Genomic DNA, 144,179 nt, shown 5'->3' on the forward strand with positions numbered 1-144,179 from the left:
CATGGTCCTCTATGTTTATATAATCAATATTCACAATTGCCAAATTATGGAAGCAGCCCAAGTGTCCATTGACTGGTGAAGGGATAAAGAAATTGTGGTATATGCACAATGGAATATTATTCAGCCATAAAAAGAATGCAATATTGGCATTTGTAGCAACACAGATGGAGCTAGAGAGTTAAACAAGACAAATACCATATGATTTCACTCATATGTGGAATTTAAGAAACAAAACAAATGAACAAAGGGAAAAAGAGTGAGACAGAGAGAGAAACCAAGAAACAGTTTTGTAATTATAGAGTTCCAGAAAGAAGGTTGGTGGGGGAGTGGGATAAATAGGTGATGGGGAGGGGCGCCTGGGTGGCTCAGTCGTTAAGCGTCTGCCTTCGGCTCAGGTCATGATCCCAAGGTCCTGGGATCGAGCCCCACATCGGGCTCCCTGCTCGGCGGGAAGCCTGATTCTCCCTCTCCTACTCCCCCTGCTTGTGTTCCCTCTCTCACTGTGTCTCTCTCTGTCAAATAAATAAATAAATAAAATCTTTAAAAAAATAGGTGATGGGGATTAATTATTGCACTTATGATGAGCACCAGGTGTTGTATGGAAGTGTTAAATCATTATGTTGTACACCTGAAACTAATAAAAAAAAAACTGTATGTTCAAAAAATACGGGGAGAAAATTAAAATAATAAAATAAAATATCTGGTAGAGCATCTGCCACCATATTAAGTACTCAGTAAAATTAAACTAATAATTTTACAAACATGAGATAGTTTGTAACCCTCCCAATCTATATTCCTTTGATACTCATGTCTAAAATGACTCTATCCTTACAACTCAAAGACTGTTCATTTATATTAAAATGGAATTGCCTCCAGGAGGGGGACATAGCATTAGTTATGCAGAATTACAAGTACAGAACGTTGTGCTGTCAAATAAAAACACATTACCTATTAAGCTATTTTTCTGAAACAAGGCCTGCTCTTTCCAGGAGTAGTACATTTTGTCTGGAAAGCTTCCAAAAGGAGGAATTGCTTCTGTCTTAATAGAAATAAATGCCCTCTGCAGGAGTCATGCTAAGCTGTCCCTCTCATGAATCACAATATCTGTGCTTTCCACAAGTGGCAGTTGATTGTACATCTTATCCATGTTGGCTCCAAGTCTCTCAAATACACTTTTCCCTCTCCTCAGGTGAGTAAATAGTAATGAATTCATTGTCCATCAGAAAGACTTCCTTAAGAGACGTTTTCTTATCATCAAATCCAAATATTGACTTTTCTTTCCAGTGTGCCTTTGAGTATAGAGAGTAACGCAAAATAATAATGGGATCTTTTGTTTCTTTTTAAACAAACTTGCTGGCATTGCAACCTCTCTGCCATTTGTCATAACAGAAAATAACATATAAGCCTAGGCAACAGGGTCCATAACCTCATTTCTTCTTATCCAATTTACTCACTTAACCAGAAACTCCAGGGAAGTGCATCCTACTTGTTGACTTTGGGTGGCTTTTCCTTTAGTTAAATCTTAGACCATTATCCCTGGCTAATTTACTATTAAGGCAGAATAGATAGAATTAATGAATCTGGCAACAAGTCCTCAAAGAATCAGATGAATAAAAATATGGCAACCATACTGTTAAGGAAAGAGATCTAATCTCTAGTTCCAGTTTCTTGTCAGGAATGATCTTATCCTTTATCCTGGGGACACAAAGCACCAAGAATGCCTGAAGAAATAAAATCCTCACCACATTTGTGTCTTCCACTTTTCTTTTTACTTACACAAGTAATACATGTTGATCGAGTCATTTGTTCACTTATTCATTTATCGAATATTGTTGAGCACTTAATATGTTCCATGCAGAGTGCTAGGTAGACACTAGAAATACAGTGGTGAGCAAGAGACATGGCCCCTACCATCAAGGAGCTTACAGATTAGTGAAGTATAGAGGAATAAAATAAATTTATATTTGATTGTAATTACAAATTATGCAAATGTAATATAGAGAGAATACAAAGTCCTGTGAAGGAGTAGAACAGAATTTAAACTTGGGAGTCAAGGGACGCCTCTGTGTTTCATTCACTTTGAAACTGAGAATAAAAATAAAAATGAATCATGAAATTTTTCAGGAAAAGCATTTCAGGCAAGGATCTTGAGGTAGGGGCGGTCTTCAAAAGTTCAAAGAACTATTGAGGGTTGCCTGGGGGGCTCAGTTGGTTAAGTGTCTGCCTTCAGTTCAGGTCATGATCCCAGAATCTGGGGATCAAACCCCGCATCAGGTTCCCTTCTCAGCAGAAAACTTGTTTCTCCCTCTGCCCCTCACCCCATCTGTGCTCTCTCTCTCTCTCTCTTATAAATAAATAAAATCTTAAAAAAAAGAACTGTTGGAATAGAGTAGGCCAGGAAGGGAAAGTGATAGAAAGTTAGTTCCTAGGAGAGGTCAGGGATTAAAGCATGGAGAGTCTTTTGACTGTAGTAAAGAGCTTGGTTTGTAGTACTAGTTTGATAGGTATCTACTGGCAGCTTCTAAGCAACAGATTTACATGACTTGATTCATATTTGTGGTAAAAGATATTCTGAGGTCTCAATGAAGAATGTATGCTAGGGATCAAAAGTGGAGTGAGGAGTCCATTAAGAAGGTAAGATTTGGATAAAATTTGGAAAATGTATAAAAACACAGAAAATTATTTTTTCTTTGAGATAACCGCTATTGTGACTTTGGTGTGTTTTCTTCCCATTATTTATATAAACAAAAATGAAATTGTAATGTGCACATTGATATACAACCTGCCATTTGCATTAATGTTTTGAAGCCATTTTTATTTTTTAAACATCACAAATAAGATTTTTAATAGAACCTTCCAGAAAGAGAAAAGGAAAAACACATTTCCTGCTTCCCTATTTAACTGGATTTGGGTCTGGTCCCTGTTTGCATTTCACTAGCTGTCCCCTGGTAACAGTACTACTCCTTATGGTCCACATAAGCAGAGGGTGAATCAGGAGGCCTGGCTGTAGTATCAGCAGCCATAAACTATATCATCATTTAATCTTTACTTCTTTAAAATTGTAACCTTCTGAGGCCATTACTCCTCTACCTCAGAGACTTTGTGCCTTACAGCTTTCCCATGCCTCATGCACTTGAATCAATGTGCCTGGACTTTTCCGAGAAAGTTTGACATTCCTTATTAGAGCCACTGAATGGCAGAACTAGATAGGGCACCAGAAACCATAAATTCCAACCCTTTCATTTGACAGAAGATTAATTAAGGCCCAAAAAGATCTAATGATTTGTGTTGGGTCACAACAAATGAGCAACACAGCATGGTGTGTCTTCTTGTGTCTTCTAAGTCCCAGGCCATACTCTCTTCCTAAAGCAGGAACATTTTCTCACAATTATCAGCAAATACAGGTAACAGCGCATGTTCATCAGTTACAGAGTCAAGGCCAAAGAGAAAAGAGAAACATGACAAAACCCAGACTTGGAAGACTGTAAACAATTTTAGTTTCCATAAAGTAATTATTGTCACTTTGCTGGCTTAAGTTTAGTTTGGACTCAAGGTTAGTGTGTAGGGAGTTCTAGCAAACTGGTTTCTTCCTATGGCTTCATTATTTACTTTATTCTTAACTTTCTCTTCCTTCCTTCCTTCCTTCCTTTTTCTTTCTTTCTTTCTTTTCTTTCTTTCTTTCTTTCTTTCTTTCTTTCTTTCTTTCTTTCTTTCTTTCTTTCTTCTTTCTTCTTTCTTTTCATTTATTAATTTTTATTCTTTTTTTTAAACCTGATTCATGCCACCTCTCTTGTCTGTGGCCACCCTGAGTCAACTTCTGATTATTAGTTAAATATCAAATTTGTAAATTGAGTCAAACCAAGATCTGAAGACATAATTCCTGGTAGTAGAATTCAGAGATTTAAATAAGAATAAGTTGTAATTTCCATGAAAATAGTTATCTCACCCAGGGCTTATTAGCATATGACAAATGTTAGCTATGTCCTTGAATCAGCATCTGTTATTAGATATTGAGAATTCTATTTTTATGTAGAGGACTAGAGTGGCTGCATGTTTTGGAAGCCAACCCATACTAATTCTTTTGACTGCTTACACTTTTCTCACATGCTTCTATTTCATTTGAGCCACTTGGAAACACCTCTCCTGCCATCTACCATTTTTAATTCCTTCTCCTTTTTCTCATGTAAATCTTAAATATGAATTGGTAGGCTGTGTGTTGAGAGGGATGTCAGGAGACATTATTGCATGTTCTTTCACTATTCTCATCTCCCAAACTGCAAGCTTAACTGAAGATTGGTGAAATACGGTATTACAATCACATAAAAAAGATGTACTAAAAAGCCACTCCCTAGTAATACAGATTGCTCATGATATAGATTGTCATCACCAGGATGTCTTACACACCTTCTAGGTGCCATTGTACTAAGAGTTTTTATTTATATTTTCTCTTTATCTTATTTTTAGCTTCAATTCCCAGTGAGGAAACCAATCATAGAGAGTTCAAGTAACCTGCTCAAAGTCAAATAGTTAATAGTGGAGCTGACATTTAGGCCCAGGGTTGCCCAATTTTAATGCCCAAAGAAGGGTAGAAACAAATAATTTCTCACTGTTAGAATCCAAAGTAACAGAGATAAAGTGAAATAAACCTGTTTGCCAAAGTTGGGTTTGACTCACCATTCTGGTGTTCAATCAACTAAAATTGATCTGATGTGAATTTTAAGTTTTGCATCTTGTTAAGATAGTAATTATTATGTCATGTCTTGGTAATGTAAAGACTAAATCCTGGCCCTGAGATTTTTAAAAACAATTTAAAAATGAGAAATTAGCTTTGTTGGAATGTTAGAATTGAAAGAGAGCTTGGAAAGCATGAATTATACGCTCATGGTTTAAAAAACGAATTCAAACCCAGAGAGAGACAGTGACTTACTCAAGATGACAAGGATGATAATTAGCGATCTCCACTTCACAATGCTAGCATAGACATACTGGAGAACACTGCATTTTGTCTCCTGGGGTCTTATTATTATTTAAATTAATAGAAGTTGAAAAACTATAAAGCAAAAATATAAACTAGTTAAGGACCTAAAAAATAAATCTGTCAATCAGCAACTATTTATAGATTTTTTAATCTGGTGCCCATAACTGTGATAAACTATGTTGTAAGAAATAGAGATGAATATGGCTCAGTCCCTGTCTCTAGGGTCCTCAGAGTTTAGATAATAAAATAAAAATAACATATGTATGAGTTAAATAAGTAACTCAAAAGGTAGCATAAGGTAGTTAAAAAAAGAACAGGACTGGGAAAATATATCTGGATCTGAGTCCTTATTCTAGCACCACTTGCTATGGGATTACTCACTATAGAACTCTGGCAAAACTTTGGTTCTCACTATTTTCTTCCCCTGAAATGAGGGCGTTTGACAATGACCACATCAAGGAATGGTATGGAGTTGGGGGAAGAAAAGGTTTTCAGCTCTCTTTCTTTCCATCAGGTCCTACTCCTTCATTATGCAATATTGATAAATAGCATTTTCTTGATCCTGCAAATGCAGAATCAAGTCAGGTCTCCTAAAGAACACCCCTCCATTCTCTGACTCTTTCCACCCAGATTGCCACTCTTAAATTCTTGTTATACAAAGGCAATCTTTAAATGTCTTAACTAATTTAGAGCCTATACCAGATATGATAAGAATATATGCTAAATATAATAAGTGTGGCCTGGTTAATAGGTGCTATAGGAACACAAAAGGAAGAGACATCAGTGAATGTGATAAGAATAGAGAAATATTCCTGAATCAGGTAGGTAAAGGATCAAGGTAAACCATCAGGGTAAAGGATGCTGGGATAGTAATAGGCTGAAGAGTAGAGGGTGTTTTCCAAGAAGAGGGATCAGGAGGCACAGAGGTGAAAAAGCCAAAGAGAGTGAAAACACTAATTTGGCTGGAGTGGGGAAAAAATGGTGGGACTGAATAAAGGAGGCTAGGGCTAGACTAGATGTCAGGCAAAGAATATGGGTTTTTATGCCATTGACAGTGGACACGAAAGGAGATATGCTGAGGTAGGGAACTAAGAAGTGATACTAAATACAATTTGAGGTCCATATGCAACCAGCCTATAAGCTACCAATAACCAATAACAAAGGTTAAGTTTTCCTTGTATGTCCTCTCTCATCTTTGTCCTAGGCTATATGTGGTTCTTCTGTAGCCTTCTCCTTTTTCCTATAGTTACTCTTCCATTTACCCAGTTCCACAAATGTTGAAATGTAACAATAAGGCAATAACTTCTCATTGACCTGTAGGTGGAACAAACCCACAGAAAGTATACATAACTAATGAATCATTGAACACTACATCAAAAACTAATTATGTACTATGCAGTGGCTAACTAAATATAATAAAAAAGGCACTTTTGATGAGCACAGATATTGTATGGAAGTCCTGAATCACTATATTGTACATCTGAAACTAATATTACACTGTATGTTAACTAACTGGGATTTAAATAAAATCTTTAAAAAAAAAAGAAATACAATGAGAATCTAACTGAGCATCCACGACTTACCAAGGAGAAGAATGGCCCAGAGGAGACAGAGTAACTACAGAATGGCAAGCTATAATTGGATCTGGAATAGAAGCAAGAGCAGGAGCAGATTCCTGGCTACTATATATATATATATATATATATATATATATATATATATATATATATATATATATATAAGGTGGTACTTTAAATAATTTATATGGAACTCACACAGGTCTGATTTTATCAATACTTTATTGAATTCACTGGAAATAAAAGAAAGAGCTGAGAATATAGATGAAAGAAGGAAAGAGTAACTGGTCTTGTGAGATATTAGCTTTGTTCTGCACCCAGTCCTTCACACCTCCACTTCCAACACCGAGAAAAGAAAGCATAAAGTGTCCTTTTTAATAGCACCATGACATCAAAGCAAAAAGCAAACAACCTTCCAGAAATATTTTTTTAATATTTTAACAGTTAATGCACAGCTTATCAACATAATTTAGAGAACTAAAAATGTCAGAGAATACTGCAATATGGTAACATAGTTATTGGAGATCCAGGCAGACTTTGGCCCCATTTATATTTATATTTGTATTCAACAAGTTCAACCAATCTGCCAAGATGCAGTGACTCTCTCTCTCTCTCTTTTTCTCTCTCTCATATATAAATTTAAAGGAATATATATATGAATATATATGTGTGTGTATATATATATATACATATATATATACATATATAAAGGTATATTCCTTTAAATCACCAAACAAACATTTATTGAGCACCTACAATTTGCATGATGCTGAGAAATATAGATTAATTATATGGTCACCATATAATAATAGGCTGTATAGTTTATGCCCAGAATGCAGTCTCCCATAAAGAAAGAAATATACAAGTCTTAATCTAGCAACAGAAACTATCAAAGTCTTAATATCCCTATAGGAAATTAGGCTCAATTTTAATATGTTATGGAGTACAACATATTGTGTTGTCCTTGATGGGTACCTTCAAGGACTTTACTGTATAGAAGAGATTATGTGGTTATACAGTGAAGTAAAATTTAAGCTGAATCTGAATAATTTGTAAGACTAGATAGACAGGAGAAGCAAAGACATACTTGAGTGGAAACAGTATGAGCAAAGGCAGAAATGTGTATGTTCAATGTTTTCTTGGGAGCCTAAGTTTTTGCATATTTTATATTTATTCAGATTTGCTTATCTGATATATTTAACTAGACCAGGAATTGTAAAACTGTACTGAATTAAGGATGTTCTTTGAGCCTTTAAATGTCCCTCAACAAATGTATCCATGTCCAAACAATACTGCTAGGTAACCTAGTCTCCCTTCAGGCTCTCCTCTTTACAACTGTAGGTTCCTTTAGATTTGTTTCAGATCCATTCCTTCCAAAAATTTTGGAGACCTTGCATTCTATCTACAGAATTCATCCATAGGAGATATTGACTGTGCTCTATTTGTATCCTCATTGTTTTCCTGTGGTTATGGCCAGTCTCTGATATTTGATTTCTTCAGAGATCCTTAATCCTAATCATAACTTTATCCTCTGAAAGGCTGGACCTAACTGACTCATGGTAGGGGACAGGTAGATGGTTCTTTCTGTTACTCACAGGAACCTCAGCCAGTATTGCCATGACCCAGGACACTACTTCATGACTTCATCTTTTCTATGATACTGATATGTTGTTTAAAATATTTAATTCTGGGATGCCTGTGTGACTCAGCCATTAAATGTCTGCCTTTGGCTCAGGTCGTGATCCCAGGGTCCTGGGATAGAGCCCCACATGAGGCTCCCTGCTTAGCAGGGAGTCTGCTTCTCCCTCTCACCCTGCCTGCTGTTCCCTCTGCTCGTGCATGCTCTCTCTCTCTCAAGTAAATAAATAAAATCTTTAAAAGAAATTTAATTATATCCTATGCATTTTAGTGGTTAAGAGGGGCACTATCTGCTTTCCTTGATTCCTTTCTTAATACTACTCCTCCCTGTGTCCTTATGTTTTAATAATCATTATAATTTAAAAACAATTATCATCTACATTTCTTATTGGATCTTTATAAGAGGCTTCTGAAGCAGAAAAACCATAGATTATTATCACCATATTGCAGAGGAGGAAACAACATCAGAGTGTTTGTAAAGTGTCTTTCTCAAGATCACACAGTTAAGAAAGGGCAGAGACAGTATTAGAACCCAACTTCATCCAGTTATTATCAGTTACAGCTATAGGTTTAAGCTTGCCATTCTTAGGACTCCTGCACTCCAGTATTTTGGGTAATAGTGTGTAAAGGGACAAGACTGGCTATTTGCCGGGGCCCAGAAATACAGGATTAAGGTGACTACATGTGGACCCTCTTCTAGAAGTAGGAGTAAATTGGAACCTTCTGGGGAAGTCTAATAATTTTAAAATAATTGGTAAGACAGTCTGTTTTCTGTGCTTCTCCAAATCTTCTGGATAATGTTCATTACTCATGAAAACAATTGGCCAGCTTCAGAAGAAAGTATTATTGTATCTCAAATAGGACTCCAAATACATAGGAAGATTTCTACCAAGTGCCCTTAAGAAGGAGGGAGCAAAGGTCAGAATGAGGAGATGTTCTCTCAAGAGCATTATGGAGGGGTACCTGAGTGGATCAGTCATTAAGCATCTGCCTTTGGCTCTGGTCATGATCCCGGGGTCCTGGGATCAAGCCCTGCATCAGTTTCCCTGCTCAACGAGGAGCCTGCTTCTCCCTCTCCCCTGCCTGCTCCTCCCTTGCTTGTGCTCTCTCTGTCAAATAAATAAATAAATCTTTAAAAAAAGAGCATTATGGAAAATGAAAAATAGCTTCCCCAAGAGCAATAAAGCAATTTTAATTAAACTATTTCTTAATGAAACAAATAAAGCAAGTAGTAATTTTGAAATTATAGACATATAATTTCATATATAATTGATATATATGATTATTGAAATTATACATATAAATTTTTATATATTAATATTATATATGAGATTATATATAAATTATGTATATAAATTCTGGCAATATTTATATTCCAAGAAATTTTAGGTGTCAAAGAGCTAGTCACACCTCAGTCATCTGGAACCCAAAAATCTTGCAACCTCAACTATCCAAACACAGGTGACAGAGCCAAGAAGGAAGTAAAATAGTACTGAATAGCCAAAATGGATGTCATGAAGGCCATAAACTAAAAACTATACACTTTGTTCCATAGGAGGTTTTCCCTTTTCCACACACACCCTCTCCAAATAAAATAAAATAAGCAGTCTTTACTCATTTTTGTTAAATTTCAGCTGTTATAACTAGCTTGATTAGTGTGTTCTCAAAGCCACAAAAGATTACAAAGAACTAATTGAAATGACAGGGACTTCATTAGGCAGGTCCACTGACAATAGCAACAAGTAAGTACAGATAGTCTGAAAAGATAAAGAAGCATTTATAAAATCAAATATATAAGAACAAAAGATCCATGAGTCCATTTTAGTGTAGGTACAAGCAAAATTTCAATAGCTACAAATTTTAATTGTTCTGAGAGTAGCAAATATATATAGGACAATAACTGATGTTTATTTTTTTAAGATTTTAATTATTTATTTGACGCAGAGAGAGAGCACAAGCAGGAGGAGCAGCAAGCAGAGAGAGAAGAAGAAGCAGGCTCCTCGGTGAGCGGTGAGTCCGATCTGGAGCTCAATCCCAGGATCCCGGGATCATGACCCTAGCCGAAGGCAGATGATTAAGGACTGAGCCACCCAGGCACAACAATAACTAATGTTTATAATGATGATCCTCAGTCATCCTGAAAAGATTACATTAAATGATAGAGTTGAAGCTCTTCTTAAATAATAACAATACTAAAATTAACCAAAACAAACATTTCTAGTGTTTTAGGGTTTAGAAAGCACTTTCCAAGAAAGTATGTCTAATATTGAGATCATCTAGTCTGGCCTCCTTATGGACTTATAACAAAAAAGAAAACCCGAAAAGAATTAACTTGCTCAAAGATACCTAGCTTATCATTGGTAGACCTAAAACTAGTATCTTGGTCTTCTGAGTGTGGATTAATGCTTCTTTCAAACATTATGTCCCATATTTAAAACAAAGTGCTTAAGTGAATGGGACATAATACAATTTATAAATATTTGCACCTAAAAAGGTATTTTAAATGTCCAGGTACTTAAAAGAGCTAATCAATTTCTACAAAATACAACTGTGAAATATACAAATCTGCGGAGGACTTCAGAGAAATTGTTTTTTGTTTGTTTGTTTTTGTTTGTTTTTTACTTTTCTCTTTTTTGTAATCTAAATTCCAGTTAGTTAACATACAGTGTAATATTAGTTTCAGGTGTACAATATAGTGATTAAACACTTCCATACAACAACTGGTGCTCATCACAAGTGCACTCCTTAATCCCCATCAACTAACCCATCCTCCCACTCACCTAACCTCTAGTAATCAACAGTTTGTTCTCTATAGTTAAGAGTTTGTTTCTTGGTTTTCCTCTTTCTCTTTTTTTTCTCTTTGCTTCTTTGTTTTGTTTCTTTAATACCAAATATGGGTGAAATCACATGGTATTTGACTTTCTCTGACTGACTCCTTTTGTTTAGCATAATACTATCTAGCTCCAGCCATGTCATTACAAAGGGCAAGATTTCATTCCTTTATATGGCTGAGTGATATTCATTCTATATATATACCACTTCTGTATCTATTCATCAGTCGATAGACACTCGGGCTGTTTCCATAATTTCACTATCATAGATAATGCTTCTATAAACATTGGGGTGCATGTATCCCTTTAAATTACTATTTCTGTATTCTTTGGGTAAATACCTAGTAGTGCAATTGCTGGATCATAGGGAAGTTCTATTTTTCACTCTTGAGGAAACTCCATACTGTTTTCCAGACTGGCTGCACCACTTTGCACAAGGGTTCCCTTTCTCCACATCCTTGCCAACACCTGTTATTTCTCATGTTGTCCATTTTAGCCATTCTGACAGATGTGAGGTGATTATTATAGTTTTGATTTGTATTTCCCTGATGATGAGTGATGTTGAACAGCTTTTCATGTGTCTGTTGGATATCTGTATGTCTTCTTTGGAAAGATGTTTATTTATGTCTTCTGTCCATTTTTAATAGGATTATTCATTTTGGGGTGTTGAGATTTTTTTTAAGATTTATTTATTTATTTGAGAGAGCGAGAATGAGAGAGAGAGTACATGAGAGGGGGGAGGGTTAGAGGGAGAAACAGGGAGCCCGATGCGGGACTCAATCCAGGGACTCCAGGATCATGACCTGAGCTGAAGGCAGTCGCTTAACCAACTGAGCCACCCAGGGGCCCGGGGTGTTGAGTTTTAAAAGTTCTTCATATATTTTGGATATTAACCCTTTATTGGATATGTAATTTGCAAATATTTCCTCCCATTCTGTAGGCTGCCTTATAGTTTTGTTGATTGTTTCCTTTGCTGTGCAGAAGTTTTTTTTTTTTTTTTTTTTGATGTAGTCCCAATCTTTATTTTTGTTTTTGTTTCCCTTGCCTCAGGAGACATATCTAGAAAGAAGTTGCTATGATTGATGTTAAAGAAGTTACTGCCTGTTTTCTCTGCTGGGATTTTTATGGTTTCAGGTCTTACATTTAGGTCTTTAATCCATTTTGAATTTATTTTTGTATATCATATAAGAAAGTGGTCTAGTTTCCTTCTTTTGCATTGTTGCTCTCCAATTTCCCCAATACCATTTTTTAAAGAGACTGTCTTTTACCCATTGGATATTCTTTCCAGCTTTGTCAAAGATTAATTGACCATAGAGTTGTGGGTTCATCTCTGGGTTCTCTATTCTATTCCATTGATCTTTATGTCTAATTTTATGTCAGTACCATACTGTTTTGATCACTACACCTTTATAATATAACTTGAAGTCTGGAATTGTGATACTTCCAGCATTGCTCTTCTTTTTCAATGTTGCTTTGACTATTTGGGGTCTTTTGTGTTCTATACACATTTTAGGATTGTTTGTTCTATCTCTGGGAAATATGTTGTTGGTAGTTTGATAAGGATTGTATTAAATGTGTAGATTGCTTTGAGTAGTATAGACATTTTAACAATATTTATTCTTCCAATCCAAGCATGGAATATCTTTCCATTTCTTTGTGCCATCATCAATTTCTTTCATTAGTGTTTTAGAGTTTTCTGAATACAGGTCTTTTACTTCTTTGGTTAGATTTCCTCCTAGGTATCTTATTGGTTTTGGTTCAATTGTGAATGGTACTGATGCTTTAATTTCTCTTTCTGCTGCTTCATTATTGGTCCAGTGTGTCATTCAAAGCCTTTGTTTCCGTCTTTATTTTCTGTTTAGATAATCTGTCAATTGATGTAGATGATGTTAAATTCTGCTACTAATTATTCTGTTATTATTAATTACATCCTTTATGTTTGTTATGAATTGCTTTGGGTGCTCCCGTGTTGGGTGCATAAATATTTACTATTGTTAGATCTTCTTGTTGGATTGTCCCCTTTATTATTATATAATGCCCTTCTTTGTCTCTTTTTAAAGTCTTTGTTCTAAAGTCTACTTTGCCTGATATAAGTATTGCTACTCTGACTTTCTTTTGAAATCCATTTACATGATAAATGTTTCTCCATCTCCTCACTTTCAAAGATTTTATTTATTTATTTGAAAGAGAGAGAGAGAGTGCACAAACAAGGGGAGGGGCAGAGGGAGAGGGAGAAGCAGGCTTCCCACTGATCTGGGAACCCAATGTGGGACTCAATCCCAGGACCCCAGGATCAAGACCTGAGCCACCCAGGCACCCCCTCACTTTCAATCTGCAGGTGTCTTTAGGTCTAAAATGAGTCTTTTATAGGCAGCATATAGTTGGGTCTTGTTTTTCTATCCATTCTGACACCCTCTGTCTTTTGATTGAAGTGTTTAGTCCAGTTACATTAGGAGTAATTATTGATAGATATGTATTTATTTCCATTTTATATTTGTTTTGTCATTTTTTTCTGGAGATTTTCTCTGATCCTTTCTTGTCTTTTTCACTTTTGGTCTCTCCTTTGCACTCAGAGTCCCCTTTAATATTTCTTGCAGGGCTGGTTTAGTGGCCATGAACCCCTTTAGTTTTTATCTGGGAAACTCTTTAACTCTCCTATTCTGAATGATAACCTTGCTGGATAGAGTATTCTTGGCTGCAGATTTTTCCCATTCAGCATTTTGAATGTATCACACCATTGCCTTCTGGCTTCCCAAGTTTCTGTTGAGAAATATCCAGCTAGACTTATGGGTTTTCCTTTGTAAGTTAAGGATTTCTTTTGTCTTGATGTTTTTAAGATTTTTTTCTTTATCACCATATTTTGCAAATTTAATTACAATATGTCTTTGTGTTGCTCTGCTTTTGTTGATTTTGATGGGCGCTCTCTGTGCCTCCTGAATCTGGATATTGTTTCCTTCCCTAGATTAGAGAAATTTTCAGCTATTATTTCTTCAAATAAATTTTCTGCCCTCTTTTCTCTCCTTCCCCCTCCTCATCCTCTTCCCCTCCTCCTCCCCCTCCTCCCACTCTTCCTCCTCCTCCTCCTCCTCCTCCTCCTCCTCCTCCTCCTCCTCCTCCTCTTCTTCTTCTTCTTCTTCTTCTTCTTCTTCTTCTTCTTCTTCTTCTTCTTCTTCTTCTTCTTCTTCTTCTTCTTCATCCTCCTCCTCCTCCTCTCCTTCTTTTCCTTCTCCTCCTCCTCTCCTTCTTCTGTGACTCCTCTAATAAAGGTGTTATTACATTTGATATCATCACTGAGTTCTCTATGTCTTTTCTCATGTTGCATAATTCTTATTTTTCTCTTTTGTTCAGTTTCATTATTTTCTATTATTTTGTCTTCTAGATCACTAATTCATTCCTCTGCTTTTTCCAGCCTGCTGTTCATTACATAAAGTCTGTTTCCAATCTCATTCATTGTACTCTTCATCTGATTCATTCTTTTTTAGCTCTTTTATCTATGTGGTAAGGGTCTCACTAATGTTCTCTATTCTTTTCTCAGGCCAAATGAGTATCCTCATGATTGTTGCTTTAAATTCTCCGTTTTACTTAGATCCCTGGACATAATCTTGTTCTTTCATTTGGGATGAATCACTCCATCTTTGCATTTTGTCTAAGTCTCTGCTTTCTTCTCTGTGTTAGAAAATCCCGTTGTCTCCTGCTTCTGAAAGTAGTGACATTATGAGGAAGAGGTCATGTAATGCTCAGAGCCTACTGCTTCAGGGAGTGTCTCCGTTATGTGCTGCATGCGTTCTGCTACTGTGGTTTTGCTGCTCTATCCTTCAGTCTAATCATCTGCAGAGGCTTTCTTTGCTTGCTGTGGGCAGTGTTTGGTCCCTGACCTGGATGCAGTGAGTTGTAACTGTGTGGTCTGGTTGGCTTGTGAAATGAGACATGACACCACTTGCATCAGAACTGAGGCCCTGCTAAACTCTCTGGTAAAGAGATATGGTGGGGAATGGTTGCACTTATCTTCTGGGTGAGGGACCTGTTGCACTGAGACTGAGCCAAGGTGACTGAAAAGGACAGCCCCACCAGAGTGCTGGGGGTTGGGTTTTGTTGTAAGCAAATTGAGTAGCCAGTGTAGGAGCTGAATTGCTTCCAGAAGGTGGTTCTTTATGTTAAGGGGAAGGGGAAGGAAATGGAACTGGTCAGCTCCTTTGTTCCAGGAGAGGTGTCTCCATGAATGTTGCCTCTCAGGGATGTGCTCTCAGAAGAGTGAATAATATCCCTTCTGTGTACCCAAGTTCTTCAGATCTTTGTTTCAATGCTGTCTGTCCCCAGGTTGTTTGCCTGTCTTCTCTCCAGGAGTAGCATAATGCCCTCAGGGCTCTATTCCAGGCAAGCCCTCTGACCTTTAAAACCCCAGGTTTTAAGCCCCACTGGTTGCAAGAACCCACAAAATTCAGGCCCTCTTGTTTTCCAAGTCAATGGCTTCTGGGAAATGTTTTCTTCATGTTTTCCTCAGTGTGGTTCTCTCTCTCTTGCCCTTCTCCATGACCATGGTTCCCTTCCCTCAGCAGTGGCTGCAATTCCTTCCTCCCCTAGACCTACTTTGATGTGGCCTTTTCTCTTCTTTTACTTGTGGAGTTTGTTCTTTCAGTCTTCAGGTAAATTTCTAGGGAATTTAGGTTGATTTGATAGTTATCTAGCTGTGTTTGTGGGACAAGACATGCCTAGGGTCCTCCCAGTCTTCTGCCTCTTCCTCTGCTAAGAAGCACTTTCCTCTTTTTTTTAATTATTTTTTTATTTGAGTGTAGTTGACACACAATATTTCATTAGTTTCATGTGGACAACATAGTGCTTTGACAAGTTTGTAAATTAGGTTTTACTCTATTTTCCCAACACTGTAGCAAATGTTATTATCTGTCACTGTTCTAATAGGCAAACACTATTACAAAAAAAATTCACACAAATAAAACAGTTTGTAAATTTCCAACCTTATAAAGACAAGAAAGTAAGTCTTTATAATTTTATAAACCTGACTACTGCTTTATAAAATACCATTTTAATGAAAGCAAATATACGAAATTTTAAGTTTCACATTTTTCAATGTTAGTGATTTGGATTACAAAATTATTTCACCACAAAAATTTAAAAAATAGCAATTTTTCATTCTGCATTCATAATATTCAATTCACCAATATTCTCTTTATATATGTCTTTACTTGTGAGAAATAAGGTCTAACTGAAAAACTACATGTGTGATACTTTGTTTTTTTCAAAGGCTTAAAACATATTTTAATAAGTTAATGCTGTATTACTGCTCCATTTCTCAGAAAAACGCCAAAGATATCAGGGACAAATCAAACATGGTACACCAATAAAAAAAATGCACAGCATAACTACCTAAGATAGGCAAGGCTAAGAGCTACTGTCCATCCTTCAGCATACAGCAACCCTGTTCCCAAGATTGTACTAGGCTTATCAAGAAAAGCTGTGAACAGCAACATCATAGACACAAAAGGGCCATTCCTGGGTTGTCCTAACCCAAGAAAAAAGATGGAGGCAACTTAACAGATTTTTTTTTTTTAAAGATACACTAAAATGAAAATCTCTAAGAGAAAATGTCTTCCTTAGGACATGAAGGGGTAATATATGGGATATAACAGAACCGTATGTATGTTGTCTGTGACCTCTGTGGACATTTGCCTGAATTCCCACCTGCGAGTGAATGGAACAATGGGGCTAAGGTCATTGGGGGATGCTTGTTTTTGTGGTGTATATGGCAGCGTCTCTGGGGTTTGGAGGGTAAAATAAAAAAACAAATAGAACAGGATGGACAAAGAATGGAATGATCAAGATTAATGGGGGCTCTAACTGGATCTAGTTTGCCATGGTTCCCACCCTTCACAGGCCCTCAACAATCAGGAATGCACCACACAAAATCAATTAGTTAAACGATATACAACACAGAACTGATTTGTTAAATATTGCCCTTCCCTTGCCCTCAGCCTCCAGCAAACTCCCTCAGAGTAGTACAGGCAAGGAAGAACTATTGGGAGGAATCCCTAACACCTTTCCAGGCAGAATTCTGGCTAGTCCATAAAGGGTCCTTCTTTTAAGGTTTTTTGGGAAACTAGACATTGAAATTTTTATTAGTATCGGCGACGTTTATTTGGAGCAAATTCAGCTCCAGGAGCTGCATGGTTGAATGCAGGAGGGGTTCCACCAATTGCCCCAATTCCTTCCATTGTAGCAGCTTGGCCAAAGCATTCAGTTGTTGGTGGGGTCAATCCCAAGGTTCCATCTGGCATCATAGTGGCAGGTCCTGGAGGAGATGGGGTACCTGCTGGCACTGGAGCAGGGGGGCATGGCGCCTCTGTTATTTATGCCCACAGCACCTCCCATAGCCATCTGGCCCATCCATATCTCCTGTTCTCTCGCATCAGGGCATGTTCCCTTGAATCCTTCCTGCTGTCGCCACATCATTTCTTCCCGTTGCCGCTGCATCTCTTCCTCACGGCGCCTGCTTTCCTCCTCCTGGCTGAGCTCCAGTTGCTTTCGTTTTTGCACTTCTTGGTTGTGCAACTCTTCCATCCTCCGAAGTTCTTCTTGATGCCTCATCAAATCCTGTCTCATTAGCATGACCTGGTGCTCATGGTGAGCATCCTCCATTTCCATATCCAGCTTCTCACAAGCTTCCTTGATGTTGCGGTTCACTTGGTCCTGTTGCTGCTTCTCCATCTCAGTGAGTGCCTTCCAGCGCATGGCATACTCATACTCAAAGGAGCCAGGCTGTGCAAATCTGAGTGGCTGCTCTCCCTCCTTGTGAAATTGCTGGTTCTTTATAACCAGCTTCTCTGGAAGTCCCTCTTCATCATCCAACTGGTCCATGGGCTCCACAATCACAAGCCGAGGAAATGTGGTTAGCAGGAAGGAGCCTTCACTGCACCTGTCCAGAGCTTTCCAAGCAGCTGACTTCCCTGAGAATTCAACAATGCCTTTTCCTGAGGGCCTTCCTAGATCATCCACGATGACTACAGCCCTTTCCACCTGGCCAAACACCGAAAAGGCTTCCTCCAGAAGTTCATTGGAAACATACTGAGGAAGGTTTTGGACTGCAAGGGATGCACTATGGCAGGCAAAGCACACACACAGCTGCTTTCCACGGAGTGGCATGTTGGCCAGTTCTACTTTGGCAATCTCCACTAGGGTTCGTGTTTGCAAGTGGATAAAGCCAAAGCCCTTATCCTTATGAATGAAGACTTCACCTGCCTTCCCATATTTCTCAAATAGTTTCCTCATCTCCTCCTCAGTGATGTCAAGAGGAAGATTGCCCACAAAGAGCCAGCTACGTTGGGTGAAGGTCTTCTTTCCTTGTTTCCTAAAATTCTTCAGGTCAATAGTCAAGGCTTCATTTTGGCTGCTGGCTTCTTGCCCATTTGCAGGTATTGGTGGCGGTGGTGGCTGCTGCTGTTGCTGCTGGAGGTGCTGCTGGTGGTGATGCTGATGATGCTTCCTTGGAGTATGGTTTTGCTCCTCCAAGTTAAAGGTTTTATTGTTCTGCATTTTTGCACCCCTCTACCGACTGTTCTCTCCTCAGAGTAACTGTGATGCTACACAGCCTCTACAGTTCCGAGAAAAAAATGTGTGGTACTTTATTAACTCATTATTTAAAATCTATCAAGCAAAGTTGTGACTGAGGTTGTATATAGAGGAATCAATGTAGAAATATCATTGCACAATTGATTTTAATGTATAAATATAACAAAATATTGTCTTAATGAGTGCCAATATATAAAAGTAAGCATCGTCTTACACACTCTTAGACTTTCAAGCAAAGAGCTTTCATTGCAAACCTTGAAACTCTGAAGTTTATGAAATATGTTAGACCACAACTCTCTTCTGTGTTTAAGGTGTATGTGTTGTGTGTGAATCTCATGACACTTTTGGGATATTTAGGATGAGTCTGAATTGTTTGTTTACCCAGGGGGACAAAAGGAAATGCTGATAGATATTCCAAGTTATTGGATATTAATCCCCACTACTCTTATTAATATTAAAAATTCTTTCCTCTTTAGTCTATTTTACTCAAGTAGTATATATTTTCTAAATAAAGCTAGGATCATATTGTTGTCCTGTACATTTTTGAATGTTTGGACAATTCACCTATGTCCACTTATTTTCAATTTACTTTTTGTTTCTTGCAGGAGAAAGTGAAAACATTGGACCCACTGCTGAGGAAGAGGTGTGCAATTTATTCTGTTGCTTATTACTTTCTGTAAAGAAAGATATTTTATTATATGCTCCATATAACAATATGTTTCCATTTGGATAGAAAATATAGTCATGAATAATTCCTTCAAAGGGATCATTTTGAGGTTGAAAGGAAGGAGGCCATGTTTTGTTAAGGCACTCAAAATACCATTTATTTTTTAAGAAAAATCTTCAAGGTGACATAGCTAAACCGATAGAGAACATAGATTATTCTAGCTAGTAATTTGATTACAATGTCTTGGAATCATTCAGAATTTCAAGGGAGATAGTTTGAAGATCCTCCTTCCTGTGATGAATTTCTAAAGCACTGTCTTTGCATTTCACACATGACTGAAGAGCCAAACCACTGTGTTCCAAAAACCTATCACGGAATTCTGAGGTCATAAAATAATATACAATGGGATCAAGACAGCAATTCAGATTCGCAAGATGTAGAGAAATGATGTGAAAACATATGGTGCTCTTAATAAAGGAACAGTTTGAAAAGACATGTTGTTTCACCATCATAAAGAATGGGAAGTTGAAGTGGTAAGGAGTGAAACACACAATGAACACCACTGCACACATCAGGACCATCCACAAAGCCTTTTTTCTCTCTTTGGTATTCTGAAGGGGAACTTGGAATTCTTGTAAAGATTTTCTCATTTTCCATGTGCAATAAGTAATAATTACAACAGGTAAAAAAAACCCTCCAAGTTCAGCTACAGTTATCATGCCAATGGAGGAAGCCATGCTAATGTGTTGAAACACTAAATCGTCAAAGCAAGATTCAGTGTTGTTGGTTAAGCCAGAATGTCTCAGAATCGGAAGTGGCAAACAGGCAGTCCCCACAATGATCCAGATGGCAGCACTGATGCCCACATCATACCTACACGTCCAGTTTCTGGCCCTAAAGGGTTTGAGCAGAAAGTAACACCTCTGAAGGCTGATGCATGTCAGAAAATAAATGCTGGCATACATGTTGAGATACTTCAGGTAGAAGCACAGCAGGCAAAGGGCCTTCTGGAAGGGCCAGTGGTGGCTGATGTAATAGTAAATCCGGAGGGGTAAGGACAGCACGTGAGCAAGGTCAGCCACAGAGAGGTTGATCATGAAAATGATGGCTTTATTTTTCTTGCCAATGAAGCGGCACAGAACCCACAAGACTGCACAATTGGCCAGAAGACCAGGGATGAATATGAGGATGTAAGTGGTTGCATAGAGAGAGTACTGAAATGACACTTGAAGATCAGTGCACTTTGTTCTTACACTGTTTGTGCTGTTACTTCCCATCTTGAGGATGTATGTTCCTTCCTTAAGGAAAGCATTAGAGTGATGATTTCTGCAGAAAATAGAGTAAAAATAAGGTCAAGGGCATGCCAGTTCATATTTGGGTATACAAATATATTTGTGTCCTGCCAAAAAAGTATTCAAGTATTCAAGTGTGAACTTTCACAAATTCAAAAGGTATTTTTTATGTAAACTGAGAATATCATGGCAATCTACAAATATATAACAGCATTGTGGAGCATATTTTTAGAAATCAAGATCACTGTTTTGGCTATAACCTTAGTCAGGTTTTCCCTTAGTAGTCAGAAGGAGTAATCAAACTTATAGAGATAACCAACAAGCAAGATCTTACTGCAAAATTTCCCCAGACATACATTCCAACACTTTCCTGGGTTTCTATATTTCAGTATTACAGTTGTCTCCATCTGCATTTTCAAAGTTTGAGATCTAGCTGAGTTTCCAATCATTAATGCTGGAAAAGATTAAAACTGAATCAATTTTAAATTACAACCTTATCAGGGGTTAGGTGACTGCTGAGATGAGTCTGTGAACCTTTGGGAATGAAACACAAGATAAGGGCCTGGGAAGGGCTGGCAGGTCACCAGTCCTTGAAAGGATGGAAACTTGGGAAAAATGGTGCAATGCAGATAAACTTTAGCTCCTTCAGAATTTGGGCTGAGGGCAAAATTAGTCCTGCTTGTATGTCATGACACTTTTCTTGAAGCTTCTGTAGCTTTAAAGATCTGTGTTTATTAATAGAATTATGTCAACTTCAGACATTCACATTTATTGAGACTATCCTTGCCACCATTTCAAACAACTACCAGAGTATGTGAAAAACTAGAAGGTATCTAGTGGTAGTTACAGAAAAAAGGGCTATCTCTAATTCAGATCCTGAGGCGAGTTCAGTGAAAAGTTATTAATTTTGAATTGTTACATTTTTAACAATCATAATTGTTAAAGAGTTCTTCCTTCTAGTGAGTTAAAATCTGTATCCTTGTCATTTTAACCTAGTTCTGCCTATCAATGTCAAGTAAAGTTCACCTCCTGTTGCACATGAAACTCTTTAAATATCTGAAGACAGCAATCCTGTCTCTATCAAATCTTCCTTTATCCAGGTTCACCCCTAAATTCACTCCTAAAATGCAGATTCCCTCTTCTTGGTTTTCTTTTGGATCAGATCATTATTGCTTTTGGCCCCCAACCACTATAATACAGCTTATTTTAACCTTTGAAAATGACAGTTTACTCAAATGTTTAATATTCTTAGGAAATATAGCATGCCTTTGATTGTAGAAACAAAAGGCTAAATGGAATTTTAATATTCCCTTGTACTTTTTATTGCTTGCAAAGGCAGTTTGTTTCACATTTTATGGAATTAAAGGGAAATTGAGACACACTTAACATTAACTATTGAAAGCAATATAAAGTCTAAGACAGTGCCTATTCAACCCAAAATACAACTAATTGAAATTGTAAAAACTCAGTCAACACACACACACAGCCTATACAGTGCCAAATCATCTATTTGATGCCTTTAGACTGACTACATGGTGCTTTCAGATAGACTGTATTTACTGAAAATTCACTGCAGTCAACCAGCTCATTCAAGTAAACAACTACTTTGAATGTTATTTTCCACTGAGTTGACTATTTTGCTAAATCAGCCAGTTAGTCTAGCAAACTGTAAATTGAGCCAACACTATCTGTTTTTGTGGTCTGTTTGTTTACCCACTGAACTAAGTAAAATAATTGATCTTGTATTCTGTATACTCAGTTTAAATAAAAAGCCATGTAAGTGTGAACCAGGATTATCTTTTTTTTTTGAACCAGAATTATTCTTGAAATAAAATTTAGAAAATAGTTAACATACATGAAGTCTTCCCTGATCATCTTTGGTTTTGTTATAATAATAATTAAAAATCACTGAATGCCTACTTGGATGAGGTGTTATGCTAAGTACTTTGTATACACTCTCTCAATCTGTCCCTCACAGCAATCTTATGCAACAATATAACATTACCACTGTTTTACAGCTAAGGAAATTTAGGTCCCAAGAAAGGCAAGCTTCACCTCCTCCAAGAAGACTTTCTTGACCTCTCCAAACCAGAGGTCACTTCAACGGCCTCACAGTCCATAGTTCTGATCATTTTTCTAGTGAGAATGCATTTAATACACTTAACAATGTGCTGTTATTACCTTTGCATGTAGTCTCTTTTGTTCCTCTAAATAGATTGCAATCTCTTACATATCAAAGACTCATTCTCTTACTACTTTCTTTCCTCCGTAGTAAAATGTCTCCTCAAATGTTTTGAACATATTAGGGATGAACTAAGTGTTTGTTGAGTGAATGACTTGAATGCATGATGAGTGGATAAATCGGGGGAGTGGGGGGAGTCGCACTGAGAGAAAGGGCGTGTCTGGGGAATCAGAATTTAGATGTGATATTTGATTTGACCACCAGGTGTCATAAGTATACCAATGTTCAAATATTTTTAAATATTTAACACATTTCTTTTAAAATTCCATTAAGGGAGAAGTTATACTAAAGGAGAGAAGTATCAACAACATCTTGTGTAACATCAGAAGAAAAATCCTTTAAAGTGCATTTTAGAGAGTTTTAATTTATTTTATTTTTTAGCTTCCATACTTCTTCATTTAGATCTCTGAAAATAGTTGGGCTTCTAAATTCATTAGAGACCCCTAGAATATTAGAGCAGTTAAGGACCATCAAGATCTCCTGATCATGACACTTCTTATAGATGAGAATACCAAGGCCAAAAACAGGGAGATTAAATTTTCCAAATTCACAGGATCTTCTTACCTTCCACTACAGAGTAATTTTTACTTTTCCAGGAACTTCGAAGATGAAATCCATATTTTTGTAATTACCTAATAATAATACAAACTTTTAGAAATAAACCAATGCCAGATTTTAGAACAGTAACCTTGACAATGAACTATTAAAGCAAGAGTGATTAGGTTTTTTTCCCAAATATTCTAGGACAAATACAGTGTTTTTAAAAAGCAGAATTAATATTTTTTGTTCCTAATAATAAGATTGTGTAAAAAATCTGCTTAACAGGGTGCCTGGGTGGCTCAGTTGGTTAAGTGTTGGACTCTTGGTTTTGGCTCAGGTCATGATATCAGCGTCTTGAGATTGAGCCCATGCTGGGATCCATGTTCAGCTCCCAGAGTCTGCTTGAGATTCTTTTCCTCTCTTCACCTCCCCCTGCTCTCACTCTCTTTCTTTCTCTCTCTCTTTCAAATAAATCTTTCTAAAAATCTGCTTAACAGTCTTAGATTAGGTTGTTTTTAAACTTGTTATTTCTTTATATAAGGAATACAGTTTCACATTAGAAAATAGAGATAAAGAAAAACAAAATATATACACATCATCAATATTTCCATTGCTAACATTTTGGTGTATAACTTACATTTTCCCCCATGCTATAGATCTATAAATGAATACATTTATAGATATTTTAACCAAATTTGACTCATATACACATACTCTTTTATAATTATAGTTTGTATTCAATCATAATTATTATGAATATAGTATCATTAATAAATAGACATTTTATTAGTAATCATTTTATTAATCAATTTATTAATAAATAATCATGTTAATGGGTACTTAGAATTTCATCAGAATTATATACCATAATTTATTTTACTAGTGGACATTGAGGTAGATTCTTCATTTTTCACTATTAGAAACAATGCCTTGCAAAACATTCTTGTACACCCATCTTCATACATTTGAGCAACTATTTTCTTTGAATAAATTTTTTAAAGTAGAATTGCTAGGCTTTTGATCAATAATACCAAATTATCCTCCAAGAAGACATCCTAAGCTAATTCTCTTTCAAATTCCAATGCTAATGCTTTCTCATAATATCACAATGCCAATCTCTTTGTTTTCCAAATATATCAAATTCTTTTCAGCTGAAGGAAGACGTATGGTGTACAGAATTTTGACTCATTCTTTAAGGCCTAACTCAGTAATTACTTTACTTAGTCACAAATCAACCCAGACAGAATTTATTATTCCCACCTTAACACAGTGGTTTTCAAACTTGAGCGTGCCTCAGAATCATCTGGAGTGCTGTCCCACCCATGGTTTCTGATTTAGTAGGTCTGGGTTAGGGCCCAATAATTTACATTTCTAATAAGTTCCCATGAGATCCAGGGACCACACTGTCCTGTATACCAGCAAGGATTGCATTTTATCTGGGAAACCAGTATATTATCACCACATAAATATTGTGAATCATTTAATTAATGCTGTAGGCTGAATGTTTGAATGTTTATTGCACCCTAGAGTCATATGTTGAAACCTTATCCTAAATGTGATGGTGTTTGGACTGGAGCCTTTGGGAAGTAATTAGGTCTTTAAGGGATTAGTGCTCTTATAAAAGAGGCCCCAGGGAAATCCCTTGCCCTTTCCACCAGTGAGAAGATGGCCATCTATAAGACAGAAAGTGGACTTTCAATAGACACCAAATCTGACATCTTGATCTTGGACTTCCTAACCTCCAGAACTCTGAAAACTAAATATTATTTAAGACACCCAATCTGTAGTCTTTTTGTTATAGCAGCACAAATAGACCAAGATAATCAGACATTCTTTTCCAATCTGAAGGAGGAAATGCATGGGCATTTTGTGACCTAACTTTCATAACTGTGTAGTAAAATCTGGCTTATTTATCTACATCCAATTATTTCTCCTATCTTGACCTTGTGGGGAAAAAAAAGTGATAGTAAAAACAAAACAGAAACAATGACAAAAATATTGCATTATGCTTAGGTTTTAGAAAACAATCAGGATTCTTATGTTTAAAAAAAAACTTCTAGGGGGGGCGGAGCAAGATGGCGGAGGAGTAGGAGACCTAGATTTCGTCTGGTCTCAGGAATTCAGCTGAATAGGGATCAAACCATTCTGAACACCTACGAACTCAACAGGAGATCGAACAGGAGAGTAGCAACAACTCTCTGAACAGAGAAGCGACCACTTACTGGAAGGTAGGACGTGCGGAGAAGTGAATCCGAGGCGATATTCGGGAGGATAGACGGCGGGGGAGGGGCCTCCGCCGGCCGCTTCTGGCAAGTGCTAGAGCCGCGGAGCACAAAATCGGAACTTTTAGAAGTCGGCTCGGTGGAGGGACATCGCTGCAGTGGCTAAGCAGGGGGTGGAATCCTCCCAGGACAGTGTGGTCTCAGGACCCTTGGGGTCACAGAGAGACTGGGGATGCCTGAGTGCGCCAGAGCTCCCAGGTGTCAGAGCGGGGAAGCCGGCTGCAGAGACGGAGCAGAGTCGCGGGCTCTCAGCTCGGGGTTGCCATAAACTGTGATCCGCGGCCCAGTCGGGACACGGCTCCTCCAGCAGGGACCCAACAAGCAGCAGATCCGGGGAGACTCCCCTTCCTTCCCGGGGAGGAGCGGTGCGGGAACGCACTGCAGGGATCTGCTGGGTTTGGAGACTCCGCACGGGGTCGGGTGCCAGAGATAGCAAAGCTCGATCACAGGCCGGGTGAGCACGGAGTGCGGCCGGAGACCGGGGACACGGAAGTGACTGCTTTTCTCTGGGGGCACACTGAGGAGCGGCGCCCTGAGTTCTCAGCTCCTCCGGGTGGAGATTGGGAAGCCACCATTTCTGCCCTGGTCCTCCAAAGCTATACCGAGAGCTTGCAGGGAACAAAAGCTCCTGAGAGCAAACCGGAGGAGCTTCCTTAGCCCGGACCGACAAGGGCGGGGCAATTCCGCCTCTGGCAAAGATATTTGGAAACCACAGCAACAGGCCCCTCCCCCAGAAGATCAGCACAAACAGCCAGCAAGCCAAGACCAAGTTGATCGATCAAGGAGAATGGGAGAACTCCAGCGCTAGGGGAATACTGCACATAGATTCATGGCCTTTTTTTTTTTTTTTACCATGATTCATTATTTCATCAAAGTTAATTTTTGTTGACTGTTTTTCTTTTATTTTTCTTTTTCCCTTTTTCAACCAACATCTTATCAATCCCTTTTTAAAAAAAAAAAAACATTTTTTATTTTTCATTTTTAGAGTCATATTTTATCCCTTCATAGTAGTTACCCTTATTTTTGGCATATATATATAAGTTGTTCTCTCTTTAAAATTTTGAGGTACAGTTTCTTCTAACAGATCAAAATACACCCTAAATCACTAGTGTATGGCTTTGTTCTAGTCTCCTGCCTGATCACATTCTCTCCCTTTTTCCTTTTTTTTTTTCTTAAATCTTCTTTCCTTTTTCAAACAACTTATCTTACCAAGCCCTTTTATAAAATCTTTTATAATTTTCATCTTTACAGTCATCTTCCATCCCTTCATTGTATCAACCCTTATTTTGTACATATATGTCTTTCTTCCTTTAAAATTTTAGGAGGCACTTTTTTCTAACAGACCAAAATACGCCCAAAATCTAGTGTGTGGCACTGATCTATGCACTAGCCTGATCATATTTGATCATATTCTGCTTTTTTTGTATTGTTTTGTTTTTATCTTTTTTTTTCGTTTCTTTTTTTTCTTTTCTCTTTCTTTTTTCTTTCTTTCCCTTTCTTTTCCCCTGGTTTCAGGTCTTTTCTGATTTGTATACAGTATATTTGCTGGGGACGTTGTAAAGCTGTTAGCATTTGGTTCTCTCATTCATCTATTCTCCTCTGGACAAAATGACAAGATGAAAGAAATCACCTCAGCAAAAAGAACAAGAGGTAGTACCGTCAGCCAGGGACCTACTCAATACGGACATTAGTACGATGTCGGACCTAGAGTTCAGAATCACGACTTTAAAGATACTAGCTGGGCTTGAAAAAAGCGTGGAAGTTATTAGAGACACCCTTTCTGGAGAAATAAAAGAACTAAAATCTAACCAAATCGAAATCAAAAAGGCTATTGATGAGGTGCAATCAAAAATGGGGGCACTAAATGCTAGGATAAATGAGGCAGAAGAGAGAATCAGCGATATAGAAGACCAAATGATGGAAAATAAAGAGGCTGACAAAAAGAGAGAGAAACAACTACAGGATCACGAGGGCAGAATTTGAGAGATAAGTGATACGATAAGACGAAACAACATTAGAATAATTGGGATCCCAGAAGAAGAAGAGAGAGAGGGGCAGAAGGTATATTGGAGGAAATTATAGCAGAGAACTTCCCTAATGCGAGGAAGGAAACAGGCATTAAAATCCAGGAGGCACAGAGAACCCCTCTCAAAATCAATAATAATAGGTCAACACCCCGACATCTAATAGTAAAACTTACGAGTCTCAGAGACAAAGAGAAAATCCTGAAAGCAGCTCGGGAGAAGAGATATGTAACCTACAATGGTAGAAACATTAGATTGGCAACAGACCTATCCACAGAGACCTGGCAGGCCAGAAAGGACTGGCAAGATATCTTCAGAGCACTAAACGAGAAAAATATGCAGCCAAGAATACTATATCCAGCTAGGCTATCATTGAAAATAGAAGGAGAGATAAAAAGCTTCCAGAACAAACAAAAACTAAAGGAATTTGCAAACACGAAACCAGCCCTCCAAGAAATATTGAGAGGGGTCCTCTAAGCAAAGAGAGAACCTAAAAGCAGCAAAGAGCAGAAACGAACACAGACAACAGACAGTTAACAGTCACCTTACAGGTAATACAATGGCACTAAATTCATACCTTTCAATAGTTACCCTTAATGTAAATGGGCTAAATGCCCCAATCAAAAGACACAGGCTATCAGATTGGATTAAAAAACAAGACCCATCAATATGCTGTCTGCAAGAGATTCATTTTAGACCCAAAGACACCCCCACATTGAAAGTGAGGGGGTGGAAAACCATTTACCATGCTAATGGACACCAAAAGAAAGCTGGGGTGGCAATCCTTATATCAGACAAACTAGATTTTAAAACAAAGACTGTAATAAGAGATGAGGAAGGACACTATATCCTACTTAAAGGGTCTATCCAACAAGAAGATCTAACAATTGTAAATATCTATGCCCCTAACATGGGAGCAGCCAATTATATAAGGCAATTAATAACAAAAGCAAAGAAACACATTGACAACAATACAATAATAGTGGGGGACTTTAACACCTGCCTGACTGAAATGGACAGATCATCTAAGCAAAAGATCAACAAGGAAATAAAAACTTTAAATGACACACTGGACCAAATGTACTTCACAGACATATTCAGAACATTCCATCCCAAAGCAAAGGAATACACATTCTTCTCTAGTGCCCATGGAACATTCTCCAGAATTGATCACATCCTAGGTCACAAATCAGGTCTCAACCGGTACCAAAAGATTGGGATCATTCCCTGCATATTTTCAGACCACAATGCTTTGAAACTAGAACTCAACCACAAGAGGAAAGTCAGAAAGAACTCAAATACATGGAGGCTAAAGAGCATCCTACTAAAGAATGAATGGGTCAACCAAGAAATTAAAGAAGAATTAAAAAAATTCATGGAAACCAATGAAAATGAAAACACAACTGTTCAAAATGTTTGGGATACAGCAAAGGCAGTCCTGAGAGGAAAGTATATAGCAATACAAGCCTTTCTCAAGAAACAAGAAAGGTCTCAAATACACAACCTAACCCTACACCTAAAGGAGCTGGAGAAAGAACAGCAAATAAAGCCTAAACCTAGCAGGAGAAGAGAAATCATAAAGATCAGAGCAGAAATCAATGAACTAGAAACGAAAAGAACAGTAGAACAGATCAACGAAACTAGGAGTTGGTTCTTTGAAAGAATTAACAAGATTGATAAACCCCTGGCCAGATTTATCAAAAAGAAAAGAGAAATGACCCAAATCAACAAAATCATGAATGAAAGAGGAGAGATCACAACCAACACCAAAGAAATACAAACAATTATAAGAACATATTATGAGCAACTCTATGCCAGCAAATTAGATAACCTGGAAGAAATGGGTGCATTCCTAGAGATGTATCAACTACCAAAATTGAACCAGGAAGAAATAGAAAACCTGAACAGACCTATAACCACTAAGGAAATTGAAGCAGTCATCAAAAATCTCCCAAGAAACAAAAGCCCAGGGCCAGATGGCTTCCCAGGGGAATTCTATCAGACATTTCAAGAAGAATTAATACCTATTCTCCTGAAACTGTTCCAAAAAATAGAAATGGAAGGGAAACTTCCAAACTCATTTTATGAGGCCAGCATTACCTTGATCCCAAAACCAGACAAAGACCCCATCAAAAAAGAGAATTACAGACCAATATCCTTGATGAACATGGATGCAAAAATTCTCACCAAAATACTAGCCAATAGGATCCAACAGTACATTAAAAGGATTATTCACCATGACCAAGTGGGATTTATTCCTGGGCTGCAAGGCTGGTTCAACATCCACAAATCAATCAACGTGACACAATACATTAACAAAAGAAAGAACAAGAATCATATGATCCTCTCAATAGATGCAGAAAAAGCATTTGACAAAGTACAACATCCTTTCTTGATCAAAACTCTTCAGAGTATAGGGATAGAGGGTACATACCTCAATATCATAAAAGCCATCTATGAAAAACCTACAGAGAATATCATTCTCAATGGGGAAAAGCTGAGAGCTTTTCCCCTAAGGTCAGGAATGCGGCAGGGATGTCCACTCTCACCACTGCTATTCAACATAGTATTAGAAGTCCTAGCCACAGCAATCAGACAACAAAAAGAAATCAAAGGCATCCAAATCGGCAAAGAGGAAGTCAAACTCTCACTCTTTGCAGATGATATGATACTGTATGTGGAAAACCCAAAAGACTCCACCCCAAAACTGCTAGAACTCATACAGGAATTCAGTAAAGTAGTAGGATATAAAATCAATGCACAGAAATCAGTGGCATTCCTATACACCAACAACAAGACAGAAGAGAGACAAATCAAGGAGTCTATCCCATTTACAATTGCACCCAAAACCATTAGATACCTAGGAATAAATCTAACCAAAGAGCTAAAGGATCTGTACTCAGAAAACTATAAAATACTCATGAAAGAAATTGAAGAAGACACAAAGAAATGGAAAAACGTTCCATGCTCATGGATTGGGAGAATCAACATTGTGAAGATGTCAATGCTACCTAGAGCAATCTACACATTCAAGGAAATCCCCATCAAAATACCATCCACTTTTTTCAACGAAATGGAACAAATAATCCTAAAATTTGTATGGAACCAGAAGAGACCCAGAATAGCCAGAGGAATACTGAAAAAGAAAAGCAAAGCTGGCGGCATCACAATTCCGGACTTCCAGCTCTATTACAAAGCTGTCATCATCAAGAGAGTATGGTACTGGCACAAAAACAGACACATAGGTCAATGGAACAGAATAGAGAGCCCAGAAATGGACCCTCAACTCTATGGTCAACTTATTTTTGACAAAGCAGGAAAGAATGTCCAATGGCAAAAAGACAGTCTCTTCAACAAATGGTGTTGGGAAAATTGGACAGCCACATGCAGAAGAATGAAACTGGACCATTTCCTTACACCACACACAAAAATAGACTCCAAATCGTTGAAAGACCTAAACGTGAGACAGGAGTCCATCCAAATCCTAAAGGAGAATACAGGTAGCAACCTTTTCGACCTTAGCCGCAGCAACTTCTTCCTAGAAACATCGCCAAAGGCACGGGAAGCCAGGGCAAAAATGAACTATTGGGATTTCATCAAGATAAAAAGCTTTTGCACAGCAAAAGAAACAGTCCACAAAACCAAAAGACAACCGACAGAATGGGAGAAAATATTTGCAAATGACATATCAGATAAAGGGCTAGTATCCAAAATCTATAAAGAACTTATCAAACTCAACACCCAAAGAACAAATGATCCAATCAAGAAATGGGCAGAAGACATGAACAGACATTTCTCCAAAGAAGACATCCAAATGGCCAACAGGCACATGAAAAAGTGCTCAACATCGCTCGGCATCAGGGAAATCCAAATCAAAACCTCAATGAGATACCACCTCACACCCGTCAGAATGGCTAAAATTAACAAGTCAGGGAACGACAGATGTTGGCGGGGATGTGGAGAAAGGGGAACCCTCCTACACTGTTGGTGGGAATGCAAGCTGGTGCAACCACTCTGGAAAACAGTATGGAGGTTCCTCAAACAGTTGAAATTAGAGCTACCATTCGATCCAGCAATTGCACTACTGGGTATTTACCACAAAGATACAAATGTAGGGACCCGAAGGGGTACGTGTACCCCAATGTTTATAGCAGCAATGTCCACAATAGCCAAAGTGTGGAAAGAGCCAAGATGCCCATCGACAGATGAATGGATAAAGAAGAAGTGGTATATATACACAATGGAATATTATGCAGCCATCAAAAGGAATGAGATCTTGCCATTTGCAACGATGTGGATGGAACTGGAGGGTGTTATGCTGAGTGAAATAAGTCAATCAGAGAAAGACATGTATCACATGACCTCACTGATATGAGGAATTCTTAATCTCAGGAAACAAACTGAGTGTTACTGGAGTGGTTGGGGTGGGAGGGATGGGGTGGCTGGGTGATAGACATTGGGGAGGGTATGTGCTATGGTGAGCGCTGTGAATTGTGCAAGACTGTTGAATCACAGATCTGTACTTCTGAAACAAATAATGCAACATATTTTAAGAAAAAAGAAAAAGAAGAAGATAACAGGAGAGGAAGAAAAGGGGAGTATGTCAGAGGGGGAGACGAACCATGAGAGATGATGGACTCTGAAAAACAAACTGAGGGTTCTAGAGGGGAGGGGGGTAGGGGGATGGGTTATCCTGCTGATGGGTATTAAAGAGGGCACGTTCTGCATGGAGCACTGGGTGTTATGAACAAACAATGAATCATGGAACACTGCATCAAAAACTAATGATGTAATATATGGTGATTTACATAACAATAAAAAAATTAAAAAAAAAAACTTCCAGGGGTGCCTGGGTCAGGCTCAGTCTGTTAAGAGTCTGACTCTTGATTTTGGCTTAGGTCATGATCTCAGGGTCCTTAGATTGAGCCCCACACCCGGCTTTGTGCCGGGTATGAAGACTGTTTAAGATTCTCTCCCTCTGTCCATCCCCCTGCTGGCATGCTCTATCTCTCAAAACAAACAAAACAAAACAAAACAAAAAAATATTCTATACTTCTCAATGCTATAATGAAAAGATGAGCTTTATTTTTTTTTTTTGAGGAAAGCAAGATGGAAGGCAGATGGGGACCCTGTTTCAACTGGTCCCCTGAATTTAGCTGGATATCTACCAAACCATTGTGAACACCCACAAAATCAACCTGAGATGTAAGAATATATATCTGGATCTCTACAAGCAGAAAAGCAGTTGCTTTTGGCAAGGTAGGAAGGGCAGAGTCATGAATCTGCAGGGAGATATTGGAAGATAAACAGAAGGGGGAGGGAGCTGCCATAAGCTGACTCCTGGAAAGTAATAACATGGGAGAGCAAAATCAAAACCCTTAGAAATCTGCTCAAGTAAGAGACACCCCTCCCTGAAGGGGGCCCTGGAAATGAAAAGACAGAATTCTAGGTAGGGTATTGTGGTCTTGGGATACAAGGAACCACAGAGCAAAAGTGGGTTTATGAACTGGTAGAGTGCCCAAGCAGTGGAACCAGGAAGCAGGTTATGATCAGCAAGCCCACGAAGGGACTCTCAACTAGGATCGCCAGAAACCACAAACCAGGCAGGTCGATATCCACTCTTTCCTTGAACAGACTAAAAAAATCTGGAACCAGAGCCTGCAACAGGGCAAAAAGTTGCAGAACAGTAGTAGCCGGGAAAAGGCTTTAGGATAGAACCGGACCTGATTTTGGAGCTTCTAGTGCAAGCCGGAGCCCACAGTCGCTCACAGTTTTAAAAGCAGAAAGGGCAGAGATACTCCCGAGCCCCTGAAAATACTTCTGGGAGAGTAGCTGTGAGCACACACTGCAGAAAGCTGCGGTTTTCAGCAGCACAAACAGAAGTTGAGACTGTTTGTCCTGCAGAGTTTATTAAAGAGGGCAGACTCCGAATTTTCTGCTCTGGGCCAGAGGTTTGGCGGTGGCCATTTTTGCTCTGATCCCCTGAAGAGGAGTGGAAAAGCCCCAGGATACAAAAGACACTCTGAAGTCCAGTTTCCACTGAGCCCATCCCCCAGACAGGGGGTGGGGCAACTCCACACTGGCAGGTACCTGAGAAACAGAGTGGCAGGCCCCTCCCCGAAGACAGGCTGGAAAATAGGTAGATGACAATCCTTTGGTTCCTGTAAGACTGTAATATCCCAACACAAGGAGAAAATTGTATATTGAGCTCTAGATGTGGCCTTACAACTTGTTTATTTTTCAGATATAATTTTCCTTTCCTTTCCTTTTCTTTCTTTCTTCTTTTTTTTTCCTTTTCTCATGCCGTTTTCCACTGCCGTATTCTTTATACCTTCTCATTTCAACTAGATGTCTATTATACAACTCATGTTTTCATAGGTGTTTTTTAACTTGTATTTTTACATACCTATATTTTTTTAAAAATGCTTTATTTTACCACGTTTTTCACTCTACTCAGTTTTACCTTTTTATATATACAAATTTTACTTTCCTAGTAATTTTGAGACGTAGTGTCCTCTAAAACACAGACCAAAATACACCCAAGAACTAATGAAACACTCTGCTTTGTTCATACTGAGAGATTATAACCCCTCTTCCCATTCCCCCTTTTTAATTTTTTTATTTTCTATTACATGTATATATAGTACATATTTTTAATTTTTTAATTTTTCATTTTTTTACTTTTATTTTTGTTCATTTTGGCTTTGTTTTTTTCAGTGGTGGCATCTGACCATGCCGGATATTGCTAGGGTGCATCTAATTTGGGTCGTGGTTGATATTTTGAACTCTGTCCATTCATTCAAACAGCCATTGACAGAATGACTAGGAGGAGAAACTCTCAACAAAGAAAAGAACCAGAGATAATGTTTCTGCCACAGAATAATGGATATAGATATAAACAAGATATCAGAGACAGACTTCAGGATAGCAATCATGAAGTCAATAGCTAGGCTTGAAAAAAGCATTAGTGACAATATAGAATCTCTAAGGGCAGAAATGAGATCTAATGAGGCCAAACTTAAAAATGCTATGAATAAGATGAAGTCTAAACTGGAAACTCTAACAGCCAGGGTAAATGAGGCAGAATAACAAATTAGTGATCTGGAAGATAAACTGATAGAAAGGAAGGAAGCTGAGGAAGACAGAGATAAGCAGCTAATGGCACATGAAAATAAACTTAGAGAGATCAATGACCCTAGGAAATGCTCCAATGTCAGAATTATTGGGATCCCCGAGGGGGTGGAGAGAGAGAGAGAGAGGACTAGAAGGTATATTTGAACAAATCATAGCTGAGAACTTCCCTAATCTGGAGAAGGAAACAAGCATTTGAGTCCAAGAAGCAGAGAGGACCCCTTCCAAAATCAATAAAAATAGATCAACACCCTGGCATAAAATAGTGAAGTTTGCAAGTCTGAGAGCCAAGGAAGCCATCCTGAGAGCATCTAGGGGGAAGAGATTTCTTACTCACAGAGGGAGGAACATCAGAATAACATCAGGCCTGTCCACAGGGACCTGGCAAGCCATAAAGGGCCGGCAGGACATGTTCAGGGTACTAAATGAAAAGAACATGAAGCCAAGAATACTTTACCTAACAAGATTGTCATTCAGAACAGATGGAGAGATAAAATGTTTTCATGACAGACAGAAACAAAGAATATGTGACCACCAACCCAGCCCTGCAAGAAATATTAAGGGGGATTCTGTAAATGAAGAGAAATCCCAAGAGACACATAGACCATAAAGAAACAGAAAACCTACAGAAACAGAGATCTTACAGCCAATACAATGGCACTAAATTCATATCTTTCAATAGTTACTCTCAACATAAACAGGCTGAATGCACCAATCAAGAGACACAGGGTTTCAGATTAGATAAAAAAAGCAGAACCCATCCATATGCTATCTACAAGAGACTCAATTTGAACCTAAAGACACCTCCAGGTTGAAGGTAAGGGGATAGAGGACCATTTACCATGCCAACAGACCTCAAAAGAAAGCTGGGGTAACAATTCTCATATCAGACAAATCAGATTTTAAACCAAAGACTGTAGTAAGAGATGTAGAAGGACACGATATCATACTTAAAGGGTCTATTCAATAAGACCTAACAATTGTAAATATCTCTGCCCCCAACATGGGAGCTAAAATACTCAACAAGATCATAGCCAATAGCACATTAAAGGATTATCCATAACAACCAGATGGGATTTATTCCTGGGATACAAGGGTGGTTTAGCATTTGCAAATCAATCATCATGATAGAGTACATTAATAAAAGAAAAGACAAAAACCATATGATCCTCTCAATTGATACAGAGAAAGCATTTGGCAAAGTACAGCATCCTTTCCTGATTAAAACTCCAAAGTACAGGAATAGAAGGGAACATACCTCAATATCATAAAACCCGTCTATGAAAAGCCCTCAGTGAATATCATTCTCAATGGGGAAAAACTGAGAGCTTTTCCCCTAAGGTCAGGAACACAAAGATGCCCACTCTCACCATTTATTGCTCAACATAGTACCAAAATTCCTTGGCAAGAGACAACAAAAAGAAATAAAATGCATTCAAATTGGCAGAGAAGAAGTCAAACTCTCTCTCTTCACAGATGACATGATACTTTATGTGGGAAATCCAAAAGACTCCACCACCAAGTTATTAGAACTCATACAGGAATTCAACAATGAGACAGGATACAAAATCAATGCTCAGAAATCAGTTGCATTTCCTAATTTATCTGGTCCACAGCTTCCTCCACTCTATAATGTATAACAATGTTGTGTACATTCAGAGTCAAGATAATATATGCAATGCATGTATCTACTACATAGTAATACTGCAAGAAGTGCTATTATTCTAATTTATTTTGTATATTTCTCCTAAGTCATGAAAGAAGGTGAAATATAAATACATTTCCAACCCCAGCTTAAGTTCCTTGTACCTCTGACTTCTCCAGTCCTTGTTGACTTCAACTTTCTTGGAATAGCTGATGTATCTAACAACTTATACTCCAATAACCTCAGTGTTTACTAACAATTAAATTTACTGATCATTGACTACGTGCCATCCACTTTAGATATATTATATCATATAATCCTCATGACAATGCTATAAGGAAGGGAGATACTGTCTTATTCCCATTTGACCACTAACAAATTATCAAACTCTTACTTATACATTATTATCTCCAACTAGTACATTATTTGCTATTATGTCTAGAGTGTGGATCACGAATACTAGTACCTTGACAAATCCCTTATCTGCACTAAAAGACAGACTACACCAGTAGTGGGCAGAGAATCTTACTGTGTCAATCCCACTGCAAACATCCATGGCTTGATCACTGGCCTTTTCAGGATTTTCCCAGTTTCCCTTCACAGTCATATAGTTATTTTATATTCTCCAGGGACTCTGGCCCTTAAAATTGCTTTAAAGTAGATAACTCCATTCATTCTATTTTGAAACTTTCAGCCTTTCTTAATAACTCCATTCATTTTATTTAAAGCTTTCAGGCCTTCCTAAAATAATAGCTTTTCTTTTCTTTTTATTATTATGTTATGTTAATCACCATACATTACATCATGAGTTTTTAATGTAGTGTTCCATGATTCATTGTTTGCGTATAACACCCAGTGTTCCATGCAGTACGTGCCTCTTTAATACCCATCACCAAGCTAAACCATCCCCCCACCCCCTCCCTTCTAGAACCCTCAGTTTGTTTCTCAGAGTCCACAGTCTCTCATGGTTCATCTCCCCCTCCTATTTCCCCCCTTCATTCTTCCCTTCCTGCTATCTTCTTCTTTTTTTTTTAAACATATAATGTATTATTTGTTCCAGAGGTACAGGTCTGTGATTCAACAATCTTACACAATTCACAGTGCTCACCATAGCACATACCCTCCCCAATGTCTATCACCCAGCCACCCCATCCCTCCCACCCCCCACCACTCCAGCAACCCTCAGTTTGTTTCCTGAGATTAAGAATTCCTCATATCAGTGAGGTCATATGATACATGTATTTCTCTGATTGACTTATTTTGCTCAGCACAATACCCTCCAGTTCCATCCATGTGATTGCAAATGGCAAGATTTCATTCCTTTTGATGTTGTATATATATACAATAATAGCTTTTCAAATGGCTTTTAGGTGGTTGTTAATCCACTTAGAAAGATTCTCTTTTCTCCAAATGCAGGACCATGAATGTTTCCCACCCCTCTCTGGCAATGCTACTGGTTTCAGATAGCAAAAGGCTTAGGAACAGAATAGTCTCACCACTATTGTGCTCCTTTGGCTGTGTCTGAGTCTCATATTTCTCACTGAGGACTGAGCCAAGCAGACATGGTTGCAGATCACAACTTCTTCAGAAAGGTTAGCAACAAGAACTATGATAAGTTGCCTGCGTATGTATGTCCCAACTCATTTGCCCCAGAACTGGAGGATGCTACCTGCAAGAAATTAAAAAAAAAAATCATTTGAATCTTCATTTTGACCTCATTTGGTAAGGTACAAAGTGGTAAATTAACTTGCCTAGGGATGAAGAAATTCACTGTTAATTAGATTTTGAAATGTGGCTAAAAATAAACCTCTCACTCAAATAATCTTTCTACTTCACCGGTCTGCCTCCATGCTGAGAGAAGAAAGTGCTATGTAAACCTCCCCAAAACCAAGGGCACGAATGGTAGGTGGAAAGCATGGAGCAGATTAGCTGTGGCTCAGTGAGAAGCAGAGATTAGCATTGATAGGAATTTTTGACCTCACTAACAGCCTTTTCTATTATCCTCTGCCTATAACAGCCATTATTTGGAGTATACACAAGACCTGTGTCCCTTCCCCCAGTTATCTCATTTTATGTACCGTCAAATGCAAAACAATACTTTCCTAGGCCTTAGAACACAGCTTTCCCTCTAAATATAATGGATATTAATTAATTAATGTACATTTTGCATCCCTTCAGTGTATTAGGCATTGTTTTAGGTACTGATGATAAGATGGTATGTAGGCAGACATGGTCTCTGCACTCATGTAAATTGTAATCTCATACTATATCCACCCCATCCTCTCCACCCAAGAAATAATACTCATTTATTAATAAGTGTATGTCTCATGAGAATTTTAAATTAAAATGTTTTTTTTAATTTTCTCATCAAAATAAATTAAAATATTTTAAATAGAGTGTAGTATTCCTCCAAAAAGCATGCTATTTTACTAGAATCACCATACACTAGGCTGACCATATATTCTGATTTGCCTGGAACAGAACTAGTTTACATTTGTTATTGCAGTGTAATCAATAATGATACTACCTTTCACTCTTTAAAGTGTCTTAGTTTGGATAATGGCATATGATCACTCTGCCGTCTGCCCATTCACAAAATCTAGGTGATACCTTTAACAGTTACACCTATTAATACCCACACATATCCCATAAATTCTATCTTCCTAATTTCTAAATTTAGCTACTTCTCTCTGCACCACCTTTATTCTAATTTAGACAACCATCATCTTTTTTTATTATTATTATGTTATGTTAATCACCATACATTACAGCATTAGTTTTTGATGTAGTGTTCCATAATTCATTGTTTGCGTATAACACCCAGTGCTCCATGCAGTACGTGCCTTCCTTAACACCCATCACTAGGGTAACCCATCCCCCATCCCCTCCCCTCTAGAACCCTCAGTTTGTTTCTCAGAGTCCATAGTCTTTCAAACCATCATCTCTTTATTACTTATTCTTACCAGCCTTTATCAGTTCCCTCTACTTCCAATTTTGCCCATTCCAATAAACATATTTTTCATTTTTTTGAATATTTTATTTATTTATTCATAAAAAACAGAGAGAGAGAGAGGCCAAGGAAGAAGCAGGCTCCCTGCTGAGCAGGGAGCCCGATGCCGGACTCGATCCCAGGACCCTGTGATCATGACCTGTGCCGAAGGCAGACACTTAACCATCTGAGCCACCCAAGAGCCCAAACCTATTTTTCATTAAAGTGATCTTTCTGAATTCCAAATTTTATGTCACTATTCTGTTGCCTAATTCTTCCAAAGATTCACCTGTATCTAAAAACAAAAACAAAAACAAAACAAAACAAAACTTCCTTACTATGGTGTATTAAGTCCTGCAGGCTTATCTTTCCAACCTCATTTCTATAGCTCTACACTTCCCCACAATTCTCTGCTCCAACCATGCTGAAGTACTCACATTTTCATGAATGTGTGCTGCATTCTGATATATTGATGAACTTGAATAAATATTTTATGCTCTTGGAATATTCTTTTCCCACTTTTCATGTGACTAATTTTCCTTCAGCTCCTAATTTAGAATTATCTTCTGGAAAGCCTTCCCAGATTTCTCTACAAGTCTGACTTAGGTACCTCTCTGTGCCTTGATAAGATCTCATGCTTCCATTATAAACTGGATCATAAACTGGATATTATATTCTGAGACATATATTGAATTTTTCTTGATCAAGTGTACATCAAGAGAAATAAAAAAGTTCCTTACACACATTAGATATTCAAAATGCATTTGTTTATTGAATAAATTAAGGAAATGACAGAATCATAGGTGCAAGATAAAATTAATATTGTTACAAATTAGCAGTAAGCATCCCCATCCATCTCCCACCCAAATAACAACAGGTAAACCTACTTGTAAGATTGTCCTGAAAACTTCCGATTGCAGATGAGATGGAATAAATCTACTCCATCCCATTATTCTTGATAATCATGGCTAAAATACCTAGATAAAACATAAAACAAATGTAAGAGGACTCTAAGATGTAGAGAAAATAAAAAAAAAGACTGGCTGAGGATCTCAAGACTCAAGGAACAACATGACATTGAGTGTGTGTGTGTGTGTGTGTGTGTGCACGTGCGTGCATATATGTATGTGTTGTTTCCTGTATATCCTGGACTAAGCACTGAGGAAGCCCACAGTTGAAAAAAAATTTCAAAAAAATGGCTGAAAATTGGGGGGCAGAGCAAGATGGTGGAGGAGTAGGAGACCTAGATTTTGTCTGGTCTCGGGAATTCAGCTGGATAGGGATCAAACCATTCTGAACACCCACGAACTCAACAGGAGATCGAAGAAAAGAATAGCAACAACTCTCTGAAGAGAAAAGCAACCACTTTTTGGAAGGTAGGGCATGCGGAGTACTGAATCCGAGGTGATATTTGGGAGGATAGATCTCGGGGGAGGGGGTCTGCGTCGGCTGCTTATGGCAAGTGATAGAGCCACGGAGCACAAAATCGAAAGATCACTTTTAGTCGGCTCTGCTGAGGGACGTCACTCCAGGGGCTAAGCGGGGGTGGAACCCTCGTGGGACACTGTGGCCTCAGGACCCTTGGGGTCACAGAAAGACCAAGGGTGCCTGAGTGTGGCAGAACTCCCAGGTATCAGAGCGGGGAAGCTGGCTGCTGAGATGGAGCCAAGGAGCAGGCTCTCAACTCGGGATTACCATAAACTGATCCACGGCACAGTCGGGCCACTGCTTCTCCAGCAGGGACCCAACAAGCAGCAGATCCGGGGAGACTCTCCTTCCTGCCCCGGGAGGAGTGGCGTGGGAGCACACTGCAGGGATCTGCTGGGTTTGGAGACACCACACCGAGTCAGGTGCCAGAGATAGAAATGCTCGGTCAGAGGCCAGGTGAGCACGGAGTGCAGCCAGAGACTGGGGAGATGGGAGTGATTGACTGCTTTTCTCTGGGAGCTCACTGAGGAGCAGGGCCCTGGGTTCTCAGCTTCTCTGAGGCAGAGATTGGGAAGCTGCCATTTTCACTCTCATCCTCCAAAGCTGTACTGAAAGCTTGCAAGGAACAAAAGCTCCCAAGAGCAAACCCAAACAGATTACTTAGCCCGGACCAGGCAAGGGCAGGGCAATTCCGCTTCAGGCAAAGACATTTGGGAACCACGGCAACAGACCCCTCCCCCAGAAGATCAGCAAGAAGAGCCAGCCAAGACCAAGTTTACCAATCAATGAGAACGGCAGAACTCCAGAGCTAGAAGTATACTGCACATAGAATCCATGGCTTTTTTACCAAGATTCTTTAGTCTTTGAAAGTTAATTTTTTTAACTGTCTTTTTTTTTTAATTTTTCTTTTTCCCTTTTTCAACCAACATCTTATCAATTCCTTTTTAAAAAAACGTTTTTATGTTTCATTTTTAGAGTCATATTCTATCCCCTCATAGTAGTTACCCTTATTTTTGGCATATATATATAAGTTGTTCTCTCTTTAAAATTTTGAGGTACAGTTTCTTCTAACAGATCAAAATATACCCTAAATCTCTAGTGTATGACTTTGTTCTAGTCTCCTTCCTGATCCCATTCTCTCCCTTTTTTTTTCTTTTTTCTTTTTAGAACCTCTTCTTTCTTTTTTCAAACAACTTCTTATCTTATCAATTCCTTTATAAAATCTTTTATAATTTTCATCTTTACAGTCATATTCCATCCCTTAATCGTATTAACCCCTATTTTTGTACATATATAAGTTTTTCTTTCTTTAAAATTTTGGGAGGCACTTCGTACTAACAGCCCAAAGCACACCCAAAATCTAGTGTATGGCACTGATCTATGCACCAACTTGATCATATTTGATCATATTCTGTTTTGTTTTGTTCTGTTTTTGAATGTTTTCATCTTTTTCTTTTTCTTTTTTCTTTCTTTCACTTTCTTTTCCCCTGGTTTCAGGTCTCTTCTGATTTGTTTAGAGTATATTTTCTGGGGATGTTGTTACCTGTTAGCATTTTGTTCTCTCATTCATCTATTCTCCTCTGGACAAAATGACAAGATGGAAAAAAATCAACTTAACAAAAAAACAAGAGGCAGTACCGACTGCCAGGGACCTACTAAATACAGACATTAGTAAAATGTCAGAACTAGAGTTCAGAATGATGATTTTAAAGATACTACCTAGGCTTGAAAAAAGCATGGAAGTTATTAGAGAAACCCTTTCAGGAGAAATAAAAGAACTAAAATCTAACCAAGTCGAAATCAAAAAGGCTATTAATGAGATGCAATAAAAAATGGGGGCTCTAACTGCTAGGATAAATGAGGCAGAAGAGAGAATTAGCGATATAGAAGACCAAATGATGGAAAATAAAGAAGCTGAGAAAAAGAGAGATGAAAAATTACTGGATCATGAGGGCCAAACTTGAGATAAGTGATACCATAAGATGAAACAACATTAGAATAATTGGGATCCCAGAAGAAGAAGAAAGAGAGAGAGGGGCAGAAGGTATATTGGAGCAAATTATAGCAGAGAACTTCCCTAATTTGGGAAGGAAACAGGCATCAAAATCCAAGAGGCACAGAGAACCCCTCTCAAAATCAATAAAAATAGGTCAACACCCCGACATCTAATAGTAAAACTTATGAGTCTCAGAGACAAAGAGAATTTCCTGAAAGCAGCCTGGAGAAGAGATATGTAACCTACAATGGTAGAAACATTAGGTTGGCAACAGACCTATCCACAGAAACCTGACAGGTCAGAAAGGACTGCCATGATATCTTCAGAGCACTAAACGAGAAAAATATACAGCCAAGAAGACTATATCCAGCTAGGTTGTCATTGAAAACAGAAGGAGAGATAAAAAGCTTCCAGGACAAACAAAAACTGAAGGAATCTGCAAACACGAAACCAGCCCTACAAGAAATCTTGAAAGGGGTCCTCTAAACAAAGAGAGAGCCTAAAAGCAACATAGACCAGAAAGGAACACAGAAAATATACAGTAACAGTCACCTTACAGACAATATAATGGCACTCAATTCATATCTTTCAATATTTACCCTGAATGTAAATGGGCTAAATGCCCCAATCAAAAGAGACACGCTATCAGATTGGATTAAAAAACAAGACCCATCGATATGCTGTCTGCAAGAGACACATTTTAGACCCAAAAACACCCCCAGATTGAAAGTGAGAGGGTGGAAAACCATTTACCATGCTAATGGACACCAAAAGAAAGCTGGGGTGGCAATCCTTGTATGAGGCAAATTAGATTTTAAACCAAAGACTGCAATAAGAGATGAGGAAGGACACTATATCCTACTTAAAGGGTCTATCCAACAATAAGATCTAACAATTGTAAATATGTATGCCCCTAACAAGGGAGCAGCCAATTATATAAAGCAATTAATAACAGAAGCAAAGTGGGCGCCTGGGTGGCTCAGTTGGTTAAGCAACTGCCTTCGGCTCAGATCATGACCCAGAGTCCTGGGATCAAGTCCTGCATCGGGCTCCCTGCTCGGCAGGGAATCTGCTTCTCCCTCTGACCCTACCCTCTCTTGTGCTCTCTCTCTCTCAAATAAATAAATAAAAATCTTTAAAAAAATTAAAAAATAACAAAAGCAAAGAAATACATTGAGAAAAATACAATAATAGTGGAGGAATTTAACAACCCCCTCACTGAAATGGATATATCATCTAAGCAGAAGATCAAAAAGGAAATAAAGACTTTAAATGACACACAGGACCAAATGGACTTCACAGACATATTCAGAATATTCCATCCCAAAGCAACAAAATACACATTCTTCTCTAGTGCCCATGGAATTCCTCAGAATAGATCACATCATGGGTCACAAATCAGGTCTCAACCAGTACCAAAAGATTGGGATAATTCCCTGCATATTTTCAGACCACAATGCTTTGAAACTAGAACTCAACCACAAAGGAAAGTCGGAAAGAACTCAAATACATGGAGGCTAAAGAGCATCCTACTAAAGAATGAATGGGTCAACCAGGAAATTAAAGAAGAATTTAAAAAATTCGTGGAAACCAATGAAAATGAAAAAACAACTGTTCTAAATCTTTGGGATGCAGCAAAGGCAGTCCTGAAAGGAAAGTATATAGCTATACAAGCCTTTCTCAAGAAACAAGAAAGGTCTCAAATACACAACCTAATCCTACACCTAAAGGAGCTAGAGAAAAAACAGCAAATAAATCCTAAACTCAGCAGAAGAGAAATAAAGATCAGAAAGAAATCAATGAAATAGAAACCAAAAGAACAGTAGAACATATCAATGAAACTAGGAGCTGGTTCTTTGAAAGAATTAACAAGATTGATAAACCCCTGGCCAGATTTATCAAAAAGAAAAGAGAAATGACCCAAATCAACAAAATCGTGAATGAAAGAGGAGAGATCACAACCAACACCAAAGAAATACAAACAATTACAAGAACATATTATGAGCAACTCTATGCCAGCAAATTAGATAATCTGGAAGAAATGGATGCATTCCTAGAGATGTATCAACTACCAAAACTGACCCAGGAAGAAATAGAAAACCTGAACAGACCTATAACCACTAAGGAAATTGAAGCAGTCATCAAAAATCTCCCAACAAACAAAAGCCCAGGGCCAGATGGCTTCCCAGGAGAATTCTAACAAACATGTAAAGAAGAATTAATACCTATTCTTCTGAAACTGTTCCAAAAAATAGAAATGGAAGGAAAACTTCCAAACTCGTTTTATGAGGCCAGCATTACCTTGATCCCTAAACTGAGAAAGACCCCATCAAAAGGGAGATTTACAGACCACTATCCTTGATGAACATGGATGCAAAAATTCTCACCAAAATACTAGCCAATAGGATCCAACAGTACATTAAAAGGATTATTTACCACGACCAAGTGGGACTTATCCCTGGGCTGCAAGTTTGGCTCAACATCCGCAAATCAAACAACATGATATAATACATTAACAAAAGAAAGATCAAGAATCATATGATCCTCTCAATAGATGCAGAAAAAGCATTTGACAAAGTACAGCATCCTTTCTTGATCAAAACTCTTCAGAGTATAGGGATAGAAGGTACATACCTCAATATCATAAAAGCCATCTATGAAAATCCTACAGCGAATATCATTCTCAATGGGGAAAAACTGAGAGCTTTCCCCCCAAGTTCAGGAACGCGACAGGGATGTCCACTATCACCACTGCTCTTCAACATATTATTAGAAGTCGTAGCGACAGCAATCAGACAACAACAACAAAAAAAAAAATAAAAGGCATCCGAATCAGCAAAGAAGTCAAACTCTCACTGTTTGCAAATGATATGATACTTTATGTGGAAAACCCAAAGACTCCATCCAAAACTGCTAGAACTCATACAGGAATTCAGTAAAGTGGCAGGATATAAAATCAATGCACAGAAATCAGTGGCATTCCTATACACCAACAAGACAGAAGAAAGAGAAATGAAGGAGTCGATCCCATTTACAATTGCACCCAAAACCATAAGATACTTATGAATAAATCTAACCAAAGAGTCAAAGGATCTGTACTCAGAAAACTATAAAATACTCATGAGAGAAATTGAGGAAGACACAAAGAAATGGAAAAACGTTCCATGCTCATGGATTGGAAGAAAAAATATTGTGAAGATGTCAATGCTATCTACAGCAATCTACACATTCAATGCAATCCCTATCAAAATACCATCCACTGTTTTCAAAGAAATGGAACAAATAATCCTAAAATTTGTATGGAACCAGAAAAGACCCTAAATAGCCAAAGGAATGCTGAAAAAGAAAAGCAAAGTTGGGGGCATCACAATTCCGGACTTCAAGCTTTATTACAAAGCTGTCATCATCAAGACCATATGGTACTGGCACAAAAACAGACACATCGATCAATGGAACAGAATAGAGAGCCCAGAATTCAACCCTCAACTCTATGGTCAACTAATCTTTGACAAAGCAGGAAAGAATGTCCAATGGAAAAAAAGACAGTCTCTTCAACAAATGGTGTTGGGAAAATTGGACAGCTACATGCTGAAGAATGAAACTGGACCATTTCCTTACACCACACACAAAAATAGACTCAAAATGGTTGAAAGACCTAAATGTGAGACAGGAGTCCATCAAAATCCTAAAGGAGAACACAGGCAGCAACCTCTTTGACCTCAGCCACAGCAACTTCTTCCTAGAAACATTGCCAAAAGCAAGGGAAGCAAGGGCAAATTTAACTATTGGGACTTCATCAAGATAAAAAGCTTTTGCACAGCAAAAGAAACTGTCAACAAAACCAAAAGACAACCGACAGAATCAGAGAATATATTTGCAAATGACATATTGGATAAAAAGCTAGTATCCAAAATCTATAAAGAACTTATCAAACTCAATACCAAAGAACAAATAATCCTATCAAGAAATGGGCAGAAGACATGAACAGACATTTTTCCAAAGACATCCAAATGGCCAACAGACACATGAAAAAGTGTTCAACACCGTTCGGCATCAGGGAAATCCAAATCAAAACCTCAATGAAATACCACCTCACATCAGTCAGAATGGCTAAAATTAACAAGTCAGGAAACGACAGATGTTGGCGGGGATGCGGAGAAAGGGGAAACCTCCTACACTGTTGGTGGGAATGCAAGCTGGTGCAGCCACTCTGGAAAACAGTATGGAGGTTCCTCAAAAAGTTGAAAATAGAGCTACCATACGATCCAGCAATTGTACTACTGGGTATTTACCCCAAAGATACAAATGTAGGGATCCAAAGGCTTATGTGCACCCCAATGTCTATAGCAGCAATGTCCACAATAGCCAAACTGTGGAAAGAGCCAAGATGTCCATTGACAGATGAATGGATAAAGAAGAGGAGGTATATATATACCATGGAATATTATGCAGCCATCAAAAGGAATGAGATCTTGCCATTTGCATGGTGGATGGAACTGGAGGGTGTTATGCTGAGCGAAATAAGTCAATCAGAGAAAGACATGTATCATATGACCTCACTGATATGAGGAATTCTTAATCTCAGGAAACAAACTGAGGGTTGCTGTAGTGGTGGGGATGAGAGGGATGGGGTGGCTGGGTGATAGACATTGGGGAGGGTATGTGCTATGGTGAGCACTGTGAATTGTGCAAGACTGTTGAATCACAAATCTGTACCTCTGAAACAAATAATGCAATATATGTGAAAAAAAAAGAAGATAGCTGGAGGGGAAAAATGAAGGGGGGAAATCGGAGAGGGAAACGAACCATGAGAGACGATGGACTCTGAAAAACAAACTGAGGGTTCTAGAGGAGAGGGGGTGGGAGGATGGGTTAGCCTGGTCTGGGGATTAAACAAGGCAAGTTCGGCATGGAACACTGGGTGTTATGCACAAGCAATGATTCATGGAACACTACATCAAAAACTAATGATGTAATGTATGGCAATTAACATAACAATACATTTTTTAAATGGCTGAAAATTTCCCAAATTTTGTGCAAGGTATAAAGCTATGAATTCAAGAATTGAGTTTATCCTAAATGGGATAAATGCAAATAAATGTACATATAGACACATCATAATTAATCTTCAGACCTCTAAAGACTAAAAATCTCATAAAAGAAGAAAATAGATAAAAGCAATACATTATTCATAGAAAAACAATGATCCAAATGACAGATTTCTAATTTAAAACCATGGAGGCCAAAAAAATATCCTTTGGGAATACTCAGGTTATGGAAACAAAGTTGACATGCTCTAAGATAATTGCTAAAGAAAATTCTTCAAGCCCAAAGGAAATAATAAGAAAAAAAAATTAACATCAAGAATATAAAAAGAGGGGCACCTCTGTGGCTCAGGTCGTTAAGCACAAGACTCATGATTTTGGCTCAGATCATTATCTCAAGGTCCTGAGACTGAGCCCTGCATCGGGCTCTTAGCTCATTACAGAGCCTGCTTGAGATTCTCTCTCTTCCTCTCCTTCTGCCCCTCCCTGCCTCTCAAAAACAAATAAATAAATAAAGTTTTAAAAAGAAAGAATAAAGAAAGAGACCAGTCACAAAATGGGGAAGGAACGCTATGGGGCAGTCTCATTTTGCCCTGAGCCAGCTTTGGAGCAGGGACTGGGAGGAGGCATCTCCCTTCACCTAGCCTATGCTGGGCTGTGTTTCTGGGCCCCCAGGTTCCCCTTCGCCTCAACCTGACCCCCTTCCTGCCATCCTTACACTGAGTGTGGGAACCTGAAACCCTGCAACAAAATGGTGAGACCTAATGTGGCCTTCTGGAGTGATTGACACCCATATAACATCTCTATGTCTCTCTGACTCTCTCTTTCTCTGTCTTTTGAGTTTCTCCCTCCCCCTACTTATCCTGACTGAGTGTGTCAGAAGCCAGGACTTTTTCTCTGGGTCTCTTTCCAAAATGCAGCCACCATCATCACCAACCTCTACAAAGAAAGAAAGCATGGATACCCATCAGTGAAGTTTTGATATCGGAATTCAAATTGGTTATCAGCAATGCAATAAGTACGTGTTGGTTTGGGTTAAAGAGCACTGAAGAACTATTCATAGAGAAGATTTGATCAGCTTCCTGTGTGGAAAAGTTCCTTCACCACAAAACTCTAGAGCTCCCCAAGACTGACTGTAGTGTCCCCTAACTGAGCTACTTCAATGTAAATCAGCTCATCTATAGAGACTAATTTGCAACCCTTCTGGGAAAACATAGCTCTGCATGGTCTTAGTGGTACAATGGATAGTATAAGCATGCATTTGAGTATCCCAAGCTCTCCTACACATATAAGCAATAGATGGAATGCTAGTTGAAGGATAAATGGGCTCCATGTGTCAATGTGAACACTTTCATATCAGAAAAAAATGCACTCCAGGGCGCCTGGGTGGCTCAGTTGGTTAAGCGACTGCCTTCGGCTCAGGTCATGATCCTGGAGTCCCGGGATCGAGTCCCACATCGGGCTCCCTGCTCAGCAGGGTGTCTACTTCTCCCTCTGACCCTCTTCCCTCTCATGCTCTCTATCTTTCAGTCTCTCTCTCTCTCTCGAATAAATAAAAATAAAATCTTTAAAAAAAAAGAAAAAGAAAAAAATGCACTCCACTTGGACAATGGTGGAACGGAAGGTGTACCTTAGCCCAGTGTGGCCATTTGATTACAGAGTTGCCAATCCATAAACACAACATAATGATCTAAACTGCGGACATTTTCACACCCACCATGCTGCTTGAAAGCCACTTGATCCCCAACATATACTATTATTACAAAGGAAACATGAGCCATCTTCCCTTATTAACTGTTTAAAACAAGTGAATTCTATAGTGGTTGCCATAAAAGGAAGTTCTAGGTATTTACAGTAGATGATTCTTGTAACTATGGCTTTCTTAAAACTATAATCCTAGCAGAGGATATCAGATATCATGTAGTCATTAGTAAGATCATCACAGGGAAACATATATCTGTTCCAAGGCTAAAAGTGACCTTACTTATATTTATTCTCAAAGGGAAAGGAAATATCAGATGTTTACTTGATTATAGAATGCTTTTTTTTTTTTTTTTGGTCCATTTCCTGCTGTGTTGATCATTTTGCTTCAACAGTATTGCCAGTTTCCTAAAATTATCTCAAACCCATGATTTGGCTTCCTGTCAAATCTACAGGCTTCCATTTTTTGCAGCAGCACTGTACCATGCACCTGGTTTCTATATAGTCACAGTGTGTAATTTCTAATGATTGGGCTGTGCCCTGTTTTTAGTTTTCCAAGCAGTTTCTAGTTCTGGTGATTATGTGATGTAAAAGGGTTCTATGATGGACATGCAATGTATTTAATCCATACACAGATCTTTATTGGATTCACTTCGTGTGTGTTAGTGCTCTAGAAGTAACAATATTATTAAATTGCCCCCAGATTAACCCTGTAGGCTTAAAATACTCAGTTTTAAGACAAGGACTACTCCTCAAAAAGGATAGTATTCTTATGGTAAATGTAATTATGTAGACTCCATTCAAGGGTGACCTAAAGTAAAGAGGTCATGAACTTTGAGAATGGGGTTCCTTTTTGGTTCAGTATTAGCAAGATGGAGATGGATGGTGGGGGAGGGTAGATATTCTAATCTTTCATGTCCTGTTCTACATTTTTCATGAATGCCTACTTTGTGCAGTTTCAATTGGAATGGTGGAAGATAAAGGTCTTTTATCTGCTAACAATGTGGTCACAACTTAAGTAGAAAAACCTGACTCTTCAGTCCCTCTTCTAACAAGTGCAGTTCGGAATTTCATTCTGGAAAATATGGAGTCACATGGATGTTCTCTAGATGTTAGGTAGCCCTAAATAAAGGTTCTGAGTACATTCCTCTTTTGAGTACATATAAGACCTCTTATAGCTACAATGTTTTAAAGCATGTTTCATCCTCATTTTTAATATCTTGAACTGAATGATAATCTGTTTTAGACGAAGAATTGATGTCAGCCTGCCAGGTACTATAATTTATTCTGTCATATTACTATATTACATATCAAGTAGGACAGTGAAAATGTTTCCTTGCAAACTTGTAGTATTATGTTCAAATAGCCAACATATTTTTAACCTTAAAAGACCATTGCAAATCAGTATAAGAATTTTCCAACAGTTATTCACAGCACTTTGTTAAAGTTTGCAGTTACATCAGCCATTTAGTAAATATCTTTCTGTGAAGAAACTTTGCTAAGATAACCATAATATTCATTGACTGGGTTGGAGGTGAATGGAATATTAGAAAGGTGTGAGCTGAAGTTCTGTATTCATTATAGATATAGCCCTTATTTTAAAAAGTCAATCCCATACTAAAAATAAGAATGAAAATGAGGTATTTCTAAATATTTGCAAAAGTGTATCATTTTTTCTTTGAATATAATAGCAGGAAGAATTACAGCAATATGTCATTTTCCCTGAAACAGACAAGCCTGTGTATTATGAATACTTTCAAGCTTCCCTTTGCAATATGCCCAGAAATGAATTTGGAATTATTTTTGTTTTTATATTGCTGTAAATTTAGATTCTTGAATTGGGATTGGTTGTGTAAACCATTGCTCACAAATGGCCAGAACTTCTTGTCCTAAAGGATTTTGAGATTGAGGAACCCTTATTTAACCTCCCCTTTATGCCTTGGTTCTATTCTTCCTTCCAAGGTGAATAACATTTTTTTTTAATTTTTGGTTGTTTTTGTTTTAGTTGGTGTTTTAATTTCAGTACCCTTTACTCTCGATTGTCAAATTTTAATAAAACATGTTCCATTTTCTTCAGTAAGAAAAAGTAGGTCTTAATGTCTGCCAGCACACAGTTTATATGCCTTATTGGCTCCATAAACTTTTGAAAAACTTTAAAAAATGAATGAAAAAAGATTAACCTAAATATTAATATATCCAGAAAAACTATCGTTCAAAATGAAGGAAAAATTAAGACAATCTCAAATAAAAATAATTAATAGAGAGGGGCCTGGGTGGCTCAGTCGGTTAAGCGTCTGCCTTCAGCTCGGGTCATGATCCCAGGGTCCTGGGATCAAGCCCCGCATCAGGCTCCCTGCTCCGCAGGAAGCCTGCTTCTCCCTCTCCCCTTGCTTGTGTTCCCTCTCTCGCTGTGTCTCTGTCAAATAAATAAATAAAATCTTTAAAAAAAAACTAATAGAAATCACTGATTGATAGTAGTGTTCTTCAATAAAAATTGCTAAAAAGAGATTTTTTGGGGGGGCAAGATGGCAGAGGAGTAGGGGACTCTGTTTCAACCAGTCCCCTGAATTTAGCTGGATACCTACCAAACCATTCTGAACACCCACAAAATCAGCCTGAGATGTAACAATATATATATGGATCTCTACAAGCAGAAAATCAGCTGTTACAAAGTATGAAGAGCAGAGTTGTGATTCTGTGGGCAGATATGGGAAGATAAACAGAAGAGGGAGGGAGCCACTATAAGCTGGCCCCTGGAAAGTGATGTAACACCCAAGTGCAAAAGCTTCCCAGTGATAACTTGCAGAGCAATAGTGGTGGGATGAGAAGGGCCTGATAACAGTCCTCAAACAGGATCCAGGAGCTGAGACGGTATGTGTGCACACATGGGCCTGAGGCCAGCCATCCCCATCTCTGCCACCGCACACACAGACCTGGGACTGCTCAGGGTTTTTGGAAGCACAAAGAACAGAGACAAGCAGGGCCAGAGTCAACAGATGAGAGGCTTGTTGGGGGTGTGCACCTCCCATGGGAGGCTGCGGTTTTCAGCAGTGCTTACAGAAAGCAAGACTGTGTGTTCTGGATGGTTCAGAGAAGAGCAGACTGTGATTTCTCTGCCCTGGGGCAGAGGTCCAGGTGTGGACATTTTCCTTTGCTCTGACCCTCCGAAAAGGCGCAAAAAGCTGTCAGAGAACAAAAACCCAAAAGACCAGTTTCCAAGGATCCCAGCCCCCTGATGGGGGCAGGGCAACTCCGCCCAGGCAGGGTGGCTTGAAAAACCACGCAGCAGGCCCCTCCCCCAGAAGAAAAGCTGGAAGAACAAGAGGATGACAACCCTAGTGTCCCCATAAAACTGTAAAATCCCAACACCAGGGGAAAATAGTATATTGAGCTCTAGGTATTGCCTCATGGCTTGTGTATTTCTCAGGTACAACTTTTTTTTTCTTTTTATTCTTTTTCATGTTTCTTCTCTGTTTTTTCTTTTTACCTATTTCTCATTTCAACTAGATGTTTAATATAACCTCTCCTAGTAGCTTTTTAACTTTTACTTTTTCACATTTCTCTCTATATATTTTTTATATAGATATAAGCTTCAATGTAGTCCTTGTTTCCCTATTTAATATTACCTTTATATATACCAGTTTTATTTTCCCTGTAACTCTGGGAAGTAGTGTCCTTTAACAAAGAGAACAAAACACACCCAAGAATAACTGAAACACCCTACCTTGCCCACATTGAGAGATTATAACCCCCTCCCCCACCCCACCTTTTTTTATTCTTTAATCTTTAATTTATTTTTTAATTTTTTTAATTTTATAAATTTTATTCTTGGGTTTCATTTTGGCTGTGTTTTTTTGGTGGTGGCTTCCGACCACTCCGGATTTTCTCAGAGTGCATCTTGCCTGGATTATGGTTGATATTTTGGACTCTATATCCCCTCAAGCACCCCTCAACAGAATGACTAGGATGAGGAAACTCCCAACAAAGAAAAGAACCAGAGACAATAGCCTCTCCCACAGACCTAATGGATATGGATATAAGCAAAATATCAGAAATAGACTTCAGGGTAGCAATTATGAAATCAATAGCTAGGCTCAAGAAAACCATTAGTGGCAATATAGAGTCCCTAAGGGCAGAAATGAGAGCTAATCAGGCCAAACTTAAAATGCTATGAATGAGATGCAGTCTAAACTGGACACTCTTAACAGTAGGGTAAATGAGGCAGAAGAACAAATTAGTGATCTAGAAGATAAACTGAGAGAAAGGAAAGAACAGGAGGAGGCCTGGGACAAACAGCATAAAATCCATGAGAACAGACTTAGAGAGATTAACGATGCCATGAAATGTTTTATTGTTAGAACTATTGAGATCCCTGAGGGGGTGGAGAGAAAAAGGACTAGAAGGTATATTTGAGCAAATTATAGTTGAGAACTTCTTTAATCTGGAGAATGAAACAAACATTTGTGTCCTAGAGGCAGAGAGGACCCCTCCCAAGATCAAGGAGAATAGACCAATGCCCCAGCATGTAATAGTAAAACTTGCAAATCTTAGAACCAAGGAAGACATCCTGAGAGCAGCTAGGGGGAAGAGATTTCTTATGGACAGAGGGAGGAACATCAGAATAATGTCAGACCTATCCACAAAGACCTGGCAAGCCAGAAAGGGCTGGCAAGACATATTAAGGGTACTAAATAAGAACATACAGCCAAGAATACTTTATCCAGCAAGGTTGTCATTCAGATCAGATGGTGAGATAAAGAGCTTCAAGGACAGGCAGAAACTGAAAGAATATGTGACCACCAAGCCAGCCATGCAAGAAATACTAAGGGGGATTCTATAAAAGAAGAAAGATCCCAAGAGTAATATAGACCAGGAATTTACAGAGACAATCCATAGAAACTGACAATAGGATGGCAATGAATAGATATCTTTCAGTAGTAACTCTCAACATGAATGACCTAAATGTTTCCATGAAACGACAAAGGGATAAAAGATTGGATAAAAGGACTGGACCCATCCATATGTTGTCTACAAGAGTCTCATTTTGAACCTAAAGACACCTCCAGACTGAAAGTGAGGGGATGGAGAACAATTTATCATGCCAACAGACCTCAAAAGAAAGCTGGGGTAGCAATTCTTATATCAGACAAATTAGAATTTAAACCAAAGACTGCAATAAGAGATCCAGAGGGATACTATATCATTCTTAAAGGGTCTATCCAACAAGAAAACCTAACAATTGTAAATATCAATGCCCCCAAAATAGGAGCAGCCAACTACATAAGCCAACTATTACCTAAAATAAAAAATCAAATCAACAATGATACAATAGTAGGAGATTTTAACACTCCACTCTCAGCATTGGACAGATCATCATTTTTTTTTAAGATTGCATTTATTTATTTGACAGAGAGAGAGAGAGAGTGAGAGTGGGAACACAAGCCGGAAGAGTGGGAGAGGGAGAAGCAAGCTTCCCGCTAAGCCGGGAGCCCAATGCAGGGCTCAATCCCAGGACGCTGGGATCATGACCTGTGCCTCAGGCAGACAGTTAATGACTGAGCCACCCATATGCCCCTGGACAGATCATCTAAACAGAAAATCAACAAAGAAACACGAGCTTTGAATGACACATTGGACCAGATGGACTTCATAGATATATACAGAACATTAAACCCTAAAACAACAGAATACTCATTCTTCTCGAATGCACACGGAACTTTCTCCAGAATAGACCACATACTGGGTCAAAATTCAGGTCTCAGCCAGTACCAAAAGATTGAGATTATTCCCTACATGTTATCAGACCACAGTGTCTTGAAACTGGGACTCAATCACAAGAAATAATTTGGAAGGAATTCAAACACTTGGAAGTTAAAGAGCATCTTGCTAAAGAATGATTGGGTCAACCAGGAAATTAAAGAACTTAAACAATTCATAGAATCTAATAAGAATTGAAACACTTTGGTCCAAAACATATGGTATACTGCAAAGGCGGTCCTAAGAGGGAAATACATACCCATCCAAGCCTCTCTCAGAAAACTAGAAAAATCCCAAATGCACAAGCTAACCTTATACCTAAAGGAGATGGAGAAAGAAGAGCAAATAAAACCTAAACCAAGCAGGAGAAAAGAAATCATAAAGATTAGAGCAGAAACCAATGAAATAGAAAACAGAAAAACAGTAGAACAGATCAATGAAACTAGAAGCTCGTTCTTTGAAAGAATTAATAAGATCAATAAACCACTGGCCAAACTTATCCAAAAGAAAAGAGAGAGGAACCAAAATAATAAAATCATGAACGAAAGGGGAGAGATCAAGAGTAACACCAAGGAAATAGAAACAATTATTAGATATTATTACCAGCAGCTATGTGCCAACAAATTAAGCAACCTGGAAGAAATGGATGCCTTCCTGGAAACTTACAAACTACCAAGACTGAAACAGGAAGAAATAGACAATCTGAATAGACCAATAACCAGTAACGAAATTGAAGCAGTAATCAAAATCCTTCCAAAAAACAAAAGTCCAGGGCCAGATGGCTTCCCAGGAGACTTCTACCAAACATTTAAAGAAGAAATATCTATTCTACTGAAGCTGTTCCAAAAAAATAGAAACAGAAGGAAAACCTCCAAACTCCTTCTATGAGGTCAGTATTACTCTGATCCCAAAACCAGGCAAAGATCCCATCAAAAAGGAGAATTACAGACCAATATCCCAGATGAACATGGATGCCAAAATACTCAACAAGATCCTGGCCAATAGGATCCAACAGTACATTAAAAGGATTATTCACCATGATCAAGTGGGTTTTATTCCTGGAATGCAAGAGTGGTTCAACATTCACAAATCAATCAATATGATAGAGCACAACAATAAAAGAAAAGACAAGAACCATATGATCCTCTCAATTGATGTGGAAAAAACATTTGACAAAATACAACATCCATTCCTGATTAAAACTCTTCAGAGTATATGGATAGAGGGAACATTCCTCAATATCATAAAAACCATCTATGAAAAGCCCACATCGAATATCATTATCAATGGGGAAAAACTCTGGTCAGGAACACGACAGGGATGCCCTCTCTCACCACTATTGTTCAACATAGTGCTAGAAGTCCTAGCCTCAGCAATCAGACAACAAAAAGAAATAAAACTCATCCAAATTGGTAAAGAAGTCAAACTCTCCCTCTTCACAGATGACATGATACTTTATGTGGAAAACCCAAAAGACTCCATCCCCAAATTACTAGAACTCATACAGCAATTCAGCAAATGTGGCAGGATACAAAATGAATGCACAGAAATCAGTTGCTCTCCTATACACTAATAATGTAACTGTAGAAAGAGAAATTAAGGAATTGATTCAATTTACAATAGCAACAAAACCATAAGATACATAGGAATAAACATAATGAAAGAGGTAAAGGATCTCTACTCTAGAAACTACAGAACACTTATGAAAGAAATTGAGGAAGACACAAAAAGGTGGAAAAATATTCCATATTCATGGATTGGAAGAATAAATAGTTTTAAAATGTCTATCCTGTCCAGTGCAATTTACACTTTCAATGCCATCCCTATTAAAATACCATTGGCATTTTTCAAGGGGCTGGAACCAACAATCGTAAAATTTGTATGGAACCAGAAAAGACCCTGAATCGCCAAGGGAATGTTGAAAAAGAAAATCAAAGCTGGGGCATCACATTGCCTGACTTCAAGCTATATTACAAAGCTATGATCACCAAGACAGCATGGTACTGGCACAAAAACAGACACATAGACCAATGGAACAGAATAGAGATTCCAGAAATGGACCCTCAGCTTTATGGTCTACTAATCTTTGGATTAAGGAAAAAATATCCAATGGCAAAAAGACAGTCTCTTTAATAAGTGGTGCTGGGAAAATTGGACAGCTACATATACAAGAACGAAACTGGACCATTCCCTTATACCATACACAATGATAAACTCTAAGTGGATAAAAGAAAGGAATCCATCAAAATCCTAGAAAAGAACATAGGCAGTAACCTCTTTGACATTGGTCACAGTAAGTTCTTTCAAAACACATCTCCAAAGGCAAGGGAAACAAAAGCAAAAATGAACTTTTGGGACTTCATCAAGATAAAAAGCTTCTGGACAGCAAAGGAAACATTAAACAAAACTAAGAGGCAACCCACGGAATGGGAGAGATATTTGCAAATAACATTACCAAAAGGGCTGATATCCAAGATGTTAAAAATAGAGCTACTCTATGACCCAGCAATTGCACTACTAGGTATTTACCCCAAAGATACAGATGCAGTGAATTTATTTTTGTGTATTGTGTAAGAAAGTCATTCAATTTCATTCTTTTGTAGGTGGCTGTGCAGCTTTCCCAACACCATTTGTTGAAGAAACTATCTTTTTCCTACTGCATATTCTTTGCTCTTTTTTCAAAGATTAATTGACCATATAATTGTGGGTTTGTTTCTACCCAGTGAAGTCTTTCCAATTCCTTAATACCTTCTGGAGTACCAACCTTCCTTTTTTGAGAAAATCTAGTAGTTGACTGATAAATGAAGCCCATAAATTCATTTTCCAAATTAACATTAGCTTAGCTTTTTACCTATCCCATAAGCATTTATATTTCAAGAAGTAGGCATTAGAGAGGCAGCAAGTAATCTCTGGTAATAAATTATCAATAGTGGAATTTCTAGTTGGACGCAGACACACAGGTAGGGCTAGGAGACACATCAGGTTAGGGGTGACTTCTCCCAGTCTCAAAATAATATGCTTAAGCTATTGTCAATTAGTAAGTCTAATTCTAGTAGTATGCTATCATTTAATACTCCTCAAAATTATAGAGATGCATTATTTTCCTATCTTGAACAATAATTTTGACCAAGTGGAAAACCGTCTCAAGCTTTAGTGAAGAATTTCTCAGTATTCGTGGACACACACATTTCCAGCTGCAGAAAGCAAGACCTCAGCACAGAACCATTTAACAAGCAAACCCTCCCTCCCCCTAGGGCTCTACATTTAGTAAATACCTAGTCCTCACTCAGCACCAGATTTAGGCTGAACTTTGCCATTAGGGATACAGAGATGATTAATGTCCTCCCTCCTCTCACCCAACTTTAGAAGCTGGTTAAATAACCAACATCCTCCTAGTAAACTTTCTTGGTAGCTGGGGGAAGATTGGGAAGAAAAAACTCAATCCAGAATTTTTAGGTCTACTGAGGAAGTTTTCTTTATAGTCCTGCCAAAACACAATTTCTGGGGAAGATCAGTCCAAGGGGCATTGCTTGGACTTTCAGCTCTTTTAAAGGTTCCTAAATCCCTACAGCTGCCTAGGCTGCTTGTGTTTCATATGCTGTCCCATCTCAGCCACTTTGAAACTGCTTGGGTGGAGGAAAAAATCCATCTATACTTGTGGTCAGAGTGATTAAGCACAGTCGCTTTCAATATACATTATGATGCCACTTGGCAACCATAATATGCAGATAGTGCCATCCTGTGAGTCATGTTCATGTAGTCCACAGCTGTTAATTATGTGTTGTTTCTGGAAAATAAACTAGTAGTACAATAAAGTCTTTATCCTGATATTTTATAGTAAAAATATTTATTGAGTCATCTTTTACTTAAAGGGAATTTAGTGTCTCTAACTTTTTAATCTGGGGGAATTCAGTATATACAAAATATACTACTTTGCTCATGTCATGAGAAGATATCAATATGACTAGATCTTACTGATATATTAGATGACTTGTACCAACTTCTCCAGGATGTACATAATTTTACATATTCTGAATAATCTCACATACTTAAGAATTAAACTCCATGTGTAAAATTAGCAGATTTTTTAAAGGGCAACAGCTATTTTATTATTTCAAATAAGGAAAATGGAATGAATTCCTTCTAACAAAGACTGCACCCTACTTAGAACCCCTTCCTAAAATATTTCCCATGTTCTCAAGTTAAAAATACATCCAAAGAAATGTTCATCATAAATTGAGAATCAGCCCCTCTGAGATTTAACAGCTGTACTAGCTTCTAGGGCTTGATGAAAATCTTTTTGTACTATTTGAAGCTTTTATGTCTCACCACAAAATGAATGTATGAGAAATGTCCCAATCAAAAGAAACACATCAAGTTTCATCTTATGAAAAGATTTAGGCATGTAAATGTATTTATCACTCGAATGCCACATAATTTGGTTGGCAAAACCCTGGATTTAAAATTTTAAGTCCCCCCCACACACACACACACTGCTCATACTAACAGAATTGTGTTTAATCAACCACTATCCTAATTTTAACATATATTTGTTAAGATCAGTATTTAAGTCTGGACTCCTGGTTTATATCAGTAGCATATTAACTTATAGAGAAAGGAGCTTTCCCTCAGACAGCCACATTTCCTTACACAAAACATGCAGCAGTTTCAGTGAACATTTTAACCACTTAAACTTATAAATAGATATTACCTCACTAAATAATCTCCTTACTGAGAATCTCCATACTTCATAACAATACATCCCTCAAAAGGTAAAATATTAGCAGATTCAGAATTACATTTTGATGGAAGCAGCAGAAATTTTCATTGTCATTTTCAATTCACAGAGATTTTTAAGTTCTAATTTTTAATGTATTAAGAGAAAGCCAAGAACCTTACCCTTTCTACCCAGATATCCTGTAGAGAACTGCAGGCATGTATAGCTACAAGAGGAAGTAACATAGTTTATTCAGTAAAACAGGAAAAACAAAACCCCCCCAAAAAAATGAAAACAAAACAAAACAAAAGATTTTACCTCTAATGGGAGGTAGAACTCTTTGTCAGCATCACTCAATTGTTTTGGAAAGCATTCCCCTCCGAGGATATTGTAGGAAAAGAAAATTGAAATTTTGGCTTTGATAAATTCAGAATTTCCATGATTTGTACACTTCAACCAGGAACAGAGTATCTGATTTTAATTTGCCACGTATTACCAGTTTTCTTAGTCTATTCTGAAAGTTTAAAGTGCAAAATTCAGCTTAACTGTTAGAATGTCACTTTGCTATTTAAAAATAAAATAAAACATAAGTTATAATGTCTTTTAAATGTTCTTTTTTAACAGAAAACATTAAATATTGTTTTTACAATGATTCCCCATTGTCTATCTTTATGTTTTGTTCCTCCTTCCCATGACTTCATGCTTCACAGTCTTGGAAGGCATCTACGTCTTAGGGGAATTCATTCATACTACACTGAAGACTCTTAGGAGGCTTGCTAAATTTACAGAAGAAACTATTCCCCCAGACAGCATTAGATCTCATGGATGCAATGGCTTTTTCTATTAGTGTCCTGAAAGGTCATGTGTCTTTGCTATGGTGCTTGGAAAAATAATATATGACAAAAATGAAATAAGCTTCCAACTACTTATGCACCTGTCTTTATCATCATCTTTCTTCTTTTTTATAAAAAAAAAAGCAACTGGTGTTTATGCATACATGCATGTAAGTCAAATATAATTTTTAGGCTGGCCAAATAAGATAAATGTTTCCAAGCCATGCTGAAGTATTTAGATCACCTTGCTATGCTATGCATATTGTCTGTTTCAAGTGTTAAAGGGTGGTAAGGATAAGAACTTCCTTGGAAATCAAGGAAAGATTATGCTTAATGCCTCCCATAAAGATGATTAAAATTCTTTGGATTAAGCATTGCTCTCTTTATACACGTCATTGAAACTGCTATTTTTCTGTTATGTTCATTTGGCCCACATAAAGTACATCATTAGTTTTTGATGTAGTGTTCAATGATTCATTAGTTGCATATAACACCCAGTGCTCATCAAAATGCTAATTTTTTAAAGATTTTATTTATGTATTTGACAGAGAGAGACACAGCGAGAGGGAACACAAGCAGGAGGAGTGGGAGGGAGAAGCTGGCTTCCTGACGAGCAGGGATCCCGATGTGGGGCTCGATCCCAGGACCCTGGGACCATGACCTGAGCCGAAGGCAGACACTTAACAACTGAGCCACCCAGGTGCCCCTCAAAATGCTAATTTTAACACATGATTTTTTTTTCTTTTTCACATGTATCTTTTTTTATTATTCTTTATTTAAATTCAATTTAGTGGATGCCTGGGTGGCTCAGTTGATTAGGTGTCTGCCTTCAGGTCAAGTCATGATCCCAGGTCTGAAATCCAGTCCCATATCAGGCTACTTGCTCAGCAGGGAGCCTGCTTCTCCCTCTCCCTCTGCCTGCAGCTCTCCCTGCTGGTTCTCTCTCTCTCTAAGAAATAAAAAATAAATAAATAAATAAATTCAATTTAGTTAACATATACTGTATTATTAGTTTAAGGGGTAGAATTTAGTGATTCATTATTTGCATATAACACCCAGTGCTCATTACATCAAGTGCCCTCCTTAATGCCCATCACACAATTATCCCTTCCCCCTTCCCACCTCCACATTAAATTATTAACACCATTTTGGCAATGTGTTGTTTGGGCAACCTTGTGCATGGGTTGAAAAGGAATAAAATGTGTAAACATGGAGAAAGATGCTCAGGAAGGACTGAAAGATTTCAAAGACAAACATTCAGGATTTCATGACCTTGACATTGACTGGTCCCATTAGAAGGATTCACTCACAGCCATTCGACTTCAACAGCTTTAGGTCTGAAAACGTCATTAAATTCAGAAAAAGCAAAGCTTTGAAATCAAAAAGTGGGTGATATTTTTGGAATAGGTCTCATTGATTCCCCCCAAAATGTTACTTTGACTTTTGATGCAGTTATAGTTTGAGAGTACAAGATTTTAAGTGGCTGTCTGGGACCTTTTTTGCTTTTGGCTCTTTTCCTTTCCAGATTATTTTGGACCTGTCTATATGGAAGAAAAATCAAATGGTTATAATATTTATCATAAGCCATGGGGCCTCAATAAATGTTTAGCATAGAAAAATAATGTAAAAAAAAGAAGGAACACTGCATATAATTGTGCAATGCAGAAGAGTGACTATATAAGATGTGCATGGGAGCTGAAATCCAAACCAAACAGTGTTCCTAAGCACAGTGCTGATTCACCTGGAGGAGGTTGTGTAATTTTCTAACTCACAAAATACAGGTCTTTTAACCAGAAAACAATATTAGACTGAAAGGGACACTTTTTAAATAATTTTATAAAAGAACTAGATGGACTAGAGATGGCCCTAATCAAATATATTATCTCTCAAAATCTTCTGAAGATTGTGTACAAATAAATTAGGGAGGAAGTGAGTCTGAAGGCAAGGAAACCATTTAGGAGTATTGTAATAATCCAAGCATGAGTTAATAAGAATTTGGAGTTGGGAAGTGTCATGAACAGGCCATAAGCAATTGAAAATTAGAGTTGAGCAGGAAAGACTCAATACCATGAAGATAGATTACTGGAAAGGAATAGACTGAATTCCTATCCCATCAAAAGGAGGTAGTCAGAAGATCAGCTGCTTTACACTTGATCTGAGCCAAAAGGCTGAGAAGGATAGATCAGCTGCTTTAAAGAATAGTGTGATGATCATACAGTAGTGCTGCCTGACAATGAGACAGAGTAGACAACCACATTTATCTTTTCCCCACTCTAGTTCAGAGCTGAATTTACTGTTTCAAATTCCTTGTTCCATGTCCCAACCACTAAAATTATCTTCTGTTCTTCCCCAAAATCAGATATTAATCTTGATTCCATGGATGGATCTTAGTAGACACGTAAAACTCTTGAAATGGTGGGCATATCATTAACAGACTTTTATTGCTAATTCGATATTTATTTTGACTGTCATATTTTAGAATTGTTTTTATTATAAACTTTTGTTTTGGGGTAAATGAATAGGAGAAATAAAGAGATGAATAGATATAGATAGATGATAGATGACAGGTAGATAGATAAGCCATTACGGCATTTGGTAGTAAATAGACTTGGAGTCATCATTTCAAGAATCAAACAAATTAGAAGAAAAGTTCAAATGCAGACTCAATACTCAGAAATTTAGTTTAAGCAGGGGGGGATGGAAATGATGAAAATTCTAAAAAAAAATTGTTTAAAAATATCTTATGACCCAGCAATTGCACTACTGGGTATTTACTCCAAAGTTACAAATGTAGTGATCTGAAGGGGTATGTGCACCCCAATGTTTATAGCAGCAATGTCCACAATAGCCAAACTATGGGGAGAGCCAAGATGTCCATCAACAGATGAATGGATAAAGAAGATGTGATATATATATATATATATATATATATATATATATATATATATATACAATGGAATATTATGCAGCCATCAAAAAACCGAAAACTTGCCATTTGCAATGACGTGGATAAAACTAGAAAGTATTATGCTAAGCGAAATAAGTCAATTAGAGAAAGACATGTATCATATGATCTCACTGATATGAGGAACTATTAATCTCAGGAAACAAACTGAGGGTTGCTGGAGTGGTGGGGGTTGGGAGGGATGGGGTGGCTGGGTGATAGACATTGGGAGGGTATGTGCTATGGTGAGCACAGTGAATTGTGTAAGACTGTTGAATCACAGACCTGTACCTCTAAACAAATAATACATTACATGTTAAAAAAAAAAAAGAAGATAGTAGGAAGGGAAAAATGAAGGAGGGGAAATCGGAGAGGGAGACGAACCATAGAGACTATGGACTCTAAGAAACAAACTGAGGGTTCTAGAGGGGAGGGGGGTGGAGGGATGGGTTAGCCTGGTGATGGGTATTAAAGAGGGCACATATTGAATGGAGCACTGGGTATTATACGCAAACAATGGATCATGGAACACTACATCAAAAACTAATGATGTAATGTATGGTGATTAACATAATAATAAAAAATTTTAAAAAAATTTTAAAAAAACTAATGCTGTAATGTATGGTGATTAACATAACATAATAAAATTAAATTAAAATAATAAAATAAAATAAAATAAAAATCTCTTAAGCAATCATCGAGGAGTAATTCCATATCAGCAACACAGGAAAATTGTGACCAATGTTCTAAGAAGTATTACTGAACTCTTACAACCTATTGTGTGTAAGTAAACAAGATTTGGCAAGGTGTGTGTGAAAGAGACTCAGACGAACAGGGAGAGACACTTCACTGTGTCCCTGAGGACTGTGGCAGATCAGATTGGTGGTTACAGTAAGAAGAAATGGATTTGAGAGATGTTACAAAAGAAGTAACAACTGAATTCTGTGTCTAATTGATTTGGGGGCTGAAGGACAAGGGGGAATCAACAATTATTTTATTTTGAGCCTAGGTTGACACATACTGTATTTTGAGCTGAGTGATGGTATCATAAAAGGAAAAAAAAGGCATCATTTATCTACTCAGGTATTTATTTAAAAACTAGTACTTGCAAGGCACTGTGCTCACTGGTACACTGATAAAAAGGCCATGACCCCTGTTCTCAAGGATTTTGTCTTAAACACGCATTGAGATTTTTGTTTCTACCAGAAGGAACACCATAGAGAGACATTCTATCACTTAATTGCAAGAGTAGGCAAGGAAGAAAAAAGGAAAAAATTTCAAGGATAGTTTACCTAATAATCAAAAGCTAATCTGTCCATATAAATGCATTAGACACATAAAAATTGGCTTGTTAGGATGATCATTTTTCCTCTAATTTGTATAAGCTTTCCCCTAATCCACCTTTATATGAACCCAACCTGTCCCTTCTTTCACAAATTTAAATGGCTGAAAAAAACCTCATTCCTGAAAACTAGTTTAAGAAATTACAGTGTTGTTCACCTATTTGGGTGTGGGGTGAGAGAGGCAACATTCTAGCCCCCTTTAAGCAATATTAATTACTTTTGGGTGCCACTAAATAATAAAGATTACTGGGCAAAGAAATTTGTAGTGTTGCAATATTACATTCATTCAAAAGAAACAATTGAACTAGCTTTATTGGTATTTTAACCAGACCAGAACAAGCTAATCTGCTTCAAGCCCTCTCACATATTTCTGTTGAAATTGAACTATTGGGATCCTGTTTTTACACTCCTTACAATTTGTGATGAGCTCTCAAGACATGTATACCTGTTTTTCAAATTTATAGTATTGGCTTACATTTTTTTTCTTTTATCTTTAAAAAACTTCAAAGTCATTTTTAAAAATAAGGTATAGTTTCTAATGGAATGCTGAAACAATCACATATGTATATGAAGCAATTAATTTGTGCTTTAGGAATTATTTTAGAGTTAAGCTTATTTAATTATTACCCAGCTAATAAGTCTTATTAAAATGCAATAGCTTTGGGGGCACCTGTGTAGCTCAGTTGGTTAAGGGCCCAACTCTTGATTTTGGCTCAGATCACCTTCTCAGGGTATTGAGATTGAGCCCCACTTCAGGCTCCATGCTCAACCAGGAGTCTGGTTGAGGTTCTCTCCCTCTGCCCTTCTCCCTGCTCATATTCTCTGACTCGCTCTCAAATAAATAAATAAATAAATAAATAAATAAATAAATAAATAAATCTTTGAAAAATGCAGAAGTTTTTAATTTGCTTTCTCTTTGTTCCTTGCAAAACTGACTGAAAAGAATTTGTTTCTGCACAAATGAACTTAATTTGTTAATTAATTTTACAACCACTTATTGAACACCTACAATATACCAAAAAATTTGGTAGGGGGATGAATACGTAGCTAAAATTCATGAGGTCTTTAAGGAAATTCAGAGTCTAGCTCTACAATGATAATTTAAAATACATACATTGTTGGTCGGGAAGATGGCGGAGTAGGGGGATTCTAAGCTCACTTTGTCCCACTGATACAACTAGATAACATTCACATCAATATAAATAACCCAGAAAATGACCTGAAAACTGGCAGAACAAGCACAACCAAAGTTAAGGAAAAGGCCATATCAAAGAAGGTAGGAAAGTCAAAAGTTGTTCACAGTGGGGTGGGAGCAAGTAACTCAAAGAAGAGTGAAAAACTATCATTCCAGGGAAACTACAAAGAGGATAAATCTCAATAGTACTTGATTTTTTTTGGCCATTCAATTTTTTATTTTATTTTAATTTAATTTAATTTAATTTTATTTTATTTATTTATTTATTTATTTATTTATTTATTTATTTATTTGAGGGGGCAGAGAGGGAGCATAAGTAGAGGGAGGGGCCAAGTGAGAAACAGACTCCCCACCGAGCAGGGAGCCCAATGTGAGGATTGACCCCAGGCTCCTGGGATCATGACCTGAGCCAAAGGCAGACACCCAAACAACTGAGTCACCCAGGCACCCCTCATCTTTTTTATTTTTATCTTTTTAAAGTTTTTATTTGAATTCCAGTTAGTTAACATACACTGTTATATTAGTTTCAGGTGTACAATATAGTAATTTAACACTTCCATACATCACTCTGTGATCATTGTAAGTGTACCCCTTAATCCCCATTACCTATTTACCCATCCCCCACCCACCTCCCTCCATCAACCCTCTGTTTGTTCTCTATCCTTGAGTCTCTTATAGTTTGTTTCTTTCTCTCTTTTTCCCTTCCCATGTGTTCATCTGTTTTGTTTCTTAAATTCCACATATGAATGAAATCATATGGTATTTGTCTTTCTCTGATTAACTTATTTTGTTTAGCATAATATACTCTAGCTCCATCCACATCATTGCAAATGTTAAGATCTCTATCTTTTTGATGACCGAGTAATATTCCAATATATATAATTATTATTATAATATATTATATATAATTACTATATAATATCCAATAATATTATATATATGTAATATATATTCTTTATCCATTCATCAGTGGATGAACATTTGGGCTCTCTCCATAGTTTGGCTATTGTTGATAATGCTGCCATAAATATTGGGATGTATGTACCCCTTCAAATCTGTATTTTTGTATCCTTTGGGTAAATATCTAGTAGTGCAATTGCTGGATCATAGGGTATACCCGTTCTATTTTTCACTTTTTGAGGAACCTCCAAACTGTTCTCCAGAGTGGCTGCAACAGTTTGCATTCCCACCAACATTGCAAGAGGGTTCCCCTTTCTCCACATCCTTGCCAACATCTGTTGTTTCTTGTGTTGTTAATTTTAGCCATTTTGACAGGTATGAGGTGGCATCACATCATGGTTTTCATTTGTATTACCCTGATGATGTGTGATGTTGAGCATCTTTTCATATGAACGTTGGCCATGTATATGTCTTCTATGGAAAAATATCTATTCATGTCTTCTGCCCATTTTTTAATGAAATTATTCCCTTTTGGGGTGTTAAGTTGTATAAGTTCCTTGTATATTTGGGATAGTAACCCTTTATCAGATATGGCATTTGGAAATATCTTCTCCCAGTCTGTTGGCTGACTTTTAGTTTTGTTGATTGTTTCCTTCACCCTGCAGAAGCTTTTAATCTTAAAGTCCCAATAATTTATTTTTGCTTTTTTTCCCTTGCCTTGGGAGACATATCTAAGAAAAAAGTTGCTCTGACTGATGTCAAAGAGATTACTGCCTGTGTTCTTTAGGATTTTGATGGTTTCATTTAGGTCTTTCATCCATTTTGAATTTATTTTTGTCCATGGTGTAAGAAACTGGTCAAGTTTCATTCTTTTGCATATTCCTGTCCAGTTTTTCCTACATTATTTGTTGAAGAGACTTTTTCCCATTGGATATTATTTGCTGCTTTGTTGAAGATTAAATGACCGTTTGGATCTGGGTCCATTTCTGGGTTTTCTATTCTGTTCCATTGATCTATGTGTCTATTTTAATGTCAGTACCATACTGTGAAAAATACTGTTGGTCTTTGAAAGGAATTGCACTAAATGTGTAGATTGCTCTGAGTAGTATAGACATTTCAATAATATTTGTTTTTCTAATCCATGAAGATGGAATTTCTCTCAATTTCTTTGTGTCATCTTCAATTTTCTTCATAAGTGTTTTATGGTTTTCAGAGTTTGGGTCTTTCAACTCTTTGGTTAGGTTTCTTCCTAGGTATCTTAATGTTTTTGGTGCAATTGTAAATGGGATTGTTTTCCTAATTTCTCTTTCTGCTGCTTCATTATTGGTGTATAGAAATGCAACTGATTTTTGTACGTTGATTTTGTATCCTGTGACTTTACCGAATTTGTTTATCAGTTCTAGCAGTTTTTTAGCAGTCTTTTGTGTTTTCTATATATGGTATAATGTCATCTGCAAATATTGGAAATTTTACTTCTTCCTTGCCAATTTGGATGTCTTTTATTTATTTTTGTTGTCTGATTGCTGTGGCTTGGACTTCCAGTACTATGTTGAATTAAAAATGATGAGAGTGGATATTCCTATCTTGTTCCTGACCATGGAGGAAAAGCTCTCAGTCTTTCCCCATTTAGGTTGAGGTTAGCTGTGGATTTTTCATAAATGGCCTTTATTAGGTTGAGGTGTTTCACTCTAACTCTACTTCCTTGAGAGATTTTATCATGAATGGTTGTTGTACTTTGTCAAATGCTATTCTGCATCTATGGAAATGATCATGTGGTTCTTATTTCTTTTATTAATGTGATGTATCACACTGACTTGCAAATATTGAACTGCTCTTGCAATCCAGGAATAAATCCCACTTGATCATACTGAATGATTTTTTAATGTATTTTTGGATTCAGTTTGTTAGTATTTTGTTGAGGATATTTGTATCTATGCTCATCAGAATTATTGGCCTGTAGTTCTCTTCTTTTGTGGTGTCTTTGTCTGGTTTTGGTATCATGGTAATGCTGGCCTCCTAGAATAAATTTGGAGGTTTTCCTTCCATTTCTTTCTTTTTTGGGGGGAGTACAGTTTGAGAAGAATAGTTGTTAACTCTTCTTTAATAGTTTGGTAGAATTCACCTGTGAAGCCATATGGCCCTGGGCTTTTGTTGCTTGGGATTTTTTTGATTACTGATTTAATTTCTTTGCAGGTTATTGGTCTGTTCAAGTTTTCTATTTCTTCCTATTTCAGTTTTGGTAATTTATATATTTCTAGGGATTTATCCATTTCTTCTAAGTTGTCCAGATGGTGTCATGTAGTTTTTCATAATATTCTCTTATAACTGTTTGTATTTCTGTGGTGTAGGTTATTATTTCTCCATCCCACATTTGTAATTGTTTGGGGTCTTATCACTTTTCTTTTTGATAAGCTTGGGTAGAAGATTATCAATTTTATTAATTTTTTTTAAAGAAAGAGCTCCTTGGTTAATTGGTCCGTTCTATTGTTTCTTTGTGTGTGTGTTGGGGTTTTTTGTTTGTTTGTTTTAGTTTTTATATTTATTTCTCCTCTAATCTTTATTATTTCCTTCCTTCTGCTGGCTTTAGGACTCATTTGTTGTTCTTTTTCTAGTTTTTTTAGGTGTAAGGTTATGCTGCTTATTTTAGATTTTTATTACTTCTTTTTATAAAAATATATATTTTTTATGTATTTGAGAGAAAGAGCAGGGAAAGGGGCAGAAGGAGAAGGAGAGGGAAAGGGAGACAATCTCAAGCAGACTCTGGTGAGGAGTATGATGCAGGGCTTGATCTCACAGCCCTGAGATGATGACCTGAGCTGAAATCAAGAGTGGAACACTTAATTGACTAAGCCACCCTGGTGCCCCAGATTGTTCCTGCTTCCTGAGGTAGGCCTGTATTGCTATATACTTCCCTCTTTGAACCATTTTTGGTGCATCCCAAAGGTTTTGGACCATTCTGTTTTCATTTTCATTTGTTTCCATGAAAATTTTAATTTCTTCTTTTATTTTCTAGTTTACCCATTCATTGTTTAATAGCATGTTATTTGAGCTCCATGTATTTGCGGTCTTTCCAGATTTTTTCTTGTCAACTTCTACTTTCATAGCGTTGTGGTCAGAAAAGGTGCATGTTATGACTTTAATTTTCTTGTATTTGTTGAGGCTTGTTTTGTGGCCTAATGTGCGATCTTTTCTAGAGAATGTTCCGTGTGGACTTGAAAACTTGAAATGAATGTGTATTCTGCCATTTTAGGATGAAATGTTCTGATTATATCTGTTAAGTCCATCTGTTCCAGTTTGTCATTCAAAGCTTTTTTTTCTTGGCTGATTTTCTGTTTAGATGATCTGTCCACTTATGTGAATGGGTGTTAAAGCCCCTACTAGTACTGTATTATTATCCATTAGTTCATTTAGGTTTGTTATTGTTTTATATATTTGGGTTCTCCCATGTTGGGTGCATAAATATTTATAATTGTTATATCTTCTTGTTGGATTGTCCCCTTTATTATTATATAGTGCCCTTATTTTTCACTTGTTAGTCTTTGTTTTAAATCTTATTTCCCCAATATAAGTATTTCTACTCTGGCTTTCTTTCTTCATCCATTTCCCTGAAAAATATTTCTCCTTCCCCTCAGTTTCAATATGCAGGTGTCTTTATGTCTAAAATGAGTCTATTGTAGGTAGCATATCCACGGGTCTTGTTCTTTTTATCCATTCTGACACCCTATGTGCCTTTAAAAAAAGATTTATTTATTTATTTTTGAGAGAGAGAGCACGAGTTGGGGGGCAGAGGGAGAGGGAGAGAGAATCTCAAGCAGACTCCATGCTGAGTACAGAACCCAATGTGGGGCTTGATCCCAGAATCCTGAGATCATGACCTCAGTCAAAACCAAGAGTCAGACGCTTAACTGACTGAACCACTCAGGTGCCCCACTAAAATGAGTCTATTGTAGGTAACGTATAGATGGGTCTTGTTCCTTTTATCCATTTTGACACCCTACGTGTGTCTTGATTGGAGATTTTTGTCCATTTTTACATTCAAAGTAATTATTGATAGATATGTATTTATTGCCATTTTATTACTCATTTTGTGGTTATTTCTGGAGATTTTCTCTGATCTTGTCTTTTGTGTTTTGTTGATTTTCTTTATTGACATATTTGTATTTCTTTTTCTTTATTCTTTTCAAGTTTATTAGCGGTTTTTGATATATGGTTACCATTAGGGTTGTATATAACCTCTTCTACATATAGCAGTCTATACTAAGTTGATGGTTGTTTAATTTTGAACCCATTCTTTTCTCCTCTTCTCCCCACGTTTTAGGTGTATGTTATTATATTTTATATCTGTTTTGTGTTTGTGTGTGTGTGAGTTCCTTAACTGATTTTTACAGAAATATTCATTTTTACTGCTTTTGTGTTTCCTGTCTTTATACTGTAACTTTTGGTCTCTCCACTCAAGGATTCCCCTCTAATATTTCTTGCAGGGATGAGTTAGTGATCATGAACTCCTTTGGTGTTTGTTTGCCTGGGAAATTATCTCTCCTTGTATTCTGAATAAGGGCCTTGTTGGATAGTGTATCTGTAGCTACAGTTTTCTCCCAGTCAGCACTTTGAATATATCATGCCACTCCCTTCTGTCTTGCCAAGTTTCTATTAAAAAGTTTCCTGACAGCTTTATGTTTTCTCTTGTAAGTTAAAGACATCTTTTGTTTTGTTGTTATTAAGATTTTTTTCTTTATCAGTGTAGGTTGAAAATTTAATTACAATATGTCTTGGTGTGGGCCTGCTTTTGTTGATTTTGTTGGGAGTTCTCTGTGCCTTCTGGATCTAGATGCCTGTTTCCCACCCCAGATTAAGGATGTTTTCAGCTGTTATTTCTTCAAATGAAATTTCTGCTCTCTTTTCTCTATCTTCTTCTGGGTTCCCTATAATATGAATATTAGTACATTTGATAGAGTCACTGAGGCCTAGGTGTTCTCATGTTGCATAACTCTTCTGTTTCTTTTGTTCAGTTTCATTGCTTTCCATTACTTTTCTCCTAGGTCATTAATTCATTACTCTGCTTCTCCAAGCCTACTGTTCATTGTATCAAGCTTGTTTTATTTACTGCATTCTTCATCATCTCTAATTGATTCTTTTTTAACTCTTTTATCTCTGTAGTAAGGGTCTCACTGATGTCTTCCATTCTTTTCTTAAGTCCAATGAGTATCCTGTGATCATTGCCTTAAGTTCTCTATCAAGCATGTTTCTTATATCTGTTTTGCTTAGATCTCTGGCTATGATGTTATCTTGTTCTTTCATTTGGGTAAATTCCTCTGTCTTCTCATTCTGTCTGTCTCTGCTTACTTCTTTGTCTTAGAAAAGCCAGTTATGTCTCCTGCTTCTCAATATAATGGCCCGATGAAGAAGAGGTCATGTAGTGCCCAGGGCTTGGCACTTCAGGGAGTGTCTCCAGAATGTGTGTTGCATGACCTCTGCTGTTGCGTTCTTGCTTCTCTGTCCTTCAGACCAATTATCTGCAGAGGCTCTCCTTTCCTGCTGTGGGCTTTGTTTGGTCCTTGACCTGAATGTGGCGAGTTTTAACTAGGTTTGCCTTGGTTTGTCTGTTTGTGAAATGAGACCTGACACCACCTCCACCAGAACTGAGGCCCTAAAAAACTCTCTGGTAGGGAGACATTGTGTGGGCAGGGGTTTGTGCTGGTATTCTATGGGAAGGGTCCTCCACAATGGGACTGAGGTAAGTGTGATTGAGAAAGGCAGTCCACTGGAACACAGGGGTATGGGGCTTAGGGTAAACAAATTAGGCAGTCAGTGTACCACTGTGATGCTTCCCAGAGATGACTCTGTGTTTATGCTGAGTGGCAGGGGAGGGAAATGTTGCCAGTCAGATCCTTTATTCTTGGAGCAGTCTCTCCACAAATGCTGCCTCTTAGAGGCATGATCTGAGAAGATCAAATAATCTCCCTACTGTGTGCCCAAGATGCTCTTCAGATCACTTTTTCTATGCTGTATTCCCCATGTTGTTTGCCTATCTTCTTTTCAAGAACAGCACAGTGCCCTCTAGGCTTTATCCCAGCCAAGCCCACTGACCTTTAAAATTCCAGGCTTTAAGCCCTGCTGGTTGCAAGAACTCATGAAATTCAGCCCCTCTCATTTTCTAAGCCAATGGCTATGGGGAAACTTTCTCCTTGTGCAGTCCCCTGTGTGCTCCTCTCTTTTCCCCTTCTCCAGGACCACGGCTTTCTCCCCTCCCTATTAGCCAGTGTCTTTTTCTCCCCTAAACCAGTTCTCTGCACTTCCTACCTTCTTTGATGTGGCCTCTTTTCTCCCTTTATTTGTGGAGTTTTTTCTGTCAGTCTCCAGGTCAATTTCTGGGGCATTTAAGATGATTTGATAGTTATCTAGTTGTATTCATGGGACTAGGTGAGCCTAGGGTCCTCCTACTCCACCACCATCTTCCTGTCTTCTATTTTGTATGTTTTGAGGAAACTCCATACTGTTTTTCTCAGTGGTTACATCAGTTTGCATTCCAACCTACCGTGCATGAGGGTTCTTTTTACCCCCACATTCTTGCCAATGATTGTTTCTTGTGTTTTTGATTTTAGCCATTCCGACAGGTGTGAGGTGATATTCCATGGTTTTCATTTGCACTCCCCTGATGATTAGAGATGTTGAGCATTTTTTCATGTGTCTACTGGCCATCTGTATATCTTCTTTGGAGAAAGTTTTTGCTTTTATATAAATCTATGTTCTAATGTTGGGTGCTTAACTATTTACAAATTTTAAATCTTGTTGGTGTGTTGACCACTCTATTACTATATAATGGCCTACTTTGTCTCTCTTTTCTTAAATTTTATTATGTTATGTTAGTTACCATACAATACATCATTAGTTTTTAATGTGGTGATCCATGATTCATTGTTTTCGTATAACACCCAGTGCTCCATGCAGTACATGCCCTCTTTAATACCCATCACTGGGCTAGCCCACCCCCCCCCCAAAAAAAACCCCTCAGATTGTTTCTCAGAGTCCATAGTCTTTCATGGTTCATCTGTACCTCCGATTTCCTCCCCTTCATTTTCCCCTTCCTTCTCCTAATGTGCTCCATGCTATTCCTTATGTTCTACAAATAAGTGAAATTATATGATAATTGACTTTCTCGGCTTGACTTATTTCACTTAGCATAATCTCCTCCAGTCCCATCCATGTTCATGTATGTTAAAGTTTATTTTGCCTGATATAAGTATGGCTATTCACATTTTTTGACCAAAATGTCTGGTTCCCATTTTTTCACTCTCTGTTTATGTGTATCTCTAATGCTAAAACAAGTCTTTTAGGCAGCATATTGTTTAATCTTGTTTTTGTTTTATTTTTATCCATTCAGCCATTCTATGTCTTAGAATTGGAGAATTAATCTATTTATGTTTAAAGTCATTACTGATAGTAAAGACTTACTATTGCCATTTTGTTATTTTTCTGGGTGTTTTATAGAATTTTTTCCTTGCTTCTTATTCTGTTCTCTGTGTGTGTGTGTGTGTGTGTGTGTGTGTGTGTTCATGTCTTTTGGGTTCAGTATACTTTGACTTATTTATTGTGTTCTTTTGTGTAACTTTTGTAGGATTTTCCCTTGTGGTTACCATGAAGCTTATATAAAATATCTTAGACTTATAATACCTTATTTTAAACTGACAACATCTTAAATTCAATAGAATTTGTAAATTTTATACTTTTACTTCTCTTCCCCTTCACATTTTAAGTTATTGCTGTTATAATTTACAAGTTTTTTTATATTGTGTAATGAACAACATATTGCTGTAATTATGGTTACTTTTATTATATTTGTTTTATTTTTTAACTTTTACACTAGGGTTGTAAGTAAATTATGCACCACTCTTAACCATAATGCATAATCTAATTGGGACTATATATTCACTATTACCAGTGAGATTTACACTGATGTTTTATATTTTTATAATGTTAAATAGTGTTCTTTTACTTGACTCAAAATACTATATCATTTTTTGTAGAACAGTTCTGGTGGTAATGAACATCCTCAGCTTTTGCTTGTTAAGGAAAGTCTTTATTCCTTTTTTTCTAAAAGACTGCTTTGCCAGGCATGGAAATCTATTTTGACAAGTATTTTCTTTCATTATTTTGAATATATCATACTGTCCTCTACTATTCTAAAATGTTTCCTCTATGAAATATGTTAATAATCTCATGGGGATTCCCTGGTATGTAACTTATCTCTTCTCTTTTTCTGCTTTTAAAATTATTTCTTTGTCTTTGACTTTGACAATATAATTATAATGTGTCTAGGTATAACCTTATTTGGTTTCAACCAATTTGGTATCCTTGGGCTTCATGGATCTGAATGTCCATTTTTCCTCATGTTTGGGAATTTTTTAGACATTATTGCTTTAAATATACTTTCTTCCCTTTTCTCTTTCTCTTCTCTTTCTGAAATCTCCAAAATGTGCATATTATTTCTTTTCTTTGTGTTCCACAATTCCCTTAGGCTTTCTTTACTCCTTTTTTTTCCCCCTTATCCTAGTAGGTGAATTTCAATGTCCTATCCTTTCTTCTGCATGATCAAGTCTACTTTTGAAATTCCTGAATTCTTCAGTTCAGTTATATTTTTAAACTCTAGGATTTCTGTTTTTTTTTTTTTTTGATGGTTGCTATCTCCTTGCTGAACTTCTTGTTTAATTTATGCATTGTTTTACTAATTTCATTTAGTTGTATGCCTGCATTTTAACCTTTCTTAATGGGATTATTCTAAATTCTTTGACAGTTCACAGATCTGCATTTTTTTAGGGTCAGTTATTGGAGTTTTATTAGTGTCATTTGGTGGTATCATTATTTACCTGAATTTTTTTATGATCCTTGATTATTTGCCTTGATATCTGAACATTTGAGTAATTGGCCCCTTTTCTACAGTTTATATGTTTGCCTTGACAGAGACAGTTCTTCACCAGTCAGTTCAGTAGGGTTTCTAAGTGTGACTACTGATAATGTCCTCGGGCAGATGAGGTCTACTATTATGGTCTATTTTTAGGTGAAGAAACTGTTTGAGCTCTGAGAGTAGGGATCTGGGGGTGTACCACTGGGTAAGAATGAATGAGTAGGGCTGCTGGCTTTGTTCCCTACCCAGGTGAGGTTATAGGGTAGGCTCCATAATTGTTTGCATTCTCTGTTAAGACTTATTGGTTGGTAGGGACTGGGTACTTTATTTAGTAGTAGGTGGGGCTATGAATTAGCTTACCTGCCCTGGCCAGGCAACAGCATGGACTCAGAGCCTGTACAACTTGTCTGGGGATCTGAATCAGTCAGTGTGCACTTAATTTCCTAGTCAGGTGAAGACACTGGTTGTGCTCTGCAGAGAGGGGAAGGCACAGGCTGTGTTCTCAGTTTAAGTGCCATTGTATGCACAGCTTTTGGATGGACTATGTTGTTTTCTGTATGCTCTGGTTATGTTCCCTGGTTGGACAGCTAGAGGTTTATTCAATAATGAACAGAGCTACAAATTAATTTATTTGCTTGGGTATAGAAGGAAAAGCAGTTCTAAGCTTGTAAAGCTCTTTGTTGTCTTAAGTCAAGCTGACTTATACCCCATGTTCCCTGATCAAAAAGGGCCACTGACTTTGCTCTGAAAACTATAAGCTTTTGGCTCATGTGGCACTGGGCTGAACAACTTCCAGGAGATGCACCAGCCCTTTTGGTCAGTTGGAACTGAAAGACACTTTCCACAGTGGGTGGGACTATGTCACAGATTCCTTACCTGGGCAGGAGGGGGAGGAGATTCTCCAGGCTACTTTAATTTCTCCAGTCTTCTTACATGGGAGGTACTGAGAGTTATTCTCAGCCTTGGCTATGAATTAATTTCCCTGCTTGTACATAGCACAAGAATGATCCACACCTAGTACTGGCTTTGCTCTGGGAGTAACCAGTTCTGCCCTCCTGCCTCTCAGCTTGAGTGCTTCTGAGTTGCCTTGCTTCCAGAAATTGTTGCCAGGCTTTCTGGAGCTTAAAGACATTCTACATGCAGATGGGGTTGTGATTGGTTCTTGCTTGGGCATAGGCAAACCAGGTTCTAGGGCCAGCAAAACTTCTCATCTGAGGATCCAAATCAGGCATATTCAAACCTTGCAAAGTTCCCTAGTCAGAGTGTGTCCCTGACTTGGCTCTGCAGATCAGCAAAGCTACTGGTTAGGATTACTTTTCGGGCACTTCGGATATGATCTTGGTCTGCCAAGATCCACGTATTGGTTGTTGCAAACCCCTCCTGTCTTCTCCATCACAGTCAGATTCCCAGTGGTTGAGCCCTGCAGATTCTCCTGCAATCCTCATGGTGCAAAATCAGATTAGGGGCTCCCACAAAGCAACCCACAATGCTGAAGAGGGGTTGGTTTTCTCCTAGGTTGTTTCCCATTGTAGAAGCCAGAGACTCAAGGGAAACTTCTCAGTGTGGTGTTCTGTTGGCCTGGGAAAGGGACAATGTGGTCAATGTGTAGCCATTTCTCTTACTCTTTTAATGTAGTCTGTCTTGGTCTCTGTGGTGAAGAAGAATGCTTCAGTCTCACCCCAGTGATCTAAAATTCCCTCATTTTTCTTAAATAATTGTTGTTCTTCTTGTGAAGGGTTGTGAAATCAGAAACAAGTTATGTCACCATTTTGGTGACATTACTCCTACTATAAGTTTTTGCTTTGTGGTTACTATGATGATTTCATGTAACAACTTATGTTTATAATAGTCTATTTTAAGTTGATGACAACTTAAGTTTGAATGCATTCTAAAGCTCAAAACTTTTACTCTCCCCCCCCATGTTTTATGGTTTTGATGTCACATTTTACCTCTTGTGTATTCCATAACTAATCATTGCAGTTATAATTATTTGTACTACTTTTGTCTTTTAACCTTCATACTAGCTTTATAAGCAATTAATCCACTATATTTACCACATCTACATTTACCAGTGTGATTTATACTTTCATGTGTTTTCTTGTTACTGATTTGTGTCTCATCTCTTCAGCTTAAGGGAGTCCTTTTAATGTTTTTTGCAAGTCTGGTATAGTGGTGAAGAACTCCTTTAGCTTTTGCTTGTATGAATAAATATTTATCTCTCTTTAAATTCTGAATGATGATTATGCCAGACAGAGTATTCTTGGTTAGGAATTTTTTTTTCTTTCAGCACTTTGAATATATCATGCTACACTTTCTGATCTGAAAAATGTCTGCTGAAACATGTGCCTATAGTTTTATCATTTTTTTGTATGTAACAATTTTTTTTTTCTTTTGCTGCTTTTAAGATTTTTTTCTTTATCTTTAACTTTTGACATTTTAAATTATAATGTGTCTTGGTGTGGATTCATGTTATTTGGAACTCTTTGGACATTCTGTAACTGTATGTTTCCTTCCTCAGGTTAAGGAGGTTTTCAGCCATCATTTCTTGAAATAAATTTTCTGTCTCTTTCTTCTTCTGGGACTCCTACAATGTGAATGTTAGCCTGTTTAAGGCTTTCCCATAAATTCCTTAAGCTATTCACATTTTTTTCTTTTTTGCTGCTCTGATTGGGTGAGCTTCTCTTCCTTGTCTTTGAGTTCACTGATCCTTTCTTGTTTCATCTAGTCTGCTATTCATCCCCTCTAATGTATTTCTCAGTCCAATCAATATATTCTTAAGCTCTGTGACTTCTGTTTGGCATTTTCTTATATTTTATATCTCCTTGTTGAAATTCTCATTGTGTTTATTTATTTTTCTCCTGAGTTCAGTCAGCATCATTTTAAAAAAGATTTTATTCATTTATTTGAGAGAGACAGAGAGAGAGAGCAAGGGGAGGGACAGAGGGAGAGTGAGAGAGAATCTCAAGCAGACTTTGGGCTGAGCATAAAGCCCAATTCAGGGCTTGATCTCACAACTCTGAGATCATGACCTGAGCTAAATTCAAGAGTTGGTTGCTTAACCAACTGAGCCACCCAGGCACCCTAGTGAGGATCTTTACAAACATTACTTTGAACTCTTTATCAGATAAATTACTTATCTTTGTTTCATTCAGTTTTTTTTTTCCTGAGGTTTTACCTTTTTCTTTCATTTGGAACATGTTCCTCTTTTTTCATTTTCCTTTACTGTCTGTTTTGGTCTATGCATTAGATGAAACAGCCACCTCTCCCTGTCATGAAGGTTTAGCCTCATATAGGAAATGAACCTTATTGTTCAATCCTGCCCTAGCTCTTGGTTGTGTCTTAAACTTCTGTGATTGTCCAGGCAGCCTATTTTATTTTTAATAGCTCCTACTAGTTGAGGGTGTGCCAAGATGTCAGTGTCCCAAAGGGGAAGATCTCAATCAGCATCTAGCTTCAGTCTGATTAGAAACCAGACCGAGACAACTTTTAAAGAATGCAAATATATACAGTCTTGTAAGACTACAAGTGTGAGCCCCCAGTGGACACTAGAGCCAAACTAGAGTTGTTCTCCGAACAGCAGTCACAAAACTTGGGCCTCCACATAAGCATATGGGCTTTATTCTGGAAGATGCCAATGAGCTATAGTGAGGTAGATGGACAGCACAATGGTAGTGTTCCCCTGGCTATGGTTTCTGAGAGCAACTTTATAGTTCCTAGATGTGTGCCAAACCTTAAACCTGCCCCTAAGACTGAAGTTCCAGGAAAAGCAAGTAGGCCTCTTTAACAGAATAGCTGGGTGTGTATTTTAGTCTGCTGCCTGTGCAGTGCCTTGGGGGTAATAGCCTTCCAAGAACTTATCTTTCTGATTGTTACAGACCTGTGGGGCCCAGAAACATAAGATTCCCTGGCCACCAGAGCCAGGTATTCAAGGGTTATCCCCTGGGTGGCAGCTGCAAAAACCAGGGCACCATATATAAAAACTGGGGCACCAGATACATATATACACTACCTCAGAGATGTTGGCACTCTGAAGCCTGGCAAAGGAAGAGCATGAAAATAGTGCCACCCTCTAAGATCTCAAGAAAGGTTTACAGTCAGGCCTTAGATATATGCTCAATTAGAAACTTAATGTTCAGGTTGCAGCTATAATAATAAGCTAATTAAACCTCTTTCACAGAAAGAGTGAGGTCTTGGGTCTGTTGTCCCTTGCTGTGCCTTCAGGGTGGTAGCTGTTAAAGAATGCTTCCTCCATTGGATACAGTTCTGTCGGGCTAGTGAGTGTAAGCCCTGCTAGCCACCAGAGCCAGGCAATGTAAAGGTGCCCTCTGGCAGCAGCCACAAAAATCATGGCACCAGAAATGGTATAAACTCCTTTATGTAAGATACCAATGAGATGGAGCAAGGCAAGGGAGTATAAAGATCACACCCAAGTAGTCCTCTTTCTCAGAAAGACTAAGTGTATATTTCAACCTGATAATCTGTGCAATATCCTGGTAGTAGTAATATACCACAAACTGTTTCTTCAACTATTACAGTCCCATGGGACTTAAAATTGAAAGCCCACTAGGTCTCCAGAGTCAGGTGATCAAGGGACATCCTTTAGGCAACAGCCACAAAAGTCAGGTCACCAAATGTAAAAACTTGGGCACCAGATATGTGTGGAAGCTTTCTTCCAGAAGATACTAATGCTCTGGAATGTGACAGAGGAAGAGTGCAAAGATTGTTTCCACTGGCTGCAGTGAAGTAAAGAAGGAGTACAAAGGTAGAAACTGCTGTATAAAGAAAAAAAAAGGAAAAAAACAGAAACCTAAAAAGTAACAAGGGAAAGGAAAATAAAGAAAGTAAGAATAAAAAAAAAAAAAAAAGATGGTGCCCGCTGACTTTAGTAGGCCCGAGGGAGAGCAGGAAGATACTGTCTTCTTGCCTCGGTCCCTAAAGAGTATTAAGAGTATTTCCGCATATACTTGACCCTCAGACCAGTGTTCTAAAATTTGCAAATTAATCTGTTTCACACAAAGTCTAGACATTTTTCAAGGGGCTGCTTTGTACTGAGCCCTAAAATGGGTGACTGTGCAAAAGAGGCCTTTAAGAGCTGTTTGTCAGTTTGCCACAGCCCCGAGGGTCTCATGGGGTTGAGGCTTGTTGATCTTCAAAACCAGATGTTTTTGAGGCTTGTCTCTCACATATCAGTCTTAAAAACTGGGGTGCCCAATATGGGGTATAAACACTTTGCTCCTCAAGTTGAAGCTCCAGATTTTGAATCCCTCCCCACCTCAGTTGTGGATCACTGAGGCAGGGTAGGAGTTTATGGTGAGATTGCATCTCAGCTTTCCTTTTACCACTTTGATGTGGTTTTCCGACATTTTCAAATGTAAAGTGGTCACTCTGCCAGTGTTTAGTTTTTATTTTTGTTTTTGTTTTCCCCATAGAAAATTATTCGTTATATAGCTCTAGATTTGATATGTCCTTGGGAGGAGGTGAGTTCAGGTTCTTCCAATGTTGGCACTTTGAACTGGAACCAAATCTGTAAAATTTACCACCTCATTACTTCCTACTCCCCTGTATATTTCTAGCCAAACTATAGTATTCAGTATTAGTCACCTCCCAGCTTTATTTCCCTTTCTACCTTTGGTGCAAGAGGGTTTCCAATAAGAATGTTTACTCTTCCTCTTTGGCAACAACTTGAAAACATTGCCATCATGTAAGACTCAATTCAGATGGAAATTATCAGGTCGTGGAAATCTACCCCCAACTCCAAAAATCAGGAAATCTGCTAGTCTATAATAACAGCTACTGGAATTTTGCTACTTCCTTTCCCCATAGTAGCCGATTTGGAATTCAGCTTCTGTAAACCAGTTGTTCCCTTTCCACTTTATCAATTCTGTACATTGAAAATTCTCAGAATACCTTAATTATTCATGTGTGGTAAATTTTGAACCCTGGGAGATTAATTACCTATTTCAGAACCTTAGAGGATAATAGCATACTTTTACTTGTAATTACATATTGAATTTGTAATGCACCTAAAGTCTTAGTATTTGGTCAGAGTTAATATGACACCTAAATACTACTTAAAAGTGGAAAGCAGTTTTACGTTTATATTTATAAGCACTAACTTTACTTTTATAATGGGTTATAGTCCTATAAAATGCGCAAAAGAATGTAAGGAAAAATGATTTACTTACAGTAGCAATTTTATTGTGGGGAAGTTAAATTTTCAAATAAGAGTATTATGCTTAACATTTTTATAGAAATGACCACATGCTACATAAGAATAATTTATTTAATCTATGATAACTGTTATATCTGTACTCTGTGCTTGTATTTAAAACTTTCTAAAAGTGAACAGCATAACCAATCATGCATAAACTGCATTTAAGGTCATATAGATTATTGTACAAAGTTATTTTATCTCTCAAAACTTCTTCCTTCTTTTTACTGAAACTATCAGGTTAAGGAGTCTTTTATCAGTATTATAAGATTCTGAATGGTATCTAAGTGAATTTTGACAAGTATCTTGCAGAGATATGGAGGCAAATATATAGATTTTTTTGGTGACTTTTTAGAAAAGCTGATTCAAGGAGATATATTTTCCCATCTTATTTGTCTTGCATCATGTCTCTGTAATAAGCATACACGTAAGTGTTAAAATTGTTCGTTGTAATATTAAAGCAATCTCACTGATTTACTGAGCTGTTATCTCATAAGATCAAACACTGTCATCTTTCTGTCAGCATTGTATAAGGCATCCCAGCCTTTAAAATTCAAGAACCAGCCATTACTTGCTTTGATGTTATATTTTTCTCTCTCATTACAATAGGAATTCACAGGTCAAAAAAGCCCAGATTCCACTTTAATGGTGGCCAAATGAAAGGTACATATATTAATTAGCCCACTTAGCTACAAATCCTGTGTTCAAAGCTCTATCTCTAGGCAGCAACTTCAAAGTAGGTGTATTTGGAAATGAAATACCTTTTCTCTGAAAACAGCAGGATGTGTACTTCCAAATAGTTTTCTTTCAAAATTATATTCTTAGAGTGGGGCCGACTAGACAGTCATTCTGATAATGCTTCCATTAACTCCAAACATATCTGGAAACCTTCTTTAAGCAGTGCTTTCAGAGGTAGGTTATTAAAGCACAAGAAAACCAGTTTCATTAATTTATAATTACAGAACTCTCTTCCTCCCTAGAAACCTTGTTCTTCTTTTAATTTCTCTGTTTTAGTTTTCCCTCCTTCCTTCACCTCAGCCAATCTATTCAAATGGATATACTGAAGACGTCCACTTCCCTTATCCTTCTGGCATGCAAAGTGCCTGTGCTATTTAAATTTCAGGCATAAGTGATTAAAGTGATGTATTGAGTTTCTTAAATGCCAAACTGAGAAGCTGAGGATTGCTTATATTCAAATCCTCCATAATGGCTCTGAAATAATAGATATAACCACTAGAAAAGTGAAGATAAAGAGATTTCCAGAAGGAGGACACATGCTTTTCCTCCCATTCATTTATGATGTGATAATGTTTTCTGTTTCTAATGAAATTCTGTGAGCTCTACTGACAGAACTTTCTTAATAAACACAAATTTATTCAGTGATGTATAATAATGTTTTAAAAGAAAGAAGTTGGGCAAGCTCCAAAAAAATCTAAATTTCACAGAATGTTCATCTCTCAGATTTTTTGCCGCCCCCCCCAGCAACATTAGATATGTCAATTAAGTCAAGAGAAACAAAAACAAAAATAGACTCTTGGGACTATCAAAATAAAAAAGATTTTGCACAGTGAAGGAAACCATCAACAAAACAAAAAAGCAGCCTACTGAATGGGAGAAGATATTTGCAATGATATATCCAATAAGGGGTTAATATCTAAAATATATAAAGAACTTCTACATCTGTCAGTTTCTTTCTTTCTTTATTTCATTTATTTATGGGTTTTCTATGACCTACTTAAAATATCTTTGGTAGGAAATAATGAACTATTTGGGTTTCCTATATCGCTACATCATTAAACTGTAGATTGGGACGGTATTAGAAAAAACTATCTATTTATCATTTGATGCTTTGTAGCTGGAAGCCTGATCGGCCATTCCTATAACCCAGACTTTTCAGATAATCTCAAGCAAATTGTGTAGAAATGGTCTTGGTCTCATGCAGCTTAGCTTTGGTCTGTGTCTTCACCATTTAAGTCAAGTTTAATATTGACTTAGTAAAAAGTAACACAAACAGGGGGAATAACTTAAGCATATGCGGTGTATACAGGACAAATTTTAGCTTACCACTGTTTTTCCTCAGGCAAGTTACTTCCCCTCTCTGAGGTTCTACCTATCATTTGTATTGGAAACGTCCACAAGTTTATTAGAAGGGCCAGATGAGATGCTTGCTATATTGTGGAAGTACGCAAGAAATTGATAACCCAGAATACAACAGGCATTCAATACATTTTCGGTGAATGAACAAATTTCCATGCCCTTTATTCAGTAATAGGTTTGTGGCCCTGAAATTTATGCACACATTACTTCAATTGTCACTCCCCCTTGCCTGTGCATTTATCTCTTAGAAAGACTGAAGAATTTTATTCTCATTCACAAGTAAAAGTCTTCATATAAAAGAGATTTGCATTTACAGTTTGGGAAAAGATTCATGTATTTATTGTATCTTATTAACAATATATTTTATAAAGAAATGTTTAAGGTAAAATAATCCAATTTTCATTTGCTTGAAAACATCTGTCAAAACGAGCTAAGTTTCTTAAGAAAGTATCTTGAATTTCAAAGAGGAAACAGGCAAATTCTATCTTCCCTACCTCTCCCACACTTCTTACACACTGTCACCCCCATTACATCCCTATGACCACAACTATCACACAAGATTTCCATTGTTCCCAAACTTCCATTAAACCAATTGTTTGGCTGGTCATTCTGGCCTTTGGGAGAAGCTAGGAAACATAGTTAAAGTCATAATTGAAGAGTTATTTTATTTTTAGCTAATCATTGATGAACCACTCTCCCTGCTCATAAGACGGGAACGGGTCACAGAGCTTCCATGGCGAGATAGTTGGTCACGAAACTCTGAGGCCATGAAATAATAAAGAATTGGATCCAAAAGACAGCAGAGACTTGCAAGGCATAGACAGAAAGGGTGGAAATACAGTGTGCTTTGGACAATGGGACAACTACTAATGATGGTTTCCTTCACCATAGTGTAAAAAATAAAGTTGATATGATAAGGAGTGAAGCAAATGAAAAAGACTGCAGCACACATAAAAACCATCCGCAGTGCTTTCTGCCGCTCACTGATTCCTTGGAAAGCCATTGGTGGCTGTCTCAAGGATATAGTAGTTTTCCAAGTACACCATGCGATGATTACTACTGGGACCACAAATCCTGCCAGCTCAGCAACTGTAATCATTCCAACCAAAGCCACTGCATTCATTTTCTTATAACCAAGATCAGCAAAACAGGACTCAGTGTTGTTGGCTAAGTAGGTGCTTCTCAGAAAGGGAAATGGCAAGCAGGCAGTTCCCACGATGATCCAGATGGCAGCACTGATGCCCACATCATACCTACGCTTCCAGTTTCTGGCCCTAAAGGGCTTGAGGAGAAAGAAACATCTCTGTAGGCTGATGCACGTCAGGAAACAAATGCTGGCATACATGTTGAGATACTTCAGGTAGAAGCACAGCAGGCAAAGGGCCTTCTGGAAGGGCCAGTGGTGGCTGATGTAATAGTAAATCCGGAGGGGTAAGGACAGCACGTGAGCAAGGTCAGCCACAGAGAGGTTGATCATGAAAATGATGGCTTTATTTTTCTTGCTGATGAAGCGGCACAGAACCCACAAGGCTGCACTGTTGGTCAGAAGACCAGGGATGAATATGAGGATGTAGGTGGCTGCATAGAGGGAGTTCTGAAATGTCACATCAGTAGCATTGCAGTCAGTCTCAGCATTGCTGGTACTGTTGCTAACCATCTTGAATATTTCAGTATACTCATCAAGGTAAGCCGTGGAGTTATAATCCCTGCTTAATCAAAGAAAAAGAGTATAATGACTAACCAGTTCTATAGCCAACACCCAGATTCCTTTTTATACTTAAAGAAACAGAGTATTAAAATTAGAAAAGACCTGTTTTCAGATGAAGAAGCAGATGCTCAAGGAATATACACTACTGATCCAAGGTCACCTAATGAATCAGGAAACCATGGAATTGTCTCCAAACTGCCCTCCCAAATTGTCTAAGTTGTGTCTTGTAGGCAAGGATGTCCTGATATATTTAGTTTATTGTTCTTATCACAACAAAAAGGGTATGGCATTTCAGTCAGTTCTTTTTGCATCCAAATTTTTCTTGACACAAGCCCTGCTCATTTACAATTACAATTATAGAAATCCAGCTTTACCTTTTACATCCCCTTTCTTCTCCTTTGGTTTCTGACTTCCTACCTTCCTTCCTACAGCACTTGGAAAATGGCCCTGCACCTTTAGCCCACATTGCCAGTATACTGGCTGAGTTTCAGGACTTGGGAGCACTAACTTCTTATCATTCTATCACAATAGCATAAGTGGTTCTCGTACACTTTGTCTCTTTCTCTCTCTGGCTTAGGTCTTATTCCAATTTACATGAAAAACATCATTAATACACAAAATCAGAATCTGAACTAGGAATTCCCCTTTGTGATCTAAAAGGGAAGAGACTAATTTTCTCCCTAAGAATTCTGTACTGGTGTGACATCATGGACATGGCAGATGATCCAAAGGTCACAGTAAACATTGATTAAGGAGCCAGTAAAATAGGCCACAAAATCATTTTTTGGAAACAATTTAAAACTTAATGTTTTTTTCATTAAAATAGTCGTCATCATAAGAAAAAAATATGAATGTCCTTAATTTTATTTTATGATTTAGTGTGGTTTTTATTATGTAATATATATAGAACATGGGGAAAATAAAGTAATCTTTAGGGTTTCTCAAAGTCTGGTCATGGATTTACACAGTCTGCCTGCAAATAATAAGAGAGCAATGACTTCATTATTTTAGTTTAACACTCTTGTAGAATTTTAGACTGAAAAATACCTTTAAGAAATCATTTAATTCAGCCTTCACATAATACATGTAGAGGTAAGACCAAAAGAGGTTTATTAAGGCCAAAAAGATACTAAACAGAAGATCTGGGACTACAAATGGGATTACAAGGTGCCTAATCTTTATAAACACCCTTCTCTTCATTTGTTTTCCTCCCCCAAACAAATTTTACAAACATAGCTTCTGTTCATATTGCAAGAATGTTTACTGCATTTAGGGCTAGAAGTGGAATACAGTAGTGAGGTTGCTCCTTAGGTGAAATAACATTTTTGTTGTTTTAATTATTTCTGTTTTGTTAAGTAAGTTTACAAAACAAAGGAGTGGTTGCTTTTAGATTCTCCTCATAAGTAGCAGAATGACTTCCTATAGCATTTTAAGTCCTATTCCAGGGAATAGAAATGTGAATTAAAAACAGAACCCCAAATGATTAAATCACATATAAAAAAGTCAACATTCTGAGCTACTATTATTCTAAAGAGTACTTTCTTTTTTTTTAAAGATTTTACTTATTTATTTGACAGAGAGACACAGCAAGAGAGGGAACACAAGCAGGGGGAGTGGGAGAGGGAGAAGCAGGCCTCCTGCTGAGCAGGGAGCCCGATATGGGGCTAGATCCCAGGACTCTAGGATCATGACCCGAGCTGAAGGCAGACACCCAACGACTGAGCCACCCAGGCACCCCTAAAGAGTACTTTCACTTTCCCTCCCCTAATATTTCATCCTTGCTACTTGGCTTGTGATATGTTCTAAAAAGTCATGCAGTCATCTTATTTATGTATGTATGATTTTGAACAGAAAGTGGAGTGTTGTTCACAGATGAAAAGAGAAAATAATTATCATGGTGTGACTACCAGGAATGCACCCCAGAATCTGCAATGAAATTTTTCACATGCATTATCCAATTTCATTCTCATAGCTATCATCAGAGATAGGTACTATTATTACTCTTGTAGTGCAGATGAGGCAACTGAGGTTCAGAGAGATACAGTAAATTTTCTGGGGTAACAAACCTAGAAAACAGTAAAAATGGGATATACTATTATGGCTTCTTTTCTCCAAAGCCTATGCAATTTCCACTACACCACTTTCTTCTCTCTGATTAGGAGGGGCTACTTAATAGAATGGGGCTTATGACATCTGGAGGGCACATTATAGAAGAACTTTTCTAATCCCATAGTGGGACCTTATAATCTTATAACACTAGGATTACTCTAGTTGGGCTATTATAATATAACTAAACACCTGTCCCCACACATGACACCCATCCTTCTTCAACACCCACTTTGAGTTCATTATTGGCAATGTTTCTACTATTATCTATTTATTATCCATGCAAAAACTGTGAGAAACCAAGGGAAGATTCATCAAGTGCACTACAGTTCCAAGAACTGAGAACATCTCACACCCACCCAAATCACACTTCTACTTTTGTACTTTATAGACAAGGGGATTTGTTCCTGCTTCATTGGTGTAGAAAGTTTCACTTACTAAAGGGGGATGTTCCATTCACACCCCTGTGTTAAATAACAGAAACTTATTAAGCCAGAACAGTGACCTAGAGATCAAGCTCACATCTTGTGTGTGTGTGTGTGTGTGTGTGTGTGTGTGTGTAGCGGGGGGGGGGGTGTATGCCTCTGCAATTCACAGTTTATTGTGAGCTTAAAGATTTGCATGGTCTGCTTTCCAAAATCTCTTTTCCAGACTGAAATGAAGATAGGATGATTTTGCCCCAAATCTGGTGACAATTAAATGTAAAATTCCCATGGTAGGGTGAAGCTGGAGGAATTTGGTTTGGGTAGCACAAAAATATAAGCTCTCTCAGGAAATATTTAGCTTACTGTGGACCATCTGTGACGTTTCCGAAATTTAATAAAGGAGAACAACCTAAGAAGCCACTAATAGAAAAATGCTGAATGGAAGGGTTAAGGTTGAAGTACATTCCTTCTGTCTCTGCTTCTGCCACTGTCTCTGTTTCTCTCTCTTTGCTTCTAGTTCTGTTGTTGACTATTTCTAGTTGGCTTGTGCCACCTATGTTGCCAATTTTTCTCCCCCTAAACCTAGATATATCTTTGGTTCCTGTCTCAGAAAAATGTGTAAGATTGGTGATTCATTCTTGAATCTGAGCCTCCCTTCTCAATAAGTATCATGACTTTCCTCTGACACTCAAGCTGGAAAGTAAGAATTTTGCTAACACTTATCACTACATTTCCTCCATATCCAATCAGAAACCAGGTGATTCTCCCTCCTGAATATCTCTCCAATCCATCTATACTTCCACTGTTGCCATCCTAATGTAAGCCACTGTCAACTTTCTTCTTGACTATTGAAAGAGATTGATTTACCATACTCCCTGCACTCCAGTCTTAACCCCTGCAATCCATTCCCTATTCTGTATCTAACACTAACATTAATTTTCACTACCATTTATTGAGAGATACCATTTATTTACAGGCTAAGCACTCTTCATGTGTTATCTCATTAATCCTCATAGCAGCCCTATGATTATTTCCATATCACTGATGAGGAAACTGAGACCAAAAGAGGTTAAATAAGTTGCAACAGTCACAAAACTTGCTTTGTGTAGAGGTAGTATATTAGAATTGGAAACTACCCTTGTTTCCATACTCCCTTACGTTTGCTGTGGCACTTATTAACCCCTTCTAACACTTTCTATACTGTGGCCCAAATAATCTTTCTTTGAAATATGTCATTCTCCTCCCTAAAATCCTTTGCTGGCTTTCTATTGTATGAAGGCCAAACTTTTCACCATAGCTTAAAAGCTGTAGCTAATATGTCTCTTGTGCCCTTCAACATCACTTCATTCCATTCTCTTCCTCATTCTCTATATTTCAACTACACTGAGATGTTTTCAGTTTCTAGAACAAGCCAAGTTTTTTCCTGATGAAGGCCTCTGCACATTTATTCTCTGTCTGGAATTACCCCCCTCCAGGGCTTCACATGTCTAGCTCCTTTTAATCTCAGTTTGCAGGTCAGAGAGACCTTCACTGCCAATACTATCTAGGTAAACATGCACATCATTATAAACTCTCATACTTTCAGTTCCTTCTTTCATAGCATCAACATTTGTAATTTAAGTGTTTACTTGTCTGTTGGTTTTTTCACCCATTGTTCCATTAGCTTCATCAATGCCATAACAAGATCTGTTATGATAATCACCATATAGCCAGGACAGCCAGCTACTTAGGAAGCATTCACAGAAAAGTCACATAATTGGATTGGACTGTAGACAGTAGTTTAAAGTCCCTGTTTGGAAGCATTAAGCAAAACTGCAAACTTGGATATGTTAACTAATACATTTCTGCTGCTTGCTATTTCCCTATGATGTTGTCTTCTGATTTGGGTTATTATCATCAGTATTCCTTGTACCTACCCTTTTAACTCAGAAAATTCATACCTGTAGAAACTTGAGAGAAATGTAAAATAATTTAGAAAGCACAAGTGGTCAGACATATTCTATGGGTAGAAACCGGCACCACCCAAGGTCTCAGAGTATCATTAAGACTATTATCTGGAACTCAGAAAGAAGCTAGTCCTTGTGGTCTACTTCTAAAAGTATCTCAACCCTTTATTTTTCTTGGCTGCCATTCTGCAAAGGGTAAAACTGTCTTATCTCATCAGCAAATAGCTTCTTACCTGCCTATGAATAAGAACTTAAAGGAGAGAAGGCTCCATCTGTAGTCACTAAAGCTCTCCACACATTAAAAGTAAGCAAAAAGGAAAAATAACTCTATTTTTTTTTGCCATGGCTTTTTGAGGACTCTGGCTGCCTTAATCAACATAGTTAATACACATAATCTTATAAACTCTGTGCTAGGTCCTGTGGAGAATACAGAACTATCTGCCATAATCTCTGTCCCTGAGAAGCTTCTGGTCTGGTGGGGGAAATATTTTTAAAATCTCCAACATCATAAACAGTGCATGACAAGAACTGTAGTAAATGGCATAGGTGATAAGAAATCCTCATATTATCATAACATCATCCCTGTAAGGTGAGACAATATCAGTAATACCCTTACCATAGTGTTTAACTGACAAAGAGATTTATTCATGAACAATTAAATACCTTGTTCAAGGTCACCTAGTAAGAACATGATGGAACTAAGACCAGAAGTCAGACTTGTAGGCCTCTTAATTCTCTTTTTACAATGTCAGGCAGCTTTTATTGAATTCTAAGAGATAGAGTATCTCAAGCCAGAAGAGACTGCACTTGTTCCAAGCCATTTGAAATTTCTTATTTGTCCCTGTAGGGACAGGATTGGAAAGAAAAACAGAGATGATGACTGAGGAAGAGATAAAATTAACTTACTTTGCCTGAAGTATACACTATTTAATTTAAATCCTACTAGCTCTCTGAAGTTTTGGTCAAGTTTCATCTATTCAGGAAAGCCTGCACTGAGTATTACCAATGCCATTCATCTGGGATTCAGTGGATTATGATTTCATACAGCAAATTAAAATTCTGCTATGGGTGTATCCAATATGTTGATTACTAAGAATAGTAGACCGAGGTGGGAAATTTCAGAGAAAAATAATGCATGACTGTTGTCCTCAAAATGTTTATAGTCATTTAAGAGAGATAGACATAAGAATAACTAACCATAATAGATTTTTGAAACTTGCCATGAAGAGATAATAAAGGAGTTTTTATGGGAGTAGAAATGAATCCTGCACAGAAGAGGAGGATTGGAAGTTCAACTTAAAGGTAAATCCATTTACAACAAGCAGTTTGGGTGGGCAGTGTACAGGAGAAGAAAGGGTGGGAGAAGAATGACAGCAATGAATAGATAGCATTCAAACATCCTGAAGTTAATAAAGGACCTATAGATAGCAATAATAGGTGTTCTAGTCTAGCTAGAAAACAGTGTGAGATGGTGGAAAAGGTGGAATGAGAAGTAAGAATGGGAGAAGGTAGTAAAAGGAAAAAGAAACTAAAAAGGTAGATGCAACCCCGTCATGGAAGGTTTTAGGGGGAGTCATAGAAGGATTCTGGGAAGATATGTCATATTACCATACTGATGGTTTAAAACAATCACTCTAGCAGAAGTGTAGAAGATGGATTGGAAAGATGGGACATGAGAGGAAGTCCATATCAGCTGGGAGTTTGTAGAGTGACCAACAGTTTTGTTTGCTTAAGACTGAGGGTTTCCTGAGACAGGATTTTCAGTGCTAAAACTATGAAAGTCCAAGGGAAACAGTACAGTTGGTTACCCTACTGGTGCAACAGTTGAGGTAAAAACAACAACAACAATGAATTTGGCATGGGCAGGAATAATAGAATTTCAAGAAAAATCATGTATGGAATTAGCCAGTTTGGGATACCATTTGACTGAGGAGTCAAAGATACATTCAGTTATAGAATGTGTGAAAATTTATAAAAAAGATATCACAGTTTTGCACTTTTCCAAAGCACTTTCAGATTATCCTTATTACAGGACTTTTCAAGTTTTTACTCTCTGCCAAGCATCATCAATTCTTGACTCTCTAACATTATAATTACTAAGTTTCACCATACTAGCCTGCATCATACATTCCCAGAGACTTCAAATATTTAAATCCCTCCAATTCTGATGGTCCAACCCAGCACCCACCCTTATCCTACTTCCTCCCTTACTCAGCCTACATTAAATGGTCAAACCAACTACTCTCACACAAGAAACCTCAACTTCCTTGTTCACCATTCTTCTGTTGTACCAGACTGGCAACGCCTTAATCCCAGATCAAGTCCACAATCCATTTTCTTTTTTACTATCCAAACTGCTGAATGATCCTATTAAGAATATTAGGATTTATTTGGAATGCCAAAACTAGAAATTTATGATCTCCAGCCTAAGATTTTTTCACTCCAGACTCTCTTTGCTCATCCTTGATTAGTATGTTTTTCCATTTCCATGGTGGCCATTCAGCACCTTTACAACTCGACTAAAGCTTCTTTTCTCCTATTCTCCCATCCCTCACCTTTCTCAACAGAGAGTGATTTTAGGGTTTTTATTTAAATTCTAGTTAGTTAACATAAAATATAATATTAATTTCAGGTGTACAATATAGTGACTCAACACTTCCATACAACACCCAGTGCTCATCACACAAAGTGCACTCCTTAATCCCCATCACCTACTTTACCCATCTCACCACCTACCTCCATTCTAGTAACCATCAGTTTGTTCTCTATAGTTAAGAGTCTGTTTCTTGGTTTGTCTCTCTCTTGTTCCATTTGTTTTCTTTCTTAAATTCTACATATGAGTGAAATCATATTGTATTTGCCTTTATGTGACTAACTTATTTTGCTTAGCATTATACTCTCTAGCTCCATCTATGTCATTGCAAATGGCAAGATTTCATTCTTTTTTATGGCTGAGTAATATTCCATTGCATATATACCTATAGCACATCTTCTTTATCCATTCATGAGTCGATGGATGTTTGTGCTGTTTCCATAATTTGGCTATGATAGATAATGCTGCTATAAACATCTGGTTGCATGAATCCCTTTGAATTAGTATTTTTGTATTCTTTGAGCAAATATCTAGTAGTGCAATTGCTGGGTCATAGGGTAGTTCTATTTATAACTTTTTGAGAAACCTCCATACTATTTTCCAGAGTGGCTGCTCCAATTTGCATTCCCACCAACTATTCAGCAGAAAGTCTTAACTTTTCAGGCACCTGGGTGGCTCAGTCGTTAAGCATCTGCCTTCAGCTCAGGTCATGATCCCAGGGTCCTGGGATCGAGCCCCACATCGGACTCCTTGCTCAGCGGGAAGCCTGCTTCTCCCTCCCTCACTCCCCCTGCTTGTGTTCCCTTTCTCACTGTCTCTGTCTGTCAAATAAATAAAATCTTTAAAAAAAAAGAAAGTCTTAACTTCTCAAATCACAGAGAAAATTGAGGTTATTGGGTGAGAAGCAATTCAATTTCATCTACTGTCTCCCCCCAACCCATATAATCTTAAGTACAGCTACATCTTTCTTACTTTCCAGCACAGCTGACTTTTCTGTTGCTCAAGATGAATTCCCATGCTCTTAATTCATTTTATCTGTCTCAGGATCTTCTTTCATTAATTGTTCCCTTTTACTCTAGATCATCATGCTCTCCACCGTTCTCAGTTGGATCTTTTTCATCAAGTCTCACCAACCTCCAAGGTAATTCTTTTGTGTATTCATCCTACTCTATCTCTCTGTTACTTTTTTTCTCTTCTTAAATAAACTTCTCAAAATAGTTGTTTACACTGATTGTTTCCTTTTCTTCACTCTTCATTCTTTATGCATTTCAAGGTGGTGTATATACCCTCACAACCTCACTGAGACTGCTTAGCAAAGTGACAAGTGACCATGTTGCTAAATCATGCAGGGCTTCTTTGTTGCCCTGGACACAATCTGCCCACTTCCATCTTTTTGCAAAGTTCTCTTCCTTTGGCTTTCAACCAAGAATTTCTTAATTCTCCTCTTAACTATTTGTCCATTTATACTGAGTTTCTCTCATGGTTTCTTTTATTTTTTCACATCCTTTAAATGTTTGTTTTCCCTAGGTCTGCATCTTCTCTTCTTATTCATCATCTTCATGCTGAGTAACATCACCTACATTAATGGCTTCAGTTACCACCCATATCCTGATGACTTTCATTTCTCTATGTCCAGGCATGGTCTCTCCTAAGATATTAAACCCATTTGTTCAGCATCCAGCTGAAATTTCACATATTAATATGTCTAGGCATCTCAAAATGAATATGTCCAAAACAAAGGTCATCGTATTCCCTGACCTTTTACTTACCCACCACTATCTATCAGACTTCTTAGAATAATCCTAGACTCTTCTCTCCATCAATCATGTTTTCTCTCCCTCCATCACTGTCACACTCTCTCTTCCCTTTCTGAATTATTGAAACACTCACTAACTGATCCATTTCCTTTGAGGATTGCCCTGTTAAAATCTATTAAGTACTCTGCTATCAAAATGATGTATTAAAAATGCAAGCTGGGGCTACCATGTCACCATAGGAATTGCTTTAACAATACACTCACCGCATTATATCAAATGTTTCCATTTATGTCCATATTTCTAACTAAACTATGAGCACTTTGAAGGCAAAAACCACATCTCACTCATTTTTAAATCTCTAGAATCTAGCAGAATGGCACATAGTCATTCAGTAAATATCTTTAACTGAAAAAAATACTCTGCTTTGTGACAGCTCATGTTGTTTAACTCTTTATGGATCTTTCTACATTGGGCTGTGAAGTCAGAGGTCATACTCTAAATTTCATTATCTATTTCTCTCTAACTCTAGAACAAAGTTAACCATACAGCACTATTAAAACAATTTTAATTGGCTCATGTAGAGATTAATTCCAAGGACTTAATCTCATCGTTGTTCTATAATCAACTCAGCTAACCAAAACCATACTGACAATAAAGTCCAGGCAAAATTATAACCTGTGAAAATACCACATCTTCAGCATATACTTCAGCCCTTAGCTCTGTAGATGTGAACTACCTAGATAAAGATAAGAGCAGAATTTACAGTGCCTCCAATATCACCCTTATCAAAGTAAATACCTCTTGGTCACTCCAGCGTGCAGTGCTCTGGTCAGAATACATGCTTCTTACACCAAAGGCCAGGACCATGATGGGAGACGCCTCTTCTCTTGAAAGAGGGATCTGATGACAGGAGCCAATCCCTAAAGGGAAGTTTCTTCCTGGATCCTATCTCAGAAGCCAATATTTTACTTTTTCTCAGGGTTCTCTCTCAACTCTCATCTTTTCCTTGCACTGGGAAACTCTGTTATGACTGTCTCCTTCTTTGTACACATATAATACTTTTATATGGACTTATAGCCTACATGATAACAATGTAGTCTCTCTGACAGAGGACTCTATATCTTAGACTTTTATGTTCTTCACTTTACTTAGCAGAGGGTTAGGCATGCCCTAAGTGCTCAGTTCATATACATTGATTTGTAAAGACAAGAATATATAGAATAAGCACATATAGGTATAGCCTTAGCTTTACTTCTAATATCTCTCCCATGAGCAACTCTCACCATCAATGGTCATAGTCTCCTCTGCTACTGAATATATGGTCAAGGCAAAGATAATAAGTTTAGAGTCTAATAAATCTGGACACCTAAGAATTACAAAGCATGCCACCCCAGATTTTTATTTACAATCCAACAGGAACCCCAAAAGCTTAAGTAGGAATATGGTCATTAAACATTAACTTTGGGGTGCCTGGGTGGCTCAGTCATCAAGCATCTGCCTTCAGCTCAGGTCATGATCCCAGGGTCTTGGGATCGAGCCCCGCATCAGGCTCCCTGCTCAGTGGGGAGCTTTCTTCTCCCTCTCCCACTCCCCCTGCTTGTGTTCCTGTTCTTGCTATCTCTCTCTGTGTCAAATAAATAAATAAAATCTTTATAAATAAATAAATAAATAAATAAATAAATAAATAAATAAATAAACATTAACTTCATGGAAATAACTAAATTTTGTCTCAGCACATAAAGGTATGTCAGGTCTTTAAATATGACTCAGTGGAGCTAAGTCCAAAAACTTAGGAGGTACCAGTAAGATCTAACCAAAGGTAGTTTTGCTTCCCAACCAACTACCTAGAAGCTAGATTTCACAAATGTGAAATTACATTATGTCATCAGAATTTGTACCAGATTTCTAAGTTTCAGTGAAATGCTAAGTCCAAGAAGTTTCCACATGCATCTTGTCAGTCACTGTCCAAGTGTTATGCATATGTTATGTATAATCCTTGTAAGAGCTCTGAGGAAATTATTATTATACTCCTTTTACAGATCAGAAAATGGAGGCTCAGCAGGATTAACTTTCTCAAAGTCAGCTATTATGATTTCCATGTAATGAAGCTGTTTATGAGCAGAGAAAGCTAAAACTTTTCTTTTACAGACAATGTTTTGCACAAACAAAAATTTATTTTAAAGTGGCACTTCTATGGATAAGACTGTTCATCAAAGATTAAGCTATTATTCTCAGTTCTAGTTCTAGCACTTTTATATCTATGCATATATGGCAAATGACTGCCTACCAGGTGTCAGGGTAGGATTGCATCAAAACCAAGGATCTTTAGGAAGTTTTGCCTATGAACCCAAATCATAACAGATCTGTGAATAGAGTACTGGGACAATTTCTTTATAACAATAGTGAGCTGAATGTGACAAAATTTGCTGTAGGTTGGGGAAGACTTAAAAGCAGTAGGATATGTTGAAACAAGTACTGGATTTGGAGCTAAGACATTTAGAGTCTAGTAACTATCAGATTGTTCTTTTGTTGCCCTGCTAGGCCTCTTCCCTTCTGTGGTTTTCATTTCCCTCATTATTAAAATAGACAGTTTGAACTGCATGATTTTTAACTGCCTTCCAGCCCTAACTTGCTATTATTTTATGGGCATGGCCCCTTTCAACCACTGCCTCTAAATAATACTACCAGCACTGCCACCGTCATCATTAATGCAGCAACCACCATCTTAAATCATCTATTGATTTATAATTTACAAACCATTATTATACCTATAATTGCAGTTAATCATTAGTAGAGGTATATATTATGAATAATCGGGTCAGAGAATATCATCCCCATCTCACAGATCAGAAAACTGAGGCTCAAAGAGTGACCTTACTTACCTGAAGATATAAGGTTTGCAAGTGGCAGAGCGAGGAGAGTGAAACCTAGGCTTCTGGTATCAAGGTGACTGCTCTTTCCTATACAACTCTACAAATCTTCACTCTCTCAGTCCTCCCCCTCTTTTTACCCCTCATCAGTGTCATTAATAACACTAAGTGAACATGTTTATCAAATTTGTGTCTCTTATTTTCTTTGATAATAGGGCCAGTATGTGGGGTTGTCATCTTTGAAGGAGAAGGGAAAATCAAATAGGGAAAGGTTTCTGAGGGGGGCCCTCCCACTCCCTAAGGGACAACCTTTACAAGTCATTTGGGAACCTAACTTGATTTGCCTTAGTTGACCTTTTTCTTCTTTAAACCATGAAAGTCTCACATGTATTACGTAAGCCAGTCTGACCATGACCATGGTGCTCTTCATTCAATCACAATCACAGCCAAAAAAGAACAACTGGAATTTGGAACTCTGTTATTTCCTGAATTGATTAGAATCAACTCTAAATCACTTGATATCAGAAACACTAAGATTTGTATATATTCTGTAAGTCTAGACAAGACATTTTTTCTATAAATTTGAGGAAGTAAAAATGATTTTTTCTCCTGAGAAATGAATTAAAGCAATTAGACTATTCATAAACAAAATCTTAAATGTTTGAATTTAACTTTCATGCATGCATCTTTATTAGATTTTTAATCATTTAGAAATGAGGCCTAATTAGATAGTTTTGCAGTTGGGGCAGTATTTTGGAGGTGGAAAGAATCAAGTTCTTTGGGCAGAAGTGGGGTCATATCTTAACTCAAGTTATCAGCTGACTAGCCTGAAGCAACTTCTTGATATCTTTGGGCTTCAGTTTCCTCATTTATAAAAGTAAGATTATAGTCCTTGCAACATAGATTGCTGTAAAGATTAAATGGAAAATGTACAAGAAATGCCCTATTTTCATGTCTGGTACACAGTGACATTAAATAAATGTTAGTTCATTTCCCCTTTACTTGTACAGAAAGTAATCTCAACGGGTTTTTGATTGGATCCTGTACTTTTCTGGGTTTAGGAAATCCCCAAAAATGTATGGCTATGGTTAACAGAACTAAAATAATAATTCTTAAAGTGGAAGGCTTGGAAGCATGAGTCATTTGAAAAAAAGAATATTTCTTATTATAGTAAACGTATTTGGGAATCAAAATCATTCTTATAATATAAACTGTTGAAAGTACAGGTCTATAAAATCTTTGTAGCTGTTGAACACATAGTACTCAGAAAATGTCAATGTAATGGGTAGGTTTTTCTAGGAGTCTAGGGCCTGTTTCCTAGGGAAGCATGTCCACGATAACCTTGTAGTGACATTTTTAGGTTTCTCAAAGGGAACTTTGATTTTGAAAGATTGAAAAATAGTGATTAGGTGACAATGTCATTGTGGAAATCAGATTTCAGAGCTATTTTCCTTGTTTGTTGTTTGTATTTTTCATTAAAAAAAAAGGAAATTGCTTACCAAAAAATTTGCCTGTGGTCTAAAAGTTGAGTTCTCATGACAATATTATTCTGGAAGAAATATAATGGCCCTTGACAAAGTTTACTGGGTTCCATTTACGATCTAGGTTATATTTCCAGAAAGTCTTCTTTAGTTAAATTTTCATGCTATTACCTTATTTTTTACCACTTAATGATATATAACTCTTCTCAGGTACCTAGGAGCCTAGAGTCAATTCATTGCATTGTTATGAAGGAAAGTAAAGACCATCAGTTCTAAGCTCTCCCATCTAATTACAGGTGAGAATATTGAGACCTACAAAAATAAAACAACTTGCCAAAAGCCACACAGTGAATCATTAGCAAAACTTGAACTAGGACCAAAACTTTTTGATTCTGTTTATTGATCCATCTACTTCATTACTCTGTCTGTGATACATGCAAACCAATACTAGATAAAAATTTCCTTGCAAAATATTCTGGCCTAGATGTAAGTAGACTTCTTGACCAAAAGTTTTACAATAAAGCACAGACTACTTACCAGTCATTGTCCTGACTATTGGAAATCTTAGAGTGGTTTCACAACAGACAGCTCTGTCTTCTTTGCTCAAGCTGTGGCTGAAGTGTAGAGACTGCCCTACCTATTAAGATATCAGTTGACTTACCTCAAACACAACTTGCCATGAAAAACCACCCCAAATCACCCAGAAGTATGCTTACTCATTTTTTAGTCCCCACCACTGCCAGGGTTTGAAAAATCTGTAGAAAATGAACTCAATGACTTTCCCAGTTAAGTTTCATTAGGAACTGCTTTTAACAAAAAAAGACCTGTGTTCAACCTTTGTGTGCAAAGACAATTACCCTGAATGCATTACCTGATTCTTGGTACAGTTCAGGCCATTTCCCACTTCAGTATACCAGCATACCACCTATTTTAGCAGTCAATAATTTTATTGTGTCACAATTACTAAGTGATAAACTCCTCAATTAATAGAAATGACGGTGACATCCTGCATCCATTTAAGCAATCAAAAATAAAAATTTCCCCACTGGCAGGATCTTTGGGACTGCGACTACTATCCACCAAAATTACAACAAAGCTTATTATTTTACTCAGAATCATCTTGGTTCCAAGAAGCATAGCACAGTCCACCTTTAAGGACTCCCCAACAGAAGTTTCCTTTTGACTCAGTCATCATGGCTCAGAACTAGAGAGGTTGCTAGCACTCAGAGTAATAAGAACAAAAATTCACTTGAAAGATACATGCCTCTTAAGGGCTCTGCTATCCAGCAGGGCTAAACTTGGGTCAACAAAGCAACTTATAAAGGATCAAGAAACACCTCTGAAAACACTCTTAAATCATTTATTTTTACTTTTACATTTGTCTGAAATCAAGTGTCTTTGCTTTACTGGCTCTCAGTTTCCCCATCTGTATTGTGGTGGATTTGAATCTCTAAGAGCTCTTTCAACTCCAAAATCTATGATCTGATTCCTTCTATCTTGAAAGAACTTACTGTTTCTCTATATGTGAAAGCTAAACTTACCAAAGCAAGAAGCTTATACGCAAACTTTTCCTTCATTATGAAACTAGATAAATTATACAGAGTAAAAATTCAAATACTCTTTTTCTGGCTGTATATGCCAAGTTGTCCCAATGAGTCTCACAAACACAGTTTTCTTAACATTTTGTGCTCTCTTCCCTGGTGATGAAGAAACAAAGAGCCCTCAGAAAAGAGTGAGCTGCATCACATACTCTATGCTCCTTGAGTAATGGTGGGGACTGATGGCATTAACTGACTTTGTTGTACTTTAGTTAAACTCAAGGGCAATCACCATTGATCCTGCTGTAAGAAGTCTGAAATGAGAAACCAGGAACCATTTTCCATTTAAACAATGTTCCCACATCTTCCTCTATTCTGGATCTTCATGCCCACACTAATCATCCCACATGGAACCACCATTTCCCAGATACTAGGCTGTAACTTACCCTGGAGCCTTGTCAGGATTAGCACTCTTGTTTCTTTGCAGGGAGCTGAGGGTGAAAAAGCCTAACTCTGGGTGGCACAGATCCTGCTGATATCTGAAAAATATGTTGTTGAAAGAGGAAGTTGAGTTCATTTGGTGTCTCACCACAGAAACCTTATTTGCACAAACCAAAGGTAAGTCCCTTGAGCAGATGACGGTACTCAAGTTTTATTTCATTTTTATTTCATTTGTACAGAGAAATTCGGAGTTTGGAGCCAAAGTCTGTGCAAAATCAAATAATAACTGCATACTAGCTTTCCTTTCTGTTCTTCACCCTATCTCTTTCCACCAAAACTCACATGTCTATCTGTCTCACTAGAATCTCCGTGGCAAGATAGGATTTTGAGGCAAAATATGAAAAGAGTTTACTTTAGAACAAGAAAGTTGCAACTCCTTCAAGCCTGAGATCATAGGGTGAGGAAACCTCAAAAATATAAGTCAGAACTAACAGCAGTGGAACAAGGTTTGCTACACTCTTCTTTCCATATGTCATGTTCTTCCCTCAACCTCTCATCCCAAAGCTCATAATTCAATGTGTAGTTTAGTTATCTTTGTTGATGGTTTATTCTCTGTGTATTCTGCAAACTGATTGAGGGCAAAAATCATGTCTGACTCATCTCTGTATTCCCAGTTAGTCTAGCACAAAGACTTTTTGTGTTTGTTAAATGAATAAATGAGGTAATGAATGAAAAAACTAAATGTTCAAATAATGCATGAATAAATAAATAAATAGTGCTGATAACAGAGTCTCTCTCTCCAGTGTACTAAGATTTTGGTCTTCATGTATAATGTTTATGGGACCTTATAACTGTGCAAATAAAGGAAAAAATATATACACCTGGGGATTATAGTGTTGGCCAAGTCTGAAAATAGTTATGAAATAAACAGAGCTTGCAAAGCATACAAACATTTGTGGTCATGTAAGAGAACCACATTCAGAACCCAGGGCCAAGAGCTGCAAAGAGCCTTCTGGGTAATAACCATAGCAAAGGGAAAACAAGAAAGTACAATGGGTTAGGTTGAAAAGTAGCATTTTAATTTGTGGATTAAACTAATTAAAAAAGAAAGTGGATGACAACATTTTTGTAGGAGGGCAACCTAAATCTGCAACAAGCTCTCCTTATAAAACCAGAACCAGTCAAGAACTATATGAAGCCATGCCTAACACTCAGAGATTTCTAATACAAATTTCAAGGTTATCAAGAGTTGGAAAAGACACACTTTCAGCACTAGAAACTAAGAATTTGAACTGCTTTATGAAAAGAACATGACTTGTGAGGACTGGCAAAGGGAAAGGATACCCATCCTGGCTGAGGTATATCAAATGAAATACACTTGACCTTGTAATTCTCTTCTTAATTCTGACTTCATATATTTATCCAGCTTTTTGTTGTCAATTTAGTTTTCTGACTTGACCCCTTCCTAAAAGGAGAATACGCTGACTGTCCAACACACATTTCAGTCCACTTGGCAGTTCTGTTCCTCACTGCAAGTTATTAAATTCTCATAAAAATACCTCCTTTGTGAGTTTGGGCCCACTGTGAGCCAGTTTTCTTAGGGTATGATTATTTTCTGGACAAAGAAATTTCCAGACTTGTTGAACTTTAAAGCCAAACCCTGAGACAGAAGGAGAAAAAGATTCCTTTCCTGATAATTAGCTATTGTCACTACCTCCCACCTTCATTTCACAGAAAAAAAAAAAAAAAACAAAACTTAACATTACTAAGAAAACCTGCGAGCTTACCTCATTTCTCTTTTGCATGCAAGTATCCTCTCTTTTCATTGGTCCTAAAAAGGGAAGTAAAAGTTGTTCAGAAGTCAGTGACCCAGTTTAGACAAAGACAATTTCAACTCAGATAAAGTTTTGAGTATTAATTAAAAGGAGTAAATCTGTGGACAAACCAAAAAAGCTGATAACTGAATTATCTCCAATTAACATTTTGAAGAGAGTTTTCGGTTATTGAATATGACTGACAGTGTAGGAATCAATATCAACTCAAAGTAATAAATATTCAGTCATAAGAGTCTAAAAACTAGTATATGTTTCCTATTTTGCCCATAGTTCTGAGCTCCTCTCTTCTCTGTATATATCCTCTCAATGTGTATTTTTAACTGATACATCATATATTCCCTATGCTAGGGTAAATTTATGAGTTGGTGCTTTAAAGTCTTTTGGGTATTCTTTAATAGTATGAGTTGATTAGGAGTGATAGCTATCGTTAAAGACATTATTCATTACAATATACTGTGTTTTTTAGGAGGTCACAAGACTATTACCTGATTTTAGTATTATGAATAACTAAATATTTCTTAAGCAATTGGTTTGATTTGATTTGATTCTTAGGAATACTAATAATTGGGTCACATATGTCTTTTTTATATAGTCTGCTGAAAAACCTAGAACTAATTTACAGTCTACTGGTAGCAAGTTTGGAGATCTTTTTATGGTAATTTTTATTATCATCTTTCATGGATCTATTTTTATGTCCTTGTTCATTTTCTCTTTATTATTTTACACATAACATTTATTTATATTATGTTGCTATAGTATGCAGCATTTTAAATGATTTTCCATCCTTCCTGGAACAATAGTGGAACAAATAATTTTTTAAGAAGAGTGAACTGTGATTTCAATTCCTTTTGTGTTACAACTAGTGAATATTAATTGCTTTAGATAACAGTTTCCCACATCTGGAGAGGAAATAATGGGGAAGATAGCAGAGTAAGTCATAAAGTCACCTCATCCCATGGATACAACTAGATAACACTCACATAAGTGTATATAACCCAGAAAATGATGCAAAGATTGGCAGAAAAAACTCCACAAAAAGTAGAGAAGAGGCTACATCAAAAAATGTAGGAAGGGTGAAGATGTGATTTGGGAGTGAAATCGACCATGGCAGTCCATGTGCAGGAGAAAACTGGTGGCACAGAGAAGGGTGAGAAACACACTCTCACACTGGGGAGTGTGCATGAGGAAGACAAATCCACAAAATATTTAGCCTTGAAAACAAGAAAGTGAGAGGGGCCAAATTTCATGAATACTGAAGCATGACTTAAAGCCTAGAACTTTAAAAGTCATCAGGGTTAGCTTTGGATGAGCCTGAAGGGCATCAGGAAGCTAAGTCCCAACTCTTAAAGAGAGAGCACAACAAACAGCCAGAGGGACTAGAGCCTGGAAGCAGTGTTTGAAAAATGCCAGAGGCAGACAGGAAAGAGAGTTATTTACTCATCTAAGTGTGGTCCAGAAAGGTAGAGATCATGGGGAGACCCTTCCAGGAACCAAGCAGCTGGCAAATGACATTTACGTTCTCTGCACTTCAGCATGAACCCACAGCCACCTGAGAGAACAAGCTCAGTGCCAACAATTTCTACCTAATTTGCTTACAGCAGGCTCCATGTCCACATGTTTCAGCAGATCTGCCCTTCCCAGTCACTCTTGCCTCAGTTCCAGTGCTACAAGTTCCTTTCCCCAGAAGACCTGTGTAAACCCCATCAACAACTTGTCTCCCAACCCACGAGCTTTATGAAAACTGAGTTCTGGTGACAGTGGCAGCAGCAGGTCTCATTTTTCAAACAGACTGGTGCACACCTTCTTAAAACATGCTCCACCTGGATGGGGACAAAACATTGCCCACAACAGGCAAAGAAAGGCTCTGCAGACAACTAAACTGAAGGAAAAAGTGACCAGGATTTAACAGGAGGGCATATGCAACATACATAGGTGATACTCCCTGAAGCACCACATCCTGGGGAACAGGGGATATTGCACTGTGGGGAACTACAGGGCCCCTTCTTCATAGAGCCATTACCTTCAAGAACAGAAGATGTAGTTGACTTTCTTAACACACAGAAACAGACACAGAGGTTTAGACAAAATGAGGACACAGAGGAATATCTCCCAAATGAAACAACAGGACAAAACCACAGCAAGAGACCTAAGTGAAACAGATATAAGTAATAAGTGTGATAGAAAATTTGAAGTAGTGATCATAAAGATACCTACTGGACTTGAGAAGAGTGGAGGACATCAGTGAGACACTTAATAAAGAGATAAAATGAATCAATCACAGATAAAGAACACAATAAATGAAATTACAAATACACTTGATGGAATAAATAACAGGCAAAATGAAGCAAAGGAATGAATTAATGACCTGGAAGACAAAGTAATGGAAAGTAATCAAGCTGAAAAAAATGAGAGCAAAAAATTATGCAAAATGAAAGTAACTAAGGGAACTCAGTGACTCCAACAAGCATAATAGCATTCACATTATAGGCATACCAGAAGAAGAGTAGGAAGAAGGGGCAGAATATTAATTTGAAGAAATAATAGCTAAAGACTTCCCTAATCTGGGATATCCAGTAGGCATAGAGAGTCCCCCCCAAAAAATCAAACCAAGGAGGCCCACACCAAGAGACATAGCAAAGAAAAAAATTAAAAACAAGAGAGAAGAAGACAGTTACATGTGTAGGGGACCTCATAAGGCTATGAACAGATTTTTCAGCAGAAACTTTGCAGCCCAGAAGAGAGTGGCATGATATATTCAAAGTGCTGAAAGGGAAAAATCTGCAGGCAAGAATACTCTATCCAACAAGGCAATCGTTTAGAATAGAAGAGACAAAGAGTTTCTCAAACAAAGAAACTAAAGGAATTCATGACCACTAAACCAACCCTAAAGAAAAAATAAAGGGGAGTGCCTGGGTGGCTCAGTCGGTTGAGCATCTGACTCTTGATCTCAGCTCAGGTCTTGATCTCACATTGTGAGTTCAACCTCCAGATTGGGCCTCATGTTGGGCATGGAGCATACTTAAAAAAAAAAGAAAGAAAAAAGAAAAGAGACTCTTTGAGTGGAAAGAAAGAAAATAAGTGAAATCATGGCATGTAAAAAAAACACAAAAACAGTAAAAATAAATGTTTCTGTAAAAATCAAGGTAAGAATAAAATAGAATTATATAAAATGTGATACCATATACCTAAAACGTGGAGGAGAGTAGAGGAGTAAAGAATGGCTTCAAACTTAAGTGGCCATCAACTTCATATAGATTGCTATAGCAGAAAATGTTATCTACAAACCTAATGGTAACCATAAATAAAAAAAACAGTACTAGATATGCAAAGAATAAAGAGAAATGAATCCAAATATACCACCAAAGAAAGCCAAAAAAACATGAAAGACCCAAGAGAAGAAAGGATCAGAGAAAAACTACAAAAACAACCACAAAACAAGTAACAAAATGGCAATAAATATGTATCCATCAACACTTATTTTGAATGTGGAGTAGGAAGATGGTGGTGGAATAGGAGGACCCTAGGCTTACTTGATCTGACAAATACAACTATATAATGATCAAATCATCCTAAATACTCCAGAAATTGTTCTGAAGACTGGCAGAACAAACACCACAATTGAAGGTAAAGAATAAGCCACATCAAAGAAGGCAGGAACTGTGGAGACACAGTTTCAGAGAGAAATAAATCCTGCAGGTCACAGGAGCCATAGTCATGAAAAAGGGGGAGAGACAAACTAGCACACAGAGGACCACATGGGACAATCCCCACAGAAACTGGTTTGGATAGTGAAGGGGAGTGAATTTCATGAATTCCAGCAACTAGCAGGGCTTTGACCCTGGATGTCTAAAAGTCAGCAGTCTTGACTGGGATAGAGCCCAGAGGGCACTGTGCTGATCTTGATGAGAAGGCAGGCAAACAACCTGGGGACATACAGCATGGAATAAGGAATCTGAAGAGCACCTGGTGCACATGGTGGGGAAGTTATTCATTCATGTTGGAGCACATCCTAGAGAGAAAGCATTCATGGACACACCCCTCTGGGAACAAAGGAACTGCCTGGTGCCATTTACCTCCTCCCATAAACATGGGGCAACCTGCGAGAACCATCACAGTGCCAGCACTTGCCACTAACTTGCTTACACCAAGGCTCCCCCGACTCCAGCAGAAGCGCCATTCCCAGTCACACTTGCCTCAGTCCCAGTACAGTGGGTCACTCCCCAAGAAGACCAACCCAAACCCCCGCAGACATTGTGTCTCCTGATGTAGATTTGTGGAGTCTTGGTTCTAGTGGCAGTGGGGACAGGTCTCATTTCACAGAGAAGAGCACACTTACTTAAAACATACCATATTCAGGCCATGGACAAAACACTGATGAAAATAGGCAAAGACAGTCTCTACAGATGACTGGCATGAAAGATAAAGCAGCCAGGACAAAACAGCATAGCACAAGCTGCACATATTGGAGACATTCCCAGAAATGCTAGGCCCTAGGGAACGGTAAACATGACACATCAGGGAACTACAGGACCTCTTCTTCATAAGACGATAACCTTCAAGAACAGAAAATGTAGCTGACTTTCCTAATACACAGAAACAGGCACAGAGACTTAAAGAAAATGAGAGTACAGAGAAATTTATCCCAAATGATGAACAAGACAAGTCCGAGATCTAAGTGAAACAGATATAAGTAACATGCCTAAAAGAGAATTTAAAGTAATGATAACAAGGATATTCACTGGACTTGAGAAAAGAGTGGAAGACATCAGTGAGACACTTAACACAGAGATAATGAATAACGTAACCGAGATAAAGGGCTTAACAAACAAAATGAGAAATACAGTTGATGGAATGAACAACAGTCTGGAAGAAGCACAGGAATTAATTAATGACTTAGAAGACAGTGTAATGGAAAGTAATCAAGCTGAACAAAAGAGAGAAAGAAGAATTATGCAACACAATAGACAGGGAACTCAGTGACTCCATAAATGTAATAACAATGTATTAAAGGGATACCAAAAGGAGAGAAAAGGGGGTAGAAAATACATTTGAAGAAATAATAGCGGGCGCCTGGGTGTCTCAGTCGTTAAGCATCTGCCTTTGGCTCAGGTCATGATCCCAGGATCCCGGGATCAAGTCCCACATCGGACTCCCTGCTCAGTGGGAAGCCTGCTTCTCCCTCTCCCACTCCCCCTGCTTGTGTTCCTGCTCTTACTGTCTCTCTCTGTCAAATAAATAAAATCTTAAAAAAAAAGAAAGAATAGCTGAAAACTTCCCTAATCTGGGGAAGGACACAAATATCCAGTTCCAGGAGGCAGAGACTACCCCCATAAAAATCAACAAAACCACATAAATACCAAAACATATTGGACTTAAATTGGCAAAATACAGTGATAAAGAAAAAAATTAAAAGCCACAAGACAAAAGACAGAACTCAGAAGGGAAAACCCAAAAGACTTACAGGGGCTTTTACAGAAGAACTTTTCCAAGCTGGAAGAAAGTGACATGATATATTCAAAGAGTTGAATGGGAAAAATCTGCAGGCAAACATACTCTATCCAGAAAGGCTATCACTCAGAACAGAAGGAAAGATAAAGAGTTTCTCAGATAAACAAAAACTAAAGGAGTTTGTGACCCCAAACAAGCCCTGCAAGAAATATTAAAGGGGATTCTTTCAATGGAAAGACCAAAAGTGGTAATACAAAGGAAAGAAACACAGAAGGAGTAAAGAAGACTTTTATGTAAAAATTCAGTCAAGAAACCCACAAAATAAAAGGATGTAAAATATGGCAATATTTACCTAAAACGTGGGAAGGAGAGTAGTAAAGAATATGTTCAACTTTAGTGACCATCAACTTCATATTGACTGCTATATGCAGCTGATGTTTTCTACAAAGCTAGTGGTAAACCATATATCGAAAACCACTAATGAATATGCAAAGAATAAAGGCAAAGAAATCCAAATGTATCACTAAAGAAAATCAGCAAAGTGTGAAAGAGAAAGACAAGAAAGGATTAGAGAAAATCACCAGAAACAACCACAAAACAAATAATAAAATGACAATATGTATCTATCAATAGTTACCTTGAATGCAAATGGACTAAATGCTCCAAAGAAAAGACATAGGATGTCAGAATAGATTAAAAAAAATAAGACCTATTCGTATGCTGCCTCTAAGAGGCATATTTTAGACCTAAAGACACTTGCAAATTGAACATGAGGGAATAAAGTTTCATCTATCATGCAAATCATTGGCAAAAGAAAGTCAGGGTAGAATTACCTACACAGAAAAAAATAGACGTTTAAAAAAAAAACTATAACAGGAGACAAAGAAGGACTCTATATAATAATAGAGGGGAAAATCAAAAAGAAGATACAGAATTGTAAATATTTATGGAACCAACATAGGAACACCCAAATACGTAGAACAGTTAATAAGAAACATAAAGGAACTAGTCAGTAATAATATAATAATAGTAGGAGATTTGAATATCCCACTTACATTAATGGACATATCATCTAAACAGAAAATAAACAAGAAAACAATGGTTTTGAAAGACATTTTGGACCAGGTAGATTTAACATATATATTTAGAACATTCTATCTTAAAACAGCAGAATACACACTCTTTTCAAGAGCACATGGAACATTCTCCAGAATAGATTACATTTGGCCCACAAAACAAGCCTCAACAAATTCAGAAAGATTGAAATCATATCATGCAACTTTTCTGAAAACAACACTACGAAACTAGAAGTCAACCAAAAGAAAAAAATCTGAAAAGACCACAAATATTTGAAGGTTAAATAACATGCTACTAAACAATAAATGGGTCAACAAGGAAATAAAAGGAAAAATAAAATAATACATTGAAGCAAATGAAAATGAAAACACAATGGTCCAAAACTTCTAGGATGCAGTAAAAGTGTTGTTTTTTTTTTTTTTTAAGATTTTATTTATTTGAGAGAGAGCATGACAGGAGAGAGGATCAAAGGAGAAGCACTCCGCGCTGAGCAGGGAGCCTGATGTGGGACTTGATCCTGGGACACCGGGATCATGACCTGAGCCAAAGGCAGTCGCTTAACCAACTGAGCCACCCAGGCACCCAGTAAAAGTGGTTCTAAGAGGGAAGTTTATACCAATACAGGCCTACCCTCAAAAGAAAACAAATCATAAATAAACAGTCCTTATACCTAAAGGAGCTAGAAAAAGAACAAACAAAACCTAAAACCAGCAGAAGGAAAGAAATAATAAAGGTTAGAGCAGAAATAAATGATAAACAAACTAAAAAAAATGGATCAATGAAACCAGGAGCTGGTACTTTGAAAAACTAAATAAAATTGATAAAACTCTAGCCAGACTTATCAAGAAAAAAAAGAGAAAAGACTAATAAATAAAATCACAAATAAGAGAAGTGAAATAGCAACTAATACCACAGAAATACAAATATAAGACAAATATAAGACCATATTATGAAAAATTATATGCCAACAAATTGGACAATCCAGAATAAATAGATAAATTCGTAGAAACATATAGAGTATCAAAACTGAAACAGGAAGGGGACGCCTGGGTGGCTCACTCAGTTAAGCATCTGCCTTTGGCTCAGGTCATGAACCCAGGATCCTGGGATCAAGTCCTGCATCAGGCTCCTTGATCTTAGGGAGCCTGCTTCTCCCTCTGCCTGCTGCTCCCCTTGCTTGTGCACTCTCTCTATCTCTCCCTCTCTGACAGGTGAATAAATAATTTTTAAAAAATTTTAAAAAGTAGGTTTGGAAGGAACTTACCTCAACATATTAAAGCCCATCTAGGAAGAAAACACAGCTAACATCATCCTTTTTTTTTTTAAAGATTTTATTTATTTATTTGAGAGAGAGAGAATGAGAGATAGAGAGCATGAGAGGGAAGAGGGTCAGAGGGAGAAGCAGACACCCTGCTGAGCAGGGAGCCCGATGCGGGACTCGATCCCGGGACTCCAGGATCATGACCTGAGCCGAAGGCAGTCGCTTAACCAACTGAGCCACCCAGGCGCCCTAACATCATCCTTAATAGGAAAAATTGAGAGATGTCCATGCTCATCACTTTTGTTCAACATAGTAGAGGACGTCCTAGCCACACCAATCAGACAACAAAAAGAAATGAAAATCAAGTCAATAAGAAAGAGGCAAAACTTTCACTCTTTGCACATGACATGATACTATATACAGAAAACCCAAAATACTTGACCAAAATACTGCTAGAACTGATAAAGAAATTCAGTAAAGTTTCAAGATACAAAATTAATACACAGAACTTAGTTGCATTTCTATACACCAATAATGAAGCAGCAGAAAAAGAAATTAAGAAAATAATCCCATTTACAATTGTAGCAAAAGTAATAAGACAACTAGGAATAAACCTAACCAAAGAGGTGAAAGACCTATATTCTGAAAAATATAAAACACTGATGAAAGAAATTGAAGATGACACAATAAATGGAAAGAAATTCTATGGTCATGGGTTGGAAGAACAAATATTGTTAAAATGTCTTTATTACCCAAAGCAAACTATATATTTAAAGGAATCCCTATCACAGTACCAAAGCAGTTTTTGTAGAATTAAAACAAACACTTCTAAAATTAGTACTGAACCACAAAAGACCCAGAATAGCCAGAGAAATCTTGAAGAAAAAAAAAAAAGCAATGCTGGAGGAATCACAATTCTGGACTTTAAGTTACATTACAAAGCTGTAGTAGTCAAAATAGTATGGTACTGACATAGAAATAGACACATAGATAAATAGAACAGAATAGAAAATCAAGAAATAAACCCAAAATTGTATGGTCAATTAATCTTCCAAAAGGAGGGTTCTTCCAAAATGGGAAAAAGACAGTCTTTTCAAAAAATTGTGTTGGGGAAACTGGACAGCAACAAGCAAAAGAGTGAAGTGGGCCAATTTCCTACACTGTACACAAAAATAAATTCAAATGGAGAGACCTAATGTGAGGTGGGAATCCATCAAAATTCTAGAGGAGAATACAGGCAGCAACCTCTTCAACCTCGGCCACAGCAACTTCTTGCTAGACGTGTCTCCAAAGACAAGGGAAACAAAAGCAAAATTGAACTTTTGGGACTTCATCAAGATAAAAAGCTTCTGCACAGCAAAGGAATCAGTCAACAAAACAAAGAGGCAACCCACAGAGTGGGAGAAGGTATTTGCAAATGACATACCAGATAAAGGGCTAGTATCCAAGATCTATAAAGAACTTATCAAACTCAACACCCAAAAAACAATCCAGTCAAGAAATGGACAGAAGACATGAACAGACATTTCTCCCAAGACATACAAATGGCCAACAGACACATGAAAAAATGCTCCAGGTCACTTGGCATCAGGCAAATACAAATCAAAACCACAATGAGATACCACCTTACACCAGTCAGAATGGTTAAAATTAACAAGACAGGAAACAACAAATGTTGGTGAGGATGTGGAGAAAGGGAAACCCTCTTACACTGTTGGTGGGAATGCAAGCTGGTACAGCCACTCTGGAAAACAGTATGGAGGTTCTTCAAGAAATTAAAGATAGAGCTACTCTATGACCAAGTAATTGCACTACTAGGTATTTACCCCAAAGATACAAATGTAGTGATCTGAAGGGGCACCTGCATCCCAATGTTTATAGCAGCAATGTCCACAATAGCCAAACTATGGAAAGAGCCCAGATGTCCATCAACAGGAATGGATAAAGAAGATGTGGTGTATATATGTACAATGGGACATTACTCAGCCATCAGAGAGGATGAAATCTTACCATTTACATCAATGTGGATGGAACTGGGGGGTATTATGCTGAGTGAAATAAGTCAATCAGAGAAAGACAATTATATGGTTTCCCTCATATGTGGAGTATAAGAAATAATGGAGAGGAACATAGGGGAAAGGAGGGAAAACTGAATGGGAAGAAATCAGAGAGGGAGACAAACCATGAGAGACTATTAACTATAGGAAACAAACTGAGGATTGCTGGAGGGGAGGTGGGGGGGATGGGGTAACTGGGTGATGGTCATTAAGGAGGGCATGTGATGTAATGGGCACTGGGTGTTATTAGCAACTGATAAATTATTGAACTCTACATCTGAAACTAATGATATACTATATGTAAGCTAACTGAGTTTAAATAAAAAATAATAAACCATCACCCTACCCTACAGCTCACCACACCTACAGCAACCCACAGTTTTTTCACTAGTTAAGAGTCTCTTTTCTGGTTTGCTTCTCTGTTTTCCCCCCTATGTTCATGTTTTTTTTCTGAATTCCACATGTGAGTGATATATGTTTTTGTCTTTTTCTGGCTGACTGAATTCGCTTAACATAATGCTCTCTAGCTCCATGAAGTCACTGCAAATGGCAAGATTTTGTTCTTTTTTATGGCAGAGTAATATTCCACTCTATATATGCACTACTTCCTTATCCATTCATCAGTCGATGGACATTTGGAATCTTTCTATAATTTGGCTATATTGATAATGCTGCTATAAACATCGGGGTGCACGTAACCCTTCAAATTAGCATTTTTGTTCCTTTGGGTAAATACCTAGTAGTGCAATTGCTGGATTGTAGGGTAGTTCTATTTTTAAATTTTTATGAAACCTCCATACTGTTTTCCAGAGTGTCTGAACCAGTTGGCATTCCCACCAACAGTGTGAGAGGGTTCCCTTTTCTCCACATCTTCACCAACAACTGTTCTTTCCTGGGTAGTTAATTTTCACCATTCTTACAGGTGTGATGTGATATCTCATTATAGTTTCGATTTGTATTTCCCTGATGATTGCTGTTGAGCACCTTTTCATGTGTCTGTTAGCCATTAGGATGTCTTCTTTGGAAAAATGTATATTCATGTCTTCTGCCCATTTTCTAATCAGATTATTTGCTTTTGGGTGTTGAGTTCTATCAGTTATTTACATATTTTGTATGCCAATATGTCAGATATGTTATTTGCAAATTTCTTCTCCCATTCTGAAGGTTGCCTTTTAGTTTTGGTAATTGTTTCCTTATTTTGCAGAAGCTTTTTATCTTGATGAAGCCCCAATAACTTATTTTCCCTATCGTTTCCCTTGCCTCAGGAGACATATCTAGTAAGAATTTTCAACAGTTGATGTCAAAGAGGTTACTGCCTGTGATTTTGATGGTTTCCTGTCTCATATTTAGGTCTTTCATCCATTTTGAATTTATTTTTGTGTATGGTGTAAGAAAGTGGTCCACTTTCATTCTTTTGCATGTTGCTGTCCACTTTTCACAAAACCATTTGTTGAAGAGACTGTCATTTTTCAATTGGATATTCTTTCCTGCTTTGGTAAAGATCAATTGATCATATAGCTGTGGGTCCATCTATGGGTTATCTATTTTGTTACACTGATCTATGTGTCTATTTTGTGCCAGTACTATACTGTCTTCTTGACTACAGTTTTGTAACATAACTTGAAGTCTGGAATTGTGATGCCTCCAACTCTGTGTTTCTTTTCCAAGATCGCTTTGGCTAATTGGGGTCTTTTGTGGTTCCATACAAATTTGAAGATTGTTTGTCCTAGCTCTGTGAAAAATGATGGTGGTATTTCGATAAGGATTGCATTGAATGTGTAGATTGCTTTGGGTAGTATAGACATTTTAACAATGTTTGTTCTTCCAATCCATGAACATGGAACACTTTTCCATTTCTTTGTGTCATCTTCAATTTCTTTCATCAGTGTTTTATAGTTTTTAAAGTATAGGTCTTTTAACACTTTGGTTAGGCTTATTCCTAAATATCTTATGGTTTTTGCTGCAATTGTAAATGGGGTTGATTCCTTGATTTCTCTTTCTACTGCTTCATTATTGGTGTATAGAAATGAGCAGATTTCTGTGTATATATTTTGTATTCTATGACTTTACTGAATTCGTATCAGTTCTAGCAGTTTTTTGGTGGAGTCTTTTGGGTTTTCTTTCTATCTTTCTTTCTAATTTATTTATTTATTTTTAAATTTATTTATTTATTTTTTATTATGTTCAGTTAGCCACCATAGAGTACATCATTAGTTTTCGATGTAGTGTTCAACAATTCATTAGTTGCTTAAATGGGTTTTCTACAAAGAGTATCATATCCTCTGCAAATAGTGAAAGTTTGACTTTTTCCTGTCTGATTTGGATGCTTTTTATTTCTTTTTTCTTTTCCTGATTGCTGAGGTTAGGACTTCCAGTACTATGTTAAACAACAGTGTAGAGAATGGACATCCCTGTCATGTTCCTGACCATAGAAGAGAAAGTCTCAGTTTTTCCCCATTGAGGATGATATTAGCTGTGGGATTTTTGTATATGGCCTTTATGATGATGAAGTATGGTTCTTCTAAACCTACCTTGTTCAATTTTTATCATAAATGGATGTTGTAATTTGTCAAATGCTTTTTCTGCATCTATTGAAAGGATCATATGGTTCTTATAATTTCTTTTATTAATGTGGTGTATCACACTGATTGATTTGTGAATATTGATACACCCTTGCAACCCAGGAATAAATTCCATTCAACTCTGAGGAATGATACTTTAATGTACTTTCGGATTCAACTTGTTAATATTTTGTTGAGAATCTTTGCATCTATGTTCATCAGGGATATCGACCTATACTTCTCTTTTTCTGTGGCATCATTTGGTTTTTAGTTCAGAGTACTGCAGATTTCATAGGATGAGTTTGGAGGTTTTCTTACCATTTCTATTTTTGGGAATAGTTTGAGAAGTACAGGTGTTAACTCTTCTTTAAATGTTTGGTAGAATTCACCTATGAAGCCATCTGTCCCTGGACTTTTGTTTGTTGAGAGATTTTTGATTACTGATTCAATTACTTTGCTGATTATCAGTCTGGTCAAGTTTTCTATTTCTTCCTGTTTCAGTTTTGGTAGTTTTTATGTGTCTAGGAATTTATCCATTTATTCTGATTTGTGCAATTTGTTGGCATATAATTTTTCATAACATTCTCTTATAATTGTTTGTATTTCTGTGGTGTCGGTTGTGATCTCTCCTCTCTCATTCATGATTTTATTTGGTTCCTTTCTTTTTTTATTTTTGATAAGTATGGCTAGATGTTTATCAGTTTTATTAATCTTTCAAAGAACCAGCTCCTTGTTTCACTGATCTGTTCTACTGGTGTTTTCTTTCTTTCTATATCATTTATTTCTGCTCTAATCTTTAGTATTTCCTTTCTTTTGATAGATTTAGGCTTCATTTGTTGTTCTTTTTCCAACTCCTTTAGGTGTAAAGTTAGGTTGCGTATTTGAGATTTTTTTTGATTCTTGAGGTGGGCTTGTATTGCTATATACTTCCATTTTAGGAATATTTTTGCTGCATCACAAAGTATTGGACCATCGTGTTTTCATTTTCATTTATTTCCATTTTTTTTAAATTTCTTGTCTAATTTCCTGGTTGACCCACTCATTTTTTAAGAGGATGTTCCTTAATCTCCATGTATTTCTGGCGTTTCCAGTTTTTTTCTTGTAGTTGACTCTAAGTTTCTTAGCATTGTAGTCAGAAGGCATGCATGGTATGAGCACAAGATTTCTGTACTTTTCAGTCTTGATTTGTGACGTAGTATGTGATCTATATCGGAAAACGTCCCCTGTGCACTTGAAAAGAATGTGTATTCTGCTGCTTTAGGATGAAATGCTATAAATATATCTGTTAAGTCCATCCAGTCCAGTGTGTCATTCAAAGCCATTGTGTTCTGGTTGATTTTCTGCTTAGATGATCTGTCCATTGCTGTAGATGGGGTGTTAACATCCCCTACTATTATTGTATTATTATAAATGAGTTCCTTTATGTTTGATATTATTTGTTTTATATGTTTGGGTGCTCCCAAGTTGGGGACATAAATATTTACAATTGTTAAATCTTCTTTTTGGATAGACCCCTTTATTATGACGTGGTGCCCTTCTTCATGTCTTGATGAAGTCTTTGTTTTAAAATCTAGTTTGTCTGTTATAAGTATGGCTACTCTGGCTTTCTTCTGATATGCATTTGCATGATAAATATTTCTCCATCCCTTCACTTTCAATCTGCATGTGTCTTAATTCTAAAACTAGTCTCCTGTTGACAGCATATACATGGTTCTTGTTTTTTATCCATTCTAACACCCTATATCTTTAGACTGAAGTTCTTGGTCCATTTACAATCAGTGTAATTATTGACAGATATGTATTTACTGCCATTTTATTATTTCTTTTGTCATTGTTGCTGGAGATTTTCTCTGTTCCTTTCTAGTTTTTGTTGCTTTTGGTCTTTCTTTCCCACTCAAAGAATCCCCTTTAATATTTCACGTAGGGCTGGTTTAGTAGTCATTAACTGCTTTAGCTTTTGTTTTGCTGGGAAACTCTTTATCTCTCCTTCTCTTCTGAGTGATAGCCTTGTCAGATAAAGTATTCATGGCTGTAGATTTTTCACATTCAGCACATTGAATATATCATGTCACTGTCTTCTGGCTTGGTAAATTTCTCTATAGAGATTTGTGCTGCTAACCTATTGGTCTTCCCTTCTAAGTTAGGGGCTTCTTTTGTCTTGGTGCTTTTAGAATGTTTTATCTCAATATTTTTCAAATATAACTACACTATGTTTTGGTGTTCACCTGCTTTTGTTGATTTTGGTGGGAGTTCTCTGTGCCTCATAGATTTGGATGTCTGTTTCCTTCCCCAGATTAGGAAAGTTTTCAGGTATAATTTCCCCAAATGAACCTTCTGCCCCCTTTTCTCTCTCTTCTTTTCAGACTCATGTGATATAAATGCTATTACATTTGATGGGGAGTCACTGAGTTCCCTAAGTCTACCCTTATGATCCAGGATTTTCCTTTCCATTTTTCATTCAGCTTCATAATTTTCCATAATTCTATCTTCTATATCACTTATTCATTCCTCTGCTTCTTCCTTCCTTGTAGTCATTATATCCAATTGGTTTAGTTTCTCAGTTATTGTATTTTTCATTCAGACTGATTTGTTTTTATGTCTTTTAACACTGTGGTAGGGTCTTTCTGATGCCTTCTATGCTTTCTTCAAGCCCATCTACTATCATTATGAATGTTGCTTTAAATTCTGGATCAGGCATGTTACTTATATCTGTTTTGATTAGATCCCTGGCTGTAACCTTTTCTTTTTCTCTTTTGGGATCAATTCCTCCATCTTGGCATTTTTTTCTAGGTCTCTGTGTCCTTCTGTGTGTTTGTAAAGCCTGTTATGTTTCCTGTTCCTGAGAGTAATCGCTTTATGGAGAAGAGGTCATATAATGTCAAAACGTGGTGTTTCAGGAAGTGTCTCTGGTGTATGCTGCATGCACTCTGCTGCTGTTTTGGATGCTCTGTCCTTCAAGTCAGTCATCTACAGATGTTCTCCTTTCCTGCAGTGGAGAATGTTTTGACCTTGGGCAGACTGTGGTGAGTTTTAACTAGGTGTGCTCTGGTCTGCTTGTTAAAAGGGACATGATGCTATTTTCACTAGAACTGAAGCTTTGCAGAGTTCTATGGTCAGTAGACATGGTGTGTGAAGGAGTTCTGCTGGTCTTCTGGGGAGACACCCACTGTGCTGTTCCGAAGGCATATTTGCCCTAGAAAAGCAGTACCAGCAGAGCACAGGTGAGGGGGAGGAGACAGGACTTTGTATAAGCAGGTTAGGCAGCCAGCATTGACCAAGTACTATTTACTGAAGTGGTTTATGCTGAAGAGTGGGGAAAGGAAATGGTGCCAGCCCTCTCCTTTGTCCCTGGAAAGGGGTGTCTGTGTTTGTTGTTCTGAGGGAAGCACTTTCACAAGAGTGCATAATTTTCCCTTGTGTGTCACAGATGTTGTTCAGATCAGTGTTTTCACACTTTTGGTCTCTGGGTCTCTTGCCTTCCTGGAGCAGCACAGTGTACTTTGCTCTTTACCCTAGGCAGGACTGTTGACTTAAAATTTCAAACTTCAGGGACCTGGTGTGTTGGAGACCTACACTGGCCCTTTGGGAAAGGGTCTCACCACATTGGGACAGATACAGGTTTGACCCAGAAGGACAAATGTGCTAGAACACATGGGCATGTGATTTGAAGCAAGCAGGCTAAACAGCCAGTGTCCTGGTTACCTGTCCTCAGCAGGTGTCTCTGCACATATGGTGGTAGCAGAGGAGGAAAATCACACCCACCAGTTCTTTTGTCCCCAGAGTGGCAATGCACTCTCACAGATGCACTCCAAAAAGAGTGAATAGTGTCTCCCTGTGCCAATAGGCAATCTTCAGATCACATAGTTTGCCCCAGGGTTGTTTGCCTGACTCTACTCCAGGAATAATGTAGTGTCCTCATGTCTCTATCCCAGCTAAACCCAGGGACCTCTGAAACCCCATTCTTTGAGCCCCACTGCTTGCAAAAGCACATGAAATTCAGCCCTTCTCACTTTCCCAGCCAATGACTTTGGGCAATTGTTCTCCTAGTACATATCCTTGTGCATTCCACTCCTCACCTTTTTCTATGACCAGGGCTCCCTCCCTTCCACAGTACCTACAATCTGTTTCTCCCCCAAACCATGTCTCCACCTTCCTCAAAATGGCTTCATCTCTCCCTCTAGTTTTGCAGTTTGTTCTATCAGTCCTCAGGTTGATTTCTTGAATATTCAGAATGATTTGATCATTATCTAGCTGTGTTCAATGGATGAGTCAAGCCTAGGGTCCTCCTACTATGCCACCATCTTAGCTCCTTGAAGAGTTTTAATTTTTTTCATATTTTTCACTAAAACTTTTTTGAGCTATACACTGAAGTATCTTTCTTCAATTAGAAAAAATACTTAGTAGAAGAGTTAAGATGGTAGAAGATTATCAGGACCCTAAGCTTGTCTCATCCCTCAAACACAGCTAGATAGTTATAAAATCATTTGGAACACCCAAGAAATAAACTGAAGTTTTGTGAGAACAAAAACTGCAAGTCTACAAGTAGAAAAACAGCCACCTCTGGGAAGGTAGGAGGTATGGAGACTTGAATTGGGGAAGATTTAGCTATTGAAATGGTAGTGGGGAGGGAGCCTGCTTACAGAGGTTACCAGACACTATTACAAAGAGCAAAGAGTGAAAAATCTGGATTTGTAAAAGTCTGCTACAGTGGGGGATGTGCCTACTTTCTAGGTCCTCAGGTAGCAAAGTGGGATGGAATCCTAGGTGTGACACCATGGTCTGAGGATCCCCTGGGTTGCAAGAAGAATGGGTGGCACCTAAGTGCTACACTGTTCCCAGGCACAGGAGCTCAGAAGCTGGATGAGAACAGCGAGTCCTAGTGCCGGCTTTCTGCTTTGATTTGCCATAAACTATGAACTGCTGTACAGTTGTGTGACCACTTTCCTGGGATGGACCCAGCAAATGGGAAAAGCATGGCAAGACCATCCCCTGAAGGTAGAGTGCAGGTCTGCTCCTCAGGGGTCCTTAAAATTTGGAATGCTGAAAATCATTCATGTGCCTGGTGGGGGGATGGTGGAAACTCAGTCACAAAGTAGGGTGAATGCAGCATTCTGACAGAAACCAGAAACACAAGAGTGATTGATTGCTTTTCTGGAAGAGTTCACTGAAGAGTGGGGGGCATGGACTTTCAGCTCTGGATCTAGCAAACAAGGTGCTGCCATATTCATCCCACCCATCAGTGCTGAAAGCCTTCAAGGAGCAAAAAAGTGCCACCTAGTGGGGGTCAGAGCTGCTTACACCAAGTCTCAACCACCTTTGACCTGGAGGGGCATTTCCGCTAGGGCAAGACCACCTGAGAAAAAGTGCAACGGGCTCCTCCCCCAGAAGACCAGCAAAAAAATCTCACTTGCACCAAGTTTACTGATCATACAGTGTTGCAAAGCTTCAGCTCTAGGGGAAAACAGGATCTAGCTTCCTTTTTCCTTTTATTTTTTGTATTTCTTTATTATTATTTTTCATTTGTTTTCTTATTTTTTCAATTCCTTCATTTTTTAAAATTTTTGTTTATATATAAACTTTATATATTTTAATATTTGTTTTTTTTACTTTCAATTTATTTGTATATTATTATTTTGGGGAAGGGGGAATCTAGATTCTATTAACAAGCAAAACAAAACACAATCAGGATCTAGTTTGTTTGTTTTTGTTTTGTTTTGTTTTGTGTTTTGTTTTGTTTCTTTTTCTTTTCTTCTTTTCTTTTCTGGACAGAAAGAAAAGATGGAGAAATGCACCCAGAAAGAAAGAACAGGAAGTAGAACTCATGGCCAGGGATTTAATCAACACAGATATAATTAAGATATCTGAACTAGAATTTAAAACAACGATTATAAGGAACCAGCTGGCCTTTAATAAAGCATACAAGGCCATAGGGAATCTTTGACTGCACAAATAAAAAAACTAAAATCTAGTCAGACTGAAATAAAATATGCTATAACTGAGACACAGTCCCAAGTGGAACACATAAAAATGAGGATGGATGAAACAGAAGAGCGGATCAGTGATATAGAAGATAAAATGGAATATAATGAAGCAAAAAAAAAAGAAAGGGGAAGAAAAGTATAAACCATGAAAGTAGACTTAGGGAACTCACTGACTTATTAAAATGTAATAACTTTCACATCATTGGAGTCCCAAAAGAGGAAGAGAGAAAAAGGGACAGAAGGTTTATTTGAACAAATTATAACTGAAAACTTCCCTAATCCAGGGAAGGACACAGACATTAAATTTCAAGAAGCACAGAGAAGTCCCATTAAATTCAACAAAAGCCAAACATAGCCAAGACATATTATAGCCAAATTCACAAAATACTTAGACAAGGAAAGAATCCTGAAAGCAGCAAGTGGGAAAAAAGTCCTTAACCTACAAGGTAAGACAGATTATGTTTGCAGTAGATCTGTCCACAAAAATGTGGCAGGCCAGAAAAGAATGGGAGGAAATATTCAATGTACTGAATGGGAAAAAAATATGCAGCTAAGGATTCTTTACTAGTAAGACTGTCATTCAGAATATAAGGAGAGATAAAGAGTTCCTAGACAAACAAAAACTAAAGGAGTTCCTGACCATTAAAACAGCCCTGGATGAAATTTTAAGGGGACTCTTTGGAGAAAAAGAAGACCAAAAGAAACAAAGACTAGAAAGGACCAGAGAACATCACCAGAAACACCAAATTCATAGGTAACACAATGGCACTAAATTCATATCTTTCAATAATCACTCTGAATGTAAATGGAATAAAAGCTCCAGTCAAAATACATAGAGTACACAAGAGACTCATTTTAGACCTAAAGAAACCTACAGATTGAAAGTGAGGGAAGGGAGAAACAACTATCATGCTAATGAACATCAAAAAAAAAAAAAAAAGCCAGAGTAGGAATACTTATATCAGACAAATTAGATTTTAAAACATAGAAAGACTGTAACAAAAGATGAAGGACATTATATCATAATTAAAGAGTCTATCCATCAGAAATATCTAACAATTATAAATATTTATGTCCCCAACTTGGGAGCACCCAAAGATATAAATCAATTAATAATAACCATAAATAAACTCATTGACAATAATACAATAATAGTAGGGGACTTTAACAGCCCATTTACAGTAATGGACATATCATCTAAGGAGAAAACCAACCAGGACACAATGGCTTTGAATGACACTCTGGACCAGATGGACTTTACAGATATATTCGGAGCATTTCATTCTAAAGCAGAAGAATACACATTCTTTATGAGTGCACATGGAACATTCTCCAGAATAGATCACACACTGGGTCACAAATCAGCCCTCAACAAGTAGAAAAAGATGGAGATCATACCAAACATACTTTTAGACCACAACATTATGAAACTTGAAGTCAAATACAGAAAAAATTTGGAAAGACCACAAATACATGGAGGTTAAACAATATCCCACTACAGAATGAATGAGTTAAATAGTAAACTATGGAAGAAATAAAAAAAAAAATACATGGAAGCAAATGAAAATAAAAACATGACAGTCCAAAACCTTTGGGATGCAGAAAAGGCAGTCCTAAGAGGGAAGTATATTGCAATAGCCCTACATCAAGAAGTAAGAAGTCTTAAATACATAACCCAACCTTATGCTTAAAGGAGCTAGTTAAACAGCAAATGAAGCCTAAAGACAGCACAAGAAGGGAAATAATAAAGATTAAAGCAGAAATAAACAATATAGAAACAAATAAAAAATGATAGAACAGATTAATGAAACTAGGAGCTGGTTATTTGAAAGAATTAATAAAATTGATGAACCCCTAAACAAACTTATCAAAAAGAAAAGATAAAGGACCCAAATATATAAAATCATGAATGAAAGAGGAGAGATCACAACCAACCCCGGAGAAATACAAACAATTATAGAGAACACCACGAAAAATTATATGCCAACAAATTGAGCAATCTGGAAGAAATGGAAAAATTCCTAGAAACCTACAAACTACCAAAACTGAAACAGGAAGAAATAGAAAATTTGAACAGACACATAGTCAGCAGAGAAATTGAGTTAGTAATAAAAAGTCACTCAACAAACAAAAGTTCAGGGCCCAATGGATTTCCAGGAGAATCAATACCTATTCCCAGAAGAGTCAATACCTATTCTCCTCAAACTGTTCCAAAAAATAGAAATGGAAGAAAATGTCCAAACTCCTTCTATGAGGCCAGCATGACCTTGATTCCACAACCAGACAAAGACCCCACTAAAAAGAATTACAGGCTAATATCCCTCATGAACATGGATGTAAAAATTCTCAATAAGATATTAGCAAATTGAATCCAACATGCATTAAAAGAATTATTCACCATGATCAAGTGGGATTTATTCCTTGGCTGCAGGGGTGGTTCAATATCTGCAAATCAGGCAGTGTGATACACCACATTAATAAAAAAAAGGATACGAACTGTATGATCCTTTCAATAGATGCAGAAAAAGCATTTGCATTTGACAAAATACAGCATTCATTCTTGATAAAAACCCTCAACAAAGTAAGAATAGAGGGAACATACCTCAACATCATAAAGGCCATATACGAAAGACTGCAGCTAATATCATCCTCAAAGGGAAATACTGAGATCCCTTTTCCTACAGTGAAGAACAAGACAAGAATGTACACTCTTAACATAGTATTGGAAGACTTAGCCTTGGCAATTAGACAACAAAAAGAAATAAAAAGCAATCAAATTGGCAAGGAAGAAGTCAAACTTTTATTTGCAGATGACATAATATTCTATGTAGAAAACCTGAAAAACTCGACCAAAAAAATTGCTAAAACTAATACATGAATTCAGCAAAGTTGCAGGATATAAAAATCAATGTGCAGAAATCTGTTGCATTTCTAAACACCAATAATCAAGCAGCAGAAAGAGAAATCAAGGAATCAATCTCATTTGCAATTTCACCAAGAACAATAGGATACCTAGGAATAAACCTAAAGATGTAAAAGACCTATACTCTAAAAACTATAAAACACTTATTAAATAAATTGAAGATGACACAAAGCCATGGCAAACATTCCTTGCTCATGGATTGGAAGAACAAACATTGCTAAAATGTCTATACTACCCAAAGGAATCTACACATTTAATGCAATCCCTATCAAACTATTACCAGCATTTTTCACAGAGCTAGAACAAATAATCCCCAAATTTGTATGGAAGCAAAGAAGACCCCTAAGAGCCAAAGCAATTCTGAAAAAGAAAAACAAAACCAAAGGCATCAGGATTCTGGATTTTAAGCTATATTACAAAGCTGTAGTCATCAAGACTGTATGGTCCTGGCACAAAAACAGACACATAAATCAATGGAACAGATTAAAAAATGCAAAAATGGGCCCACAACTAAACTTTGGTCAACTAAACTTTGACAAAGAAGGAAAGAATATCCAATGGGAAAAAGGGTCTCTTCAAAGAATGGTGTTGGGAAAACTGGACAGCAACATGCAGAAGAATGAAAGTGGACCACTTTCTTACACCATACACAAAAATAAATTCGAAATGGAGGAAAGATCTAAATGTGAGACAGGAAACCATTAGAATTCTAGAGGAGAAGACAGTAGGAAACCTTTTTGACCTGGGCCATAGCAATTTCTTATTAGACGTGACACCAAAGGCAAGGGAAACAAAACAAAAAATAAACTATTGGGACTTCATCAAGATACAAAGCTTATGCCCAGTGAAGGAAACAATAAACAAAACTAAAAGGCATCCTATGGAATGGGAAAAGATGTTTACCAATGACATAGCTGATAAAGGATTAGTATCCAAAATCTATAAAGAACTTATCAAACTCAACACCCAAAAAGCATATAATCTGGTTAAGAAATGAGCAGAAGACATGAATAGACACTTTTCCAAAGAAAACATCCAAATGGCTTATAGACACATGAAAAGATACTCAACATCACTCATCATCAGTGAAATACAAATCAAAACCATGATGGGATACCACCTCACCCCTGTCAGAATTGCTAAAATTAACAAAACAAGAAACAACAGATGTTCGTGAGAATGTGGAGAAAGGGGAATCCCCTTGCACTGTTGGTGGGAATGCAAACTGGTGCAGCCATTCTGGAGAACAGTTTGAAGGTTCTGTGAATGTTAAAAATAGAACTATCCTATGATCCAGCAATTTCACTGCTAGGTATTTACCCAAAGGGTGCAAAAATACAGATTTGAAGGGGTATATGCATCCCAATATTTATAACAGCATTATCAACAATACCCACACTTTGGAGAGAGCCCAAATATCCAGTTAGTGATGAATGGATAAAGAAGAGGTGATCATGTATTCTATTATATAATAGAATATTACTCTGCCATCAAAAAATTGAAATCTTGCCACTTGCAATGATGTGAATGGAGCTAGAGTGTATTATGCTAAGTGATATAAGTCAGTCAGAGAAAGACAAATACCATATGATTTCACTCATATGTGGAATTTAAGGCAGAAAACAGGTGAACATAAGGAAATGGGGGAAAAGAAAAAAAGCAGAGGGGGAAACAAGTGATAAGAAATTCTTAATGACAGAGAACAGAAGATTGATGGAGGGAGGTGGGTAGCAAATGGGTAGACGGGTAATGACTATTAAAGGGAGCATGTTTTGTGATGAGCACTGGATGTTTTATTTAAGTGATAAGTCACTGAATTCTACTCCAGAAGCCAATATTGCAATGTATGTTAACTAAGCAAAATTTAAATAAACAAAGAAAGAAAAAAAAAACACTTTGTAACTGGAAGAGGGGTTCATTTTCTTCAACCCCAGAGGCTTGTTTTGGAGACAGGTATTAACACGGGGCAACTTCTTGAGATTCCCTGTGAGGAACCTGTAGTCCTGAAAATGAAAATGGTTAGTATCACAAAATGTGAATTTAAAGAAATGTATTTCAGAGAATTTTCATAATAAGAGATTTTGTTCAACTAAATAACTGATTGGTAGGGTAGACATGTTGTGAATTAACATGAATTATGAGGTTTCTGCAAATTGATGGTGGTTTATTTGGTTTCTATAGAGTCAAAGCCATGAAAAATTGGCAAGAGTACAAGGGATGAAGCAAAAGGTATATCTTGAATCAGTTTCTTATTTCAGATTCCTTGCTTTGGGACTTACTTTCTGTCATTAGGACTGATTATTGGAAAAATGGTGGAATAGGTAAAGACTGTATTTGTGCCCCATCTTCCTTTGCTGACCTTTTTGTCCAGCTTTCTCTCCAAAGATATGGTGCTTTTTCAGACCTTCTGGGTTCCTGTTGTCAAAATGGAATGTGATCTGAGTGGTAAATCCTTACTACTATACCAGGGATTTTTTTTTTTTTTTTTTTTTTTTTTTTTTAGTGAGCATTGCAAACACGAAAGAATAGATTCTAAATGTCTGGAATTTCAAACATTCACAGCAAGCAAAAGATTCCCCAAATCAGTAATTGTCAAGCTTTTTGGTCTCAGATCCCTTTGCACTCTTAAAAATTATTTAGGATTCCAAAGACCTTTTTATTTATATGGATTGTATATATCAAAATTCACCATATTAGATATTAAAAACTGTGTTTTAAAATCACTCATTTATTAATACATTTACAAATAATAAATTCCTTATGTGTTAATATAATAGCATATACTTATGAGATATAAGTAATTTATCAAAAAAACAAGAAGAGTGACATTGTTTTACATTTTTTCAAACCTTTTTAATATCTGGCTTAATAGAAAACAGCTGGATTCTCATATCTATTTTTTTTCGTTCAATCTCTTGTGACATATTATTTTAGTTGCAATATGGGAGAAAAAAAAATTGCCCTCGTATGGGCATATAGATGAGAAAGAGAGGAACATTTTAATAACATTTTCACTTAAGTATAATATTTTTCATTCATACAACACTAAACTAGGCAAGTAGTAGCTTTCTACAGGATAATTGCAATTTGGATTTTGAAAGCATATCAAGGAACTTTTCCTATTCCATTTCACTAAAATTCAGTGATCTATCACGTACTTAAAATGGATCTTTTAGCCATGCAGTATTTGGAACAATATGCATTGGTATTTTGGAAAATACTGGTTCACCGAGTTATACAACTGTTAATATGATTCACTATGCAGAATCAAAAATGCATCACATTTACTACTACCATCACTGGTTTCATCAGAAATTCTATAAGTAATAGGAAGTTTTCAAGCACACAGAGATGGGTGCAAGTTGTCCAAAGTTTTAATTTTTACTTAAAAATTCAAATTCTAACATTGGCAACAAATACTCGTCAGTGGTTTTTCCTTGAAGTGACAGTTTCACCTTGTTAATTTCCAAGAAATGTCTACCAAATACCTAAATTTGAATAGCCATAATTTTCTTTCAGTCATTCTTTCAAGTAAAAATGGTGTTCCGTGAAAAAACTGTCTAGTTCAACACAAAGCTTAAATAGTTTCACAAGTCCTTTTCTTTGAGACAACGATTATACTTCAGTGTGCAGCAGAAGAACTTTATATATACTTCTCATTTTTTTCACACAAAACATTAAAAATATGTGTACTCAAGGGTCAAGATTTAATAAAATTATTATTTGTTTACTACAGTAGTCCCCCCTTATCTGTGGTTTTGCTTCCCATGGTTTCAGATATCTGCTGTTAACCGTCATCTGGAAGCAGATGACCCTCCTTCTGATGTATTATCAAAATGTCAAAAGCTATATCACAATTCCTATGTCATTTACCTCACTTCATCTTATCATGTAAACATTTTATCATCTCATGTCATCATAAGAAGGGTGAGTACAGCACAATACGATATTCTGAGAGAGAGAGATCATATTTACATACTTTTTATCACAGTAATTATTATAATTGTTTTATTTTATTATTAGTTATTGTTATAAAATTTTTCTGTGGTTAATTTATAAATTAAACTTTATTACACATATATATGTACAGGAAAAAAAGAGCAATATATATGGTTTAATACTATGCATGATTTCAGATGACCACCTGGTATCTTGAAACATATTCTCCATGGATAACTCTGCTTCATCAGGGACATTCTTTTTTTTTAAGATTTATTTTTATTTATTTGAGAGAAAGAGTAAGAGGAGGAGCAGAGAGAAAGACTGTTCAAGCAGACTCCCCACTGAGTGTGGAGCCCAACTCCGGGCTGGATCTCATGACCCTGAGATCATGACCTGAGTAGAAATCAGTTGTACACTCAACCAAATGAGCCACCCTGGTGCCCCCATCAAAGACATTCTTAAATGAAACTGCTTTTTGGCTCATAAACGTATGACAGTAAAGAATACTAGTATACTTTGATACAACTGCCTCAATTTGTATTAAGGCACCAGAACTTTTACCCTCCATGGCTTTTGTACCATCAATGCAAATATCAATACAGTGTAAAAGGTAAATGATATCTTAATATTGTTTTTAAGTAATTTTGACCTTGAGGGCTTACTAAAAGTGTTTCAGGGCTTCCAGGGATCTGCAGACCACACATTGAGACCCCTTGTCTCAAACCATGTTTCATAAGGGAATGTTTAAAAATTCAATCAAAATGTTGCTCAAATACGTACAGACACAGTTATATAACATTTCATGCTGAGAATCAACATAATATACTATGTCATATTATTCTAACATTACCTTGAAAGTGACAAGTTTTCTGTAGAGCTATTTAAGCTGTTTTCAAATGTACTTTCGGTATTCTCTTACCTTTGCCCTCTGTCATTATTTTCCCCTTATTCATTTTAATTCAGATTTGTTCCAAATTAGCTAAAATCAATTGAGCATTTACTAATTGCAAGACCCTGTGCTAGGTTATGCTTGGGTAGATTAAGTGATAAATAAGTTCTTGCTCTTGAGGAATTTAAGATCTAATTTAGAAAGTTAGGAATATCCAGACAGTATCCAACTTGCAATGGTTCAACAAACATTTTTTTTACTTTATGGTGGTGCAAAAAATGATATGCATTTAGTAGAAATTGTATTTTGAAATTTGATCTATTCCTGGGCTACCGATATGTGGCATGATACTCTCTTATACTCCTGGCCAACAGCAGTGGGTTGCATTTGCAGTCAGCCACATGATCACAGGGTATACAATCGATACACTTATAACTGTTCTGTACCCATACAACCATTCTGTTTTTCACTTCCAGTATAGTATTCAATCAATTATATGATATAGTCAATATTTTTTTATAAAGTAGGTTTTGTGTTAGGTTATTTTGCCTAACTGTAGACTAATTTAGGTGTTCTGAACATGTTTAAGGTAGACAAGTCTAAAATATGATGTTCAGCAATTAGGTGCATTAAATGCATTTTTTACTTAACAATATTTTCAACTTACAGTACATTTATCGGGGACATAACCCCACTGAAAGTCAAAGAAGATCTGTATACATGTAGTTCTAGAACATAATGCAGACTGAAATTAGAGTTCCCAGTTTCCCTTCTCAGAGGCAACTACTATATTTAGATTCTTATCTATGCTTCTACAAATATTCTATGCACATACAAACACATACATATATAACCTTTATTTCTTATTTTTAATACAAGAAAGGAGTAAACCATATACACCAATCTTCACCTTGATCTTTCACTTAGTAAAATATCTTAGATGTAATTGCTTATGAGTAAAACTAGTTATTTTTTGATACTCATTAACTGTCTAATAATTAATTTATTTTTCCTCTATTCATGATCATTTAGGTGGTTAATAATTTTGGTTTTGCTATTGAAAATGGTCCTGTAAAGAATATATCATTTTCAATATATGAATGGATAAAACAACATAATAAAGTGGTCTGGGTTTGAATTCCACTCTTCTTACTTTCTAGCTGTGTGAACTTCGGCAAGTTTCTTAACCTTTTGGATCCTGTTTTTTCTATCTGAAAGTGAGCCCAAGTTAATGTATATGAAGTGTTTATTTTAGTACCTGACATGCAGTAAACATTTGACACATGTAGTTATTATTTTTAACTTTCATGGGATCAGTAAATCCACTGAAATTATCTTTAAAATGTGTACATATATAAAATTTCTGAGAAGATTTACAATGTTCATCAGATTCTGAAAGAAGTATGTAATCACCCAAAAAGTGTAGGTACCACTAGTGGGAATAATAATAATAATAATAATAATAATAATAATAGCTATTGGGTCAAATTTTTCAGATTTTGCCTTATTATAATACCAGCCTCTTTTGCATAACTCTTACCTCAATCCCTTCAGTGAATAAATATCTGAAATATATAAAGTGTTTTACATCCATTATCTGTAATCCTCATAACATTCCTGCAAAGTAGAGATTTCCATTTTACTCATGAGAATCCTGAAAAAGAAGTCAGTTAATAGGTCCGAGGTTAAATGACTGGGAAAGCCAGTATTTGGACTCAAGTGTAGTTTGGCTCTAAAGTTCTCTCAATTATATATTGCTAATCTTTTTTCTTCCTAAATTGAATAATCCCATTTTCCCCATGCCAATAACCTTTCCTGTGCTCATTTCCCAAATCAAATACTTAAAATCTGACTTCTACTTCTTCTCCTTTACTAAAATTGGTTTATGAGAAGTTACCAAATCCATCGTAATCACCAATTCTGATGGCTCTTTCTTTACTATTTATTGTTCTTGGACTCTGATATTTAAAATAGTTAACCAGTATGAAGACACCATGGAAAGAAACTAGGTTTAGTTTCAGATAGACTTAGGTTCGAATCTATGTTTTGCCACTTATTGGCCAAGTTATTTTCGATGAGTTAAATGACTTACCTGAGCTTCAGTGATTTCATCTATAAAATGGACATAATGTATTTACTTCTTAGGCTGATTCTGATAATTTGAGGTTATTGCTCATTAAAAGTTTTAACGCAACAACCTTACAATAAATGCTAGTTGTCTTTCTCTATATTCCACAGAATGTTGTCTTTGGTTTGTTAATACTGCAGTATCCTGGCTGCCCTATCTCTCTAGTTGCTCTTTTTAAATTATTACAATTATTGCTGGCTCCTCTTTCTTCTCCAGGCCTTAAATCTCAGTGTTCCAAAACATACAATCTGTAGGTCTCTTTTCTTCTCTTTATTCTTCCTTGGTAATCTCACCAAAAACTAAAATCCATACTCTTATAAGTAGAAATAAAGCCCCCAGAACAGATTTTCCAATTGTCTACAATATATTTCCACCATAGGTTCAATGCATCCCAAATCTCAGTGAATGTGCTACTCTTAGCCAGTCTATTCTGATTGATGTGATATCCTCCAAATTTTCTAGGGTAAAAATCTAAGGAACCCTAGTGATAAAAAAGGCTATATGTATGCCTAAGACTGTACCTTCTGAGGAGAATGTTCTACTTCACATTGTAATAGAAATAGAATTCACTGAACTAACCTAATCAACTCACTAACAAATAAGCAAACAGACAATAAAACCTAAGGGAAAGTTTTCAGTATCCAGAGTTGCTGCAACATACTATCTAAATTGTTCAGTTGTAAGCCACTACAAAAAAATATAATAAATAAGATGCATGCAAAGAATCAGAAGACTGTGTCCCATAGATAGGAAAAAGAGCAGGCAATACAGAAATTTCCTTTGGGGGGGCAAGATTTTGAACTTCTCAGACAAAGGCTTCAAACCAGCTATTATAAATATATTCAAACAACTAAAGGAAACTATGTTGAGATAATTAAAGGAAAGGGTGATGACAATGACTTATAAGATAGAAGATATCAATAAACTGTTGAAATTATATTTAAAAATGGAAATTCTGGAGATTAAAAATGCAATAAACAAAAAGAAAAATTACTAGAGGGACCCAAAAGTAGGTTTAAACTGGCAGAAAAAAAATGAAAATAAAACTAAAGGAAGACTGATAGAAAGATTATACATTTGAAGAACAAAGACTAATAAGCCTCAGAAAATCTGGGATATTATTAAGTGCATAACACATAATGAAATTACTAGAAACAAAGAAGAAAGAAATGATTTAAAAAATATTTAAATAAATAATGGCTGAAAGTGTCCTAAACTTGATAAAGAACATTAATCTACACATTTAAGAAGGTCAATGAACTCTAACTGCAATGAACTCTAACTTCATTTTCCTTCCTGAACAAGGAAAGCTAAGGCAGATTTGAAACTATCTGGATAAGTGTTGCCACAACAAGCACACAGATACCCTCAACAAAAACTGAGAGGCCTATTGGTTCCAGGCAATTTCTTTTCAATCATTACATGATCACGAGGCTAACTGAACACAGATATCAGTGATCATACACAACATATAATTTACAGAATTCACATTAAAATGCACATAATTAGTTTAGAAAACTAAAACAAAAACAATAAATAGCAACAACAACAAACTCAAGGGAAGGAAATAATCAAATTTCTACAATAGCCACATATTATTATTGTAAATATTCAGTTTACAACACAAAATATTAGAAGTGTAAATAATCAAGAAAACATGGCACATATACAGGAAAAAAAAATAAAGCAATCAAAGAAACTATGCCTGAGGAATCCCAGAGAGTAGGACTGGTCCCAGGAATTCAGCTAGATAGTTATCAAACCATTCAGAACATCTACAAACTCAACAGGAAATTGAAGAAAAGATTACCAGCAGCTATCTAAACACGAAAGCGACCAAATTCTGGAAGGTCCCTTCTGATTTGCTTAGTGTATATTTTTCTGTGGTTCTTGTTACACTTTTAGCATTTTGTTCTCTCATTCATTTCCTCTTTTCTGGACAAAATGACAAAATGGAAAAACTTACCTCAAAAAAACAAAAACAAGAGGCAGTACTGACTGCCAGGGACCTAATCAATACAGACATTAGTAAGATGTCAGAACTAGAGTTAAGAATGACGATTATACAGATACTAATTGGGCATGAAAAAAAGTATAGAAGATACTAGAGAATCCCTTTCTGGAGAAATAAAGGAAATAAATCTAAACAAGTCGAAATCAAAAAGGCTATTAATGAACTGCAATCAAAAATGGAGATTCTAACTGCTATGATAAATGAGGCAGAAGAGAGAATTAGTGACCTAGAAGACCAAATGATGGAGAATAAAGAAGCTAAGAAAAAAAGAGATAACTACTGGATCAGAAGAGATAACTATTGGAGGCACTTTCTTCTAACAGACCAAAATATGCTCAAAATCTACTGTGTGGCACTGATCTATGCACTAGCCTGATCATATTTGATCATATTCTGTTTTTTTGTTTTGTTTTGTTCTGTTTTTGTTTGTTTTTATCTTTTTCTTTTTCTTTTTTTTTTTCTCTTTCTTTTTTCATTCTTTCCCTTTCTTTTCCCCTGGTTTCAGGTCTTTTCTGATTTGTATAGAGTATATTTTCTGGGGACGTTTTTAACCTGTTAGCATTTTGTTCTCCCATTCATCTATTCTCCTCTGGAAAAAATGACAAGACCGAAAAAATCACCTCAAAAAAAGAACAAGAGGTAGTACCGACTGCCAGGGACCTACTCAATATGGACATTACTAGGATGTCGGACCAAGACTTCAGAAACATGATTTTAAAGATACTAACTGGGCTTGAAAAAACCATGGGAGTTATTAGAGAAACCCTTTCTGGAGAAATAAAAGAACTAAAATCTACCCAAGTCGAAATCAAAAAGGCTATTAATGAGGTGCAATCAAAAATGGGGGCTCTAACTGCTAGGATAAATGAGGCAGAAGAGAGAATCAGCGATATAGAAGACCAAATGATGGAAAATAAAGAAGCTGAGAAAAAGAGAGATAAACAACTACTGGATCACAAGGGCAGAATTCAAGAGATAAGTGATACGATAAGATGAAATAACATTAGAATAATTGGGATCCCAGAAGAAGAAGAAAGAGAGAGGGGCAGAAAGTATATTGGAGTAAATTATAACAGGGAACTTCTCTAATGTGGGGAAGGAAACAGGCATCAAAATCCACGAGGCACAGAGAACCCCTCTCAAAAACAATAAAAATGGGTCAACACCCTGACATATAATAGTAAAACTTACGAGTCTCAGAGACAAAGAGAAAATCCTGAAAGCAGCTCGGGAGAAGAAATGTGTAACCTATAATGTTAGAAATATTAGGTTGGCAACAGACCTATCCACAGAGTTCTGGCAGGCCAGAAAGGACTGGCATGATATATTCAGAGCACTAAATGAGAACAATATGCAGCCAAGAAGACTATCCAGCTAGGCTGTCATTGAAAATTGAAGGAGAGATAAAAAGCTTCCAGGACAAACAAAAACTGAAGGAATTTGCAAACATGAAACCAGCCCTCCAAGAAATATTGAAAGGGGTCCTCTAAGCAAAGAGAGAGCCTAAAAGCAGCATAGATCAGAAAGGAACACAGACAATATACAGTAACATTCACCTTACAGGCAATACAATGGCACTAAATTCATATCTTTCAATAGTTACCCTGAATGTAAATGGGCTAAAGGCCCCAAACAAAAGACAAAGTTTATCAGATTGGATAAAAAAAACAAGACCCATTTGTATGCTATCTGCAAGAAACTCATTTTAGACCCAAAGACACCTCCAGATTGAAAGTGAGGGGGTGAAAAACAATTTACCATGCTAATAGACACCAAAAGAAAGTTGGGGTGGCAATCCTTATATCAGACAAATTAGATTTTAAAACAAAGACTATAATAAGAGATGAGGAAGGGCACTATATCATACTGAAAGGGTCATTCCAACGAGAAGATTTGACAATTGTAAATATATATGCCCCTAACATGGGAGCAGCCAATTGTATAAGGCAATTAATAACAAAAGCAAAGAAATTCATGGACAATAATACAATAATAGTGTGGGATTTTAACACCCACTCAATGAAATGGACAGATCATCTAAGCAGAAGATCAAGAAGGAAATAAAGACTTTAAACAACACACTGGAACAAATGGACTTCACAGACGTATTCAGAGCATTCCATCCCAAAACAAGAGAATACACATTCTTCTCTAGTGCCCATGGAACATTCTCCAGAATAGATCACATCCTAGGTCACAAATCGGGTCTCAACGGGTAACAAAAGATTGGGATCATTCTCTACATATTTTCAGAGCACAATGCTTTGAAACTAGAACTCAATCACAAGAGGAAAGTCAGAAAGAACTCAAATACACGGAGGCTAAAGAGCATCCTACTAAAGAATGAATGGGTCAACCAGGAAATTAAAGAATTAAAAAAATTCATAGAAACAAATGAAAATGAAAACACCACTATTCAAAATCTTTCGGATGCAGCAAAGGCAGTCCTAAGAGGAAAGTATATAGCAATACAAGCCTTTCTCAAGAAACAAGAAAGGTCTCAAAAACACAACCTAAACCTACACCTAAAGGAGCCAGAGAAAGAACAGCAAATAAAGCCTAAACCCAGCAGGAGAAGAGAAATAATAAAGATCAGAGCAGAAATCAATGAAATAGAGACCAAAAGAACAGTAGAACAGATCAAAGAAAGTAGGAGTTGGTTCTTTGAAAGAATTAACAAGATTGATAAACCCCTAGCCAGACATATCAAAAAGAAAAGAGAAATGACCCAAATCAACAAAATCATGAACGAAAGGGGAGAGATTACAACCAAAACCAAAGAACTAAACAATTATAAGAACATATTATGAGCAACTATATACCAGCAAATTAGATAACCTGGAAGAAATGGATGGATTTCTAAGGATGTATCAACTACTAAAACTGAACCAGGAAGAAATAGAAAACCTGAACAGACCTATAACAACTAAGGAAAGTGAAGCAGTCATCAAAAATCTCCCAAGAAACAAAAGGCCAGGACCAGATGGCTTCCCAGGGGAATTCTACCAAACATTTAATATTTATTTTTTTATTATGTTAATCACCATACATTACATCATTAGTTTTTGATATAGGGTTCCGTGATTCATTTTTTGCCTATAACAACGAGTGCTCCAGTCAGTTCGTGCCCTCTTTAATACCCATCACTAGGCTAAACTATCCCACCCACAACCTTCCCCTCTAGAACCCTGTTTGTCTCTCAGAGTCCATAGTCTCTCATGGTTCGTCTCCCCCTCCGATTTCCCCCCTTCATTTTTCCCTTCCTACTATCTTCTTTTTTACTGTTATGTTAATAACTATACATTACATCATTAGTTTTTGATGTAGAGTTCCATGATACATTTTTTGTGCATAACACCCAGTGCTCCACGCAGATTGTGCCCTCTTTAATACCCATCACCAGGCTAACCCATACACCCACCCCCTCCCCTCTAGAACCCTCAGTTTGTTTTTCAGAGTCCATCGTCTCTCATGGTTCATCTCCCCCTCCGATTTACTCCCCTTCATTCTTCCCCTCATGCTACCTTCTTCTCCTTTTTTTTTCATAACATATATTGCATTATTTGTTTCAGAAGTACAGATCTGTGATTCAACAGTCTTTCACAATTCACAGCGCTCACTATAGCACATACCCTCCCCAAAGTCTATCACTCAGCCAGCCCATCCCTCCCACCCCCACCACTCCAGCAACCCTGAGTTTGTTTCCTGAGATTAAGATTCCTCATATCAGTGAGGTCATAGGATACATGTCTTACTCTAATTGACTTTTTTCACTCAGCATAACACCATCCACTTCCAACCACGTCCTTGCAAATGGCAAAACAAATTCCTTTTTATGGTTGCATAATATTCCATTGTGTATATATACCACATCTTCTTTATCCATTCATCTGTCGATGGACATTTTGGCTCTTTCCACATTTTAGTTATTGTGAACATCGCTGCTATAAACATTGGGGTGCACGTACCCCTTCGGATCCCTAAATTTGTATCTTTGTGGTAAATACCCAGTAATCCAGTTGCTAGATTGTATGATAGCTCTATTTTCAACTGTTTGAGGAACCTACATACTGTTTTCCAGAGTGGTTGCACCAGCTTGCATTCCCACCAACAGTGTAGGAGGGTTCCCCTTTCTCTGCATCCCCACCAACATCTGTCGTTTCCTGACTTGTTAATTTTAGCCATTCTGACTGGTGTCAGGTGGTATCTTATTGAGGTTTTTATTATGATTTCCCTGCGGCCGAGCGATGTTGAGCAATTTTTCATGTGTCCGTTCGCCATTTGGATGTCTTCTTTGGAAAAATGTCTGTTCATGTCTTCTGCCCATTTCTTAACCAATTTTTTTTAAGATTTATTTATTTATTTTGAGAAAGTGAGAATGAGAGAGAGAGAGATAGAGTACATGAGAGCGGGGAGGGTTAGAAGGAGAAGCAGACCCCTCGCCAAGCAGGGAGCCTGCTGCGGGACTCAATCCTGGGACTCCAGGATCATGATCTGAGCTGAAGGCAGTTGCTTAACCAACTGAGCCACCCAGGCGCCCCTCTTCTACCCATTTCTTGATTGGATAATTTGTTCTTTGGGTGTTGAGTTGGATAAGTTATTTATAGATTTTGGTTACTAGCGCTTTATCTGATATGTCATTTGCAAATATTTTCTCCCATCCTGTCTGTTGTCTTTTGGTTTTGTGGACTGTTTCTTTTGCTGTGCAAAAGCTTTTTATCATGATGAAATCCTAATAGTTCATTTTTGCCCTTGCTTCCCTTGCCTTTGGTGATGTTTCTAGGAAGAAGTTGCTGTGGCTGAGGTCGAAGAGGTTGCTACCTGTGTTCTCCTTTAGGATTTTGATGGACTCCTGTCTCACATTTAGGTCTTTCAAGCATTTGGAGTCTATTTTTGTGTGTGGTGTAAAGAAATGGTCCAGTTTCATTCTTCTGCATGTGGCTGTCCAATTTTCCCAACACCATTTGTTGAAGAGACTGTCTTTTTTCCATTGGACATTCTTTCCTGCTTTGTCAAAGATTAGTTGACCATAGAGTTGAGGGTCAATTTCTGGGCTCCTTATTCTGTTCCATTGATCAATGCAACTGTTTTTGTGCCAGTACCATACTGTCTTGATGATGACAGCTTTGTAATAGAGCTGGAAGACCTGAATTGTGAGGACGCCAGCTTTGCTTTTCTTTTACAATATTCCTCTGGCTATTTGGGGTCTCTTCTGGTTGCATACAAATTTTAGGATTATTTGTTCCATTTCTTTGAAAAAAGTGGATAGTATTTTGATGGGGATTGCATTGAATGTGTAGATTGCTCTAGGTAGCATTGACATCTTCACAATGTTTGTTCTTCCAATCCAGGAGCATGGAAAGTTTTTCCATTTCTTTGTGTCTTCTTCAATTTCTTTCATGAGTATTTTATAGTTTTCTGAGTACAGATCCTTTGCCTCTTTAGTTAAATTTATTCCTAGGTATCTAATGGTTTTGGGTGCAATTGTAAATGGGATCGACTCCTTAATTTCTCTCTCTACTGTCTTCTTGTTGGTGTATAGGAATGCCACTGATTTCTGTGCATTAATTTTATATCCTGCTACTTTACTGAATTCCGGTATGAGTTCTAGCAGTTTTGGGGTGGAGTCTTTTGGGTTTTCCACATACAGTATCATAACATCTGCAAAGAGTGAGAGTTTGACTTCCTCTTTGCCGGTTTGGATGCCTTTGATTTCTTTTTGTTGTCTGATTGCTGTGGCTAGGACTTCTAATACTATGTTGAATAGCAGTGGTGATGGTGGACATCCCTGCCATGTTCCTGACCTTAGGGGAAAAGCTCTCAGCTTTTCCCCATTGAGAATGATATTCGCTGTAGCTTTTTCATAGATAGCTTTTATGATATTGAGGTATGTACCCTCTATCCCTATACTCTGAAGAGTTTTGATCAAGAAAGGATGCTCTACTTTGTCAAATGCTTTTTCTGCATCTATTGAGAGGATCATATGATTCTTGTTCTTTCTTTTGTTAATATATTGTATCACGTTGATTGATTTGTGGATGTTGAACCAAACTTGCAGCCCAGGGATAAATCCTACTTAGTCATGGTCAATAATCCTTTTAATGTACTGTTGGATCCCATTGGCTAGTATTTTGGTGAGAATTTTTGCATCCATGTTCATCGAGGATATTGGTCTGTAATTCTCCTTTTTGACGGGGTCTTTGTCTGGTTTTGGGATCAAGGTAATGCTGGCCTCATAAAATGAGTTTGGAAGTTTTCCTTCCATTTCTATTTTTTGAAACAGTTTCGGGAGAATAGATATTAATTCTTCTTTAAATGTCTGATAGAATTCCCCTGGGAAGCCATCTGGTCCTGGGCTTTTGTTTGTTGGGAGATTTTTGATGAGTGCTCAATTTCTTTAGTGGTTATAGGTCTGTTCAGGTTTTCTATTTCTTCCTGGTTCAATGTTGATAGTTGATACATCTCTAGGAATGCATCCAAATCTTCCAGGTTATCTAATTTGCTGGCATAGAGTTGCTCATAATATGTTCTTATAATTGATTGTATTTCTTTGGTGTTGTTTGTGATCTCTCCTCTTTCATTCATGATTTTGTTGATTTGGGTCATTTCTCTTTTCTTTCTGATAAGTCTGGTCGGGGGTTTATCAATCTTGTTAATTCTTTCAAAGAACCAACTCCTAGTTTCGTAGATCTGTTCTACTGTTCTTTTTGTTTCTATTTCATTGATTTCTGCTCTGATCTTTATCATTTCTCTTCTCCTGCTGGGTTTAGGCTTTATTTGCTGTTTTTCCTCTAGCTCCTTTAGGTGTAGGGTTAGGTTGTGTATTTGAGACCTTTCTTGTTTCTTGAGAAAGGCTTGTATTGCTATATACTTTCTTCTTAGGACTGCCTTTGCTGTATCCCAAAGATTTTGAACAGTTGTGTTTTCATTTTCATTGGTTTCCATGAATTTTTTTAATTCTTCTTTAATTTCTTGGTTGACCCATTCATTCTTTAGTAGGATGCTCTTTAGCCTCCATGTATTTGAGTTCTTTCCGACTTTCCTCTTGTGATTGAGTTCTAGTTTCAAAGCATTGTGGTCTGAAAATATGCAGGGAATGATCGCAATCTCTTGGTACCAGTTGACACCTGTTTGGTGACCTAGGATGTGATCTATTCTGGAGAATGTTCCATGAGCACTAGAGAAGAATGTGTATTCCGTTGCTTTGGGATGGAAGGTTCTGAATACGTCTGTGAAGTCCATTTGGTCCAATGTGTCGTTTAAAGTCTTTATTTCCTTGTTGTTCTTTTGCTTAGATGATCTGTCCATTTCAGTGAGGGGGGAGTTAAAGTCCCCCACTATTATTGTATTGTTTCAATGTGTTTTTTTGCTTTTGTTACTAATTGCCTTATATAATTGGCTGTCCCCCATGTTAGGGGCATAGATATTTACAATTATTAGATCTTCTTGTTGAATAGACCCTTTAAGTAGAATATAGTGTCCTTCTTCATCTCTCATTACAGTCTTTGATTTAAAATCTAATTTATCTGATATAAGAATTGCCACCCCAGCTTTCTTTTGGTGTCCATTAGCATGGTAAATTGTTTTCCACCCCCTCACTTTCAATCTGGAGGTGTCTTTGGGTCTAAAATGAGTCTCTTTCAGACAGCATATTGATGGGTCTCGTTTTTTAATCCAATCTGATAGCCTGTGTCTTTTGATTGGGGCATTTGGACCATTTACATTCAGGGTAACTATTGAAAGATATGAATTTAGTGCCATTGTATTGCCTGTAAGGTGACTGTTACTGTATATTGTCTGTGTTCCTTTCTGATCTATGCTGCTTTTAGGCTCTCTCTTTGCTTAGAGGACCCCTTTCAATATTTCTTGGAGGGCTGGTTTCGTGTTTGCAAATTCCCTTAGTTTTTGTTCATCCTGGAAGCTTTTTATCTCTCTTATTTTCATTGACAACCTAGCTGGATATAGTCTTCTTGGCTGCATATTTTTCTCGTTTAGTGCTCTGAAGATATCATGCCAGTCCTTTCTGGCCTGCCAGGTCTCTGTGGATAGGTCTGTGGCCAAGCTAATATTTCTACCATTGTAGGTTACATATCTCTTCTCCAGAGCTGCTTTCAGGATTTTCTCTTTGTTCTGAGACTCGTAAGTTTTACTATTAGATGCTGGGGTGTTGACCTATTTTTATCGATTTTAAGAGGGGTTCTCTGTGCCTCCTGGTTTTTGATGCCTGTTTCCTTCCCCATATGAGGGAAGTTCTCTGCTATAATTTGCTCCAATATATCTTCTGCCCCCCTCTCTCTTTCTTCTTCTTCTGGGATCCCAATTATTCTAATGTTGTTTCATCTTATGGTATCGCTTATCTCTGGACTTCTGCCCTGGTGATCCTGTAGTTGTTTATCTCTCTTTTTCTCAGCCTCTTTATTTTCCATCATTTGGTCTTCTATATCGCTGATTCTCTCTTCTGCCTCATTTTTCCTAGCAGTTAGAGCCCCCATTTTTGATTGTACCTCATTAATAGCCTTTTTGATTTCGACTTGGGTAGATTTTAGTTCTTTTATTTCTCCAGAAAGGGTTTCTCTAATAACTGGCACGCTTTTTTCAAGCCCAGCTAGTATTTTAAAGTCATGATTCTGAACTCTAGGTCTGACATCATACTAATGTCCGTATTGAGTAGGTCCCTGTCAGACGGTACTACCTCTTGTTCTTTATGTTGAGGTGATTTTTTTCATCTTGTCATTTTTTCCAGAGGAGAATAGATGAATGGGAGAACAAAATGCTAACAGGTTAAAAACGTCCCCAGAAAATATACTCTATACAAATCAGAAAAGTCCTAAAACCAGGGGAAAAGAAAGGGAAAGAAGGAAAAAAGAAAGAGAAAAAAAAGAAAAAGATAAAGAAAAAGATAAAAACAAACAAAAATAGAACAAACAAATATGATCAAATATAATCAAGCTAGTGCATATATCAGTGCTACACACTAGATTTTGGGCATATTTTGGTCTGTTAGAAGAAAATGCCTCCTAAAATTTTAAAGGAAGAAATATTTACATGTGTACAAAATAAGGCTTGATACATTGAAGGGATGGAAGATGACTCTAAAGATGAAAATTATAAAAGACTTTATAAAAGGAATTGAAAAGATAAGAAGTTGTTTGAAAAAAGAAGAAGATTTTTTAAAAAAAGAGAAAAAAAGGGAGAGAATGTGATCAGGCAGGAGACTAGAACAAAGCCATACACTAGTGATTTAGGGTATATTTTGATCTGTTAGAAGAAATTGTATCTCAAAATTTTAGAGAGCACAACATATATATATATATATATATATATATATATATATATATGCCAAAAATAAGGGTAACTAATATGAAGGGATAAAATATGACTCAAAAATGAAAAATAAAAAATGTTTTCTAAAAAGGCGATTGATAAGATGTTGGTTGAAAAAGGGAAAAAGAAAAATTCAAAAACAAACAGTTAAAAAAATTAACTTTGAAAAACTAATGAATCATGGTAAAAAAGCCATGAATTCTATGTGGAGTATTCCCCTAGCGCTGGAGTTCTCCTGTTCTCCTTGAAAGGTAAACTTGGTCTGGCCTTGCTGGCTGTTCGTGCTGATCTTCTGGGGGAGGGGCCTGTTGCCATGGTTCCCAAATGTCTTTGCTGGATGCGGAATTGCCCCGCCCTTGTCCAACCGGGCTAAGCAATCTGCTCGCATTTGCTCTCAGGAGCTTTTGTTCCCTCCAAGCTCTCAGTACAGCTTTGGAGGACCAGAGCAAAAATGGTGGCCTCCCAATCTCTGCACAGAGGAGCTGAGAACTCAGGGCCCCGCTCCTCAGTGCGCCCCCAGAGAAAAGCAGTCACTCCTGTCTCCCCGGTCTCCAGCCACACTCCGTGCTCACCCAGCCTGTGACCAAGCCTTTCTATCTCTGGCACCCGACCCCGTGTGGAGTCTCCAAACCCAGCAGATCCCTGTGGTGCGCTCTCGCGCCACTCCTCCCAGGGGAGGAGAGGGAGTCTTCCAAGCTCTGCCGCTTATTGGGTCCCTGCTGGAGGAGCAGTGGCCTGACTGGGCCGCGGATCACAGTTTATGGCAACTCCGAGCTGAAAGCCCGCGCCTCGGCTCCATCTCTGCAGCCGGCTTCCCTGCTCTGATACCCGGGAGCTCTGCTGCACTCAGGCACCCCCGGTCTTTTCGTGACCCCAAGGGTCCTGAGACAACACTGTCCTGCGAGGATTCTACCCCCCGCTTAGCCACTGGAGCGAAGTCCCTCAGTGGAGCCGACTTCTTAAAAGTTCTGATTTTGTGCTCCGTGGCTCTATCACTTGCCAGAAGCGGCTGACAGAGGCCCCCTCTCCTGCCGTCTATCCTCCCGAATATCGCGTCGGATTCACTTCTCCGCATGTCCTACCTTCCAGTAAGTGGTCGCTTTTCTATTCAGAGTTGTTGCTATTCTTTTCTTTGATCTCCTGTTGAGTTCGTAATTGTTTAAAATGGTTTGATCCCTATTCAGCTGAATTCCTGAGACCAGACGAAATTCAGGTCTCCACTCCTCCGCCATCTTGCTCTGTGACTCTACCAAATATTTAAAAAAGAATTAATACCTATTCTTCTGAAACAGTTGCAAAAAATACAAATGGAAGGAAAACTTCAAAACACGTTTTATGAGGCCACCATTACCTTGATCCCCAAACCAGACAAAGACCCCATCAAAAAG

The 144,179-nt window shown here is 37.3% G+C and overlaps 2 protein-coding genes and 2 pseudogenes across 7 annotated transcripts; 1 reads left to right on the plus strand and 3 right to left on the minus strand.

Annotated features, from left to right (window-relative positions):
* Window positions 1-16,861: 16,861 nt before the first annotated feature.
* On the minus strand, window positions 16,862-18,679 carry LOC114207508 (non-POU domain-containing octamer-binding protein pseudogene; annotated as a pseudogene).
* Window positions 18,680-19,270: 591 nt separating this feature from the next.
* Window positions 19,271-60,568, minus strand: LOC114207427 (putative P2Y purinoceptor 10). 3 transcript variants are annotated; one of them, XM_088028721.1, is made up of 6 exons: window positions 60,380-60,568; window positions 60,244-60,287; window positions 40,301-40,394; window positions 37,925-38,093; window positions 20,921-21,018; window positions 19,271-20,598 (listed from the first exon to the last, which is right to left on the minus strand). In XM_088028721.1, exon 6 carries the CDS (start codon window positions 20,547-20,549, stop codon window positions 19,506-19,508), a length of 1,044 nt encoding a protein of 347 aa, XP_087884847.1. In that variant the 5' UTR covers window positions 20,550-20,598; window positions 20,921-21,018; window positions 37,925-38,093; window positions 40,301-40,394; window positions 60,244-60,287; window positions 60,380-60,568; the 3' UTR covers window positions 19,271-19,505. The 3 variants fall into 3 exon arrangements, with proteins under 3 accessions (XP_087884847.1, XP_087884846.1, XP_087884845.1); XM_088028720.1 differs by lacking the exon at window positions 20,921-21,018 and adding an exon at window positions 23,371-23,438; XM_088028719.1 differs by lacking the exon at window positions 20,921-21,018.
* On the plus strand, window positions 47,194-49,231 carry LOC114207441 (HUWE1-associated protein modifying stress responses 1 pseudogene; annotated as a pseudogene).
* Window positions 60,569-84,616: 24,048 nt separating the features above from the next.
* Window positions 84,617-101,487, minus strand: LOC114207426 (putative P2Y purinoceptor 10). Of its 4 annotated transcripts, none has more exons than XM_028101418.2 (2): window positions 101,357-101,487; window positions 84,617-86,192 (listed from the first exon to the last, which is right to left on the minus strand). In XM_028101418.2, the coding sequence occupies exons 1-2, from the start codon at window positions 101,485-101,487 to the stop codon at window positions 85,157-85,159; spliced, it is 1,167 nt and encodes a 388-aa protein (XP_027957219.1). In that variant the 3' UTR covers window positions 84,617-85,156. The 4 variants fall into 4 exon arrangements, with proteins under 4 accessions (XP_027957219.1, XP_027957220.1, XP_027957221.1 ...); XM_028101419.1 differs by having other exon boundaries at window positions 84,617-86,195; window positions 101,357-101,439; XM_028101420.1 differs by lacking the exon at window positions 101,357-101,487 and adding an exon at window positions 99,910-100,009.
* Between the last annotated feature and the right edge of the window lie 42,692 nt (window positions 101,488-144,179).

The sequence above is a fragment of the Eumetopias jubatus genome, unplaced genomic scaffold (assembly GCF_037043125.1).
Source record: "Eumetopias jubatus isolate StellerSeaLion01/CBP00866 unplaced genomic scaffold, mEumJub1_p1.0 scaffold_11, whole genome shotgun sequence".
NCBI lineage: Eukaryota > Metazoa > Chordata > Mammalia > Carnivora > Otariidae > Eumetopias > Eumetopias jubatus.

Excerpts from the sequence above, each read along its gene's own strand:
- LOC114207426 (XM_028101418.2), bottom strand. The coding sequence starts at position 101,487 with ATGAACTCAACTTCCTCTTTCAACAACATATTTTTCAGATATCAGCAG. Across the intron at positions 86,193-101,356 it reads AATCCTGACAAGGCTCCAGG|GGATTATAACTCCACGGCTT; the intron begins GTAAGTTACAGC and ends TTGATTAAGCAG.
- LOC114207427 (XM_088028719.1), bottom strand. The coding sequence starts at position 20,549 with ATGGGAAGTAACAGCACAAACAGTGTAAGAACAAAGTGCACTGATCTT.